Source organism: Eptesicus fuscus, chromosome 12 (genome assembly GCF_027574615.1).
Source record: "Eptesicus fuscus isolate TK198812 chromosome 12, DD_ASM_mEF_20220401, whole genome shotgun sequence".
NCBI lineage: Eukaryota > Metazoa > Chordata > Mammalia > Chiroptera > Vespertilionidae > Eptesicus > Eptesicus fuscus.
The window spans coordinates 12,894,544-13,038,722 of record NC_072484.1 but is presented as its reverse complement, the minus strand read 5'-3'; the positions used below and the strand labels follow the sequence as shown (position 1 = coordinate 13,038,722).

At 44.1% G+C, this 144,179-nt stretch overlaps 1 protein-coding gene and 1 pseudogene across 2 annotated transcripts; one reads left to right on the top strand and one right to left on the bottom strand.

Moving 5' to 3' along the window:
- Positions 1-61,122: 61,122 nt before the first annotated feature.
- On the bottom strand, positions 61,123-130,085 carry THBD (thrombomodulin). 2 transcript variants are annotated; one of them, XM_054723764.1, is made up of 2 exons: positions 127,704-130,085; positions 61,123-61,141 (listed from the first exon to the last, which is right to left on the bottom strand). In XM_054723764.1, exon 1 carries the CDS (start codon positions 129,771-129,773, stop codon positions 128,034-128,036), a length of 1,740 nt encoding a protein of 579 aa, XP_054579739.1. In that variant the 5' UTR covers positions 129,774-130,085; the 3' UTR covers positions 61,123-61,141; positions 127,704-128,033. The 2 variants fall into 2 exon arrangements, with proteins under 2 accessions (XP_054579739.1, XP_054579738.1); XM_054723763.1 differs by lacking the exon at positions 61,123-61,141 and adding an exon at positions 126,205-127,411.
- Positions 111,359-111,944, top strand: LOC103285881 (GTP-binding protein SAR1a-like; annotated as a pseudogene).
- Positions 130,086-144,179: the final 14,094 nt, after the last annotated feature.

The following is a 144,179-nucleotide window of genomic DNA, read 5'->3' as shown; positions in this document are numbered from 1 at the left end:
GTGGAGACTCACAGGGAAGAGCGATGTTCACACGGGTCTGTAGGAGTTAACAGAGAATGCTTTCCCCAAGTTGCTGCCTAGCTCCATATTAGAATGCCAACCACACAAAATCCTCACCAAATCCTGCTTAGAGGGGGCAGGGGGACATGGGGCACAGGACAGGGCCGAGGGGCATCAGGCTTGACTGTTTTGTGTGACTTGGGACAAAACAGTGAGACAATCAGACAGAACTCTGACTTGAGTGCCTGGCTAACTGTATGTTCTGCCTGAATGGAGCTGTGGGCACCCATTCACACTGGAATTTTGTAAACAAGGGGCCTCATCTTTTGTGGGTGACAAGCAGGTGTCACTCACATGGGGCCTCACACATCAGCAGCCAACATAACTGGGGCAGATGCAGAATTTTAATGAGAGGCATGACAGGCTGAGATGGGGTTGCACAACTCAGATGAAGGGCTCAGAAGCAGGTGGTGTTAAGAAAGGACCTATTGAAGTCACACAGAAGGGACTGGGCCAAGGCAGATTCCAGCCTCAAGAACTGCTGCAGCTTGGCAAGCGACTCCAGTGTGTGAGCAGAATGGGGAGACTATGAGATCAGGGGCTGGCATGGCACCATGGATAGCTCCTCTTCAGATGCTTGAAGCATTGTGTTAAGAAGGATTCTGAGGCTGTAAGTGGTCCAGATTGGAAAGATTGTTATGATTGATTAATGATGCCTACGGTGAACATATGAGGGGGTGGAATATTTGCAACGGGTTTGCCTTTCTTAATGTAGGTCTGGTCTTGATCTATTAGAAGGCCTTCTGCCTCTCAGCCAGTTTGCACATGGGAGAGTTGAGTCTGTGAACTAGACAGGGGCATCCTTCTGTGTGCATGTGATTCTTTCCATCAGCCTCTTCCCTCCGAGGCCTGCTCACACAATGATGCCTCCCTGGAGTCAGGAAAGATTCCTAAGAGCTGGACTGTTAGCTCGAGTCTTGGTCCCCCAATTACCTAGTGAATGACCTGCTGCCTGTGAAGCATAGCAATCCCTCCTTTGGAAAACTGCTGTTTGAAACTGCTCTTTGAACTACTCTGTTATTCTTAGATAGTCTCTTATTCTGGAGGTCAACTCTGTTATTTTCAGATAGTCCCTTATTCTGTAAGATAACTGTTTTAGTTTGAATAATAGAAAAAGATAAAAACTTAGCTGTCTGACCTTTCAAGCTAGCCATCTGACGTAACAGGCTAATGCTGATACTGATACTATTCCCATATTCTCATGCCAAGTGTTTGTTCATTATGTATCCAAGGTCACAAACTATCTGCAAAAATAACTTACCCAGAGCTCTTTGTAAAATCTGCAGACAAGAAGCTCGAAAGGTAAAAATAGAGACACCTTCCTTTATGTGTTGGTTCAGAATTTGACAGAGATGTTCTGCTCTGAACTCGCACGCGGTAAAAGACTCCTAATGAATTGGATTGTTAAGGCATCTTGTAGCTAGCTCACTGATTTACGATACAACACCTGTACCTAAGTAACCATAACACCTCCTCTAGCTCCAGAGCTCAACTGCAGAGACCTGGACTATAAGTCTGGAAAACGCTGTACCTTCTATTTACCCTAGGCTACAGAGCACAGTCACACATGGATCACCATGTAGAAATGTCATCTCTCCAAGACACACTTGGACAAATGTCCCTCCCTCTGTGTAAGGTTTTCTAGGACCCTGCATGGGTGCCACAGCAATGAACATGCAGGCTGGGAATGTGTGTTGCATGTGAAAGTGTGTGGCTCTGGCACACATTGCATGAAGACTTCCATGTGGCTGAACTGTAATGCAAGTATGCTGAGAACAGTCTGTGGCTGGGGAATATTATCTCCTTGGCTGGGAGACTCCTGAGGTTTCTCAGCCTCTAAAAGCATTTACAAGCAGAAAGCATGTCTGTCCAGATGGGGAGGCTTCCAGCTTGGGCCAGGGCCCTTGCTTCCCTTTTCTGCCATCACCTTGACTCTTAGCCCATGGCATTCAAACACATTTAACTTTCTTGGCCACCACAGGCAAAGAAAGTGATAAGAAAACTGGATTTCTTCTTGAGGACCTGTCTACTCGACACCCCTATCTACAGCATTATATTCCAGAGACCCTAACCCAGCCATAACCACCAGCGACCAGTGACACTATACAGGCAGTGCTTGCCTTCAGTCTATCTCTGCCCTTCCACCCTGTCTTCATCATTCATTGTGTGGCTCATCCAAAGTGCCTGGTGGCTTTGGGTTGCTGGCTGGGAGAGCAGCTACTACATTTTCACTCTTAGGAGCTAATGGCGGAAAGCGTAACATCTCCCAGGACTTTGGATCTCAAAAAGGAACTTGAAGAAGAAATAAATTACTAGTGGTGTGTTCCAGGTCTATGGCATTTGAGTGTGGAAAGGTTTCTTTGTCCTTCTCCAATTACACATGTGGAGACTTCAGTCATCCCCTGTGGGTTTGGATAGTCATACCCCAGTGTGCTCTGAGCACCGTCCCCATGTCAGGACCCAATTCTTATTATTTCATTCAATAATCTTAATCTCTGTGAGGTAGTTGTTACCATACTTAGGTTACAAGTGAAATAAGTGCACTTTTATGGAAGTAAATGACTTAACCCAAGTCACACAGATTGGGCAGCAGAATGAGGTTTCACGCCCAGATTTCTAATGCAGACACCCGCGATGATTCTGTCTCAGTGCAGTGGTGTCAATGGAAACTCAGCTTGGGCCCCTTCTCTACAGGTCTGCTCTCTATCTCCCACCCAGATCTCTGCCTCACTCCAGGCAGCTTGACTCATTTCTGATCCCTTGTTCCTGGAACATACCAAGTCCTTAGGGAGTGTTTGCTGAATAAAAGGGTATTAGAATTCAGTTAGCACACGTTTATTCGTTTTCTGTGCCTGCTGTAACAAATTGCCACAAATCTTGTGGCTTGAAACAGAAGAAGTGCATTCAATCATAGTTCTGAAGGTCAGCAATTCAAAATCAGTTTTACTGGGCCAAAATAAAGGTTTTGGCAGCACTATGTTTCCTCCAGAGGCTCTCAGGGAGAATCTGTTCCTTGCTTCTTCCAGCTTCTGGTCACTACTGGTGTTCCTTGGCTTGTGGCCACATCACTCCAAGGTCTGCTTCTGTAGACATATAGTCTCCTCCTCTGTGTGTGTGTTTCAAATCTCCCTCGGTTTCCCTCCTAAAGAATACTTGTGATCACATTGGGGACCCCTCCAGATAATCCTGGATCATCTTTCTATGGCAAGATCCCTAATTACATCTGCAAAGACTGCCATGTAAGGTATCACTCACATCTTGGAGAGTCTTTCTTTAGCATTCCATGCACATTGCTTCAGGCTCTAGAAGCCTCTGGAAGATGCTGGACTGAGGATCTCACCCCTTTCAGAGGGATGTACATGCCCACAGGTCAGCTGCCCTGACCTTGAAGTAGAAGCAGCTTTTCTGCCTCCATTAGAAAAAGCTTTTTTTAGAGTCTTTTTGCCACTTCCCAGTGGGGTGAGATGGGACAATGGTCCCAGCCCTCCCAGGCCTCAACTCCCCCATAAAATGGGAATAATTAAAGTATATACCACTTAGCCTTTTCATGAGGTCTATGTGGCAGAGACCGTATGCCTGGAACACATTTCCTAACTCATTCCTAATTACTCAGCAGTATCCTTGACAGGTCAATGGCCCAGGAGTGAATAAAAATGAAAAGTCAAGAAAACTGTCCTCTATGGTCACATTTATCTTTTGATAACTTTGGATTTACTCCGATAAAGCCACTTGGTCATACAAGCTGCTTTTCTCCTCTCTGGGAGCCAGGCAGGTGGCAAAATCGGGAAGGAGGTCTGCTTTCAATTCTCTAAAGTCACCTGTGAAGTACTGAACACTGGCATGCTCAAGAAAAGTGGCCAGAATGCACTTGAATTCTCTTGTGCACCCAAGTTGTGCGGCACCAGCTGTTTCTCCTCTTTGGGCCATGATCAGAATTCCTTTCCTTAGGAAAAGAGAATCTGATGGATCAGACTTAGTTAAAACTTAATAAGTAGAATGTGATGAAAGCTTTCCCTGTTGACATTTAAAATTCTTCCTTAGCTACAACCAGCCCTTCCCTTGCTCTGTACCATCAGAATGATGAGGGAGGGTACCTTCAGATGTCAATGATGAAACCCAGCAGAGAAGGTCTCCTGTGCAGACCTGCCCCTGGCCTTTGTCATGGACTCATATCAGGCCTCACTTCCAACCGCACCATGTTGGCCACATGGAACAGCCTCTGATCCCCCCCCGACACTGAGGTCTTAGGCACTTGTGTCCTCCTTGACCACCACTTGACACTGCAATTATCTGTGTGTTTGTGGTAGGTGGGCATGCTATTCCCAGTGCTTTGCCATGGGGCCATGCAGCACCTCCCACCAGAGCAGGTGGAGTACCTTTCTAGTCCTTGGGAAGTTGGGTTTGGCCAATGGGGACCCAAGCCCAGCTTGTGGCCTGCAGGTGAGCTGAGCTAAACCCAACCAAACCCAAACCACAAGAATCAAATCCCAGCCAACCTCCAGGTCTGTAAATAAGAAAAATAAGTGTGTACTGTTCTAGTCACTGAGATTTTGAGGTTCTTGGTTATGCAGCAAAATATGACTAAAACCAAGTCTTTCTCTCATTGGCCTATGGTTACCTTGAAGACAGGCAATGTACAAATTCACCACATGCCAGGACAAGAGCAGATGCTTAAATAGTCTGTAACTGCAGCAAGGAATGGCTTTTATTTTTATTCAGACTCTCCTTTCCTTTAATGAATGCTATGAGCCTGTGACCGGTGGTCCCCACAGAGCTAGTAAAATGAGAGCTGGAACCGAACTGATGATGGCACGGCGTCAGGTGTAGCTCCTTATATAACCTCATATTGCTCCAGCCACACAGGGCCAGAACTCCCATCTAATCCCAAACCAGACCTGTGATGCCCATGTCCTTTTCCAGGTTTACGTGTGAAGTGCACTCACAGGTTGGTCATCACCCGGTGGCTGGAGCTGTAAGGTATGCTGAGATTCATGTGAGCTTCAGGAAGAGGGGACCAAGCACAGGAAGAGCCATATCAGAGCAAAGGAGCCACATCAGAGCAAAGGGGGTGGACTGCTTTTGGCAGGCATTCCAAATTGGGTTAAATAGGGGTGAACATAATGGTAGGCATGAGAGTCAGCAGGAGCTTTTTGCAGGGACAGTGTTTCCAGACAGGTGGGTGGGATCACCTGTCAGGAAGGTACAGGAAGGTGCAGGTAGGTGGGTTGCAGTTGTCTACATTGGAGCAGGTCCCCAGGTGCACACTGGGCAGGATTGGATGAAGAAAGAGAGATACTTCTGTTTTTGGAAATGGGAATTTGAAAGCTTATGAGGAGTAATGAAGCAGGCAGAGTCCCAGCTCAAAGGCCAACAGCCCAGCTGGAAATGAGAGCTGCCAATGGAAGCAGAGGAAGTGGTCTGGGTAAATCCTGAGGACCTACTATCTCTCTCTCCTTCTCCCTTCCACTCTGAAATCAATATAAATATATATATTTTAAAAAATCCTGAGGGACTAAGAGGAGGACAGAGTTCAGGGAACACTGACCAGCCATAACAATTCCATAAGCTCAAGCTTGCTGTTTCTCACTGGCCACAGTAGGACAGCACATCTGAAATTCAGGGCTGGGCATGTTAGGCCTAGGGTAGGAGGGCCCATCTAGGCCCACACTGCTTCAGGGAATCCAGTGTCTATAGAGGTCCCAGAGCCAATGCCTGTAAATGGGCTCCCACCTGTGCTGGCTATTCCATCCCACCCGGGTCTTTCCCCAGCCTCTGCTCTCATCTCCTTCAGAGCTTCATACTTAGTAACTCCACACTTACCCATCATCTCACCCCCAGGCACTAAGCTCTGTGAGGCCAACTATAAAATAGGTCACTATTGTAGGGCCTTACTCATGGCCTAAATCAGGGTGAACCCTTAAATATACTAATACAGTGAATAAAATGAATTAAGAAGAAAGAAAACCTCAAGGCAAATCTTTAAAAAAAACAGGATCCCATCTCTGTTTCTTGAGTTAGTGATATTTGGTAAACAACTTCTTTGTTCATACCCTCCCACAGCTGCACCCCGAAGGCACAATGATCAACGGCAATGCCTCATCCTGACCCAGGACCCAGGCCACACTCCACTACTACTTCTCCTGGCAGACTTATAATTGTTCTAATACAGCAGAGCTTTGGTTTTCACAATTTAAATATTCTATTTTATTGATTTTAGAGAGTGAGGAAGGGAGAGGGATAGAGAGATGAGAGAGAAACACTGTTTGGCTGCCTCCTGCATGGTCCCCTATTGGGGGTAGTGCCTCCAATCTGGGCAAATGCCCAAACTGGGAATTGAACTGGTGACCTCTTGATTCATGGGTCAATGCTCAACCACTGATCTCACACCAGCTGGGCAGTTTTCACAATTTAAAAAATGGGAAGAATAACAATGACTTCATGGAGCAGTAGATAAAATAATGGATGGAAACTGCAGTACCTGTCACACAGCAGTAGATAAATAAATGCTATAATTCAACTTTAAGCAGAGTTCAATGGCAGGAGAAGTTTGTAGACAGGGTCCTGGAGCAGCTCATGGAGTCCAGGGAGCCACTGGGAAGCCCTGCTTGGGAGGGGCAGCACTGGGGGTCAAAGCTGAGGGGCTTCGAGTCTTTTCCAGAATGTTGCTTTTAGCTCCTGCTTAGTCCATCGTGGCCAAGGAAGCAGAGTCTTGCAGAATGAACATGGAGGCCAAGAGCCCACAGCCCAGGGGAGGAGAGGGTCATGGTCAAGGGACAGGAGCAGGACCTGGACAGATGGATGGCCCAAAGTTTCAATTATATTCTTCCATGTCCCTTCATCCTTGAGGTGGGTCCCTGAATCTTCAGTTGGTGATTCCTTTTCTTCCCTAGCACTACTTCATCCTTCACTTTGGGCACTGATAATTTGGTATCATGTATATAGCTGGTATGCTCCTCATTACTTCAGTGCAGGGCCTTGTCAGATTATCCCCTTACATCTATATAACAAGCCAGTAACCAGCACATCATAAGCATACATCTGTGTATACTGGGTTTAGTTAGTTGTATACAAACAGGAAGAGGAGAATGAATGCTTCAGTATGTACAAAAGGAAGCCCTGCCCCTTAGTGAGTTACTGCCCTGGCCGCTGCAACCCTCAGAATCGAAGACCAATGTGTTCATTCATCCAGGGTGGTCTCGCATATGGCAGACACCATGCTAGGCCAGAATCCGGTTTCCTTGATTCACAAACTAGGATATAGGCACAAAAGGGCCATTTTCAAGAGACAGACCCACTTCCAACCCATGTGACCTGGTGACCTGGCAGTTGAATATAACTTTTATTTTCATTTCCCCAGTAATTTAATAAGTATTTCTTACTTCAGTGTAGTGCCAGTAATAGAAGAACTAGCGTTGGTCCAGCTCATAAAAGACAGTTCATTCCCTGTGTTTTACTCTGGCCTTTAGATCAATCACACTGTCTCATTTCAAATTGTATAATTTTCCAAGAGTTTAGCCAGATATTCAAAAAATAGCTGATTTGATAATTGAATGCCAGAAACTGAGAAGTCCTAGAAATCTTATTTCAGGAGACTTTGGATGGCAGATTTTCCTGAGGGGCTATCATTTGACAATAAATGAATGTTTCATTGGACCTGTTGCAAATGTTTTTCTTTGAAAGTTAATGCATGGGTCTAGGCTCCCGCTGGCTTCCCTCCATTTCAGAGTCCAGGGGTCACGCTGAATTCAGCTTTTCCACTCCAGGAAGAACTCTCTAAATTTTAAAACTGAGACACAAAATTTTTTTTCTTAATAATAAGCAAAAAATACAACATAGTTATACACATCTTTGCTACAAGTTAGAATTAATAGAAATGAAACAAATGCTGACAAACTGATAGTACAGGGGTTGACAAAAGTAGTTTTACAGTTGTGAATATATGAAACACAGTTTACTCTTTCTTAAAAAATGATTTTTAGAGAGAGAGGAAGGGAGAAGAATAGAGATACAGAAACATTGATGAGAGAGAAACATTGATCAGCTGCCTCCTGTGCACCCTTTACTGGAGATCAAGCCAGCAACCTGGACATGTGCTCTGACTAGGAATCCAACCAATGACCTCTTGGTTCATGGATGGATGCTCAACCACTGACCCATACTGGCTGGGTCATAGTTTATTCTTGTATTATTATTTATTGTATTATTTTCCATATGAACAATTATAAACCTACTTTTGCCTACCCTGTGTGTTCTGTGTTAAAGTTATTCTGTCCCTATTAAAGCAACTGAGCTCTCAAAGAACATGAAGTGTGAAAGTCTGCTTATTTCCATCATGTAAGTTGTGGACAGTGATTTTTGTGTGTGTGGTTTGTAAGCCCATGGCCTTTGAACTAGACACACAAGTAGAGAATGTGTCCAAGAATCATACAACCTTCTCCCACCATGTCCCAGTGAAGAAGTGCATAGTACAATCACACGTGCAGTGTAAGTTTCTGCTTTGCGTGTGGGATAGAAGGCTTGGGGTTGAGCACCAAGCACCCAAAATATGCCATCAGCAATGGGGTAAATCAAAATTGCTCACCACCTGACAGAATACAATAAGAACCAGCATCATAATCCTACCAATGATGCATAGTCTGAATCCATTCCCAAGGAAACATCAAACAAACCCAAACTGGGGTAAAACCTACAATATAACTTGCCTGTTTTCTTCAAAAGTGTTGAGGTCATGCAAATCAAGGAGGACCAAGGAGATGTCGCAGATTGAAATGGCTAACAGTACATGGCAACTAAATGCCACCTGTGATTCGGAGCTGAATCCTTTTGTTGCAAAACACATGACTAGGGCAACTAGAGACAGTTGAATGGAGTCTAAGGACAAAGGGGTGTAACCTGTCAATGTGGATTTCCTGATTTTGATGGTTGTATTGCGGTTGGTTATGAAGATGGTGGGGATGGATAAGACATGAGGTCTGCAAATTACTCTCAAATGGGTCAGGAGAAAAAAAGATATTAATTGTGTGCTTGAAACTTCTCTGGATATTTAAGATCATTTTCAAATTTATAAAAAAGGGTTGAGGCCTTATCAAACCACCATCCCTCCCTGTATCCCCTCCAACCCCGTTCTTCTGTCTCTTTAGTTAGACTAAATAATTAGCCTTTATCTGTTGCTACTAACTAATAGTAAAATGCCCTTCCCTAACAACCCAGAGATATTTTTCAATTGCAGAGTTGACACTTTGGAGTGCAGAAGCAACTTCAGCCATGCAACAATGTACAGACTATATCACCCATGCTGGGGTCACCTCTGCTTTACAGGTGAGGAAACAGAGGTAACACAGAGCAACAGTCAGCAGCCTGAACCCAGCCTTTGGGCCAACACATTTGCCAACATGGTTTCCCTGTATTTTTCCTGAAAAACAGATGCTTGGCACTAAATCTTTGGCCTGGCTTTCTTCTCCAAAGCTTTGGGGGCTACATTCTTTTTTTTTTTTTTTAATATATATTTTATTGATTTTTTTACAGAGAGGAAAGGAGAGGGATAGAGAGTTAGAAACATCGATCAGTTGCCTCCTGCACACCCCCCACTGGGGATGTGCCCGCAACCAAGGTACATGCCCTTGACCGGAATCGAACCCGGGACCTTTCAGTCCACAGGCTGACGCTCTATTCACTGAGCCAAACCGGTTTTGGCTGGGGGCTACATTCTTGAGCTAGGCACTAAGGGGGTGGCCAGACAACATTCTCCAGGCTTTACATAAATCAGAAAGTCACTAATGGAAATGAGAGGTGGGAGAGAGCGACCAAAAGAACAATGAGGAATGGAATATATTTTATTTACTTGTAATGGGAGTTTGTGCTGTGACAGGCCCAGAGAGAGTGCTTTCTGGAAAGGGTGATTACATGGTTCCTTTGGATTTAGGTTTCACATAAGTGCAGATCCAGTAAATAACAAGCACCCTGCACCCAGCCAGGTGAACCTCATCAGTGAACCACAGAGACTTTGTACCCAGTCCTGTACCCATTGATACTAGGAAGTGTGCGCAGGGGAGGAAGGCCTGGCAATGACCCAGTGAATACTGTTGTAATGATTTATCCAAAACATGATGAGACAATGTCAATGTGCATGTAAAACAAAAGGCGTGTGTTTATCTGTTCTGCGCTAACATAAAGAATACATTTTAAAATGAATGTAGAAATAAAAACAGGGCAGACAAAAAAAAAAAATCCCTTTTCAAACACAATGTTTTTCCAAGTGGGTGCACCTCCTCAAGGCAAACCTCAAGCCAACCCTTTGCTTGAAAACAAGAAGCTCCCGTGGTCTGAGACCTAGGACAGTGGGGCAGGAGGAGATAGCTTGCAGCTGTGTCATCTTTGTGAGAAGCAAGCATTTTCAGGGCCAAGCCAGGAAAGACTGTGGTTGGAGAGGACCCTTCAGGCTGCTGGTGTTGGTCTGTGGAAAAGAAGAGGAGAAAACACCACACAAAAACCCATCAACTACCTACAGGCCTTCAGAATGTGCCCGGAAAACTTTGCCTGCCTAAAGCAGAGCTGGTGAAGGAGCAAGCTCAGAGCAAGAAACTAAAACCACGTCTCCCCCTCCACACTAGTGGCTGGAGGTTGCCAGGCAGTGGTACTGTCAGCAGGTGGGAGCACAAGGCCTCAGTCCCAAAGGAGGGCCTGGGAGGCATAGCCCAGCCTCCACCATGATGGGCAACGTGACAGAGGCAAGTCCACTTGACAACAATGAAGCTAAGGCTTTTAATTTTACATGCAGAGGAAATCATAGATTTATCTGAAGGAGGAAGTTGCTGTTCCAAACAGTATCTGCACACAAAGAAACCAAAAAGCTGGGGGCTGACACAAACTGCTGGGGTGCAGATGGGTCACCTGGAAACTCCTTGTTTGTGTCTAGATGAGAAGCTCACTGGGTTCAGGGGAACATTTTTGCCAGGTAACTCTTACAGGTGATGATCCGGTAGGGTGCACTTTGACCACATCTGAACCACTAAAGAGAACAAGGGAGGAAATAGTTATGTGGTTTGGAATTAGACTCCTTGGTCCCCTGCTCATAAACAAGGTCTCCATTGGGTTGGGAATTACGCCCTTGTCTCTAGACACCATTGAATCTTACCGAGAATTGTGGATATAAAATCCTGACCCCAAAATGCTTCCAGCTACAAAATGGTACGCAATGCCTTGCAAACTGTACTCTTTAAAGAAGAGTAATAGAAATGCTTCTTATTTGAAAGACACTAGAAGCAAGGCAATCAATTAGGATGAAAACTGGCTTTTGGTAAATAGTGTATGTAAAGAAAGAATAAAATCAAAAGGCAAGGCAATTTATGAGGTCTCCAGCAGCTGTAGTCACGAAAATAACTCAAAGAATATGAACCAGTCATTAGAGGAAAACACAGAATCAGGTTTAGTTAGCAAGAATGAAAAGCTGGCCAAAACACAGAGGAAGAAAAATTCAAATGGACCCTCATTAGTACTTGGCTCAAGTTTGTAACCTTTAAAGCTCTTTTGAGACTTGAAGAAAAAACTTACAAAACAAAGAGGAAGGGAAAAGTGCATGATGCAACTGAGGTCATGATTACAGAGATAATTTTACAATGATTTAAGTACACACTCCATACAAAGGAGGCCATACAAAGGAGGCCTGAGTAATATTTTTAAAAATATATTTGGTGCATCTGAAGGGTGGTGGGTTTGATTCCCAGTCAAGGGTGCATGTTCCTGTACTTGGGTTGTGAGTTCACTTCCTGCCCTTGGTTGAGGCGTGTGCACGAGTCAACCAGTCACTATGTCTCTCTCACATTGATGTTTCTCTCACTCTCTTTCTCCCCCTCCCTCCCTTCCATTCTATGAAAAGCAATGAAAAAAAATATCCTCAGGTGAGGATATTACTATATCCATAAACCAGAGACTCAAATGATACAGATAAGACAGCATAAAAATAATCCTAAAATGTGTGAACGGATAAGGGAAGGTGTATTAGTTAAGATATAGGTCTGGTAGCTTTAAAAGAGAGCAAATAAAATCAGCTTAAATAAAAGAAAAGTTTATTTCTGTCTACATGTAAGCCCACATGGGTAAGTGGCCTAGCAAATAAAATGACATAGGTCCGCAAATGGTCCAGGAACCAGACACTGTTGGCCTTGTTCCACCATTCCCTGAGCCATACCTTCATTTTCACGGTTCAGGATGTCCCACCACTGCCATATCTGACTTCCAGTCCATGGTAAAGAGGGGGAGAAAGTGGGCCACATGGAGCTTCCTTTTACACACACAACCAGAAAGTTGTACTTATTACTTCTGCTCACAGCCCATTGAAGGCAATTTAGTCACAGGGCCACATATCTATACCAAAGTCTAGAAAATGAAGTCTTGAGCTGAGAAACCATATCCAAGGATTGGGATAGAAGGGCAAATGGATAGTGGAAGGTAAATTAACAGTCTGAGAGCCCAGGTTCCTTCCCATGTTTTGCTCCTCTAGCCCCTAAGATAGTGCCTTGACCATATGCTCAAAGCCAGCCTGGCACTTTAGCCAGTGGGAAGGGGAAGGAGAACATGCCAGCAGCTCCTTTGAAGCATGAGACTTGGAAGTAGCCCATGCTATTTCTAGTCAATTCCATTTTCCAGAACATAATCTCATGGTCACATGTAGTTGCAAATGAGGCTAGGAAATGCCTTGGAGGTGTTTATGTGTGGGGGGAGGGAGTGGAGAAGAGAGAATGAATGTTCTGAGACAAGTTGCAGTCTTAAACATAAGTAGTATAAATGTAGTTGCTGAGAGCAAGTTCAATCTATGTAAATGACTCTTAGGTCCGAACAGATCAACAGGGTTTCTAATTACAAAGGACCTTTATTGATCAAAGGAGCCCATCTGGCTTTGCAACTTGAAAACACTTCATTCTTAAAAAATAACGATGATTTCTTTTAGAAACAATTGGTCATTCAAATGGCATTTTGAGCAGTTTTGTTTGAATTAGAGAGGCTTCACTGTAAAAGGGCAATGCAGTTCCAGAACAGTGCCCCAAATTGTGTTTGCGCATGTCCTGTGAAGTGGTTTTGGAAAACAGATGCATGACCCCCTTGCCTTGAGTGTGTTGCACATGAAGGTCTGACAAGTCCTGCAGGAAGCATCTGCTTCACTCCTCAGCCCAGTGTAGGCCCACCCCATGTGGTCACTGAGCCCCTTCCTTACACTCACCATTTGACCCTCCTGTGCAGCTAGCACTTCATATGGAACATTTTGAGAAACATTTTCTAACATGGCAGACATAAGTGATAATAAGCAATAAGCAATAGCATAATAAATAAGCAATATGCACAGTGTATAAGTCATAGCTTATCACAAAGAGAAATGAATAGTCAGGAATGAGAACAGGCTATCTAACCGTGAAACCCTAAGCATGTCACCCAGACTTCTGGGGTCTCAGCTTCCTCACTGTGGTAAGAGAATTTGCCAGAACACATTGATTACTCAGGATAAGAGATCATATACCCCTTCTTTGCCTATCACTGTGCCCTGAGTAGACCAAAAGGATCATGCTTTTAGCAAAAAGAGTTTCTTGGAGGCAAAGACTAAATCCTCCCCTGTAACCAGGGTCTTCCCTGCGACAGGCCACCAGCTTCATGAATGTGTTCTGAGTGTGTGAGTGAGGGAACAAATGGAGGGGATCTTAGAAGAACAGGTGACCTAGCCACTTGTAGGAGAAGATCTGACCCCACACCGAGGACTGAGGTAAGAAAGGCCAGGTGACTGGGTCACTGAGCTCGGAAGTGACAGGAAAGGGAAGGACTCTGGAACCTGCCCCATGCCCTGGCCTCCTCTTCACACCACAGCTGCTCACAGAGCCTCAGAGTTTGGCCCCAGCCTGGGTGTGGAGCAGGTCCAGGAAATAGAGTCTATATGTCAGGATATCTTCCAAAAGCCCAACTTTTTCTCCATGGCTATTTAAATCAGAATTCAGCTCTGATAGGCAATCTTTATTTTGTCATGGGAAAACACTCTTTAGAATGTTAAGAGGAAAAAGCAAGATTTGAGTCTGTGGATGGTGCATATCATTTCAAGTCTGTAGAAACAAAACCGAACAAAACATTTGTGTAGATATAGTCATGAGAAAAGCTGGAAGGAAGTATACTGATAAACTAATAATTCTTATCACTGGGAGTAGGGTTATGAGTGACATCATTATTATTGCTGTTGTTATCATTATTACTATTGCTGTGTTCTTTCAACAAGTAACCTGGCCTTAGCAATCCATGCTTACTGAAAATGTCAGATGTCACATTCACACTTACATCACACCTCAAATTCACTGGGTTAGGAACCGCAGTAGAAGGGTCTGCCTGGCTGTCACTGGCTATGCAGGCTGCCTCAGGCCAGGCGGCTCTCTGCTGCCAAGCCAGAAGGAAGGAGCTGACAGCTAAGAGGCCCTGCTGTTCACACTCCCGTCATCTGTCCTGGAGGGAGGTCTAGAGGAATATCTCTGTATCAGTCACAGCATTTGAGCTGAGGACCCATCACCCCCACCCACATGTGGCCTACCAGCCACGAGTTTGACATGCTTGCTAAAGTCTCCAGCCCCACTCTCAGGGTAACAGAAAAGATGCAGGTCTGGAGGCTGCCATGCAGGCACATTCTGTTGAAAGTCGCGCCTTGCCTGAGAGCTTGCCTTGCCCACCAGAGAAACGCTGCTGCACTTAGGTTTCCAGGCTTCAGTGAGCCCGGGCTCTGATGCACAGTGATTTTAATGGAGTCTTTTATCATGCTGGAAGGAGAGAATATTTGCCTGAGGCCATCTGCACGTCCCTGCACTTAAAAAGTGCCTTGGTCTTTTGGCTTCACATCAGGCAGGGAATCGCAGGAACGTTCATTCTCCCCCGAGAGTCTCTTACCTAAAGCAACAAGGCAGTCAGAGGAACAGTTGCTATCACTTTGCGCTTCAGGGAGGATTTAGAACACCCTGGAGGTAACAAGGACGGCTGTGCGCATGGGCATGTGGGCATGTGCTGCTTGCGCTCACACACGTGTGGACGTCTCAGAGCCTCTCAGAGGATCGTCAGGGTTTGGCTGCATCCACTCCACGAGGCTCCAAAGGCAGTTAAGAATGAACAAAAGCCAAAGTAAGGCTATAAAATGTGGACCATATGTTAAATATTTCTTCTGAACAACACTTTAAATACATGTCAGCTTTTTACAGTCACTTTGAATAACCTCATCTGGAGATCATGTGAGAAGTACCACCACGGCCCTGAGCCTGCAGAGCCTCCCTCGGGCCCTCTGGACCCCAGGAGAGGCCTGAGAGCCTGTGACCGAAGCAGCTGGGTGAGCTTCCAGCTGCTGGGACCAATGGGCAGCAGGGGGGAGGCCGTTGGCCAGGGAGAGGTCTCAGACAGTCTCAGTTCAGGCATGTTTGTGGGTGTTTCCCATCTTAGACTGACCCACCTCTGGTAGAGGGAAGGGAGAAGATGAGATTGCGTAATGTGGACAACGTGGTTTGACCTCACTGATCCCTCGAGGCTGGATTTTACCCTGGCCTGGGTAGATCCAAATGCTAAGGCTCCCATGGTGCTGGGGTCGGTCGCCTGCTGCTTGCAGACAGTCCTGAGTCCTGGGCCTGGAAGGTTTCTCGAAACCCCAAGCCTGAGGTTCAAGGAGCCTCAAGCCAAGCTAAAAGTTGAGGTCCTGATATGGAAAGACATTCCATGGTTTTAAGCAGGGACTTCTCTAAATCAGATCTGTGTTTTGAAAAATTGAGTTCCCAAAGAGCAGACTGGGAAATGGTGAAGATGTATAGAAAGTTTAGTAGGATCCTAGGTCTTGGGTACTAGGATCTTAGGGTCAACACCTGTGAAAAGAAGGAGGAGGGGAGACAGTAGAAGTGGGTCAAAGGGTTGTGGTGCAGTCTTGGGGAAGCCTCGGCCCACCCATGGAAAGTTCTGGACCTGGAATGGCCCTTCTAAGTTGTCCAGGTTGGGACAAGGGAGCTTAACTTTCACATGCCAACCAGTCAGTGCTTGGAGGCCGGCGAGGTGCTGTCAGCAGGTGCATGGAAGGGGCTGACATGCGGGCTGGGTGCAGCAGCACTTCCAGCAGCAGTGGTAAGAAGTCCTTTAGTTGCAACAGGGAATCTGGACAGTGCATCCCAGTATCCCTGCAGCTCTGACATCATCAATTTACCATCCTTGTCTTTCTCTGACCCTTTGCTTCTCTGTGGTCACTAAAGTCTCACATCACATTTAATTATTGGTTGGCCTCCCTTCTCCCCCTGCCCCTACCATTTATACTTATTTCTTCTTAAGGCTATGGACCAGCTCTTCAGCTCAGCTGCAGAATCCAGCCTGTGGACCCTCCATATCTTCTTGGTGATAGTTTTGATATTTTAAAAAATCCAGGTTACAGTCTGTAACCAGGGATAACACGGAGCCACAGACTACAGAAGTAGCTACTTGCAATTACTTATTGAGTGATGGATAAGCAATGACATTTTAGTAATTTTTAAAATAAGCAGCAGTTTTTACAGTGTGCTCTCCCCATACGCTGTAGAAAAAGCAGTTGCTGAGCTACCAGGTGCTACCATTCCACTTGCTCAGGTCTTTCTCCTCTAGCTCCCTGGCCCAGGCCCCCCTGCCCACTTCTCCACAATATCATGCTGAGCAAAAGGAGAGCCATAAATGCAATGTTAGAAAAATAGAAAGCTTAGAATTTCAGTGTACAGTCAGTGGATACAAAGGTATAACCTGACCCAAGAGCACAGAACATTCTGCGGATAACACCACCCATGAAACACCTTCCTTTGAGGAGCTGATAGAGACCTCGCCAACATTTGCTTCAAGGTTCACGAATTGGAGATTTATAGTTCTTTGTACATGCCTTGACAATAGCACATTTCGATGTTGGCATATTATAGTCACTTATTTTTGTCTCTCTTAGGCTGAGAGTTTCCTGTTCCGTGGGCCCATTCTGGGACCCAGGACATGACCAGCAAAAAGTCCTCAACACAGCAAGGCCCAGAAGGCTCCCAGAGAGGATAATCTTTGCATGCAAGGGCGTGGTGTTTCATGGCCAATTTGAGCTCCCCCCTCCCCCACCGACTCTGAGGGATGGTGGTATGAGGGCATTTGGGATGGGAAACTGCACTAGAGGCATGCAGGTTCTGCCCACATTCTCATGGCTGTCATTCTTTCCGTACATGTAGATAGCTTCCTGTTGGAGGAGCCACACTCAACCTGCCAGCTTCCTCGGGCTGCAGGTGGGCTGAGCCACTTGGGTGAGGGGCAGACGGAAGGAGTTAATGCGCCTACCCCAGGACAGTCCTCAGTCAGTTGTGGGTAGGAATCATGGTTAAATACCCAGGTTCTCTGCCCCTTGAGTGGAACAGCTTTGTAGCATATTTGAACCACCCCCATAATACCCCCAGTGGGGTTAAACTTCAGTTGTTCCCAGTAGAAACTCACTTGCCTCCCCCCACCCCCATTGCCTTCCTCTGCTGGCCTTTCTTGGATCCACTCCTCCCAAAAAACAGGACCTGCCTCTGTGCCGTCCAGCACAAGACAGAGCTGCCTCAGCACCTCTAGCACTCTTGCAAGGCCTGAAAGCGATGCCCTGACCCGTCTATGCAGGAAACCTGCATCCCACTCACCTTTCAGCTTTAGACTATTATTCTCACTGCCTTTTGGACAACATACAAAATATACCCTTCGCCTTGACACCTATTAGGACTATATTATTTCCTAAGGCGTAAATTGCAGAAGGTGGGTGGACATCATCCCTGCCTTAACTCTTTACAAAATGCACTGAGTACATGTGAATATATTCTGATGCATATTAAAATGTCCTAGGATATGCTCTTTCATCACCAAGAAACAGTTATTTACTGAATGCCAGAGTTCCAAACTTTTACAATGTGTCTAAATAAAAAAAAAAAAAATGAATAAGGAACAGACTTTGAAGAACTGGAATTTTTGGCAAGAGCACCTGTAAGCAGCTCAAGATGGGGGATTAATCGGAGGAAATGTGTTCGGGAAGTATTTATGAGAAAGCCAGCACTTTCATTCCAGGTTCTAAACCTGAGACACTTGATGAAGGCTGGGTGGCTGCCTGAATGATGGCTCTGCCTGGGGCCACTGGAGAGACATGTAGTCTCAAGGCACTGGACATCTTTGTCAGTCCCGCTGCTAGCCCAGTTCACAGACAGGACTGAGGGAGGGTCGGAGGTCAGCTCCTATTTTCTGCGGACACCAGGATTTCCTTGCTCTGTGAATTGAATGTAGATCTTTAGATGGTTTGAAAATTGGGCCTTAGTGGGAGGTTAAAGGCCAGGGTCATTAAGCCTTGAGAAAAGGAGGCTGACAGGTGATCCAATGACATTTTCCAGTAGGAAAAAGTCTTATTGTACAGATGGTGACCAGCTGTTCCTTTCATGGAGGCAGGATAGACAGAGGGATTAGGTTTAAACAAAGACTGTTCAGATCACAGGCTCTGTTGGCTCTGGAAAGAGAACCCGAGGGGAATTGCAATCTCCTCTCTGAGCGATGTGGGCTGATGAATAAGACTATTAACTTGTGTATCTTTTAGCCTTTCTTAATAGACTGGTCTTGGAGACAAACATTAGCATTTTATGAAATCTTGTTGCAGTATGTTAGGAAATATTTATTAAACAGAGGACTTTAAGGTATGTATGTGTGTGTCAGTTCAGGAAATTTGCACGATTGTCATTTTTTGTGAAGATATGATTGAAGAATTTCCTTTTTCCTCTTCTTTCCCTGAATCAGACCACTTTTTCTTCCTTACGGGCCCCTTCACGCTAATGACGTCTGCCTGCTAGTATGTGTTTTAGTATCTTCAAATCCCTCTTTTCTCCTTATGACTTTTTAAACAACTGAAGGGAAAAGCCTTAAACAAAACCAGGCCCTGCCTGGGGAACCCTGTGACCCTCGGTGCCAGATAAGTGCTCACAGCTGCTAGATACTTATTAACAAATTTTCATTTTATAATAGCCTTTGGGGAGAACTTCACCACAATTTTAACAAAAGCACATCTACAATGCTTTAGCTTCATCTGTACTTAAACCTAAAGCTGCAACACAACAAGTAACTGGCATTAGATTGCATAATGTTAGGCACGTTTTGTGATCTCTGAGCTCAGTTTTATAATCTCTGAGCTCAATAACTAATTTGTACAACAGGGGTAATGACACCTCATCACATTATAAGATTTAAATGAGATAATGAGCATGAAACCACTCTATCTAGCAGACAGGGACATTTTCAACTTTACCCTAGTAAAATAAGTTAAAACAGGATATGAAATTTATCAAAGGAAGTTTATTCTACAGAACACATCTGACAACAGGGACAGGTGTGTTTGGATACAATGTCCCGGGTCATCTCTCCTAGCTCATCTGCTAGAAGAGTCACAGCCAGGCTTGGCTAAGAACAGACAGGTACTATCTGTCGCATTTTGTTCATATGGTTTTTCAGCAGCTGTTGAAGATATTGACCTGCTGTTATGTTGGTTTCTCATAGTTATCTTTCTGCTACTGGAGTGTTTCAAAATTCCCACAGCTGGTAAGAGAGCACAATACAATGACCCTTTTTAAGATGCTCACTTGGAATCAGAATTGTGAGCAATTTGTCAGTTTTATTTGCTGTAAATTTCAAGAGAAACTTTAAGCTCCTAGATTTTCTTTGAAGTCTTTTTTTCTAACGCCAAGTTATACTTTTGTTTTAAGCAGTAAAAAATAATTTTCTTTAGCGCTCCTTTAGTTTATTTGTTTTGTTGAAAAACTAACATAACAGCAGGTCAGTATCTCCAACAGCTGCTGAAAAACCATACTAACAAAATGCAACAAAGTATCTGTTTTCTTAGCTCTCTGAACTACCATTTACCTTTTCTAAGCCTCAGATTTTCAAGTATCTGGCTTATAGAATCAACACAAGTAAGATGATGTCTTTTACTGGAAAGCAAAAACAGCAAAAATGCCAATTAATACTTTGCCAGTTATGTTTAGATTTTCTAGCCTTGGGTTCATTGTTTGCCAGAGTTTGTTAACAGAGCTAAATGAGAGACGTTTTTCACCCGGAAGGCAGCGCAGAGCGGGCCTTGCGTTGGTGAAATGCCCACAGCAGTCCGCGTGAGGTTTTCAGGGAAGGGCTACACCAACTCTCCCCACGTGCTGAGCCCTGGCACCTCATCATCAGCTAACACTCTTTCTAGTTTCATGGCCTATACACTAAGGCTTTATTCTCTGAGCACTGAACGCTGAAAAGATACTGTCAATTTGGAAAGAAAGAAACAGACATGGACCTATAACTTGGATTCCATAAGAAATAAAAACACATTCCTTGACCGCCACAAACTCTACAGGGTTGGAAGCACTGGCAAAGGATACATTTTCTATTATGCATATGAAGATTGAGATTGAGGGAGCTCCAAATTTTACTCTATGTGACTTGTGTCTTTATTGATAAGAAGGATTCTTAAGGTCCCACACAGCAGGCTTGATGTTGGTGAGAAGTCGCGGGATTTTGTTTAAACACAACACCTCACCCACCCTCAGAATGTACGCAAGGGGCTGTTTTCTCTCCTCTTTGTCCAGACACTGAAGTTGTTTCTGGGGTTCTGTTCGGCTTGCTTTTGAGAAGCCGCACACTTACTTGGTCTCATTCTCTTGTAGGACTGAACTGCGAACACAAAGCACACGGATAAATTGGGAGATCACTTTCTTTAGAGAATTCTCAACTAAAGCTCCAAGTCTCCTGATAGGAACAACCTTTAAACAAGGCAATTTATAAACGTCAGAAATCACACCCAGAAGGGCCAGAGCCTTATTTTTCATAAAAAAAAAAAAAAAATGCTGGGCGCCAGCAGCCTTAGCCTTCAAAAGAGCTCCCATTCCCCAGAAGGATAATACGTATTGTTTTCATGGCAACATGATCACTCGCTTTTCTAACCTTCATGGAATAATGGAAAGTGGACTTTCTAAAATAAACCCCAGCATGTTCTTTATTTACCAAGTCACCAATAGACCCATACAAAGGTTTTTGAACAAAGAGCCTTTTCCTATTATGAATTCCCCCAAAATAGAAAATACTGCCCTTTAAATACAAGATGTGGTCTGGTTTGTGAGGCTACCTTTAACAAAAATCTTTCCAGTCCAGGTCAGAGTTCACACATGGAGCAGAGAAAAATGTCCACCTGCATGATAGTACATGATGGAGCTATGGACCTTGCACCTGGCACTTTATACATAGCACCCCTTGAATAACGACACCCTTGCATTTAAAAAATAGCTCCCCTGGAAGTTCAACGACAGGCAGTCTTGCGATTGGAAATTGTGCTCTGTCATGGAGTTGTAAGAAAAGCATTCCATACATGAGGTTGTGGCTGGTAAGATTTATTTGGATGGAAATAGAAGGACACCCCCAGGCTCCCAATGTTCCACCATGAAGAAGTTCAGCCTTGTCTTCATCAAGCTCAGAAATAAGGCCAGTGTCCAGACATTTTGGGCCATTGGTTTGGCCCATCTCTCTGTCCTGATCCGGCTTAGTCTGTTTTCCCAGCTGTGCTCTGGCTGGCACTGTGCCCAGGCCCACATTGGAGTCAGCACAGCTGCTGGACTCCAGGTGGCTCTTAGGGCCACGTGGTTGCTATGGAGAGAGAAGGCGAATCTGGCAAACATGAGCAGGCATTACCCCAGGCATCACAAAGCCAGAGAGAGAGAGAGAGAGCGAGAGAGAAGAGAGAGAGAGAGAGAGAGAGAGAGAGAGAGAGAACTCACTGTTAGGCTGATTATATTATCTCAGGCTTGGGACAGACCAGGTACTTCTTCAAACTAGCCAATCAACTTCCCAATCTTTTGCAGGCTTCTGATGGGTCCTTTCCATAATCAATCCATTTCCTATCCAATCCAATTCTTTACCCAGTCTAGGCTCCTCCCCTTTATTGTTGCCTTCTCAGTTCCCACTGTGCAAGCCTCAAAGTGGAAGCACCTCCCCCTGTGCGAGCCTGGCTTCCACTGAGCATGTGCCAGCAGAGGGATTTCTCCTGCTGTTTTTATTCCTCCCCCAGTAATGATCCTTCCTGCTCATGATTCTTTGTGGGGGATTAGGTCCTGAAGGCAGAGGATGCTCTGGGGAATGTGTGACACTGTAACTCCTAGTGAAGCAAGCCCAATATTGGATTCAGCTTCCCCATTTGTTAGGCTTCATAATGTCTGTTTCCCATTGCTCCTTTACTTTATTAATATCTAGCTACTTATGCCAACAGCAGCAGTGACTGCACTTCTGACAACTAAGATACACAGGCAATACAAAGGTACTTTCCTTGCTCCAGCACACCCAGGCTTCTCCCAGTATTCTCTTCCCATATGGGAACCTTTTTATTTTCCAGTTCTTTCTTTAGTTTCCTCCTGCCCTTCCTGCGGTCCCTCTCCTCCTAGTTCTCTCTTTCTTCCATTCTATCCTTACCTGGAAGGTGGAGCCACATTGAGCTAATTCTGGGAGGACCCAGATGATGCATGGGGTCCAGTGATGTCTCCTAACACATACCTACGGATCTGGAAGATGACATCAATCCCAGTGCCACCAGGAGCTTCTGGTAAATTTCATTTTGACTCTGAGCTGGGGCTCTGAGACCTGAACAGAACTAAATGCCAGAGGGGCCCTAACTGAAGATGTTAGAAGACTGGTGTGATCATATAATTCAAATGGTGCTCTTAATAATTCAGCTAGAAAAATAGTTTCATAAACCTGGGCAAGCCTGGGCAAAGCAGCACAGAGAGAGGTTCTTGGGTGGGAAGGGGCACATGGTGTAAGAACCCAAGTGTGGGAGTTAGACAGCAGATCTGCCTCTAACTCCCTCTCTGAGGACATTGTTGACAAGAAGGGAATGATGTAGGAATCATTAGAATTGTAGAGAAATAGAAATGTAATACAAACACAAGTCTGCCTCCAGAATTGTTGCTGCAGCCAAGGCCCTGGACACTGGGGCTGAGGACCAGGGGAGAAAGTTTTGGCCTTACAAGCATTACAGACAACAGTCACAATGTGACCAAGGGTGTGGTCACATAGGCCTGACCTGGGCTGAGCCTCTCAGCACAGGGCACGGTGTTGAGTAGGTGCTTAATGTGACAGTGGCTCACACAAGGGTCCATACGTCCAGGGTGGCAGCCTGCATGTCATGTGCACCATACACATACATAGGCTTCATCAAAGGAGGAAAGCATAAATTTGCACTGAGCTTGTTGATTAAAAGAAAGCTGAGAAAGAGAAATCAGCATTCTCTTCCCATATGGGAACCCTTTCATTTTCCAGTTCTTTCTTTCTTTAGTTTCCTCCTGCCCCTTCCTGCTGTCCCAGGAGCATCTGGAAATCAGGCCCATTACATCCTCATCACCACTGAACAAAAGCTGACTTTGATCAAACACTGTGTGCCACATGTGTGCCATCTCATGTAACTTGGCAGAGTGGAGTCGTAAAATCCAGGGATATGGTTGATCATAGCTGGGAGTTATGATCAGATGTGAGGCTTGTCTCCACCTTCAGTTAGGCAGTGGGATCCATGGTAGGACACCTGTGAGGAAATGGCAAGAACAGCTGCTCAGGAGGAAGCCAGGAGGGCAGAGTCTGTGAGGCATCAAGGAAACCAAAGAATCTCAGATGCAAGCAGGAAGGAACTGCACATGCATGCACACCCATGTGTGTGCACATAAGCACATACACACACACATTCAATTCATGTAACTAATGGGTACTTCCATTGACTTTCCTGGATGATACATACTTTTTGTGAGCAAATAGCAGTGAAGTGTAGGGAAAGGAGGACTGCAGGTTACTAATTCTGTCTCTGCCTCAACTACCTTTTGGGACCTTGGGAAATAGTTTCACAGTGATTCATCTGGAATCAACCACTCACTTCCTGACTTTTACAGATGAGGAGGTCATGAATGAGACAGAATGGGTCTCCCTTAGAACTTCCTGTGAAGGGTTTCCACATGGTGTGGACAGAGGGGCAATGAGCACCTGGCTAATGATGCTGTGGGTTGGGAGCTGCCTCGCTTGGTGATCACTGCCAATTTCACTTGCCTTTTGTGTTTTGTGAGTCAAGGACTCCCTTCCTCACTTTGTGTTGGCGTTTCAGGTGCCCAAGTGAAGCTGAAGAGACTGACCAAACAGTGAGTGGGAATGAGCCTGGTGCTTCTCATTCTGTCCCCTGCAGTGGCCAAAATGTCGCAGCCCTGGAGTTCTGCCCAAGAATATTCCTGCAGCGTGTGATCCTAGAGAGGACAGTGATGTGGGTTGAATTTTGTCCCCCATAAGGTATGCTAGAATCCTCATCTCCAGTATCTCACTTTAGTTGGAAATAAGGACTTTACAGGGAAAATGAGATCCTTAGGGAGGGTCCAATTTGATGTGACTGGTATCTGTATTAAGGAGGAAATTTGGACACAGACAGATATATAGACAGAAGACAAGATGAAGACAAGGGGAGAAGGTGGCCAAGTGATTGGCATGATGCATCTACAAGCCAGGTGTAGTTCATGGTCAGTACACAATGCTGTGGCTTTCCAGCTCCACTCTAGCTTCACAACAATGTTGTGACATCCCGTCTTTAAGTTACTGATAACCTAGAGTTCATTTGGACTCCTGGTATATTCTCATTTCTCTGGGTTAAGGGCAGGTACTATCCTCCATGGGAAGATTATGTAAATGGCTATGACCCCCTGCATAAAATTTAATTTATAGGCAAATAATACAGAAGGATAGATGGAAAAGGCTAGTTGTTCTATACTTGTAATAAAAAGAAGAAAGAACAAAAAAGAAAAACAAATAAGGAAACCTTACATAAGGCACTCTTATTATCCTTCACTTCCCCACATTACAGATTCCCCAGAAGCAAAACAAATGTTTTTTAACTACATTGTGCCTTGTTTTTATTACATGGGGATTACTTCAGACATGAAGAATAGCTTCCATATGAGTATCAGTAATGAAAAAAGCATGGTGATGATGTCATTGTTACTTATTTTTGAGCCTCCGTAGAATATTTAGCATTTGTCAGAATACCAGACAATGTAACTTATTACCACGGGGACTTCTAGAGAAATGAGAATATACCAGGAGTCCAAATGAACTCTAGGTTATCAGTAACTTAAAGACAGGGTGTCATGACATTGTTGTGAAGCTAGAGTGGAGCTGGAAAGCCACACCATTGTGCACTGACCATGAACTACACCTGTTCAGTCAGGACTCATTTATTCCAACAACAACCTATCCTGGTTGGTGTTAAACTAAGTTCTGGTGCAGCAGGTAACCGCTGAGCCATGTGATGCAAGACATCACAACATATGCATTTTGTATGGCCCTGGCATAAAAATAGACACACAGACCAATGGAAAAGAATTGAAATCCCAGAAATAAACCCTCGCATCTATGGTCAACTAATATTTGACAAAGAATCCAAGAAAACTAAATGAGGGAAAATATAGTCTCTTTAATAAATGGTGCAAGGAAAACTGAGTAAGCACAAATAGAGAACAAAATTGAATCTCTATTACAGACTACTCATAAATCTTACTAGTAAAATGGATCAAATACTGAAACATACGACCTAAAAGCATAAAACTCCTAGAAGAAAACAAGAAAAAAGCTCCAAGGCAATTATTTTTGGATATGACACCAAAAGCACAAGCAATAAGCAACTAAATCAACCTAAAGAGCTTCTGCACAATGAAAGAAACAATGAACAGGAGGAAGAGGCAGCCTATGGCATGGGAGAAAATATTTGCAGATCATAGACCTAATAATGGATTAAAATCCAAAATATATAAAAGACTAATATAATTCAATAATAAAAACTGATTTAAAAATATGGACAGAGGAACTGAGTAGACATTATTCCAAGGAAGACATAACCAACAGGTATTTGGGACATTTTTTTCTAGCAATAATGTGGGGTGTGGATTCAATGAGATACACATTGAAGGCAGAATGTTTATCTCCTATGGAATAACAATAATAAAAATTGACTTAACCCTTTCAACAAACAGAAGAACAGGCAAGTTTTGTTTATTCTCAGGATCAGAGGGCTTCTGGCGAGATCCACCGAAAACCTGGGAGCAGCACTGAAGCCTGGGATGGGCAGGAAAGGGCCCAGGCGTGTGCTCATGGCAGTGGGATTGTATCCTGAGCTTCATTAAGGAGGAGCCGCGTTTCCTAAAACAGCCCGTCCCATTATGACCTGAAGGAAGAGGATATGATCAATATCCTCTCTGAAAAGGATGGGAAAAAGGCACCCTCCCCTGCACTCACCCACTTTTTCTAGCTCAGCAAGGAGGAGTGGGCTCCTCCCAGCCTCTGCTCGCCTCTGTATCCACAAAGGTGTACATCAGCCAGTTTATCTTTTTTTGTTGTTGTTCAGTCTAGATACTAGTGTCCTTGTTATAATATCCAGGAAAGAAAAAAAATTTTTGAAATAATAAAACTTTTAATGGCACCTCACTGTGCCTGCATTATGAAAACTATTATATTTTCTCAAGACAAGAATCACATGATCTCACTCATATGTGGAATCTAATGAATAAAACAAACTGATGAACAAAATAGATCCAGAGACATAGAAGCATGGAACAGACTGTGGAATCTCAGAGGGAAAGCAGAGTGGGAAGAGATTAACCAAAGAACCATATAAGCAAAAGACATGGACACAGGACTGATAGAAGAGGGGTGCATGAGGACATAGAGTGGACATCCCACATAGGTAAGACACTGTGGTCAGGACTCAGACTTCATCAAGACCAGATCACAATCTTGAAGTCATGTTTAGTTTGGAGCTGGATGGATTTTGTATGAAGTAAACTATGCTAGTGACCCTAAAATAAGGCTCTTGAAGGATGGCAGAGTATACCACCAGAAAATATGCCACTTTGGTATAAAGATTATTTTGAATTTAAGGCATTTAAAACCCAGCAGATGCTAGAAGGACATTCTAGTCTTTCCTCTTCTTGAAAACAGGGGATTAAAAACTCCCATGTAAAAGATGCCCTGCCTGTAACAGAAGGAAAATAATATTTTTATCAAGAATGAGGAATCAAGACCAAGAGAATTCTATACAAACAGACCTTGTTAAGATAATTATTTTCTTCTTTTATCCTCCCCATATGATTTAGTTACTTTACTGCAGTCCCTCTCTTTTCTCAATCTACTATAAAAGCATGCATGTTTGCCATGTTGGTGGTGGTGGGGTGTCTTTTTTCTTTATAAAGGTTCCTGTGTCATGTAAAACTTGAATATATTTGTATGCTTTTCTCCTATCAATCTACTTACCAGTTTAATTCTCAGATCCAACCAAAGAACTCTAAAGGGGAAAGGTAAAATTTTGCCTCCTCTCACCCTGAAATGAAAAGTGTGTGTGTGTGTGTGTGTGTGTGTGTGTGTGTGTGTGTGTGTGTGGGTGTTGGGCGGGGGGGGGTGGAATGTTACCTTTAAATGTTATCCCTGATCCCTCATCACACCCATTTCCTGATAGAGCCCTTTGACAAATAATGGCTCCATTCCCAGGGGAGCAACTCTATCATAGCTGACCTAACACATTCCGAAAAGAACCCCATTCAGAAGTAGGGCTCTTTCCAATGAGCCTGGAGACTGGACTTCAGCACTAGGTTGTGCTGTTATTACAGAACCAGGGGAAAGACACGCATTGAGGATAGGACTTAGTGGCTGGGTTGGTGGAATATCTGATAGTTCCGTAGACTTGGATATCAGGACACTTCAAGCAAGTGGTTTTGGGGAATTAGGGAATCTTTTCTCACCAGAAGCGAGGAAAAAGGGGTATTTAGGCAATGTAGATACACTGAGGCTGAAGAACTTGGAAAAAAACACACAAACATCAGCCAAGGTTAGTTTAATTCAGGAAATGCATCCAGTGCTGCTTGGATCAGGTAAAATCTAGAGCTGTTCTAAATTTTAACCCTTAGTTCCACATGTAGGGGCTGTAGCCACCAGCATCTGACCAAACTATTTCCACTTTTTCTTGTTTTTAAAAGTGTTTAAATACATGGGCAGAGAAAGAAACCAAGTAGACACAGAAAGAGCAAAGAAGAGCAGATCTTAGAAGGACGTAGAGTGGTGATGCTAGCCACGTCCTAGCAGCCAGCACCAATGTGGAGCCAGCAAGTCAGAAAGGACCTGCAATAGACACTTCCGGAGCTTTAAGATAGCAGCTAGGGAAAACCCCTTAACACGCCTGTATTCCTTGGCTATGGCTACTGCAACAAATTACCACAAACTGCATGTCTAACACAACCCAGAGTGCAGGTTTGTAGTTCAGAAGTGCGAACTGGGTCTCACAGGGCTAAAGTCAAGGTGTCAGTAAGACTGCATTCCTTTCTGAACACTCTGAGGGAAAATCCTTTTCCATAGCCTTTATAGCCTCAGGCTTCCCACATGTCTTTGCTCCTGGGTGGTTCTCCTTCTCCCTCTTCGAAGCCAGCAAAAAAGGATTGAGTTTTCACATTGCATCACTCTGACCTCCTTCCTTTCCACATTTAAGGACTCTTGTGATTACACTGGGGTCACCTGGATGATCCCGGATAATCTCTGTATATTTAGTACCTTAATTCCATCTGTTACCTTCGTTCCCTTTTTGCCATGTACCATAACATATTTACAACACCTGGGTATTCGCATGTGAACATATTTTGGGGGTCAGGGGGAGGAGGGGATCGTTATTCAATTAGCACGAATCCCTTTAAGAATCTACAGTTGAACTAATGGAATCTAAGAAACCTCCAAAAAGGGATTCACTTAATCTATTCTCATGAAGAAAAGAATGTATCTTTTTTAAAAAATTTTGTTCAATTTTAGTTTATATTCCATGATATTTTTGTAATAGTTTTAGATGTACACCATAGTGCAGGGGTCCTCAAACTTTTTAAACAGGGGGCCAGTTCACTGTCCCTCAGACCGTTGGAGGGCTGACTATAGTTTAAAAAAAACTATGAACAAATTCCTATGCACACTGCACTTATCTTATTTTGAAGTAAAAAAACAAAACGGCAAAAACACCCAATCATATACTATACAAAATGATCCCCAATATATCAGGTACCCACCTGGCACCATACATGGTTATCACAATATTATTGACTATATTCCCAGTGCTGTACTTTACATCCCTGTGAATGTTTTGTAACTACTAATTTGGACTTCTTAATCCCTTCACCTTGGTCACCAAAAGAAAGAGTGCAAATATCTTGAAAGCCTGACTTACTAAAAGAAAGTGGGACAGTAGCAGGAAACCGAGTTTTCTCCGAGCCCTACCAACATAGGTTTCTGTCAAGCAGCCCACCAGCATTTTATTCTTACCATAGGATCAGCTGGATAGAGTAGCTGTGAAAATAGAGAGGGCTGGAACTCAGGGAACATGACAGTGTGTCACAAGTGACCAGTGTGTTCCTAGGAATTAATGACAGAGAGCTGAGCCACCGTCTGAGGTGGAGATAAGACAGGAGGGGCCAATTTGGCTTAAGGACCAAAACCCACCCAAACTGTGCCTGTGTCATTTCTAAGTCAGAGTGTGGATGATAAGGAGGAAGATAGCACATGGAGTAGACACAGACACAGGAGCCAGGGGATGTCAAATCTGAGCGAGACAGCTTTCATTTTCTCAGTTGCTGTCTTAGGTTGGGACCTCTGGAAACAGACCCTGCAACATACATTTGAGTATGAGGTGGGGTTTTTTTTTGGGTTTTTGTTTGTTTGTTTTGGAGTTAATACCAGTAAACACTGCTAGGGGAGGAGTGAGTTGAGTGTGATAGGAAAGAGAAGGCAGCGAATATAGTGTGTATCAGTAAGCAGGTCAACCTATGGAGAAATGGGACTTTATTCAGTGGAGACATCTGGAAGCTGGGTAGATCATGGCTCAGAGTTATCTCATCTGAGGGTAGGGAAGCTTGGACATTTACCCACCAACTTCCACTTATGAGTGATTGAAGTTTTCGGTCAGGCGCATTAGCTTTCATCACTTTTGACCTTCCCTGCATACGGGCTGAGCGTGCTTCCCTGGCCGGGAGGAGCAGGAGCTTAGAGCATAGAGCAATGTGCGTGATTGACAAGTGTTGAGGGGATATGAGCAGGGCAACAATAGCCTCTGCTCCAAGGCTAGAAAGAAGGAAGACACAATGAGAAGTTCCTAGGCTAGAGAGGGTTATAAGTGAGAAGACTGCGAGGTTTCTAGATGGGTTTGTCTCTAGGGACCTTTCTAAAGTGCTAGTTAGTGTAGGATGGTGAGCAGCAAATAGACATGAATACCTAAGTGGTCTTTTTATTTGCCTTTCATGTACACATGCTATGTAAAGACAAAGACTGCACAAAGGCACACTGTCATTTCTCTCCTTGGGTATACGTATAAAACCCTCCCTTGTAAACAGAATCTGAAAGTTTTATTTTAAGAACATCTCAGTGAACACTAGAAAGAAAAATGGAGGGCATTCCAGAGATAACATGTAAGTTGTCTTCAGACAGTGCGATGCGAGACAATAAGGAATGATACTAACCTTTTGCAGAGAAGTCCAAGAATAGCCCATTGTCTGAAATCAAGAATTTGCAAGAGCACATTGAAGGGCTGACTAAGAGCATAATATCTAAATCCTATAGAACTTAATAATATCTGACCTTTCATTTTCATGGTCCAGAAGGAATCTTAAAGAGTAAAGACGTCCTACTCTGAAATATGCTAAAGTCAATCAGCATGTTTAGATTTAATTCAGGAGATCCTGAACTATTACTAAGGAGTCAGTAACTTGGAATGGTTGCTAAGGAGTTAAAAGACAGTAGTAAGTAGAGGATTTGAGGAGTGCCCTTGGCTGATGAGAACAAAGACATAAATTACTTTCATTTCCCTGTTGGGTTTTAACAATTTACAAGGAGGCCTTAAGGCAAAGAAGAAGGTTAATGAGGATGTAAAATATATAGCAGCATGTATTTATTTAGATAAGGCAATTATTTCAGTGGTACCAGAAGAATAGAAGGAAGGTTCTCTAGATGCCTGGCCCCCCAGTGATAAGAGTTTAAATTTGTCCTTGGATATTTGTCATTTTTCCTATATTTGTTAATATAGTGGACACAGAGAGTCTACAGCCTGGAGAGAGGGTTGACCCTGAAATTATACCCACTATTAACAATAACCTCAAGCCACCAATTTCAGGAAACTCAAAATGGCTTAGAGGTTTCTACAGATTTCAGAAGAGTATTCTTAGATTACTAATCTCACAACACCTTAATGCAGGGTTTCATTTGGAACCTTGAGTATTTCCAATAAGGAAGAGAAAGACCACAGGACAAATGATACCCATTATCATTAACTAATCTCAATCCATCAATTATAAAGGATTTTTAAATATCTTAGAGAATTTTATAAGATTTTTGCAGATAAATATTTTCAGGTTGATAAACCATACAACTATTTAAAACAGGATTTCTTATAAAGGCTTTTAATAAGATGGAGAAATCCCAAAGACAGCAAGTTTCCAGGGCCTCAGGGAGTGTGGGATGAGGCTTATGAGCAGATGTTCCTGGCCTTCGAAGACTGTTCACTGTAGGCCTATCTGGGTATTTGATAAACTTGCCGAGATCTTTATTAGCCACGTGGGAACTAGTTCCATGGGTCTAGAAAGAGATAACGGGGATTGAAGCAAATATGAGGCTGAGTGTCATATTCAGAAGTTAGAAGTTCCAATTCTGGCCTGAGTGGCTAAGTTGGTTGGAGCATCACCCATACACCAAAAAGTGGTGGGTTAGATTCCCAGTCAGGGCAAATACCCAGATTGCGGGTTCGATCCCCAGTCAAGACACATGTGAGAGCCAACTGATAGATGTTTTTCTCCCTTCTCTCTAAAATCAGTTTTTAAAAAAACAAACTTAGAGGTTCTGAGCATCAATGACCAGTTTCAAGAGCAAGTATTTGAAGTGACGCTTGGGTTACATACTAACTACAATATGTGTTCTCCAGGGCTGAGCATGCTGCTATGAGTCACTGCTAATGACTGCATTGGCTGATCTGCATTCAGTGGTCACTAGACATCAATTGTCAACAACAACAATTTGAGTCACCCTTTGAAGATTGCTGAAACTACACCCCAAGATGGGGGCTAGGCAATTTGGGAGTGGACAAGCTTCTAAATAATATATGACTAAGCATAAGAAGGATCTCAACATTTTCCTCCCTCTAAGGCAGTGCCTCAAAGGGCTCCCACATACTACTGAGAGAAACTTATTCCTTTCCTCAAACTTGGGCTGATGCTGAGTTAGGGGATATGATGAAAATGAAGATGGTAGCAGAGTAGGTGGATGTTACACTCACCTCCTCCTAGAACAAAACTGGAATTACAACTAAAATACAGAGCAATCAATCTGAACGGCCAAATAAAAACTAACTGAAGAGAAGTTTTATAACCAAGGATTTATGGAAGGCATATAGAGACTGGTTGGAAGGATGGAGACGTAAAAAAGGTTGGCTCTGCTCCCATGGGCAGTGCTGAGATTCTATAGGGATATCTCAGCTGCTAAGATTACCTCTTAGGAGCATGGAGTTTCAAGCCCACGCTGGGATCCCCATCCTAAAGTAACAGAAACTGGAAGAGGTGCCCATATAACATGTGGCTGTGAAAATCAGGGGGGATTCTGTCTGCCAGAAAGAGACAGGGGTCTGCTAGAGAGATAGGCATTCTCTTAAAGGGCCAACATACAAAATCTCATTTGCAGCCACTCACACTGGGTTCCTGTGGAGTGAAGGCAGAGAAGTCTAGCATCTTGCAAAGGAGAGACTGTGGTTTGTGAACTCTGGTGAGAGAACTGAGGGACATCCACCAAGATCCCTGTGCTTAGTCACTCTCCCACACCATAATTCCATCTTTCTTGAGTGGAGCATTCCCCTCCATATGGCATCAGCTTGGGGGATGCCACCCTCTGGTTTCCCTGTTGTCCCAACCTGAAGAGCAACTTGTACTATGCTCAATTGGCTGCCTGGGCTAGGGTGTCTATGCTACCCAAAGCAATCCATAGATTCAATGCAATTTCTATGAAGAAACCAATGATGTATTTTACAGAACTAGAAAACATATTCCAAAAGTTTATATGGAACCACAAAAGACCCCTAATAGCAACAGCAATCTTGAGAAAGAAGAACAAAGTTGGAGGAGTCATGCCACTTGATATCAAACTATACTACAAGGCCATCATCGTCAAAACAGAATGGTGCTGGCATAAAAACAGACATATAAATCAATAGAACAGAATAGAGAACCCAGAAATAAAACCATGCCTTCCTGTTCAAATAATATTTGATTAAGAAGGTAAGAACATACAATGGGGGAAAGATAGTCTACCAGGTATTCAATAAATGGTGTTGGGAAAGTTGGACAGGCACATGCCAACAAAATGAAGCTAGACTACCTTCTTGCACAATACACAAGAATAATCTCAAAATGGATTAAAGACTTAAATGTAATACTCAAAACAATAAAAATCCTAGAAGAAATTATAAGCAGTAAAATATTGGACATTTCATAATGTAGTATTTTTCTGATAGATCTCCTTGGGCAAGAAAAACAAAATAAAAATAAATAAATGGGATCACATCAAAATAAAATTTTTTTGCACAACAAAGGAAACCATCAACAAAATAAAAAAACAACACACTGAATGGGAGAACATATTTGCCAATGACTCACCATATAAAGGGTTAATATCCAAAATGTATAAAGACTTTATCAAAAACAAACAATCCAATTAAAAAAAAAAAGACTTGAATAGACATTTGTCCAAAGAGGATATACAGATAGCTCAATGTCACTAATCATTAGAGAAGTGTTAATTAAAAGCATAATAAGCTGCCCAGCCGGCGTGACTCAGTGGTTGAGTGTCGACCTAAGAACCAGGAGGTCATGGCTCGATTCCTGGTCAGAGCACATGCCCAGGTTGCAGGCTCGATCCCCAGTAGGGGGTAGCTGGGTAGCTGATCAATGATTCTCTCTCATCATTGATGTTTCTATCTCTCTCTCCCTCTCCTTTCTCCTTCCTCTCTGAAATCAACATATATATATATATATATATATATATATATATATATATATATATATATATATATTGTATAGTGTTTTTTAAATTCTTTTTTTTTATTTTAAGGTATTGTATGTGTGTCTTTATCCCCCCATTGCCCCTCCACCCCCAATCATGCCCTCACCCTCACAAAAATATATTTTTCTTAAAAACCACAATAAGCTATCATCTCTCACCTGTCAGAATGGCTATCATCAATAAATTAACAAACAACATGTGCTGGTGAGGATGTGAAAAAAGGGAGCTTGCGCACTGTTGGTGGGATGCAGATTGGTGCAGCCTCTGTGGAAAGCAGTATAGAGTTACTTCAAAAAATTAAAAATGGAACTGCCTTATGTCTAGCAATTCCACTCTGGGAATATATACGAAGAAGCACGAGTCACTAATTCTAAACAATATATACACCCTTGTGTTCATAGCAGCATTATTGCATTATTTACAATAGCCAAGATTTGGAAGTATCCCAAGTGTCTATAAGTAGAGGAGTTAATAAAAACCCTGTGGTACATTTACACAATGGAATACTATTTGCCCATAAAAAAAGAAGGAAATCTTAACATTTGTGAGTGCATAGATGGATGTGGAGAATATTATGTTAAGTGAAATAAGCCAATGGTGTATTGTCAGAGAAAGACAAGTACCATATAATCTCACTGGTTATGTATAATCTGATGAACAAAGTAAACTAACAAACAAAATTTAAAAAATGATTTTCATATAAATGGAATTTTACAATGGGTATGCTTGATTCTCTGGCTTGAAAGAAGGTTTTTTAGATTTATCTTTTTTTTTTTTTGCATGGATCAGTAGTCTGTTCCATTTTCACACTGAGCAGGACTCTGTTAAAGGATGTAGCATAGTTTATCTACTCACCAGTTAATAGATATTAGGATTATTTTCAGTTTTTAGCAATTATAAATAAGATTTCTATAAATATTTACATAAACACAAAAAAAGAAAAATCTCTCTAAGGTTGAAGAGTACAGAGTAATATACTTAACGATATTCAAAATTATCATTGGTACCAGAGACTGTGCTGAGTTCAAGTTGACTTAAGTAAGAGTAGGAAGAGAACTCTCTGGAGACTGAAAATGAAGAATCTGGGATTCTAGGAGAAGCCTGTAGGGAAGAAGTACACATACACCAGATGAGAGTGGAGTGATCCAGTGTGTCATGTGGACACAAAAAGGTTCATTATTATAGATCTTCTGAGTGCAATCCCAAATCGTTCACTGCCTTTCTGCCCTCTTGACCTCACCTCTACTTTGCTTTCTGTTTCAATTTTTCTCCTCTGATGCTACACCTCTGACTTCTACCAAAGAGAGACACCACTAATTTTGAATTATGAGATCTGCATAGGTATCCAAGTTATACTAACCAGCATGCTTGTATTTGGCCTTTCCCTTACTGTGCCCTCCTCTTAGCAACCCTCATTATCCCACGAACTTACAGAATAATTGTCTAAATATGTTTGACCCTCTTTCCTGGTTGATCTATAAGGATTGAACTCAATTGTTCATTTTTTGTACTTATCAACACCATAAACAATTGCTATTGTATCTTGTTAGAATAGTCACTGCTGTTTTAATTAAAATCATTATGAAAACAATTGGGCCCATACCAGTAATGCCAGGGGAGCAGATAAAGATGAGTGGAGTGAAAGGGAAATGTGTCTTAAGAATGACCATTGTCCAACTGTTTCTTTCCCATTTATTAAATCAATAGGAACTATTTCCAAAGTCAACTCCTGTCACAGAGAAATGTAATTTAGTTGACTTTTACCCTGTTTCTTGGTCTCCTACTTGTGTCCTCCTATTTCCTGACAGAGTCACACTGGCAACCTTTATACAGTACACTGCTTGAAAAGTAACTGTTGAAATGTGTCTTTCAGCAATTTGTGGAGCTATTATACATCTGAGCTCAGGATATGCTAAGCACTGTATGATGCAAATGTATTTCTATTGTCTACGAAACTGCCATTGTAGGGTGGGGGGAAAGAATAATACGCATCCAGGTAGTGTGACTCAGTGGCTGATCTTCAACCCATGAACCAGGAGGTCAGTGGTTCAATTCCCTGTCAGGGCACATGCATGGGTTGCAGGCTTGATCCTCAGTAGGGGACAGCAGATCAGTGTTCTCTCTCTCTATTCCTCTCCCTTTCTCTTTCTCTAAAATCAATAAAAACATATTAAAAATAATATGCTTAGTAGGATTTACTTATTCAAAATTACTTTTCATGTCAGATGTTGTGTTCAGTATGGGGAGAGGAAAAACAGATAAATGTGAAAATATCTCTCAGTGTCCTTAAAGAACACATTCACGGGCGGGGAGGGAAGAATTTATTTAAAAATTCACAATACAGTACAATTTGTGCTACACTGGAGCTTCACATAAACATTTTTGGGGGAAGATAATAAAGTGTTATCTATTATTACCAATGAAGAGTATAATTTTAAATAAGAAATCATCAGAAATTATAAGCAACAAATTTTAGTATATAACCAATTAGTTGTTCTTTCAAATGTTCTTTTATTTTTTATTATTATTGAGTATATACATTTTCATGTAAAACAACTTATGGGATTCTGTGGAATAAAAATATTAAGGAACAGATAGTAAATAACAGTTTGAAATAAAAATAAACTCAATTTTAAGTTTATTCTATAACTAGAGGCCCAGTGCACAAAATTTGTGCATGGGTAGGGTCCCCAGTGGCTGCCAGCTGCAGGTTGGGGCCTTCCTTCATTCCACACGAACCACTAGTGGTCAGCACACGTCATAGTGAGTGATCAAACTCCCAGTCCATTGAATTCCTGAGGGAACACTTTGCATATTAGGCTTTTATATATGTAGATAATTGCTTTCAGAATTGAAGGAATATGAAAAATCTTATATGTTGTCTGATTCTGTAGCCACATTACATTTGACAATTAATGAACTTTTTAATTCTGGAATAATTTTAGATTTACAGACAACATTATAAAAGTAGTACAGTGAGTTCTGGTACACCCTTCACCCAGCTTCCCCTAATAGTTACATCTTACATTACTGTGGTACATTTTTTTCCGAACTAAAATGTTAACTTTGGTATAATACTATTACAAAATTCTTTATTTGAATTTCATCAGTTTTTCCACTAATGTTTTCCCCCCTACTTTTGGATTCAAACTAAGATCTCCCATTGGATTTAGTGTTCCATCTCCTTAGTTTATGACTGTTTCTCAGCCTTTCCTTGTTTTTTATGGCCTTGACAATTTTGAAGAATACTGTATAGGTATTTTATAGACTGTAACACATTTGGATTTTCTAATGTTTTGCTCATCATTAGACTTGGAGTATGGATTTTGAGGAAGAATGTTACAGATCATTTGATTATAGTGGTGTCTGCCTGTTTCTTTCAGACTGAAGTTACTATTTTTCCCTTCCCACACCCTACTCTTTGGAAGGGAGTCTCTGCATTCAGTCCACATTTGAATAGAGGGAGAGGATTCAGTTCCACCTCCTGGAAGAAAATAGATCTTCATATATTATTTGGAATTCTTCTGTAAGGAATGTTTGTTTCCTTTCCATTTATTCTATAATTTATTTATATCTGTATGGACTCATCAGTAAAGTAAATACATAAAGTGCATTTACTTTATGCATAGGATGGTAATCCAACACTGTATTATTTATAAAGTTTTATGAGAACATAGCTATTTATCTGGCCTTCAGGGAGTTGGGAAGGTCTATGTCTTATGGTCAGTGGCATAGATCTTATGAAAGGAAGGAAGAACGGCAGAAAGGAAGAACGGCAGCACCAGCTAAGAGGAAAGTGGCCTAATTACTTCAGGCCGCTTTTCAGTTTTTTGTTCTTTTTGTTTTTTTTGTTTTGTTTTGTTTTTTGGTTTTTTGTGTTGTTTTGTTTGTTTGTTTGTTTGTTTTTTTAGAAACTTGGGCTTCCTTCTCCATGTTGTTAAAGAGCTTACAATGTGTGACTATGTCTGATTCTACACTTAGCGGTGATTTTCACAAGATAGAATTAAGAAAAATGAGAAAAGTTGTCCTCCAGGAAGTTTAAATGCCTTTCCTGAGGTCTAAAACTAATTAGGGACAGAACTGCAGGAACAATCAGATGATGTGTTTCTTTTCCTCGTGATGTAAGCAACAGCCATCCCACCAGCAGTGTAATGCACTCCACTCTGTGCTCCAGGCGGGCATCCTGAATTCATCTTTGAATCTGCTGTTTTCAATCCTCATACTCACACTCTCAGGTGTTTTGTCTTTTAAAGTGGCCATCCGAATCACCTTGTGTGTCTCATGCCCTCAGCCCCACATGTTCATGTATGTGTGTGTACATGTCTAGGTGTTACTCGGGATCCTCACAACCAATAACTGAGTCCACTGTCTTCCTGTAAGCTTGCCATTGGTCACCTAGTATACTCTATCTTGGTCAATGATGTACTTATCCACTCAAGCTCCCAAGCAACAAATCTGAATAATATTTTTGTTTATTAGTTTCTACACTTTTTCCTGAATCTTGTATCAAGAAGTCCTATTGATTCTATTTCCTAAACATTATGTAAATCTGTCCCTAATTCTCCATCACCACAGTGGTACCCCAATAACCTCACACCCACTCATGTCTGGGAAACCTGTCCCACTAATTCCTCCACTAACAATACAGGCAGAGTCCGTGTGTTCCCACAGTCAAAACAAGTGCACCATAGGGAGCCTTTACATGTAGAACTGAATGCCTGAGACGGTATGAACAGGACACTGATAATATCTGCCATAGGGAGAGGTGGAGAGAAGGACGTGCTTGTCAAATAAAGATCTCAGCTACTGCAAAGCAGAAACAGACCGTTGATTTTGCAATATTTCTTTTAAGAAGAGACAGCGAATATTCTATCATCCACAAAATAATGTAACTAGTAGGATTTTAAATTAGATGTTGCCATGACAACTCTAGCTGTTTCTATTATTTCTCTCTTTGGAATGGCCTCACTTATAGCCAAGGCCACCCAAGTAGTGGTAGTCAGAAAATCTAGAGTGAGAAGAATCCCCTCCATCTGCTTTCTTTCTCTGGGGGTGCTTCATGCTATCACTGGAGGCTGCCCACCTCCCAGCCACATCAGGTATCCAAGGAGTGCTGCTCACAGAAGACTGAGGCATCTTGGAATAATGGAATCCCTACTTCAAGATCCATCTGCACCATCTCATAGTCGTAGCACCTGAGAGTTTCCTACACTCTCAGAGTGCCCCCAGCTTTCTCTGAAGATAAGGATGCTATTATAAGCACAAAACTCAAGAGAGAAGCAAAATCTTCTATCCGTTTCCATTCAGAAATACAGAAACCTTCGGGAATGCCAAGTCCCTTATGAAGGTGGTAGCAGGAGGGTCCCTAAACTCAGGATAATGGCTGACCAGGGAAGACTTTTTTTGTTACCTATAGGTTTAGTCTGTTAGGTGTAAGCCCATTTGGATGCCTCCATTAGGCAGGTAGCTTACTGGTTGCTCCAAAAATTCAAGTAGGGACCTCCATTTTTAGACATGGAGGCCTGGGAGAATGGAGTACAGCAGCAAAAAGAGAAGAAAGTCTAGCTGGTTAATTATGAGTGGGAGAGTAATGGTATGGAGAAAATTAGGGAAATTGTGACTTTAACTGTGAGAAGTTAAACTGAATTAAATTTAAACTTTTAAGAAGAAAATAAATCTATAAATGTTAGATGGCTATATAAGGAATTATTTAATTCTGGGCTGTTTTAAAACACATTTTTAACCCAGGACCTTGTAACAAACCTTAAAAAATATGCTGACATTCCTTAGTTGAAACCAGTGAAATTTTTCCAGTGAGCACAATCATGAATCACTCTTTTCTCTAAGGGCTTAATTAAAGTCAGTATAAGAACCTCTTAATCCCTCCACCTCCCATATTTATCACTTGGAAATAAAAACTGTTTACTTGCCATGCATGCCAAAAAAAGATTAAATTGTTAAAGAAAATTATAAGATTAATAAGTAGAATTTGCTTGTCATTGGAGGTGTTTCATCATGTTACTGAGTCCTTCTTTCTACAGGGAAGCTGTGTATTGGTACTTTGCAACTGAGACTGGGCTAGGCCAGTAGAAAGTCAATGTTTGGGGCTGGTTATGTTTTTAAAAATTATCTAAAGTTTTGATGAAATTTCATTCTTTAAAGATCCATTTAAATAAAAGCTCTTCAATGAAGCTATCAGGGTTTTTGTTTACTTGCATTGTCAAATAATTTCATATTTACAGAAAATGTACAAACATACAACAGAGTCTCTGTACTATTCTGCTAACTTCTTCTAATGCTAACAATCTTACATAACTATGGTACAAGTACCAAAGTCAAAACATTCACATTGGTTAAATACCATTAAATAACTAAGACCTAATTTGATTTTCACTAGTTTCTCCCCAAATGTCCATTTTTTCCTATTCTGGGATTCAATCCAGGATCCTACTTCACATGTCATTGCTGTGTTTCTTTAATCTCTGCAAACTGTGATGGTTCCTCCATCTTTCCCTCATGCCTTTCACATCTGTAATGAGTACTTATTAGTTATTTTGTTATTTGGTTTGGGTTTGTCTGGGTTTGTCTGAGATTTTAGAGGCTATTTGTGATCCCCCAACATTTGACATAATTATTTCTTCTCTGTGCTCCTATTCTTCATAAATAGACTGGCACTTGTCTACTACAGTACCCATGAAAAGAAGGACTGTGTTTACTCATTGGGCCTCTGTAATATCTATCACCTTGATATTCAATATATTCCAGTCAAACCATTGTATGAATAAATTATGAACAAAAATCATCATCATCATCATCATCATCATCATCAAAACATTAGGTAATTTTTATCCACTGAGCCAAACCGGTTAGGGCTAGGTAATTTTTAAAAACAACCATTTCGACAGGAAACTGAAGGAGATCATTCAAAAAGAGGAGTGGTCCCCAAGAAGACCAAAATAGGGGTTGTCTTTATTAACCTCTCTCATAAAAATTAAATATGAGGTGGGGTGGGCTTTAATAAACAATCATAAATGGATTCCCAATGGCTTGAACTGTTCTTCTCCAAGTGTCAGAGAACATTATTGAGTCAGATGTTTTAGTGCCCTTAATTCTATCACTTGAGCATCTCCCAACATGCTTCCTCAGGGTAAAGCTGAGACAGTATCCTATTAAACTAAGGTTTCTAAGGAGAAGCAGGCCTTGGAGCAGGAATCTTAACTGACTCATGACTGTGCATGTGACATGCAAAGGACTGTCAATATACAGGCATTAAGAGCAGAAAGCTGGAATTCTTCATCCCAACTCCAAATAGAAAAATGCCATGCAGAAAGAACCTCTCTCACTCAATGGTGTTGCCCTTAAATTTTTTTTTTCAGACAAGAGTTTTTGTAGGAAATTGATGAGAGAAAGCAGGTCATTCTTAGAATGACCTATCGATAGAATGTAAGACATCTATTCAATAAATATTGAGTGCCTACATGTGCAAAATGTTTGTGAAAAGGACAAAGAGTCACCAGGGAATTGAGGACATGCTGTATTTCTGGAATCTGTGTTTATTTAGGGAAATGGGATTTGTAATTCCCAGAATGCGTTCATCCTCAGTGATTACTGCTCAGTCCCAAACTGCTCATATTTTACATGGCTAGTCTAACACAAACTGCACCCTCTTTTTACTTCAGATCCCCTATCCCATGTCCTGTCAGCTCAGGAGACAATTCCATCCAGAGCTCCATTATTTTAGGTCTTTCCAGGAGCATGCCCATGGACGAGGAACATGGAAGTACTCTTCTCTTAAACTGAACTTGGCTTTAGAAATGGCTATTGACCATATTCTCCATTATGTCATCCATTTCTTTTAAAAACTAAAGGGAACGATGTTTCTAAGAGCTTAAATGCTAGAGGAGGTGCTTGTCTCTCCTACTAAAATATATTAATTTATTTTATTACATGGAAAAATCTGCAACCCATTTTTTCTTTTCTACTTTGGATCTTATGATATTTGGAGATACATTTCACACTTGAGTTAGAATAACTGGCTGGAAACATTTGTTTATTTTGGTATAATTTGTCTTTACCATTGCCCCCTACTCTAATCACCATCACCAAAAAAAAACCCAAAAAACAACTTTTAAAAAATGTTATTTTACTAGTATTGTTTAAGAACATTTTCTTGTTTTTATGTTGCTTCTACTCTTTTCTAGAAGTAGGTATTATGCATACATAGATAAATGATGGAGAGATAGATAAATAGTTACTTCTAATTAGTCATAAATAAATGATGGAGAGATAGATAAATAGTTACTTCTAATTAGTCATAAATATCTATTTTCAATTAGAAAGAAAATAAGAATCATCCACACAGTTGGCTTTTGTTAGGAGAGTACAAATAGTATTTTGAAAATCCATTTCCAAAGAATGTTAGCAAACCAGCATGCTCTGAACTTCAATGACAATTACTCTGTAAATTTTCATTTACTATAAAAACTTAAGCTTCCAAATTATGAATGGGGTTTGCAAACTAAGAAATTTTTCTCTGGAGGACTGTGGAAAAGATTTAGCTATAGAAACATCCTAACAGTTTGTTGACAATCAAGTGTAAATTATACAGCAGAAGTAGGAGTAATTTATTCAGAACTAAGAAATGCTATATACACTCACGCATATGCATACTCACTCACGTGAGTACATGGCACATACACACACACACACACATACATACAAACAGAGGCAAAATACAATAACACTTAGTCAGGTGGTTCTGTATCACCAAGAAACCTCCAGGAACAGTAGTCATAAGAGCAGAGGGACAGAAGAAATTTTTATGGGCACAAATTGAACAGCTTCCTCCTACTGGTGTGTATTGGGGAAGGGGTAAGATAAGGGCAAGCAATGCCATGAAATTTCCTATCATTACCAGTGTGGCTTTTTCTTGGTGAGGCATTTGTTTTGTTGTTGCCACTTCTTTCTTTCTTTCTTTTTTAAATATATTTTTATTGATTTCAGAGAGGAAGGGAGAGCAGAAAGAGAGATAGAAATATCAATGATGAGAGAGAATCATTGATCAGCTGCCTCTTGCATAATCCCTACTGGGGGGTAAAACCCACAACCCAGGCATGTGCCCTTGACTGGAATTGAACCCAGGACCCTTCAGTCCGCAGGCCAACGCTCTATCCACTGAGCCAAACCGGTTAGGGCTGCTGCCACTTCTTAACTGGTTTCCAGAATTTTCATAAAGTACATTTGTCTCTATGTTGTTTAGTCAGTGTTTCCATGGGAGAACAAAGGCCTGGAGCTTTCTAATCTGCTATCCCGTTAATGTCACTCTGAGATAATGATTATATACATATGCAAAAATATACATTTCATAAATCGCTCAATTATTCTTATCAGATATACTCAAGGCCTACAAAAAGTTTCCAAATATTGCGGCAGGAAATTTCTATGCTGATCTGAACCCTACCTCCTACAACAGTCAAGACACACTCCCTTCTAATTTCTCATTGCAAATGTGTGAGTGGCTGCAGAAAATGGAGAGTTAGGGAGTCCTTAGTTAGCAGAGGGCAAAACCAGTCACTTTTAGAAAATCTGACTAGGAAATGCTTGGGTTTTTCTGTGTGATCTAATAAATTGGACTCATAAAACAATGGTTGAGACATTAGCACTAACAGAGAATTTGTTCACTATTTTAAGTGGGTTCCTCAAGAAGTTATCCATGAGTCAAGGACTTAAGATCAAGCAGTTAATTTGAGAGGTTACCTTAGTAAATACCGGTGGGCAGTGGAAAATTGAACCAGGGAAGGGGAGGAGGCCAACAAAAGATGTCTTACTGCTGCGGGCAACTGGAGCTCAGTCCCCTGAGGCATATGGGAGAGCAGGTAGAACACATACCATAGCCCTGTTACCCAGGGCCCAAGGAAGTTGAGGTATTTATCCATCAACTTCTCTCAGTCACTGACTGAGGGCTTCTCTTGAGGGATATCAACTCCTCAGCATTTCTGGCCCCTCCATGGTAGTGGCAGACTTAGGCAACTAGAAATTGTCCAGTGGCCTAGACTAGAATCTCAAGTACCTTCAGCTGGTATTGTTAGTATCTGGTCTGCACAATGTAACATCATGCGTATGGGAGGATATAAAAGGGTACCAACCACTTCTGCTGTGGTTTCTCTATACATTATTTTATTTGTGGAAAAGAATAACAAAGTTTCTCACTGCCTTTGAAATTTTCCAGATATACACTGTGAGAGGTCCTAAGAGCAAAGGAGATCATGATTTTGGCAATTAAAAAATTTTTGATTGTTCATTAGATTCCACATATGAGTGAGATCATGTGATACTTATTTTTCTCTGACTGACTTATTTCACTTAGCATAATGCTTTCTAGGTTCATCCATGCTGTTGCAAATGGTAAACGTTCTTTCTTTTTTACAGAAGCGTAGTATTCCATTGTATAGATGTACCACCAGGGAAGGGGAGGAGGCCAACTCATCTGCTGATGGGCACTTAGGCTGTTTCCAAATCTTAGCTATTGTAAATTGTGCTGCTATGAAGATAGGGGTGCATATATCCTTTCTGATTGGTGTTTCTGATTTTTTGGGATATATTCCTAGAAGTGGGATCACTGGGTCAAATGGGAGTTCCCTTTTTAATTTTTTGATGAAACTCCAAACTGTTTTCCACAGTGGCTGCACCAGTCTGCATTCCTACCAGCAGTGCATGAGGGTTCCTTTTTCTCTGCATCCTCGCCAGCACTTGTCGTTTGTTGATTTGTTGATGATAGCCATTCTGACAGGTGTGAGGTGGTGCCTCATTGTCTTTTTGATTTGCATCTCTCAGATGATTAGTGACTTTGAGCATTTTTTCATATGCCTTTTGACCTTCTGTATGTCCATTTTGAAGAAGTGTTTATTTAGGTCTGTTGCCCATTTTTTGATTGGATTGTTTATTTGCCTTTTGTTAAGTTGTATGAGTTCCCAATAAATTTTGAAGGTTAACCCCTTATCGGATGTATCATTGGAAAATATGTTCTCCCAACATAAACTGATTAACAAAAATAGATCCAGAGACATAGAAACATTGAACAGACTGTCAAACCTCTGAGGGAAGGCAGGGGAGGGCAGTGGGGTGGGGGGAAGAGATCAACCAATTTATTCATATGCATATATGCATAACCCATAGACACAGACAATAGGGTGGTTAGGGCCTGGGGGGTGGAGTGAGATAGGAGAGGTCAATGGGGGAAAAGGGAACATATGTAATACTTTCAGCAATATTTTTTAAAATGTAAATTAGTGTAATTAAAAAGTATCAACTTATAACTTTTAATTTTTGTTTTATAATATTCACTTTATTTTTTATTAAAGAATTCTGACTGGCAAAATTACATATACAAAGTTCAATCCTGTGTGCTGTCTTTTTCTTGTGTTGCTCAGTGGTTGAGCGTTGACCGATGTATGAACCAGGAGGTCACGGTTTTGATTCTTTAGCACATGTCCAGGTTTCAGACTCAATTCCTGGTGGGGGGCATGCAGGAAGCAGCTGATCAATGATTCTCTTTCATCATTGATGCTTCTATCTCTCTTTCTCTCTCCCTTCCTCTGTGAAATCAATAAAAATATATTTTAAAAAAATATTTGAGTCAGTGATCGTTTCTGTCAGCCCAGGCATTTCCAAGAGGATAGATTGTTATTCACAGAGAAAGGCCCATTTTCTCCTGACCTTAAGGTGTGGATCTGTATACAAATGCACTAATCCATTCTGGGGGGGAAAAAAGAACTCTCAGATTATTAGCATCGTGATGATGTGATCTGCACAAACTGCTTTAAGCACACTGATAACATTGAAATAGCAGCAACCAGAGGAGGGATCCTTCTATGCAAAAAAGCAATTTATTTTCTGCCAACTACTGTACTTATCACTCTGTATGGAGAATTCGGAATTCATATGTATATAAAGGTATTTGAACCATCAATTGACATCCCAGAAAGCTTATTTCATTGGAAGGTTTTTGTAACGCTGATGGCTCTGCTTCTTTCTCAACTCTTCCACCCACCCCTAGAAACAGTTGTGATGCTGAATGTGCTTCCTTTAGCAGAAATCTGTCTACTTTTAGCTTATTTGTAGGGGAAGAAGAATGAGAAGTGTAAGTAGCAGGAAGGTTGGCATGATGTAGTTTTTTTTCTTTTTTCTCTCAACACAATGGCAGGCTCAGTGTCATCTGATATTGTGTAGCAAAACAAAGTGCTTGTTCTGAGCAGTGAGGTTGGGAAGATATGTACAGTTAAGAAACGCTTGTAATTTACAGATATTTTGAAAACATGTTATTAAATTGAACATTTGCTTTTTAATAAAGAAGTATTTTCTTATTGCCCCTTGGCAGATTTTGGCATCTTAGAGCCAAACAAAGTTTTAGCTTCCTTCCAATTCTCTACTTCTGGCAATATGATAACTCCTCTCTCTTTCTCTTGAGGCCTCGGCTCAAGGCAGGCCTGGAGGTCTTTGATTCTAACTTTGGTTGAAGCAAAATATACAAGTGCTGCATTGCCTGCAATTCTTTGCAGATTAAGCAGGAAGATGAGAACAAAAGCACCCCTCCTGGAGAGGACTGTCCCCTTCCCAGGCCCACAGCAGACATCACTAGTTATTCTTGTCTCTCCTTCTCAACAAGCCTCGGATGCTGGCTCAGAATTCTCCTTACAGAGTGATGCAGATCCTCAAGAATGAGACCTCGCTGGCTTTCCATGTCCTGGATCAACAAGTAAAAGTGCAGAACCCAAAGTACTAATTCCCATTCCAGTTAAAATGGTCCTGCCTTCCAGAAACAAGAATACATCTTGCTTGCCCTTGAGATGAACTCAGCTGACTGCCTTTAGTACATTAACATTGAGAAAGATTTTTACCTAACACAGCTACATCTACACAGGAAACATTTATTGAGGACCTAATGTGTGCCAAGCAATTGTGCCTGGTACAAGAGATAAATGATGACCATATACAAGCCTTGCCCCCAAGGACCCCACAGTCTAGAAAGAAAGATCAAGGCATGGAGGGGAGGCAGATTAGCAGAGAAAGATGGTCCTGAGTGGTGACCCTGGAGCCAGACAATCTCAGTTCCAATCCTGCCTCTGATGCTTGCTAACGGTTTGGCCTTGAAAAATTACTTAGCCTCTCTCATCTTCAGTTTTTCTCATTCAGTTTAGACACAAAGATTAAACTAATTTAGCAAAATGCCAGTCGCTCAGTGCATAGTACATGCTAGTTGTTTTACAACAAATGCCTGTCTAAAGTCTGCTCAGAGGAATTGAGATCAATTAGTAAGGATATAAAGGAAACCTTACTCTTGGAATGGCTGCTAAACTGAGACTGCAAATGTAAGAATTTTTCAGGAACATCAAGACCAAAGTGCATTCAATGTAGAGGAGCATCCTGTTCAAAGGCAGGCAGTGGCAAAACCACGTGTTTTAGTCCCGGGTGCTACATGGTATTATGGAGAAGGGGCCATGGAAGGGCCCAATATTTCACCAAAAGACCTTCTGTCTTCCCTTTTGTTCTGCTTTCCATTCCTCCCCCACCTGCTCTGCGCTCTGCTCTATCACCTGGGAGGGTGACCTTCAGGGGCTGTAAAATCAGACCCCCTTTTCCCCTGACTCCAAATGAGTTCAAACAATGGTGAACATGCCAGGAGACAAAGAGGCAGAAAGAGAGAGAGGTTGAGATGTTTATGCTCTCTAGAACCTCCTGTGGGTTTGCCTTGACCAGGTGGAATCCTTGACCCACAGCTGTGTATCCAGATTCCATGACTACACTCTCTTTGCATCTTCAGACCTGAGGATGGAGGTGATGACAGCTTTGTTTGTTTCTAGATCCAGAGCACAGTTTTTGTGTGTGTTTTTTTGTTTGTTTGTTTGTTTTACCTATTGCCCACAATTTTGCAAATGGTTCCTTTATTAAACTGTCTTTAAATTACCCAGTTTGAGTGTGACTTCAGTTTTCTGCTAGAGTTGGTGTTTATATGAAACTTCAGAGAATATTGCTGTGGTCTTGATGAGGGGTGTTAAAGCCCATAATTAGGAAGGGAACAGAAAGGAGATGGTGGAGGGCAAGTGTGCATGGAGTATTATCCCAAGGACCTAGGGTTTGTTGGTGAGGAAAGATCATTTGAATGACTTCCTGGTCTGTTTTGGTAATCAGAAAATAGTTCTGACAATAACACAGGTAGAAAGTTCAGATGAAGAGTGGGATTAAAACAATAATTGATAGAGATTGGAAGCAGACAAGCAGAACCTGAGGGGTGGGTGGGGTGAAGGAGAATGAAGTCTGGAGAATGTCCTGAACCAGAGGCACAGAAGTGAGAGGCATTGGTTAAATTTTGTCTTTAAATATATGAGAGAGGAAGGGGTTGTCTAAAGAGAAGATCTGAAATGAAAGGAGCCAGACATTTAGAAATAGTTTAGAGGGAATGAAGACCTAATCTATATAAATAAAAGCCCAGTGACTGGAATGGCTGAATGACCAGAACCACCAGAACGACCAGTGGCTATGATGTGCACTGTGACAACCAATCAGCCTGATCCGGGCCCCGATTGGCCCCCAAACCCGGCCGGGCTGGCCCCCGACATCCCGATCGGGGGCGGGATCAGCTGGGCAATCACCTGTGGCCCCTCCCCCCGGCCAGCCCCGCCCCCAATCGGCCCTCAACACCCCAGTCATGGGTGGGGCCAGCCGGCCAACCACCTGAAGCCCCTCCCCCCCACTGGACTGGCCCAATGGGTTTCCATCAGGGTGGACTGACCAGATCCCACCTGTGCACAAATTCGTGCACTGGGCCTCTAGTACCGTGGTCGGCAAACTGTGGCTCGCAAGCCACATGCGGCTCTTTGGCCCCTTGAGTGTGGCTCTTCCACAAAATACCATGGCCTGGGTGAGTCTATTTTGAAGAAGTGGCATTAGAAGAAGTTTAAGTTTAAAAAATTTGGCTCTCAAAAGAAATTTCAATCATTGTACTGTTGATATTTGGCTCTGTTGACTAATGAGTTTGCCGATCACTGCTCTAGTAGATTTATAAGAATGCCTTACTATTTTATCAATGCAAAACCATTTGTATACTATAAAATTTTCCTCCTTTTTTTAATTTATCCCATAAATATTCTTTGAGCAGCTTCTCTGTAACAGGCATTGTTCTTGGCCAGTTAGTGGTTATACAAGGCACCAGATTTTGCTTCATGGAGTTTGCATTCTTACAGTGGGAAGTGGAAAATAAAAACCTTAATAAGTTAATGTCACAGTAGTTTAGAAGGTGATAATGGCATAAAGAAAAAGGTAGGCCTCATAAAGAAGGTGGCATTTGATAAAGTTTTGAAGGAGGCAAGGAGATACTATTCCAGGCAGAGAAAAAAGCAAAGGCTTTAAAACAGAAGCAAATCTGGCATGGCCAGTGACTAGCAAGACTAACAAAAATAAAGTGGAGAAAGTAAGGTGAACAGAAGGAAAGATGATGTGAGAGACATAACAGCAGACAGGTTATTCAGGCATTGGAAGACATTATGAAGAGAGGGAGTCACTGGGAGGAGGGGAGCCACTGTGAGAAGGGGAGCCACTGTGAAGAGGAGGAGTAACTTGGAGGAGGGGGAGACAGTGTGAGGATGGACAGCCATTGTGAAGCCTGATGAACAACTAATGGTTTTAACAAAAGTATAATTTAAGCTGTCTTGCATTTTTACAGGATCACTTTGATCCTGGTAGGAAGAGAGGATAGAAGAAGGGAGATTACACAGAGGCACTTCAGAAGAAAAATAATGAATGGTCACTGTGACGGTGTGTAGTAATTGGATTCCATGCACATTTTGAAGATAAAGCCAACATAGGAAAAAACTATTTCATATCATAGTACTCACTCATTAAGATGAGGATCATCAATGGATTCTATAACCAGCAGATGAAATTTGAGGAGAAGCAGGATATTTACAACATATTCAGGCATCTACCAAGAAGATATTATTAATTATGAAAATAGGTGAAACCTGGCAGTTACCTCATTCACCAAGTGATCAGAATTAAAGTCATAGGACAAATCAGCATTGTGTGCCTCAGTGACATAAAGCACTAAGCACAATAGGTATTTCAGTCATACCTTGCCCATAATGCATAACCTGAATCTAAACATGAGGAAACAGATTCAAGGGCATTCTACAAAATGTCTGGCCTACACTCAAAAAGGAAAGAAAGAAATTATTAAAAGAGACCAAAGTGTCTTGATAAGGTCAGGAACCATTCCTTTTTCCTTGTGCCATAAAAAACATTTTTTGATAATTGACAAAAATCTAAATTAGGTCTTTAAATTAGAAATAACATCATACCAATATTAATTTCTGGATTTTGATAGTATAACTGGGTTAAATAAGAGAAAAATCATTGTTTTTAGGAAATAGGCTCAGAAGTATCTATCCTATCTAATAATAGACAAATATGCAAATTGACCATACCTCCGACACACCCACAAGCCACGCCCACAAGCCACGCCCACCATCCAATCAGGGCGAATATGCAAATTAACCCAAACCAAGATGGCTACAGCCACAGAGAGCAAAGTTTCCTAGGTAACAGAGGAAGCCAAGTTTTCTGCCTGCCTTTGCCAGGCCTAAGCCTCCACTCAAGCTACAAAGTTTCAATTATAGAAGGTAAACAAATTCAAACAAATGGCGGCAGAATGGAGCTTGAGAGAGCAGGCCAGGGTTGCCGCAGGCAACAGGGGAAGCAAAGCTTTCTGCACACCCTGGCCGGGCCCACCCGCTTAAGGCAACAAAGTTTCAATTATAACCCCAACACAAATGGCCATGGGCCTCGGAGGGAGCCCTAGGCTTGGCTTCACTCCAGGCTACAAAGTTTCAATTGTAGAAGGAAAATAAATTCCAGATACCAGGGCCTCCGCTTGGGTTGCCAGGGGGCGTGGCCCGCCTGCAAACCACCACAGGCCCCTCGCTCAGGCCGCCCCACGCCCCAAGGGAACCCCACCCTGATCAGGGACACCCTTCAGGGCAAACCAGCTGGCCCCCACCCCTGTACCAGGCCTCTATCCTATCTAATAAAAGAGTACTATGCAGATTGATCATCACCGCAACACACAATATAGCTGCCCCCATGTAGTCAAAGATCCTGCCCCCATGTGGACACAAGATGGCCAGCAGGAGAGGGCAGTTGGGAGGCACCCGGCCTGCAAGGGAGGGCAGTTGAGAAGGACCAGGCCTGCAAGGGAGGGCAGTTGGAGGTGATCAACCCTGCAGGAGAGGGCAGTTAGGGGTAACCAGGCCGGCAGAGGAGGGAAGTTGGGGGCAAACAGGCTGGCAGCAGAGTGGTTAGGGGGTGATCAGGCTGGCAGGCAGAAGCTATTAGGCGCAATCAGGAAGGCAGGCAGGCAAGCAGTTGGGAGCCAGCAGTCCTGGATTGTGAGAGGGATGTCCAACTGCCCTTTTAGGCCCGATCCCAGGGATCCCAGATTGGAGAGGGTGCAGGCTGTGCTGAGGGGACCCCCCCCTCCATGCAGTCGGATATCCCTTGAGGGGTCCCAGATTGGAGAGGGTACAGGCTGGGCTGAGGGACAACCCCCCTCCGTGCACGAATTTCGTGCACCGGGCCTCTAGTATATATATAAAAGCCTAAGCGATGATCGCAACCAAACAGACGACCGAACAGGCTGTGTGGGGTGACCAGGCTGGCAGGGGGGGTCTGTGAGGGGTGACCAAATGACTGGGAAGCAGGCTGTGTGGGGCGAGCAGGCCTGCAGGGGGGTCAGTGAGGGATGAGCAAACGATCGAGCCGCTGGCTACGTGGGGTGACCAGGCCCGCAGGGGGTCCAGTTGGGGGTGACCAGGCTGTCGGGGGTGCAGTGAGGGGTGACCAGGCCAGTAGAGGGGGGCAGTGAGGGGTGACCAGGCTGGCAGGGGGGACAGTAAGGGGTGACTAGGCCAGCAGGGGGGCAGTTAGGGCGACCAGGCTGGTGGGGGGGACAGTTGGAAGTGACCAGGCTGGCAGGGGGGCAGTAAGGGGCAATCAGGCAGGCAGGCAGGTGAGCAGTTAGGAGCCAGTGGTCCCAGGTTGTAGAGGGATGTCCGACTTCCGGTTTAGGCCCAATCCTGGGGTTTGGGCCTAAACCGGCAGTCGGACATCACCCGAGGGGTCCCAGATTGGAGAGGGTGCAGGCTGGGCTGAGGGGACCCCCCCTCCATGCACGAATTTTGTGCACCAGGCCTCTAGTCTATAAATATAAAAGGGTAATATGCTAATTAGACCAGATGTCTTTCAGATGTCATTCTGGACATCCTTCCTGATGAAGCCGGGGCCAGAGGGAAGCCAGCCTGGGTCCTGGGTGCCTGCAGGTGGCCGGAGGAGGGAAGCCTGGGTCCCGGGTGCTGGAGCGGAGCCAGTGCCAGCAGCTGGGGGAAGGAAGACCTACTCTTGCACGAACTTTTCTGCATCAGGCCTCTAGTCCTATATAATAAAAGGCTAATATGCAAATTGACCGAACAGCTGAACAACTGGTTGCTATGATGCTCATTGACCACCAGGGGGCAGACGCTCAACGCAGGAGCTGCCCACTGGTAGTTAGTGTGCTCTCACAGGAAGAGCATCGCTCAGCCAGAAGCCAGGCTCATGGCTGGCAAGTGCAATGGAGGTGGTGGGAGCCTCTCCTACCTCAGAGGCAGCACTAAGGATGTCCGACTGCCGGCTCCCAAGCCCGAGGGCTCCTGGACTGAGTGAGAGGGCACAGGCCGAATTTCATGCACTGGGCCTCTAGTTTAAGAATAAAATGAAAGAAAATTAGATGCCATTCTGTAACTTACTCCCAAATGATTTGGAATAAATACGAAAAATACTGCGTTGAGCGTCCTGATTGCGCCTAATAGCTTCTGCCTGCCAGCCTGATCACCCCCTCTCTTAGAATGATAATGCAAATGTGGAAAAATGTTACCTTTTGGGGAGTCTGGGTGAAAGATATATAGGAAGTTCTTATGGCAACTTTTCTGTAAGTCTAAGATTACTTCAAAAATTTTAAAGGCATTTTTTATTCATAAAATCTATTTCCAGAAATTTTAGGAATTTCCAGACTTCTTCAATTTTTAATCAATTCCAGCTTATGTCTCAATGGCAATAGAAGTTTTATTAAAGACATATTTTAATCCCTAAAATAAAATAACCAGAAGTGGAGGTTCATTACTTAATGTTTTCCTGAGATTTTATAAATATTCTCATTCATATTAAGTTCATCAGGCAGTGGTGGTTTTTTCTTGTTTTGTCGTTTTCAAAGGAACTTTGCTTGCAAGTGACATTTTATGCAGCTTGTCTTCATATAAAACTAACCCAAATATGAAGCCCAATAGTTTTTAGTTCCTCTCCTTTTATTCCCAATTCGTGCACATCTTGCTGGATTCTCTAATGCTCTTGAGATCCCAGTGTGAACAGTTCTCCACCATAGAACACAGGAGGAAAATGCTTTTAAGGCAAGTGCAGTTTATACACCGATTTTGCTTTAATCAAACTGTATAGCATATTATTCTTTTGAATAGAGAACTACTGTGAACTAGGATCCTCACCTATGTGGCACCCTCTAAACCATTCTTCATTTTTGATACCCAACACATTGTTTAAGAGGAATTGTTCTTAAAGATGCACACAGAAAAAAGAAAACTGTTATCTTTCAGACCATGTGGAAACAATAAAAAGCTATGTCAACAGCTCTAAGAAGATGCCATCCAATTATGAAATATGAAGGGAAGGAAATGGTTTATCTGAGCCTGGAGATGCAGGTTGGTGCTTGGGAGTTTGGCAAGTTCACTTGCCTGAGAGCACACTAGTTCCTTCCCTCTTGACTTTGGGAGATCATGGTGGAAAGAAGTAGACATCCAGGATTCAGACAATACCTGCTCAGTGAATAGCATCTATGGGTCCCTGTTCAAATCACAGTCTCCTTGGTCATCATTTTTCTCAGCTTCCTAGTGTGATGATTAGATCAGATACTTTTATTTCATCTAAGGCATCTTTCAATTCCACACATCAGGGAACCAACCAAAGTGACTCAAACAAGGGAGATTCTGGGAAGATGGCAATGATGGTGACATAGTCTTTGAGTCTCTACACTTCCCCACATTAAACAGACAAAGACCCCTATGAGCCCTAAAACTAAGCAGATAAATATGAATAACCAACAGGCACAAGTCTTGGACACTATCATTTTATAAATAGAAGAGAACAGAACAAGGAGGCAAGAAGGTGTCCGGTAGAGGAACCCCAGAGTCACCAACAGGCCCAAACAAGGCTGGTGGAAAGGACACAGCTGCTAAATTGTGTAAATACCAAAGAGACTGTGCAATCACCATAATCCACGCTACAGATCACATGGCCTAGGCTTGTTTGTTTAATGATAAATTGTAAGAAAAAGAAAGGTATAGAGGAGCAATAAATACACTAAAAGAGACTAAAACAACAAAGCAAATTTAAACCCATGGACAATAGGAAAGTGCAGTATCAGGGTGCACAATTTGTGATGAAACTATGAAGAAGCTATAAAATTTGGGATATTGGTTACATTTTTGGGAAAGAGTGTCTCCAGGTTCTAGAGCCTTCTGAGGTTACTGGCAAAATTATATTTCCTGGCCTGAGTGATTACAAATATGTTTGCCTCTTAATACTCATTAATCTCTCTGCATTGTGTCTGTGTCTCATTTTATAATAAATAGTTTTTTTAATGACTCGAACAATAGATGCAATACATAGATGTCACTATTGCAAGCCCAGTGTAGATAGCTCTAAATGGGGTTTAATTTAGTAGCTCTTATGTTGTCACCAAAGGAATGGTTTCCAAAGGGGATATAGTATTTATCTGTCAGCTTTTCATGAAGAGCAAGGTGGTTAAAAGCACGTGATTTGTCACCAGACAGACATGGTTTGAAATCAGAACACGGCCCCCTACTAGCCATATACAGCCAGGGCTGGTTAGTTTCTCAGTTGCTTCTCCCATGCCCCTTCTCTAAGGGAAATGTCATCACCCACCTCATGGTGTGAGTGGGAGGGTTTGTAGAACTGATTGAACATATTTCAGCACAGCATCTAGCACACAATGGTAGGTAACCAATATGCTGATGTACACATATGGAGTCTTTGTGCAGGTGAAACCTTGGGGCTGGAGAGAACATGGAACCCACCTGCATGACTCTTCCTTCTGTGTTTTTCTTCTTGACCAAGAATTGAGCCCACAACCTTTTGGTGTACAGGACAATGCTCCAATCAACTGAGCCACCCTGCCAGGGCTAAGGAAACTTTTTTATGCAAAGTTTATAAAAAGAGATACAGCACATCAAAGAAGAACTTATGTCATTTCTTCAGTTTTCATTTTGAAGGATATCATACTTGCTTCCTCCCCCAAAAAGAAGGCAGATCACAACACACTTGTTTGTATTCTCTTCAGTTGACCCTAAAGAGTGACTACCCACATGGGATCCCTGAGAGAAGGATAATATTGTTGGTTTAATCAGGGTATTGAAATTGAATAGGAGTTTGTTCTCATTCAGACCATACTAAAAAAGTATCAAAAATATTCTTTGAGAATCTTATGTTCATAAGTATACATGTAACAAAATGAAATAGTCATTTTCAAAGAAGATATTTTTCTAACTCTAGCCTGTATTTTAAGGTAAAATGAGCATTTTTTATGTCTCCTCCTTTTTTTTTTTTTTTTTAGGTAGAGGAAACACTTAAACTTCGCTGTAAAATTGGAACTATCCAGCCTGGCTGGGTCCTGGTGACATTTTCTGATCTGGAATAAGATAGCCAGTTATTTTATTACATTATACTCAGATTCTCTTAGCAAGGATAAGTGGAGGCTGGAGCAATACAATTTATGAGTCAGGGATAGGCTGGAGAAAGGTATGTGTCTTTCCCCCTTTAGAATGTTTCCCTCTTGCTAAGAGGGAAAGCATAGCTGTGACTACAGAAATCCTGGGTAGGGAATCTACAGGCCTTGTTCTTACACCTGGTCCAGTCCAGACCATCAAGCCAAAGAACACCTCAGTCACCCAAAAATTTGGACATGGGAAAGGAAGCCTGGACCACTGTTTTAGCTATAACTATGTACCATAGACTGGGTGGCTTAAACAAAAAACATCTATTTCTCACACTTCTGGAGGCTGGAAGTCCAAGATCAGGAGGCTGGCATGTTGGGATATTGGTGAGTGCTCTCTTCCTGGTTTATTGATAGCCACTTTCTTGTTGTGTCCTCACGTGGAGGAGAGAGAGAGTGAACTCTGGCCTCTTCCTTTTCTTATCAGAGCACTAATCCCTCATGGGGGCTCCACCCTCATGTATTTATCAAAACAACATTATCTCCCAAAGGCCTCGCTTCCAAATACCATCACATTGGGGATTAGCACTTCAAGTTATGGGTTTTAGGGGCACAGACATTCAGTCCATAGCAACCACATATTTTAAAAAATCTTCAAAGAAGATGTATTAAGTCCATATCCTTCATTAATATGCACTGTGAAACAATCCTTGGGAGAAAGCTATTCTTTGGTCTACTTCATGCTAGTAAACCACCAAATATGTTTATATTTTTTGAAATAAAAGAAGCTTAATTCATCTTATGAAGGAATACAAATTAATGAAAGTAAATTCATAAAGGAGAAAGTAAAAGTCACTTGAAAGCCCTGGTCCAAAGGTAAGTATCATTATGCTTTGCTGACCAGACATCTTTCTAGACATTACTGTCCTGGTGCCCTTGAGTGTCTACAGACCAAGATTTTACATAAATGAAATGCAGAAAACATTGCTTTTACTCTGTTTTATTTTATTTTTTTTCAACTCAAATCTTCCTCATCACTAAATATAGATTTCCATCATCATGGGTGTCACAGTACCTCACGATATACCTATAAAATAATTTGTCTAAACACCTGCCTCTCCATTGACAAGTGTTTATATTCTCTCCTTCTTTGAGGGGCAGCCTGCAAAGGCAACTTGCATCTTGTCTGATGCTCTCTTGAGAAGAAGTGTCTGAAATCAGAAAAGGATCTGAACACATTTCACATTTTGCCCTCCATAGAGTTGATCGTCCTTTTCTCTCTCACCAACACCATGAGGGTACACATTTCCCCACACCTATGTCAGCGATAGATTTACTCATCTTTTGACCTTTACCCATCTGCTCATTCAAACTTCTTATTGTTTTTGGTTTACATCTATTTGATGCAAGTATGTTGAACACCTTTTCCATAGATTTATTGGCTCTCCATACTTAATTAGCAAACAAACTAACAAGCACACTAATTATTCTAGTGAAAAAGATGCCTCATAGGCACTAGGTAGTGATCAACTGGAAAATCTTGAAAACTAAGCTTAAAACTAAAACAAATCTTAAATTTTCCCAATGTGTCAAATGAGTTCAAGTCAGATAAAGTATTATTTAGGACTCCTACATGCTTAACATTGTCTTTCTTTTTTAAATGGTTGGTTTTCTTGGTCCATTTTCCACTCTGAGTTATTTTGTCAGCAAGAAGCAAATATTGGGAGGTATTGTAGTGATTGGGATTTTAGCCTTGGCCACATCTGGATTAGAAACCTGACTCCACACCACAAAACTAGCATAAAGTTGGTTCCCTTTCCTTTTCTCCTAAAGATATTACTTATGTTCTGAAAAATAGGTATTTAAGAATGAGTAAAAAATATATTCCTCACTTTGCACATAGAAAGGAAAAGAAATTGCTTGTCTAAAGATAAAACTACATATATACATTTATGTAGTATCTGCACACCTACAATATCCATTTCCCCCATGATTTTTCTCCTAGATAGGAATAGAGAGGGTTGGTGTCACTTTCCATATGGCAAAATGATAACTGGCTAGGATTTGACATCTAAATGGCAGATCTGGGTTGGAACACAATTGTCCTAACTCCTGGTCCAACACTCTCCCCTCTGCTCTATGCTATAAGGAAAACAAAGTATAACTATAACAGCTCTTTTATCAACTGCAACTTAAAGCCAAGGTGACTCATGGCACAATTATTACAAACCCCACAGACAGTGGCCTTCAAACCTCAGTCCGGGAACAGACTTCAGACATCCACTCTTGGCCCAGGGCTTCTCCAAGTTCTTCATTCCACAAAAGGATTCTGTGCAATCTATCCACATTTTATTCTTGATAAACCGAGATTAAAGACTTTTCAGGCAGAAAGTTTATTCTTCCCACCAGCAGAAATGAAACTATATTTCTCTCTCTCCCACAATGCCATGTCGTTGTGCAATAAATGTAAATTAAATATTGGTTGAATAAATTGTCTCCCAGTGGTGCTCAGACTATTAGTCAGCCTTCTCCTCAATAAAGACACATTTGATGACACAAATTAACTATGCAATCAGTAAATATATGACAATCATTTGCCTGTCAGTAAATATTTGTTCTAAGTATATGAAGCCCATGAAAGCATGTGAGATGCACCCTTTCTTAAGGAGATCATAACCCAGGCAGAAAGAAAAATCATGCCATTAAAAAGCTGCTACTTCATGGGGTACGAACATCTGTAACCCTAGAGTAAGAAAAGATAGCTCTTTCCTAATAATCGATTCAGAGCTCAACTCTGTGCTAAGAACACTGCAAATGTCCTCAGTTCATGGATTTTCACAGATACCTGGTGAGTGAGTGTTACCACTGTGCTTACCAGATAGGAAATTATGATTCTGTGAATAAAAGAGACTTGAATTGGGACCCAAACTGTTAAGAGAAAATTTTCTACAATTTACTGATCCAGTAGGCTTTCATTCAGTGATTCATGAACCAGGCAACATCCAACCTAGCAGATAGAAAGGAACTCTGAAGAGTAGCACAAGTTGAGAGATTTTTTTAGGCCAAAGTAAGCAGGAACAAGCAAGTTATACTGGGCATTTGTTGAGTGGTTAAAGCAGGGTTACTTTTCTTATAAGGAGCAAAGGGGAGCTTCAGGTCAGGTAACGTGTATTGACTGGCTGACTTAGGCCTTCCTTTTCTGAGAGAACAGAGCATAGAAACTTAGTTAAGTTTTTTGTTTGCTGATATGGGGCTTAGCATGAGCTACTGCATCTTAAGCGTAATCTGATTATTTTAACAGAATAATAAATAACTTTTATTTTCACATCAGAGAGCCTGGATAGGCATAGATATGACTTCCAATTGATGATCTGGTGTTCTGCTTGTATTTGCTTTCACACCAGAAATTCAAGCACTGGTTTAACCTCTCAGCATTGTCTTGAATCTGGGAAACAGGGCATTCTTTATTTGATTTTTGCTATCAAGGAGGCACCTATCATTTGTAGAAGTGCTTAAGAGAGCATTTCCCCAGCCACACATGCACACAGGCTTTAAAATACCATCTCACAGGGCTCCGCAATGAACAGCACAAGATGCTCTGTCAATCGGGGTGGAAGTCCATGAGAAACTGATACCACTAACTTCTCCATGTCACGCAGGAAAGGGACCCTCCTCTCTCACTATCTCAGCTGAATAACAAGTATGGGCTCAGCCCATTACTTCTCTGCTCTATTCAGTGGGTTAAATTTAGCAACTATGCATAAAGCTGAAAAACACAAGTCAAAAAATTCAAGAATAATCCAATATTGATTGGCATATACGTGGGAAGAAGAGAAGTTAAAATAACAGATGCATGAGACACTTGGCTCCATAAAACAGACAAATATATTAAAGTCTATGAGGACATAGAGTTTTAAATACTTAGTGTTCATGGTTGTCTAAAAGAACTTTCTGTGATAATGGGAATCCTCCATGTCAACACTGCCCAATACAGTAGCTACCAAGTCTAGGCAGCTACTGAGCACTTGACCAATGAACTGGGAAACTGATTTTAAATGTTATTTATTATACATTTATAAATTTAAATAGTCACATGTGGCTAATGGATACTGTACCAGACAATAAAATAATCTAGAACTCTTCTGCCATGAGGAAAAGCACACAGATTATCCAATTAAGGTAGCAGTCTAGGAAGTCAGACTTGGAAAGTGGAGGCTTTAAAAAGTCTTAAGAGGATGATGGGAAAAGTAGTGAATGGCATGAAGACAAGGGCTGGTGGATGAAATCAGAGCGCATAGAATGTGCTGAAGCAAAGGAAGAGATGGAAGGCAGTCCTAGTTCTTCATGATAGAAAACAGGACCCAAACTTATTTTCATCAGTTCCTCTCATTTTAATCAGTTCCAGATAGTTCTTTGCCTAGTCAGAGGTTGACCTGGGCCTACAAGGTTTATTTCCCGAGTTTGAATTCGAATAATCCACAATTGTTCTTTACCACCTTGGGCGAGAATAAAGACAATTTAGATGGTTAATCAAAAAGAAGAATCAGACAAAGGGGAAGCCTTGCTAACTGCAGATGCTCCAGGACTGCTCACTGGCTTGTCCCCAGTGCCCAGGGTTGCTACAGGAATATCAGGTAAACATCACCTGGCAGAAGACCCAAGGGGAGGTAACTACTCTTTGTAAACCTCTTTGGATCTCTGCAGAAATGAAACAGGGCAAACCTGACACAATGGACAGTCCAATCAAGAATCTCTAGAATAATGGGCCTCAACTGGGATGACTTTTGCCACCCCCACCCCTCCCTAGGGGACATTTTTCAAAGTTTGGAGATAATTCTGTATTTCACAACTGGATGGGGGAATGGTGCTACTGGCATCTAGTAGGTAAAGGCCAGGGATGCTGTTGGACATACTATAAGGCACAGGACAAGTCTCTTCCTCAAAGAATTATCAAGTCCAAAATGTTGATAATATCGAGGTTGAGAAACCCTCCTCCAGAGCAATATGGGTGAAGAAAATGTAAGAATTCTTACTCTGCCAATAACATGAGAACCTTCCACATTCTTCCACAACCTCCTGTATCCTCTCTCATCATCTGAAGGGGTCCTAAGAAGCAAGATACAGAGGATAATATATTGTTATTAATTATAACAAGTCATCAATCAGCCCACTACTCAGGCATGCAAGAAATCATACTCAATTCCCCTCTTTACATCAATCCAAATGGATATGAAGACCATTCGTACAGACAACTCTCTCAGGAAAAGGAACTGTAGCCATAGGGGAATATGGGTTTAAAAATATTAAGGACTAGCCCAGCTGCTGTGGCTCAGTAGATTGAGTGTCCTCCTATGCACCAGGAGGTCACTGGTTTGATTCCCAGGCAGGGCACAGGCCCAAGTTGTGGGCATGATCACCATTAGGGGTACACAGTAAGAAGCCAATAGATGTTCTCTCTTATCATTGGTTTTCTCTCTCCCTCTTCCTTCCTCTCTCTCTAAAAATCAATAAACCATATTATATGTGTATAGTTCATCTACACATATATGAATAATCATTTTAAAGATTTGAAGTCAACTAAAATATATATAAAACGAACGTGCCAATTATTTTATTTTATTCATTAATTATTAACTAGTAAGATGTCACCGTGATTCCAAGGAGAATTCAAATACTGCACTTAAAGAGCTAAAGCAGGAATCTTAAAATGAATTTACAAATAGATGTAAAATTAGCTTTTTCCATCAAAGAGAAAGACAATTAAATGTCTTTCCACAAGAAAGATTTTGCACATCTATGGATAAATATCATTTCATTATTATCAGTTATCTACAACTCACAGAGTTATAAAATAACTCAAAGACACAAAAGATACATAGATCTTGAGAACTGAATAACTGGGAAGGCTGTACTTAGAAAATGCCTTATTTTCCATAGAAGAGACTCAGTAAACTTTTTTTATTTCACAATTTTTGTGTGGTTGTCATTTGTGAAGAGAGATTATGATATATTCTATGCTGATGGGAATGATTGGGAAAATTTGGTGGTTCAGGAGGGAGAGGGAAGAATTAAAAGAACGAACTCCTGAATACATGAGCAGAACATGAAGCCGAAAGGCTGCCTTAGGCAAGAGCAGGGAAGCTTCTCAAGAGCATAGGAGAGAAGAGACCGCACACAAGCCATATGCAGGTGATCTGTAGACATGCTGGTGGGAGGTCAGGTAATTCCCTTCTATACTCTATTTTCTCAAGAAAATAAGAGGTTGAAGTGGGTGGATGAAATTTAGCAACAGCAAGAGATGTTAAATGAGAAACTGAGAACAAATAGGGAGATATGGTGGGCATTGGTAACGGCCAGCTGAGATTTATGCAAATTACTTTCTAACATGATCAGAGTTATTGGCAGAGGGATAGGTACATACATCAATGGTGCAAAATAGAGACTCCAGAAACAGACCCACACAAATATGCCTCATTGATATTTTACAAAGAAACAAAAGCAATTCGATGGAGGAAAGATAGCCCTTTCAAGATAGTGTGGGAGCTGTTGAATTTACATTGGCTGAAATGTGAACATCAACCTAAGTCTCAGACCTTATACAAAAAGTGTGTAAAAATGGATCATGGATATAAATGTAAGATGTGAAACTATAAAACTTTTAGGGGGAAAAACATAGAATATCTTCATGACTGAAGACCAGGCAAAGAATTCTTAGACTTGACAGCAAGAATGAGCCTTAACAGGAAAATTTGATAAATTAGACTTCATCAAAACTAAAAAATTCTGCTCTCAGAAAGACTGTATTAATAGGATGAAAAGACAAGCTACAGAGCAGGAGAAAATATTTGAAAACAACACAGCAAACAATATAAAGGACTCTTAAATTCAAGAGTAAAACAATTAAACCAAATAATCCAATTAGAAAATGGGAAAAAGACATGAACAAACATTTCACCAAACAGATGGCAAATTAGCCCATGAAAAGATGTGCAGCATTACCTTCCATTATGAAAATGCAAATTAAAACCTCAGTGAAAGACACACTTATCAGAATGACTAAAATAAAAAATAGTGACAATGCTATGTGGTGGTGAGGATGCAGAAAAACGAAGTAACATACATTGCTGGCAGAAATGTAAAATGGTGGGATCTCTCCAGAAAATTGTTTAGCAGTTTCTTAAAAGTCTAAACATGCAACTACCAGAGGACTCAATAATTACACACCTGGAATTTATCCCAGAGAAATAAAGACATTTTTGCACAAAAATCTGTTCATGAATGTTTATGGCAGCTTTATTCATAATAACCCCAAACAGGAAACAACCCAGATTCCCTTCAGTGGGTAAATGGTTAAATAAACTGTGGTACAGTCATACTCTGGAATACTATTCAGCAAGGTAAAGGAACAGACCATTAGTTTACACAGGTCCTAGAAGGGGTACAGCAAAATTGTCAAAGATATTTCTAAGGAAATTCCAGGTTTCAAGTGAAGAGATTTGGATCTGGCTTCCCAAAGATATACTACTTTGGTGTTTAGATTATTTTGAGATAAGGCATTGAGACTCTGTGGGCTCACGAGAAACTTCTGCTTCTTCCTTAACTACCTAGAAGAATTTAAATTGGAGCCTTTCCCATAAGAAGACTTATTATTAGAAGTAACTTTTTATGCTCTATCTATAAGGCAGAACAAACTGAACATTTGCTCTTCTTATCATCCTGAGAATTCCCCTCCTTGTCTCTGAAGCCCCAAGGCATCTTATCTCATCCCTAGCTCATAATATATATATATATATACCTCATTTTACCTTTCTGTCTCTAAACTGCTCATGTATATGGGGTTGCTGACTCTCTCATGTATGTGGGTTTCCCATACATACGTATGTAATTAAATTTGGAGATTTGTTTCTTGTTAATCTGTCTCATGTCAATTTAGTTATGTGACCAGCCAAAAGAAACTAGAAGGAAAGATAAAAATTTCTTCCTCCCCCCACAGTACGGGCTCTTTAGGCTAAAGATGGGGCAGCCAGGCAGGCCCGGGAGCCCAGATGGCTGAACCATCAGAAACACATTAGGAACACACCTGTGGAAGTACCCTCTATGTCTCAGAGAGAGAGGCTCAAGGTAAGAGAGAGGGGCAGATGGGCCATATATGGATCACAGAATGTGCTGGACCTTGACCCATGCCTTGTCATTATTATGGCTCCAATCCTCAGAGTCTCAAAAAGTGATGCATAACGTGAAGAGGTTCTCAAGTGGTGTACCTGGGACCCAAAGTTTCTGCAAAGGGGCTGGCAATTGGATGCTCCTGCAGAATCCCCTCTGACTTCAGTCAGAGCCATTCTAAGTTGTCTGCTTTGTTTGGGACTCCAAATAAAGAGCTAACCTGGGAAATACAAGGTACACCATTTCAAAAACAAGTCCTTTATCTCTCTGGAATCATCTGCTGTACTTACCCCATAAGAATGAGAGAAGCCCTTGCTGAGTCAAACTCTCCCAAAGGTAGTGGGGATTGGAACTTACAGATCCCTAGTTACTAAAATCTATATCTTGCTTTGAACTTTCATATGAGCTTTTATAAGAAACACTAGAGGCCTGATGCACGAAGATTCATGCAAGCATGGGCCTTCCTTCCCCTGGCTGCTGGCACTGCCTTTGCTCCGGGTGGAGCCACCTTTCCACCTTCCCACGCTCCCCAGAGGCCCAGAGTGGCTGGGGTGGTGCAGAACGCCTGCGTCAACACCTGTGTCAACCCAAGCGTCCTGCCCTCGGCCATTCGGTGGCTGTGTATGCAAATTAACCCACCATCTTTGTTGGGTTAATTTGCATACTCACTCCTGAATGGCTGGTGGGGTCACGAAGGTACGGTCAATTTGCATCTTTCTCTTTTGTTAGTGTAGATGTGTATGTTTGGTTGGGTGGGATAGGAATTAGGTACCTTTCTGTTTTCTTCCCTGTTGGCCTCTCTATTTCTCATTTCCTCTAAGCACAGACACAGCCTCCTCTCCATCATTCCTCCATGCCTAACAAGGGACCTTTGTGCAGCAGGCAGGAAGAGAGGACTACAGGTAAAAATGAAGAGGCTTAAACCTGAGCAAAGGCCTTTGGTCCTCAGGCCTTGTTTACCCCTCCCACAGCCCTGCAGGAGTCCTAGGTTCTTCCCCTTGTCCAAATCCCTCTCACACAGGTTCTCCTTTGACTCTCCATCCCCTGTCCCAAATCACCAGGTACTTTTGAATCCAGGCTTCCTGAAGCAAATAGAAGTCCAGCTCAGTTTGCTATGCTAATCAGCAGCTCCCCAGTGTTCTTCTGCAGAACCCAGGGGCCTCTGCACACCAAGGCCCACCTGCCAAATCAAAGAGCAGTTCTCACCCTGAAGAACTGCTATGAGGAGTAGAGTTCTTCTTCACCCTGGGATTCCTGGATAGATTCAGGACAGGACTCTGGGTGGGGAAAAAATTCATCTTTGTTTATACTAAGCTGGCAGTTCTAAAATCTGGCAGTTCTAAATTAGAGAAACTAAAATCTGGCAGTTCTAAATTAGAGAAACCATCATAAAGTTGTATACATATAGGAATGTCAAATTGTACAATGTTCAACTAGTCTGTGGGAAAGCATGGGGGCTGCTTTTTTGTTGATCAAAGCTGTGTAAAGAGTAGAGGCTTACCAGGAAACCTCATTCTGCCCCTAAAATACTGGCTCCTGGACCTGGGAGGAAGCATGCATTCTTGGCTGCCTGTTCCTTTTCTGGAAATGGCACAGAGCAGACCTGGCTAACTCTTGGATTTCAGGACTGCATATTTCAGACACTCTGGTTACCCTGTGCCTTGATCACGGTTATTTTCTTACCCAACTCTCTTTTCAGGCTCCAGGGGGTTCTTCCAGTTGCTTTTTATGCCTTGCCCCACTGACTTTTTAAATTGCAGAATTGAGAAATACAACACAACCAACAAAGAAAGGGTTGGGTTGCAAAAGTTTGTTTGCACATTGCTTTAAGAACTCAAAACACATTTCCCTAGAAACAAAGGGGATAAGGCACACAGGCAGATGGCTCCCTTGTTACCACCCAGAAAAAAGAAAAAAAGAAAAGGAAAAACAAAAGACTTAGCCTACAGTATTATTTCACCAATGAATTGTTCTTGAAATAATGCATTTTGAGTTGAAACTCAGATGCCAAATACCTTCCTATAATGATATGGTGGTTATAAAGTATGGTCCCAAAATTTTCTGCTCTCCTCTCATTGAAAGATGAGTCTCTGTTTCCTTTGCTGGAATATGGGCTGTGACTATCTGGCCAAAAGAATACAGCAGAAAGGATATTGTGCCAGTTTCATTTTATGAAGATAGTATTATTCTGGTAACAAAACCAGGCAAAGATAGTACAAAAAAAAAAGAAAGCCAAAGACCAGTCTCCCTCAAATATAGAGAGGCAATGATCCCTAACAAAATATCTATAATAATAAAAGGGTAATATGCTAATTAGACCAGATGTCCTTCCGGACAAAGCCAGGGCCAGAGGGAAACCAGCCCCGGTCCTGGGTTCCAGAGGGAAGCCAGTGCCAGCAGCCAGGGGAAAGAAGACCTACTCTTGCATAAATTTTGTGCATCGGGCCGCTAGTTAGCAAATAAAATTCAGCAAAATATAAAAATAATGAGACATCATGATTAGGTAGATGTTACTTCAGGAATGGAAGGCTGGTTCAATGTTTGAAAATGAATCAATATAATCTACCATATTAACAGGCTAGGGAAGAAAAATCATATGATCATATCAAATGATGAGGGGGGAAAGCACTTGACAAAATTCATCACCCATTCACGATAAAAACTCTCACAAACAGAAATAGAGGAAAGCTTTCTGAACTTTATGAAGAGCATCTAGAACAGTCCAGTTTTACTGCTTGGTCTCTCTTCACCGCACAGGATGGGGACTTTTTATTGGCTGGCAGGGATAAATCTTGGCTCCTGGCATTCTTTGACCTTCTGACTTTCTTCAGGCCTTCTCATTATGGAGGTTGGGGAATCCCTGCTGCAGCCCAGTGATGGTGGAATTCCAGGCTCCTCTCCCCACTCCATGGTCTTGGCTCTAGGGTAGGACTACATTTTTTCTGTGAGTTTGGCTGAAGTATACTAGTTTTTGTCAAAAAGTGTTCTGTATTTCTAGGCTGCCACTTTCATAGTCCTCTAGCAAGAGAGAAGGGGTTTTTGTTAAGCCCCTTCTTGTCTGTGCCTCTTGGCATTTCTGGGCTGATGGCTTCTTCAGCTCCAATTCTGGGATATGTGAGGTGAGAAGAAAACTCCGGAACTCTCCACTGTTTTTTCCTGGGTCCTGAGTTACCTAGTCAATTAGCCTTCTTCCCTTCACTGTCCAGAGTCTTCCTAGGTTTCCTTCACATATAATGTCCTTGAATGTAGCAGGAGAAATAGGGAAAGTACATATATGTCATCTTCTTAGAATATCAAGCTGAAGTCCTGATATTGTTGAAATATCTTTATTTTCCCTCACACTTTGTTATTTGTATGGATATAGAATTCTAGGCTGTACCTCAGAATTTGAAGGTTTTGTTGACCTTTTACTCTTCTAGTGTTGCCCTCTGATTTTATTTTCTTCAAATATGATCTCTCTCTCTCTCTCTCTCTCTCTTCTCTCTCTCTCTCTCTGTCTTTCTCTCTCTCTCTTCTATTCTAAAACCACATGAACTAGTCAATGATTATATCTCCTTTATCTTTTTTTTTTTTTTTTTTTTACTTTTTCTGAGTTTCTGAAGAGACAGATATTGGGTTTTCTAGATCGTTTTTCTAGGTTTCTTATCTTGCCCAATTTTTATTTACTTTTTGTTTGTTTTGTTTTCTGAAAAAATTTGTCAATCTTTTCATCTTCCTGTTTACTCTTATCACTATCATATTTTTAATTTCTGAGACTTTATTCACATTATCTGATTTTTTCATTTTTCATAACATCACATTTTTTAGAATATAAAGACTTGTTTTGTATTCTTGGAATGAACATATATAATATTGTTATTAATATTTATGGTATATTGTATTGCATTGTATTATATATTCTTATTTGCTACTTCATTTCTTCTGGGTTCCTTTAAAAAACATATTCTGTTTACTGTATTGTCCATTTCTTCTAGTTTTCCTTTGTTTGTAGGCTTGTGTGCCTATTTGCTTTGGTCTCTCATGTTGAAGGACTTTACCTATCTGGTGATCCTTGGAGCTTTTTCATATTTAACAGAGTAACTGAAAAGCTAATTGAAAAATAGGCTGTGTATTTTGTACTTGCCTCTCCAGATTTCATCCTGTTCCACCCTGCTCTGTGCCATGGAGGCTATCCTATCAGGATTGCATCACCTGGGATCATTAATACTTTGGATTCTGGTGGAATTCAGTCAATGGGAGGCACTGGCAGGACCACAACATTGAGGGAGAGAGAATGAATGCCTGAGGAATTGGTATCCCTGAACTCCTTCCTCTTATGCTGTGTTTTGACAATGGTTGCATTCCTCTCTTGAAGGTGACAGACATCTGTTAGTTGGTCCCTTCTCACAGTCACAGCCCTTCTTAGCTTCTAGTAACCACTCCCACCCTGAGCTTCAGAGCCAGGGGTAATGACAGCTACCTCTGCTGCTCACCATGAGACTTCACCACTTCTTGTTGGTTTCTTTTAACCACACCCTCACCTCTGTAAATAGCCCCATTTATTAAGCTCCTCTCTCTCCCTTTTGAGTGTGTCATTGGCATTTCTTGCCAAGGTCCTGATCAATACAGTAGTTTCGTACACATGGACAAGGCCTGTCAAATGAAGTGCCACAACTGGCCTTTTCATTGGAGAACATCCAAATATCCATGTGTTAGTTTGCTAGGGCTGCCAAAGTTTTACAGACTGGGTGTCTTAGTAAGACAACAGACATTTATTTTCTTAGAGTTCTGAAGGTCAGAAGTCCAAGATCAAGGTACCAGCAATGTTAGCTTTTTTTATAGGCCTCTTTTCTTGGCTTTCAGACAGCCAGTTTCTTGTTGTGCTCTCATATGGCTTTTCCTCTTTGCATGAACTAATTCCATCTTCTTATAAGGATGCCTGATTGAATTGATCCCTGGTGTCTCTTTGAATGAACTAATTCCATCTTCTTATAAGGATGCCTGATTGAATTAGGGTCCACCCTTAACATCCTGGTTTTCATTTAACCCTTTTTTTGAAAGCTCTGTTTCCAAATATTGTCACATTCTGAGGAACTAGGGCTTAGAACTTCACATGTAAATTTGTGTAGGCCAAAACTCAGGCCATAACAAATCATATCTGTAGTGTCTCTCTAAATAAATGAATTAAGTACATTGGGGTCTGTTTCCTCAGAAGAATTCTCTAATTCACAGTTTAGAGGGCATGAGTTAAGCTATAGGCTTTTGGAAACAGGTCTTGGAAAATGGTCCCACTGTTCCTGGTGAAGGCTTTTGATGACTCTCAGGCAGGCAGTCTAAGGACTGAGCCTTCCCTTCCACTGTGTGTACAGAATCTAAACCTACCCTGGTTTAATGTCTCCAGACAATAAACTGATCTCCTGCCTCGAGTGGGGGAGGGTAGCTCCAAGCAACCTGGGATCCTGGAGGCACCCTCTCCTCCCCTCTCTGTCCTGCTTCTTAGCCCTGCCCTTTGGATGCCTCTGACCCTTTGGTTGTTCTGGTTTCCACAGTATGGATTGACTTACTTATGGCTGTTACTCCTTTTTATAGTCACTTGGGTTTTATGTTTTTTTTTTTTCTCTGCTTTTCAGAGTGTTACCACCATGAATTATCATATGGAAATAATTCATGTTCAATCAATATGAACTGTTTCTCTCACCCAAAACATCATTGCGTGGATGCTTTCTTCTTTGTTTTCTTTGTCCTTTTTGGTTTATCATACCTTTTTTTTTTCTTTTTTTCACTATCATTGTGACAATTTTGGGAGGGAGGGAGACAAAAACTATGGTCACTCCACCACTTTTAATCAGAAGTTCACACTGACCTCTTGGAGTTAGCCCTCTGCACAGTCCCGCAGTCCCTTCTCCAAGTATTAGAAGTGTCCTCAGCTATGTTAATACATAAGCCTCTGTAATATTATAACCAAGATGCTGGACTTCACCTTCTTTCAGTATTAGATATTTCTGTTATATTTATTAGCATAATATGACTGCTTTTTGCCCTGACAGATTTTAGCACCAGCTTCCTTCAAAACCCTCATGACAACACTAACCTAGAAAGAACTCAATAGCTTTGATTTTTATATGAAACTAAAGGCCCGGTGCATGGATTCGTGCACCGGTGGGGTCCCTCCACGTGGCCTGCACCCTCTCGCAATCTGGGACCCCTCAGAGGAAATTGGAGAGCCAGTTTTGGCCTGATTCCCCACAGGCTAGGTTGAGGGACCCCACCGGTGCATGAATCCGTGCACCAGGCCTCCAGTATGCATACATCTTGGGTTAATCTCCTCCCACCCTCCCCTCCTCCCCCTTCCCTCTGAGATTCATCAGTCTGCTTCATATTTCCATGCCTGTGGTTTCCACTCCTGTGTTGAGCATCTGCCTCCTGGTGGTCTGTGTGCATCATAGCTACCGGCTGGTTGGGCAGTCGGCCAGTCGCTTATATATATATTCTTAAAAACCACCTTGCAAACACTGATCTTATATATTGCCTATGCCAGGGCCATCTTCTATTATTATTTTTATTTAAATAACCTTTTTATTTTAGAATCCTTTTGGATTTATGGAAAAGTTGCAAAATAGTATGGAAAGATCCTGTGTGCTCCTCATCAAGTTTTTTTCTGATTATACGTTACTATGTTATATTACTGGTATATCTGTCACAACTTAGGAACCAATATGAGTATACAACTATTAACTAAAGCCATACTTTATTCAGATTTTACTAGTGTGTTTTTTTCTCCCTAATGTTCTTCTTCTGTTCCAGGATCTCATCCAGAAGACCAAATTACATTTTGTTATCATATCTCTCCAGCCTCCTTTGATCTATGACCATTCCTCTGACTTTCCTTATTGTTGATGACCTTAAAGAGTACTAGGCAGGCATTTTGTGGAAGGTCCCTCAACTTTGGTTTGTCTGGTGTTTTTCTCATGGTTAGCCTGGGATTGTAGGATTTGGGAAAGGAAGACCACAGAGGCAGAGTGCCCTTTTCAACACATCAATCAAGGGGACATGCCAGCAACAGGGCTGGTGGTGATAACATTTGTCAGCTGGCTGCTGCAAAGCTACTCCCACCCCTTTCCACTCTTTGGAAGCAAGTCACTAAGTACAGTCCCTGTGACACCTCCTTAAGGCCTCCCCCCAACTTTTTTTCTGATTTTTACAAAATCACAACTGATTTAAAGGACTCCACAATTTACTCTGTATGTTTGATTTAATGAAGCTATACATTCTCACATTAAAAGCCTGAGGAGGGCAAATTGAAGACCTGGAACCATATGCCTGAGGGTGAAGACACCAGTGCCTTCTCTCACTTCTCAGTTTCCTTTGTGCTCCAGGCAGATCAGACCTGTTTTCCATTGTTGGGACAAGGACCACAATTCTTGGCACTGCTTTACCTCACCATGCTCTTCTGGGAGCTAATGAAATAAATGCTTAGAAAGTTCTTCACGATCCCTGGAGAAAAGGGAAAGCTCAGTGCTGAGTGGATGGCCCTTCTCTGGTGGCAGTTGCTTTGCTGTGAGCCACATCTGCAGATCTTCAATTTCGCCAAATTGATGGAAGTGCTGAGGTCTGACTAAAGGAGCTGATATTCCTGTAGCACTAACCAGTGTGAGTGTAAAAAATTCCTAGAAAAGCCATAACTGTGTGTTTAATCCACTCAGCAATCCCAAGGAGTGCCTCTACCCCTTGCTCTGGGTCACTGTCCTCTGACCACCCTCTGCATTCACATGCTGTGCTCCCTTTCCTTTCATTTCCTGCAAGTCATTGAAGTGAGACTTGCATGCATATATTTGGAGATGGGGTCCTTTGGCTGCTTGGCCTAGTTCACTACTGTACCACATACCGACAGAGAAAGGGCAAGTGGGGTCTTCCTAAAATTATTCTTGGAATTACACACAAAATTAAGATATTTAAAACACCCTAAACATGATGGACCCAGTTATTTAGAATGAAATGCTTTCTGACTCCAGGGAGTGCTGCTGCCCATGGGCAGAATTACAAGCCACAAATAGATTAAAAGAAGCTGGAATCCAATCTCCCGCTCCTTCATTCACTCACTCACTCACCAAAAATAAAGGAAGCCTTCCCACTTGCCAGCATTCCTGAAGGTCCTGGTACAGAGGAGAGAGGGGGTGGCCAGTGCTGGGGAGCCCTGCTTTAAAGAAGGCCAAACTGGGTCAGTGCACACCAATGGTTAACCTGCCCAGCTCCACACGCTGTTTCTATGAACACACCCAGGAAAAGGTGAGGCCTTGATAGTCTAGCCCAGCTACATAAAGACAGGAGGTTATTTTTATAAAGAAAGAAAAGAGGCAATCCCTTCCAAACAAATCCCAGATGGGCTGAGACCCCTTTCTTTAAAATAAACATGCCCAGAATTTAGGAAGTGCAAGGGGAAATGTTTACAGCGTGATTAGAGCTGCCTGGGAGGGGCCAAGGGCCCTTGCCCTGGGCTATCTGAGAGGCCTACTTAGTGAAAATGACCTCACTGCCAGAAACTGGAACTCAGTGTGGATGCCAGAGTCTGCCACACACTGGGATCGATTTCCAACACTCCAAGATGGGCATCTGTGAGGCATGAGATTCGTTTGCCATTCTAGTAAACCAATTATTTTAAAGTATTATTAAGCTACTGCCATGTAACTTTATTTTTATTTGAGGATTTCTGATTAAATTTCTTACTCTATAATAATAAGCAAATCAATGGAATGTACAAGGTAAGGAAAAAGAGGATGTGGTGTAAGTATGTATGGAGGGGATGTGGCACATGTGGGTGGGTGTATGTGTGATTGTGTGAATGTTAGAGTTGTCAGGCTTAGCAAATAAAAATATAGGACACAGGTTAAATTTAAATTTCTGATACAACTTGAATACCTTTAGTTTATGTCCTATATATTATATGGAACAAACTTATACTAAAAATTAGTCATTGATGATCTGAAATTCAGTTTAAACTGGGCATCCTGTATTTTATGTCAATCCTAGTAAATGTGTATGAAGTTGTGTCATCAGTGTAGTGTGTGTGTGTGTGTGTGTGTGTGTGTGTGCACATGCATGCACACCCATTAGCATGCTGAAGCTGGCTGTGGGGAGAGAGGTCTACGTGACGAACTGGGGTAAAAGTGCCATCACCAGTCTGAGAGAAGCCACTCGATGCCCATCTTTACTTTATCCTCCCCTCAAAAGGAAACAGTACTATAAATCATACCATAAAACAAACTATACATCATAAATTACAAGTGTTATTAATTTCCAAAAGGCTTTATACAAATTGAGAATGTAAATCTTGAGAACTTTGTGGCTTAGATCAGAGACATCAACAGCAGTAAACATCTGGTCTGGTGAATTTTCAACTTAGGGACTGACTCTGAAGGACTTTTCCCCAAGACCCAGGATCCCTGGCACATCATTTCTTCTTTTACTTCACATGTGGATAACTTTTAAATCATACCTTCACTTCATTAATTTCACATCTAAGGAAATCATCCTAAGAAAAGAATCTGAAATGCATTAACTGCATTATGTAATTGTGTTTTTTAAATAAAATAGATTGCCACTTTTATAAAATAGACAAGAACTGTAATACCTAAGTGTCACAATAAGAGATGCCAAGTTGGAGGGAGAAACCAAGATGGCGGCATAGGTTAAACACCTAACCTGCAGCCGGGCACAACAATTTCAAAAATACAACTAGAGGTCAGAACGGACATCGTCCAGAACCACAGGAAAGTTGGTGGACTGAAATGCCCACAGCTGGAGGGAAGGTGAAGGCCACGGGGACAGTCGGGGAAGCCGTAAAAGCCTGAGGTATGGAGAAACGGGCGGAGACACGAGCACACGCGCCTGCGGGGAGGATGGAACCGGAGAGGAGGGGGCGGCTGATGACCTGGCCGGAGTTCACTGGCAGGAAGGAGATAAAGGCTCCGGAGTGCGCTGAGCACCGGCTCCGATTGCACTGAACCCCATTCCGGGCGAAACCCTGGGAAACTCACTCACTTTCGCAACTCCGCCGCCCCCGCAGGCCGCCCGGCCCGGGACGCTGGGGACGCCGCCGCAGCGGCGGCGCCCGGAGCCCGGCGGCCTCCCAGCACCCGTCCCCGCCGCACAGCCCCCGCGCGCCTGGTGCCGCGGGCCGCGCGCCCCGCACACCGGACGGAGGCCCGGGCGCCCTCTCCGTGCACCTCCCGGCGACGCTAGACTTCAGTAGAGTTGACTGAATTCAAGGGATTAAGAAGTATAAATTGGGGGGACGCCGCGGCGGCGACGTCCGGACCACGGCGATGGCGGTGCCTGGAGCTCGGCGGCCGCCCAGCGCCCGTCCCAGCCGCGCGGCCCTCGCGCGCCTGGTTCCGCGGGACGTGTGCACCGCGCACCGGACGGAGGCCCGGGCGCCCTTTCCGTGCACCTCCCGGCGGCGCTAGACTTCAGTAGAGTTGACTGAAATGAAGGGATTAAGAAGTACAAATTGAGAAGTTTGAAAAAGATGGCGGCGGAGGTTAAAGGCTGTTCTGTTGCCTCGCACCCAGCGAAATCGGAGGGGATGAGGTGTGGAGGTGCGTGGGTCTGGCTGGTGGCGGGGGAAAGGGGCTTTTGTTCCAAACCAAAGGGAGATTAGCTCTCCATCACCCTGAAACCCATCTTCTGGCGAACCCCGGGAGACCCAGATGCCTGCGGGGAGAGGCGGGACTCTTGCAGAGGTGCGCCCAGCAATCAGTGTTTGCTGCGCTGGAGTGCGGAACGAGGGGACTTAGATACATGGAAGGAAGAAGGACCAGACTCACAGCCATCGAGGCTCGCCGCACCATGGCCTGTTGGCGCCCTGAGACCCCGCCCCGCCCTGGGACCCGCCCTGCACGTTTTGAAGACCTGCCCCGCAAGTCTTGCAGGCACACCTGCGCCCCAAGCAACGGCTTAAGCATGTGGGTGTCCTGCCCTCTGGCAGCGGACCAGATGATCTGCTGTTCTAGTCGGACTGCTCCAGGGCCACTCAGACAGGAGGAAGAAACTACAGTTTTTACTGTAATCCTTGCTGAGTGCCTAAGGCAGTAGCTGATCTACACCCCATTGGAGACCCAGAAACGAGGGCATCTAGTGGTCTGTGGGAGATGACACCAGATTTCAACCACGTGCATAAGGGACACATTCAATGGGAATATTCAGTGAGCGCCATAGCTTTGCTGCACCAAGACCCGGCCCATAAACGTGTCTCCTGCACAGCAACTCTTCCTTTATAGACAAAGAGCGCCCCCCCAGTGACACCAACAACAATCAAGACTTAACTATACAAAGGAGGACCAAGATGGAGGCATAGGGCGGAAGCCTGATTGTTGCCTACCACAACAACTTTGAGACTACGACAAGAGAGCAGAGCAGACACCATCCAAGACCACCATAGGGCTGGCTGAGTAGATGCTCTACAACTAGAATAAAAGAGGGGTATGTGGGATGATGCTGATGCCGGTGACCCAAAGACCACACTTTAAGAACTACAGCTCAGGCGACACAAAAGAACTATGGCTCAGGCGATACAACAGCGGCCTGGAACGTGCTCGGCGCAGTTCCCCCGGCGGTCTCCGGCTGAGGGGACGGCTCCACTGGCAGCCAAGTATGGACAGACGAGCCCCTATGAGACATGGGGTGGGAGACTCCGCGCTTGCTGACCTCTGAGTCCGTCAAGAATCTCAACGCCCCAGAAGCGGCCAGGTGCGCATGCTCGGCGACCGGCCACCGATGCAGACCCAAGGGCCGACGCAGCGACGCCAGACTGGCCCACCGCCATGCACCGGGTGCACCGGAGCTTCGCCGAGCCGCCGCCCGACGAGTTCTGCAGCAGCCATACTGGAGCTCTGGAAGGATGGCCAGGGGAATTGCTGAGGGGGGATTGACCGGCAGGAATTGGGATCGGGAAGACGGGGCCCCGCTGAGACCCGGGTGCGGGCGGGGTTGCGCGCCTCTGGGCTCGGGTGTGGTCACACGCCTCTGGGTATAAGTGAGGCCTCACGTCCCTGGGTCTAGGTGAGGCCACATGCCCCTGGGTCCAGGTGAGGCCAGACTCCGGGTCCGGGTGAGGCCAAGTGCCCCTGGACCCGGATGACGCTGGATCCCGTGCCCGGGCGAGGCCAAGCGCCCCTGGGTCTGGGAGAGCCCACACACCCCTGGGTCCAGGCAAGACCATGTGTCCCTGGATCCGGGTGAGGCCGCGTGCACCTAGGCCCGGGTGAGCCCAAGTGGCCCTGGGTCTGGGAGAGGCCAAGCATCCCTGGGTCCGGGTGAGACCATGTGTCCCAGGATCCGGGTGAGGCCTCGTGCACCTAGGCCCGGGTGAGCCCAAGTGGCCCTGGGTCTGGGAGAGGCCAAGCATCCCTGGGTCCGGGTGAGACCATGTGTCCCTGGATCCGGGTGAGGCCTCGTGCACCTAGGCCCGGGTGAGCCCAAGTGGCCCTGGGTCGGGGAGAGGCCAAGCGTCCCTGGGTCCGGGTGAGACCATGTGTCCCTGGATCCGGGTGAGGCCTCGTGCACCTAGGCCCGGGTGAGCCCAAGTGGCCCTGGGTCTGGGAGTGGCCAAGCATCCCTGGGTCCGGGTGAGACCATGTGTCCCAGGATCCGGGTGAGGCCTCGTGCACCTAGGCCCGGGTGAGCCCAAGTGGCCCTGGGTCTGGGAGAGGCCAAGCGTCCCTGGGTCCGGGTGAGACCATGCGTCCCTGGATCTGGGTGAGGCCTCGTGCACCTAGGCCCGGGTGAGCCCAAGTGGCCCTGGGTCTGGGAGTGGCCAAACGTACCTGGGTCTGGGTGAGACCATGTGTACCTGTATCCGGGTGAGGCCTCGTGCACCTAGGCCGGGGTGAGCCCAAGTGGCCCTGGGTCGGGGAGAGGCCAAGCGTCCCTGGGTCCGGGTGAGACCATGTGTCCCTGGATCCGGGTGAGGCCTCGTGCACCTAGGCCCGGGTGAGCCCAAGTGGCCCTGGGTCTGGGAGAGGCCAAGCGTCCCTGGGTCCGGGTGAGACCATGTGTCCCTGGATCCGGGTGAGGCCTCGTGCACCTAGGCCCGGGTGAGCCCAAGTGGCCCTGGGTTTGGGAGAGGCCAAGCATCCCTGGGTCCGGGTGAGACCATGTGTCCCTGGATCCGGGTGAGGCCTCGTGCACCTAGGCCCGGGTGAGCCCAAGTGGCCCTGGGTCTGGGAGAGGCCAAGCGTCCCTGGGTCCGGGTGAGACCATGCGTCCCTGGATCCGGATGAGGCCTCGTGCACCTAGGCCCGGGTGAGCCCAAGTGGCCCTGGGTCTGGGAGAGGCCAAGCATCCCTGGGTCCGGGTGAGACCATGTGTCCCTGGATCCGGATGAGGCCTCGTGCACCTAGGCCCGGGTGAGCCGAAGTGGCCCTGGGTCTGGGAGTGGCCAAACGTTCCTGGGTCTGGGTGAGACCATGTGTCCCTGGATCCGAGTGAGGCCTCGTGAACCTAGGCCCGGGTGAGGCCACGTGCCCCTGGGTCTGGGATAGGCCAAGCGTCCCTGGGTCCGGGTGAGTCCATGCGTCCCTGGATCCGGATGAGGCCTCGTGCACCTAGGCCCGGGTGAGCCCAAGTGGCCCTGGGTCTGGGAGAGGCCAAGCATCCCTGGGTCCGGGAGAGACCATGTGTCCCTGGATCCAGGTGAGACCTTGTGCAACTAAGCCCGGGTGAGGCCACGTGCCCCTGGGTCTGGGAGATGCCAAGCGTCCCTGGGTACGGGTGAAGCCAGATCCTGGGTCCGGGTGAGGCCGTGCGCCCCTGGATCCATCCGGGTGAGGCTGGGTCCCAGGCCCGGGTGAGACCACGCGCCCCTTGGGTATGGGTGAGGCCACGTGCCCCTTAGTCCAGGTGACGCCGTGCCCCTGGGTTCGGCCGAGACCAAACCAGAGGGAGTCGGACCTCCATTACCACCATTTGTCCACCATCCAGAGCTGAGGGGTCAGTGCTGACATGTACACATAAGGAACTACTGGACATCGAAATTGGGTCTCAAAAGAACTGTTGGTCCAGGGGGAAGCTCGCTACAGATTGATTCATTTGCCTGTCAACATAAATATTATTGCTCGTCTCACATTCAGTTCTTATTAGTATATATCTAGTGACATTTGATCTCGTTCATCTAGAGGAAATGATGAACAACATAGAATGAGGAACAAGTACAGAACCAGAAGCAAGGAGGCATCGATCGGACTATCGGGCCTCAGAGGGAGGATAGGGGAGGGTAGGGGAAGGGTGGGGGGGAGGGGGAGAGTTCAACCAAAGGACCTGTATGCATGCATATAAGCCTATCCAACGGTTAAGTTCAACAGGGGATTGGGGCATGCGTGGGGAGAGGGGTGGGATGGGAATGGGGGGATGAGGACAAATATGTGACACCTTAATCAATAAAGAAATTAAAAAAAAAAAAAAAAAAAAAAAAAAAGAGATGCCAAGTTGGTTATAGTCTATTTACACAATAAAATAATACGTGACTAGTAAAGCAATGTTTATGAAAGTTTTGTGTCCTTCAGACTAAAGGCAATCTGAAAAAGAGGAGATAGAAGTGTTAGTGTAGTTAGCTAGTCTATAATAATAAAAGCATAATATGCAAATTGACTGAATGGCTGAACAGCAGAACGACCATCCAGACGACCTTCCGGACGACCTTCTGGACGAAGCCAGGGCTGCGAGGGCCCAGGCAGCTGCCTGAGCTGTGAAGGCCTACTCTTACACGAATTTTGTTTATTGGGCAAAGGGAATCAGGCATTAAGAAGCCTCATAAACTGGGGAGCTGAATCAGACACTGAGCCTGCTTGCTCCACTAGGAAGTTACAGCTTCACACAGTCTCCAGGGCATCCTCCACCCTCAGGACCCAATAACCCCCCCACCCCCACCCCAAGCATCATGAGCAGGAGGGATCATTACCGGGGAAGGAATAAAAACAGCAGGAGAAATCCCTCTGCTGGCGCATGCTCAGTGGAAGCCAGGATCGCACAGCGGGAGGTGCTTCCACTTTGAGGCATGTGCAGTGGGAATTAAGATGGACACCATAAGGGGAGGAGCCTAGCCTGGGAAAAGGATTGGATTGTCTAAGGGACACAGAACCCCAGAAGATTCAGGATTAATTAGCGGGAAAGTTTGAGAAGTAGATTGGTTAGTTTGAAGAAGCACCTTGGTCTGGTGAATTTTGATCTCTCTCTTTCTCTCTCTCTCTCTCTCTCTCTCTCTCTCTCTCTCTCTCTCTCTCTCTCTCTCTCTCAGTAACACTGCTTCTTCCAGCAGGGCTAGCTTGTTAGTGTGTTCTCCCTCCATAGCAACCATGTGGCCCTAGCAGCTGGGGACCAAGGCAGGTGAGGGGGCTGGACACAGTGCCAGCCAGAAACAGTCTAAGCTAGCCTAATGGGGACAGGATGAACGGGGCTGAACTGGACTGAACCAATGGCACAGAACTTTTGGAGTTTGGCCTTTGTACTGGGCTTGATGAAGACAAGATTAGATTTGTCCCTGGCAGGACAGACAGAGGTGGGACACTGAGAACCCAGGGGCAGTCCTTTGATTTTGCTTCTACAGTGAATCTTATCACAGAACCTCAACCTCCCATGTGTGAGTCTCCCAGAATGCGTTCCTTGCTACTCCATGAAGGAGCATGATTTCCACTGGCAAGAAAAGTACACTTATAAAATGATTGGTCTGTGGACATAATGCATGAAATATATAGAGTGTATTTACCAGACTGGTAGGAAAGGAAGAAACTGCATGAATTTTTACCAAAGTGGAGAAATATAAAAGAGATGAAATGTACCAAATCATAGGTAGAACTTTTATCTTTGTGGTGGGTTTTTAAAATGTATTTTTGTATTTTTTTATGTTTTTCAAAATGAATACCTGGGACTTTCAAATTTGGAAATAAAATTTAATTGGAAGCAGAATACTCAAACGCAGAAGTGCTTTTAATGGCTGTGATGCAGATGAGTCATGCAGTGTCCCTAAAACACATGTAACTGTGAACTCCTTGAGAAGCCCGGGAGCTCTTGTGAAGGGATAATGGGGGATGGGCAGGACAGCACACAGCTGACCTGGAGAATGCTGAATGAACACCTGCTGCTGTGACTCAGGTTCCCTGGGGACCCACCAACCAGCCAGAGGACACTGCAGAGCAATAGGGTTGTAGTCATGGTTAGGGAGGGTTTCAGTGAAGGAAAAAATGCCATGCTTTATTGCCAAGGGACAGCCAAGTGGTGGCTGGCACCCTGGGCATGTAACTGGCATTGGGTTATGGAGCTACAATAAACATGCACGTCCACACACCTGGAAGAAATATCTGGACGTCAGCTCAGCACCTGAGAATCATTTGATAAAAGTGTTTGTTTCTCATTAACTCCCTGACCTGTTGTCTTCCTGTTCTTATACACTCAAGGTTCCCTTCTGATCTTTATGGTTTATTTTGATTCTAGCTGTGACCTGTGTGTCTCACATTTCTTTATTATTCTCATACCTTGATGCATGGAAACGGCACTTGTAGATGGTGTATTTGCTCTGAGAAAGCCCATAAGATCGCTGAGCCTGGGAAAAATGAAGGCATGGAGTGGAGGTCAGGGGCTCAGTGAGTGTGGGGGCCCATGGGGAGGTTTATGCAGGGCCAATTTAAGACTACCCTTTCTGAATGGGTGAGTTCTTAAAAATCAAAAAGAGGTTACTGCATTGTATTAAACTCTCCTGTAGGGCATGACACCATAGACATAGATCTGGATACAGCCCATGGAGAAGTCACTTTCACCCTGGACTGCAGCATCCATTCCACACTCCTCGGTTGGGGAACAGCTGTGGGGTTGCAGCCTGACTGTCTCAGTCAATGGGGACAGCCATCTACCCTCCTCTGCTATGATGACCTCTGTAAGTCCCACTTCACGAATAGGCATGTAACTCAGTCTGGGACAATGAGACATGAGGGCAAAGTCCCTGGCAAAGTCCTCTTCTTTTGAACAGCAAGGTGTGTGAATGTGATGCTCAGAACTGTTCCTCACACTGTGAAGGAAGCAATGGCCCTGGGATAAAGCTGGAAGAACAGGTGGTGCTGTTAGGCCAGTCTGGTGGTCCCTGGGCTTTCTAGGTGTGGGAGCCAATAAATGCCTTTTATTGTTCAAGCTGCTCGCATGAGATTTTCTGTCATTTACACAGAAAATTCCTAAACTTGTTTCTATAGTTGCTATATTTTCATAAGCAACAATTGAGGACAATGAATGTGCTAGAGAAATAATGAGAAAGAATTGGGGTCTTCCCAGATAATCCTGAATGTATAATTGTCATAGTTAAACCACAAATACAATCATTTTCCCCAAATGATATAACTTGGAGGCTCAATTGAAATCATAACTTCCAAAAAGGTATGGCATGAGATGATTGAGTGGTAAGGCCACAGATGGCCCTAAAAGCGCACCGACCTGTGTGTTGGGCAGCTCCCACCAAAGCCCTCCTCATTTCTCTCCCTTCCTATATCCCCACCTCCACAGTGCAGTTCGACAGCCAGACTGCCCTGGACAGATCTTGGCTTCTCCATCAGTTGGATGACTTGGGGCAATTTCAGAGGAGACCCCAGAAAACTTCCCTTCATATCCCACTGGCTCCAAGTGGGACTGTCCAGTCCTTGAGCTATCCTTATGGGAGGGAAAAGGCTGATTGACAGGTACACACTGACTCGATCACTGGGACAAAGAGTGTGTGTCTGTTGTCCCAATGGGCTAGACCTTAAATAGAGATCCCAGCATGCACTCAACACTTGAGAGTTGTCATGGTCATTTTTGCTTCATGCTTACCCAATGCAGCCTCTGTTTCATTCTTGTCCTGCCTGATATTGATTCATTAGTTATCATTTAACATCACTGGTAAATATTTATGGGAATGGTATTAAGATTGTGGCCTCCTCAACTGATTCCTTTGTTGGTAAGGACTAGAATATTGGTGGCAGTGGGTGGGGAGTGTCTCACTTTACTCTTTGAAAGGAGGAAACAGAAGTGGAGAAAAAGAATGATCAGAACCCACCCACCCCAAGCCATCCACTTTAGGAAATACAGTCCTGAACACTTCTGGCATGCCTACCCTAAGAAGTAATCAGCACTGCCATATTATGTTGGACATCATTGACATGATCAAGGTTAAATATGAGACAGGGTGAGGCCCTTCCCCCATGCTGCCATGGCCATAGTTTCTAAGCAGGTACCGTGTGGTTTGAGGACCACCAGATGGCGCTGCAATCGGGCTAGAGCAGAGCTATCCTCTGCAGGATCATGGGAGCTGTGGACAGTTTACCTAAAACCAGGATATTCTGATCTTATGCTCATCCTGCCATCAGAAGCTTCACAGAAGATAGAGAATGGGATTCGGGAATACAGGGGCATGCCGGGGAAGGTCACTCACTTTTCACACATTGGCAGTGCCTGCACACTGCATCCACCCCCTGCCTCCCATTGGTTCTTGGGTAAAGGGTCAGTAGTGTTCTACCCCAACACAGAGGAAGGAGCTAGAATCACTCTGAGTTCAGGGTCTGCACCTCTCCACCTGTATAAACTGATGGCAGTGGTTATGCAAAAATATGCTCCAACAGTTCAGCTTTATGAAATCCCATTGCTTCAAAAGCCCCCTAATGCCAGCCCAGAACAGAAAGGCACAGTATTAAGCTACTAAAAGGCCCTGGAGTTAGGTGAGTGGATTTAAACCCTAGCTCTGTAGCTCACACCTGCTGTGCCGTCCTGAGGCAAGTTACTGATTTGTAAGAATGGCCATTTCAACACAGCCCAGCTCCTTCCCTAAACAAGTGAGAATTGTGGGTGGGATAATGCTTGTGGGCATTTATAATAAGGCATAGAACCAGTGGATCTATTTTTGCCTGATTATCCCCAGTTTTCCTAGGATGTTATAAATAATTAAGGAAAAATCCCATCTATCCAGTAGCAGAAACCCAAAGCAGAAGCAGCCCTCCCTGGGGTGGGCAGTAGTCCTGGACACGTGTGTCTGCCTGCTGAGCTTTTGCTGGGAATATTGAAATTATCAAAAGGCAACTTGGGAGTCTTCTGGCCTTATTTTAATTTCTTGAACTAGCAACAATATAGTACCTAGTAATATTCCTCTCAGTAGAGATTTTCTGTTCCTTCACCCCTTCCTTTCACTAGTGTTCTGGAAGTGGTTGGGGTCTAGTAGGGGTGGTGAGAAGTAAGCCTATTTAGGTGTTTTCTACAAGCAATCCTTTCCCGTCTGCTTGGAAGTCTGCCCCACTAGCCACAAAGAAGATGGTCATCTTAAACATGCCTACCACGTGCCAGACACCCAGGACTAGAAATTTATTCAGCCGGATCTTGATGTTTTCTCTTCAGTGTCTCACTCACATGTGCGTACCTTTGGGCAGGGTGTCACTAAGCTGCAGTTAGCGCTGCAGGTACCAGTCAATTCGTTAATGGGATGCTCTGATAGACTGGGCAGAGACATGCCACCAGAGAGGGAGTAGCTATTGAAAACCCTTTTGCTACATGAATAACAATGTGTTTTTAAAAAACCTTAAAGTACATCCTTTGGAAGCTCCTGCTGCCTCTTTCTCTTTGCTAACACCTACTCATGATCATCTGACAGTGGAAAGACCCACATTAAACAACAAGCCAGCCAACAGCCGATCAGGTATTTACTTGGCATAAATCATGTGCCAGGTAGTGTCTGGTGGCCAATGATCACTGGATAGTTTTGGCCCAGTTTCTTCTTCCAGGCCAAATGGGCAGGTCCTATCTCCCCCTGATCTGGTGGCCAATCTGTGAAATGGGTATAAAGTAATCCTTCCTTGCCCACTGTGAGGATAGAGGGCGTGTTGTCTGAAGCACTCAGCAAACCATACACGGATGTGCACCTGGAAGGAATGACTGACCTTTTCCGTGAAGGCGAATAGAGAGCCACAGAGCTGCAGAGCGCATCCTGAGTATTCCGTGTTGCCTTTCCTCTTCCCAGGCCCATGATCACCAGAGAGCTGTCCCAACCAGGCATGTACCAGTACCAGTGCCAGTGAAACGTGATCAACCGAGCCAACTTCTCTCGCCATTGATTCCACAAACCAAATCCAGGCAACTTTATTTTAAGTGATGCCTAGTAATTCCTCAGAATTAAAAACAGGTTTACAAACACACTGAAGCTGGTAATTGGGATGCTCCATAAAGACACCCTGTGAAACAGACTGCATCTCTGTGTAGATGTGAGGTCTCAGCGCTGCTCTCCATTTTCTCCCCCACACATGTGTTTTCAATCAACCCACGCATAGGAAACTGGGCCCTTTGAAATGAGAGAATGTATGCAGAGCTGCTCCTGACAAGCCCTCATTCTGAGAAACCATTCAGGGTTTCTGAATCCCGCATTTGTTCTTGACTGCGATACATCCTGGAATTTTGGCAGTTAGTTTTCCAGGCCACTTGCATCTTACCTGGCGTTTCCAAGAGAGGAAACCTCTTAGAAGATAGAAGGCGAGAACCAATGCTGCTGGCTCCCTGCCCACATCCCCCCAGCCCTCACCATGCCGGCAGTGGCAGTGCTGTAGTCCTGGATACCCTAGCGCTGTGGTTGGCAAACTGCGGCTCGTGAACCACATGCGGCTCTTTGGCCCCTTGAGTGTGGCTATTCCACAAAATACCACGGCCTGGGTGAGTCTATTTTGAAGAAGCGGCGTTAGAAGAAGTTTAAGTTTAAAAATTTGGCTCTCAAAAGAAATTTCAACCGTTGTACTGTTGATATTTGGCTCTGTTGACTAATGAGTTTGCCGACCACTGCCCTAGTGGGTACCCCACCCTCTTCAGCCCCAGGAGGGAAGCAGGGCACTCTGCTGTGTGCTCCACATTAGCTCCTAGAGCTCCCCATGGGACTCAGCCCCAGGGCCCCATAGCGGAAGCCTGCTCATCAGCATCTGTGTTACCTCTTTCCTCTCCCCCCCCATTTCCCTCCTCCCCTGAAGTCGTGCCCTGGTCTCTCCTTCCAGACAAACCCTTTCCCCTCATTTCCAGGTCTATTCCGAGGAGCTCACTCTGAGATAGAACATAAGCTGTGGGATCTTTCTTGGGAAAGTCCTCTCCACCAGGCAGAAACAAAGTTTTGGGGAAAGATGTGAAACACGTGCTGAAGCAATTTCTCCTCCAAAAGTCATCAATGCAGTGGTAGCTTGTTTTAGGTGTTCACTGTCCTTAAACCAGCGACTCCCAGCCAGGAGCCTCGAGCAGAGGTGATGTGATCAGAGCCCAGATGGAGGGAGGCTGCAGGGGTCACCCCTGATGATCACCCCAGAGTTCTTTCTGAAAACTAGCCCGAGGCTTTCACCAGCTGCCTGCTAATCCCAGAGCGCAGCCTCCAGGCACGTGGGGCAAGATGAGAACCAGACATTGACCTGGGGATCTCTACACTAAAGGCAAATTCAAAGACACCCTGAGAGTACAAAAAGTGCCAGTGGTGTCTCTTTCCTTATCACAGGTGTGTCACTGTGGACCACCCCCTAAGGCATCATCACTGCCAGCGTGAAAGACCAAAGCCCCCTGGGAGCAGAGACCAAAACCGCCTTTTTCGTTATGGGCGCACCACACACAGAGAAGCGCCCCAAACACATCTGGGTAAGGCGTCCAGGAAGAGGCACGGCCACAGCCAAGTTGGACTGAGAAGGCCAGTGAAGATCTGGGAGCTGCTTTAGATTCAGACAGTTTGGGGAACTCACATAGATGGGATGAAGGAGCATCCAAAGGCACCAGCTCCCAGGACCTACACCTAAAGAAGGACTACACCAAACAGGATGACATCAACGTGAAGTGGGGGAGGACTGCTGCTGGGAGTTGCTGGGGTCAAAGGCATGCCTCTCCAAAGGCAGGCACCTCAACCTCACCAACTGTCTCCTGACAGCCTCCCAGGCTGGGAAGACAAGGGGAGATTACTTTGTGTCCCTGGAGGACCAAGATATCTGCCAAGACTCAGCATTCATGCCTTTGCCTGTGTGGCCAGGCTGGGCACCTGCAAGTTTGCCAGGGTGCCATGGCGGGGCTGATCCCCCCAGCCTGGTGAGCTAATACATGGGTTACTTATGAACATAAATCAGAACATTCTAAATTTCCTTGTTCTCCACCTACATCTGAGCACCTACTCATGTCGGGTCGTTGTAGCAAACACTTTGTGGGTACACTGTCCTATTTAACGGAATCTTTACCAACCCTGTGAAATAGGAGTTATCCGACTTTACAGCCAAGGGAGCAAAGCCCAGTGGTTATGGAATGGGTCCAAGGTTAAGCATGGGGTCTCAGGCAGGGATTGTCAAAGGACCTGATTCTGGGGTCCTTTTCACCACTTTCCAACTTGCACTTTCAAAAAAACTCAAATACTTTTATATTATGCATCATTTTTAAAAGTGGTCAATAATATTATATACAATTCTAGAAAAAAAAAAAGAAAATCAATATGTTCTTGAGCCAAGTCAGTGGGTTTTACCTCGATCAGGTTTTTCTAAAGTAAGCAGAATGAGGTGGAGGCCTTTTGGGAAACAGATGAGAGCTGCAAATCACAGCTGTTTCTGATCACCAAATACCATGCAGTTCTGCAATGTTCCCAATTCCATGGAAACAACAGCTCCAGGACATTCAAACCTACAGATGAAACTGCCTTTCCTTGCCTCCTAGCTATACCTTTAATCTCTCCCCGCCCAGTGTCACATACATGAACAAAAGGAAGGAATCCCACACTTAGCTCTACTTCCCGTTACAGGCAGACTGGACTGGCCCGGCTCCCCTTCAGCCTCAGGAAGAGGCAGGGGGATGGGTGAGGGCTCTGCACTTGGCTTCTGTGGAGGAATATAAACAGTGCAACAGAGCCTCCTATTAAGTACACATGAAAAGGAGTTTGCTCATAACTTCCAATTTTAATTTTTAAATGTTTATTCTAATGGATTGTTTTTAGGTTACATTTTTTTAACCTTTTAAATCAGCTGTTTCCTATTTCTGCTTTATAAAGCCATAACTGAAAAGATTTCAGCATCTTGCAGGAACCACACTTACTGAAACTCCCCTGAAGGCAGGCAGCTCAGAGTCACGGCCTCTCCTCGGAGCAGCACCTCCAGCTGTGAGCTCTGTGCTGGGGGAGCAAATAGAAGCTGAGAGCCAGTCTTTCCACAGCAAAACTGCTAAGGGATGGGGATGCCCCAGACTCAGTACTCCTCTACTCCGGAAGTGAGAAGGAAGCACTGTGCTCCCTAATGACAATCCAATTCACATGGACTCTGAGGAGCCAGAGAACGTGACAGGTGATTTTGACCTGTCACGTTGCAAGATTACAAATAGACAGGGTTAGTAAGGGGATTAGAAACATTCACTCATATCATACTAGAGGCCCGGTGCACGGATTCATACACCAGGAGGGTCCCTCAGCCTGGCCTATACTCTTTCGCAATCCAGGACCCCTCAGGGGATATTGGACTACTGGTTTCAGCCTGATCCCCATGGGCCAGGCTGAGGGGCCCCACTGGTGCACAAATCTGAGCACCAGGCCTCTAGTATGCATATAAGATCTTTGGTTAATCTCTTCCCACCCTCCCCACTTCCCTCTGAGATTCATCAGTCTGTTCCATGTTTCCATGCCTGTTCATTGAGCATTAGCCCCCTGGTGGTCAGTGTGCATCATAGCTACCAGTCAAATGGTAAAACGGTTGAATGGTTGCTTAGGCTTTTATATATATTGGCAGAAGTGTTAACTGTTAAAGGCATTTGGGAGAACAGTTTGGTAATATCTATTAAAACTTAAAATGCACAAACCTTTGGATCCCAGATATTTCACTTGAGATGTCTATACTGCAGAAATATTTAAAGATTTATAAGAGGGTAATGAATGTGACTCTATAAATAATATGAAAAATTGGAAATACCCATCAATAGGGGAATAGCTAAATAAACTATGGGACAGATTCCATGGAATACTGTGCTGTTATTAAATAAGAATGATGTCATTCCATATGTGTCACAATGGAAGAAACTAAGATTAAGTCAGTAAAAATATGTGTAGAACAATACATTCAGTATGTTAGTCCCTCAAGCCAAATCAATCAGCCAATAGGTCAACACACAAACCACTGAAAGCTTTGTGTGGTGGTGCCGGTGTGTATACATCTCACCTGGGATTCTAGAACTGGATGTTGTGGGGTGACAGGATACCACCAGATGAAAATTTAATTGCAGGTGGGGGAGCTGTCTTATTCCTGCCTGGTGATTAGCAGAAAAGTGAATCTTCTGAGCATAAAAAAGAAAACAGAAACAGAGAGGAGGAGACCCAAGAGATAGAGATACTGTGGGCTCCAACAACTTTTCATCTTCTGGCTTCTATGCCTTCCCAATGTGCAGTGGCATTCCCACCCTTGAGAGTCACTGCCCCTAGTCACCCTAAAACCATGAGATAAATTCCTTTCTATGTGTGGAGAGATGCTTACTTCAACTCCAGTTATTTCTGTTACATGCAGCCATATTAGCGTTTTAGTATATGCATCAACTTCATTAATTGTGGAGCTATTCTATTAATAAGCCAAATTTATAGACTCATTGGTTATTTTGCAGAATATGCCCTTTTCTTGACCCTGACTTTTGGTTGTTGTTTTTTATTATTATTTTTATATTTTCTATCTGTAGTGCTTAATAGAGTGCTTGCTACTTGGTTGGCAATTAATGCTTTCTGTGGATGAACAAGTAGACTTGTAGGAGAGTGAAGTAATGATAGACAAGAACAGCCAGTGGACTTGCTATACTCTAACAACATGATCTTATTAAATAGGACAATCCGTAAATACTGATATTCAATATTTTTACCACAAAATGGACATTTCTTGCACTAGTATACTTTAAAGTTCATAAGGCATTGACACGTGCTTTGCTCACCTGTTTGGTAGGCACCAGCTCTGAGGGAGGAGGGATTCCTCCCAACACACAGAGTAGGAGCAGATTCAGGATTCGAATCCAACTCCATAGTATCTGTGTTGATGTTCTCCTTTGTTCCAAGAGAAGAAATAAAGAGTAGCTTGTGCTATGTTGCAATTCAGCCTATTTTGGCTCAGCACATGGAGGCGATGATGCAGAATCAACATCCCCAGGAGGCACGCCCACCAAGTCCATTCTAACTTGAGAGACACCGGAGTGTGGAAGTTGGCTCAGCTTGCCAACTCCCAGAAAGTTCAGTGCTGCTCAAGTCCTTGGGGACGCATATTCAAAACTGAAAAGGAAGAGGGAGGCCTCTCTCCACCTGTAATGAGTGAGAACCCATTTCTCAGGGGCATAAGATTCTGTTTCAAGACCTTGCCAGAGATTTGGTTTATGTAAACCTAGAGTCTTTTGATCAAAGTCAAGTTTTCCTGTTAAAGTTGCTAAGTATGTCTCATCACAATAATAGGCACACTTTAGCTCTGAACTGAGTTGCTTTGAGAAATAATTTAAAGAGCTCTTTTTAAATTTGGATTCCCCAGATGACCAATAAACCTGAGAACTCCCACGTCTTTCCTTTCCGCCTACTCCATATTTACGACTTGCATTCTCTGGCCATTGCATGCTCCACATGTAACCACACAATTGCCATTCCACGCTTAAATGAAATCACTTGCTATCCCTGATACTTAATATCCCTGATATTTTGATAAAAGATTGTAAGTATCGTGAGTAAATAGTTACCATGACAATACTAAAATTGAAAACATAACTTTTCTTGCCCATCCAGGATGTTTACAGTGAATGATGTTTACAGTGAATGTTGCACTTGAGTTATAGTTCCTAAAGTTTTTGTTAAGATTGGGAGTTGACTGTTAACTATTTGCTCCCTTGACTTTCATTCATTTTCCCACTTTTCTTTGGCTTGTTGTCTCCTATTCATTCCAGGACAGCTACACTTGTTTTTAAGTGTTTTGAACATATGATTTCTGTATATCAGAATCAGTGTGCATTCCAGTTGGACTTTTCCCCAACTTATAACAGAAATAAGACCTATCACTAGAGACAGCAGCATCCCATCCATGTACTCTTCCTTTCCCAAGCCACACTTGTTACCTTTGCCTTCATCACAGCTTTTGTTTCCATTTCTGTAAAAGGCAGCTCCTGAACTTTTAAAATTCTTGGACATGTGCCCCTCTGACTGGTCACATAGGAAGAAAAGCGAAAAAACATAAGATCAATAAGTAAGTAATAAGTGAGTACATACATACAAAAATGCAATATTCTGCTGTCTCAGAATGTCTCTTTCTTTCTTATTTGTTTCTGTTCATGCATTGTGCTACAAGGCCTTAAATGAAGGTCCAATACTGAGTGCTGCTTTGACATCTGGTAAGACTGGGAGGACCTCAAATGGCCTAACCACAAGTTTCCCTCCCCACTCTTCCCCCAAGGATAGGGTCCTCTAGCCAAACAACCCTCCTTATCAAGGAGACCAGGTACATTTGATGCTTATCCATTAGTAGTAGGTGTCAGTTCCTTACCAGCTCATGGAACTATTTAAGTAAGCCAATCACATTCTCCCATGAGAACCAAGGGACCCTCCCCTTTTGATACTACACAGGCTGCCTCTCACAGCCACTACTTGTTCACTCTGTTCCAAAACACTTGTGTGGCCCTGCATCGAGTGTGATGTCTTCCCTCCCCAGGCTGTGACATATGTGATTGATAAACTGATGTTAATTTCACCTATGCAGTGTTGAATGACATGTGTTTGGCCATCCCCCATAACTTTGTGTATGTGTGTGTGTTTACTATTATTCATTTTATTTTAATTTTTTCAATTAAATTTATTGGGGTGACGTTGGTCAACATGATCATATAGGTTTCAGGTGTGGGTTTCTATGTTACAAGATCTGTATATTGCACTGTATGCCCATCACCCAAATCTTCTGCTGTCACCTTATATTAGGACCCCCTACTTCCCCAACCCCTTCCTTCTGGCAACCACCACACTGCTGTTTGTGTTCATAAGTTTCAGTTTTATATCCTACATCTGAGTGAAATAATATGTTCTTAGCTTTTTCTGGCTGACTTATTTCACTTAGCATAATATCCTCAAGGTCCATCCATGTTGTTGCCAATGGCAGTATTTTATCCTTTCTTAAAGCTTGAGTAGTATTCCATTGTGAATATGTACCACATCTTCTTTATCCAGTCCTCTATCTCGGGACAATTTGGTTCCATGTCTTGGCCACCGTGAATAATGCTGCAGTGAACATAGGGGTGCATATATCTTTGTGAATACATGATTTCCAGTTTTTCGGGTATATACCCAGGAGAAGGATTGCTGGGTCATATGGTAGCTCTATTCTTAATTTTATTTTAAATATATTTTATTGATTTTTTTACAGAGAGGAAACGAGAGGGATAGAAAGTTAGAAACATCTATGAGAGAGAAACATCGATCAGCTGCCTCCTGCACACTCGCTACTGGGGATGTGCCCACAACCAAGGTACATGCCCTTGACCGGAATCGAACCTGGGACCCTTGAGTCTGCAGGCCAATGCTCTATCCACTGAGCCAAACCGGTTAGGGCTATTCTTAATTTTTTGAGAATTGCCAGACTGTTTTTCATAGTGGTTGTACAGTCTACATTCCCACCAGCAGTGCATGAGGGTTCCCTTTTTTCCACAACCTCTCCAAAACTTGTTATTGCTTGTCTTGTTGATGATGGTCATTCTAACAGGTGTGAGTGTTATCTCATTGTAGTTTTTATTTGCATTTCCCTGATTGCTGGTGAGGTTAGACATCTCTTCTATTGGCTGTTTGTATGTCTTTTTGGAGAGGTGTATTTTTAGGTCCTCTGCCCACTTTTTGATTGGTTTGTTTGATGTTGAGTTTGATGAGTTATTTATATATTTTGGAAATTAAACCTTTGTCAGAGCAACTATTTGCAAATATCATCTCCCATCTGGTTGGCTGCATCTTTGTTTTGTTGTCAGTTTCTTTTGCTGTGCAGGTTTTTAGTTTGATATAGTCCCATTCATTTATTTTTGCCTTTTCTTCCCTTACCCTTGGGGTCAAGTTCATAAAAATGTTCTCTATGATTAAGGTCCATAAGTTTGGTACTTATATTTTCTTCTATGTCTTTATTGTTTCAGGTCTTATATTTAGGTTTTTAATCCACTTTGAATTAATTTTTGTACCTGGGGACAAACTATAATCCAGTTTCATTCTTTAGCATGTGGCTTTCCAATTTTTCCAGCAGCATTTATTGAAGAGACTATCTTTATTTCATTGTGTGTTTCTGGCTCCTTTGTTGAAAACTATCTGTCCTTATATGTGTGGTTTTATAGCTGGGCTCTCTATTCTGTTCCATTGATCTGTGTGTTGGTTTCTCTGCCAATGCCATGTTGTTTTGATTATTGTAGCTCTGTAGTATAATTTGAAGTCAGGTAGTGTGATACCTCCAGCTTTGTTCTTTTTTTCTCAGGATTGCTCTGGCTATTAGGGGTCTTTTGTGGTTCCATACAAATCGGATGATTTCTCATTATATTTCTTTTTTAAAATGGCATGGGGATTTCATTAAATCTCTATATTGCTTTGGGTAATATGATTATTGTAATTATATTGATTCTTACAATATATGAACATGGGATATTTTTCCATTTTGTTGTAAGTTTTTCAATTTCTTTCAATAATGCTTTGTAATTTTCAGGTTCTTTGTTAACTTTATTCCTAGGTATTTTATTCTTTTGGTTGTAATTGCAAAAAAATGTTTTTTGCATTTCTTTTTCTGAAGTTTTGTTGTTAGTATACAGAAAGGCAATGGATTTTTGCACATTGATTTTGCAAAAATTGATTTTTGCATCCTGCAACTTTACTGTATTTGTCTATTGTTTCTAGTAGTTTTTGATGGAGTCTTTAGGATTTTCTATATACAGAATCATGTCGTCTGCAAAAAGTGACAGTTTGACTTTTTCCTTCCCTATTTAGATGCCTTTTATTTCTTTTTCTTGCCTTATTGCTCTGGCTAGGACTTCCAGGACTAGGTTGAATCAGAGTGGTGAGAGGGGACATCCTTGTCTGTTCCTGATCTTAAAGGAAAAGCTTTCAGTTTTTCAACATTGAGTATGAAATTAGCTGAGGTTTTATCATACATGGCCTTTATTATGTGGAGGTACTTTCCTCCTATTTCCCTTTTATTGAGTGCTTTAATCATAAATTGATTATCTTCTTAAATGCTTTTTCTGCATTTATTGAAAAGATCATATTATTTTTATCCTTTCTTTTGTTAATGTGGTGTATGACGCTGATTGATTGCATATGTTGAACCATCCTGTGCCCCTGGAATGAACCCCACTTGATCCTGATGTGTTGTTGTTGTTTTTTTATATACTATTGTATTCAATTTGTTAGTATTTTGTTTAGGATTTTTGTATCTGTATTCATCAAGATATTGGTCTATAGTTTTCTTTTTTGTGTATATTTGCCAGGTTTGGGTATCAGGATTATATTGACTTCATAAAATGCATTAAGAAGTATTGCCTCTTCTTCAATTTTTTGGAAGAGTTTGAGAAGTATAGGTGTTAAATCTTCCTTGAACGATTGGTGGAATTCACTGGTGAAACCATCTGGTCCTGGACTTTTATTTTAGGGGAGGTTTTTATAGTTGTTTCAATTTCCTCACTGCTGATTGGCCTATTTAGATTTTACAATTCTTTCTGATTTAGTATAGGAAAGTTATATATTTCTAGGAATTTATCCATTTCTTCTAGGTTATTTAATTTCGTGGCATATAGTCTTTCATAATATTCTAGTATGATCCTTTGTGAAGGTGTGATGTCTGTGGTGACTTCTCATTCCTGATTTGTTTATATGGGTCTTTTCCCTTTACTCCTTAGTGAGTCTAGCCAAGGATTTGTCAATTTTGTTAATCTTTTCAGAGAAGCAGCTCTTTGTTGTATTAATTTTTATATAGTCTTTTTGTTCTCTATTGCGTTCAATTCTTCTCTAATTTTTATTATTTCCTTTCTTCTGCTGACTTTGGGTTGCTTTTGTTCTTCTTTTTCTAACTATTTAAGATGTGATGTTAGGTTGCTTACTTGGGATTTCTCTTGTTTCTTGAGATAGGCCTGTAATGATATAAACTTCCCTCTTATTATTGCTTTGCTGCATTCCAGAAGTTTTGATATGTTATATTGTCATTCTAATTTTTTTCTATATACCTTTTGATTTCATCTTTTGTTTCTTCTTTGATCCAGTCATATTTTAGTAGCATCTCCTGTGTTTGCCCATTTCTTTACTTCCTTTTTACAGTTGATTTCTAATCATGGTCAGAGATGCTTTGTATAATTTCAATCTTCTTGAAATTGTTGATGATAGTTTTGTGATCCAACGTATGGTCTATCCTTGAAAATGTTCTATGTGCACTGGAGAAGAATGTGTAATCTGCTGTTCTGAGTTAAAGGGTTCTAGTGTTTCATTTAAGGCTGATATGTCTTCATTGATTTTCTGTTTGGTTGATTTTTCTAGAGCTGTCAATGGAGTATTAAAGTCACCATAAGCAAACCCATGCATCTCCCTTTTGGTCAGCTCTGTGTATCCCATACATTTCAAGATAATTTGGGGGTATCACTTTCTATATTTGCTATGACATTTCTCCTTTTATTCTCCCACTTACACTGGTAGACAAGCCCAACGCTTTCTTACATTGGAGGAGGTTTGTGGCAGTGACTTCAGTTGCCTGATTTTGCTTCCCCATGGCCTAAGCACTGGAGATTTACCCTGTATCTAGGAGACAGGCAGAGGAGCTGGGGAAACTGTGACCCTGACTGGCCCTGAACCAATGAAAGGCTGGCAGTGCTCGGCGGTGGGACACTCAGAAAGGCAGGGGGATCAGAGGGCCCTGTGTGAGAAGTTTAGGATGCCCTGCCCCTCCCCCAGCTGTTCCCACCAGGAGGAGCTCTCTGTGAGGCCCTTAGGGGAGGGGCCTCCAGTGAGGCTAGGAGAGCAGTTCTCATGGGGGGTAGTGGGGGAGCGGGGTCTGGGTCAGAATGGCAATGATTTGAAAAAATAGAAATAAGTTTATTTCTTGCATACCTGAGTATGTGGGCAGCAAATACTGCCAGCCGATCATAACTTCCCAAGAACTGTTCCAGGACAAGTCTGATAACCTCTTGTACATTGACTCTGACTAACAGAATTAAGAGGTGGGGAAAAAGAGATTTCGAAAGTGAGTTCTCTTTTGCCTCTTGGCATGTTTTCACAAAGAAAAAGCATAAATGGGGCAAGTCCACATTCTTTCCGAAGCCGTCTTCTTCCTGTTACCCGGAGCTGCCTCCATTGTTGCTGTAGCTTTTAAAAAATTACTATTTTATAGTCTTTGGTTTATTGTTGTTGTTTTAAATAGGGAAGGCTCTAAGCCAGGGTGAGGAAAGGCTCCGTGAGAGAGCTTGAGGGCCTGAAGGACAAGGTTCCTAACTCACCTGTCGTGTGTTCCATTCTTGGCTCAGGAAGAAGCAGGCACTGCAGTTGTGGTTGGTTTGGAGAAGGGAGGAGTGTGTGCTTCTGGCTTCCTGCCAGTGCAGTTTATCTGCTGGGACTGCATCAACCTCACTGAAGAAAGTGTGGGCCTTCCAGAAAAATCCAACTGCCAAGAAAGCTGAAGACACATCTGGGGGTGCTTGGGCAGTACATGTATATAAAAAGAGGAAAATCCCAAGTTGCCTAGTGATGAACAGCTATAGATAAACAGATCGGTCTCACTGCCACTGAGGAAGGAGGCAGGTAAGGTCACAGAGAGAGACACTCAGCGACCAAAAAGGTCCCACAAGTCTGAGCTGTTCTCAAGAGAAATGAGTCTAGATACTAAATAGACTGCTCCAGCATGACAGCTGCAGATAAGATGAAGCCTTCTCATTGTCATTTATCTTTACAAAAATAACATGACAAAAAGCAGACTATGTCTGTCCAGTGTGGCTCAGTGGTTGAGCATTGACCTATGAACCAGGAGGTCATGGTTCAATTCTTGGTCAAGGGCACATGCCCAGGTTGTGGGCTTGATCCCCTGGTGGGGGGGGGGGGGGAAGGTATGCAGGAGGCAGCTGATCAATGATGCTCTCTCATCATTGATGTTTCTATCTTTCTTCCTTCCTCTCTGAAATCAAGCAGACTGGTTGATAAGAGCAGATGTTTGATATTAGCTGCATCCCTTGCTAAGAAAATAGAAATTTTGCCATAAACTCCAAAAATGACTTTGCAGAAGTAAATGCAACATGCAGGATTCTGGTGGAGCTGTGTTGGGGGAGGGAAGTGAGCATGGGAAAAAGTGACTGTACCTCTGCCTTCCAGTCTAAGAGGTTAACAGTCACCATTTCTTTACACTCCCTTCAAAGAAACAGTGGCTGGGGAGCCACTCCCTGGCCCCACAATCATCCTCTGCAGAACTCATATGTACAAGCACAAACAGGTTAACACTGAAAATGCAGAGCAGGAATCATCACCAACTGCCCCCCACCTGCCCTGGCCACTCCCCACCCCCCATTCAACCTTTCTACCAAGGCATAGGATGGACAAATAATCACGTTTTGGGGCTGAATACTACCTAAAATATGTTTTGTTTTATCTGAACATGGTTGTTTCTTAAAAAGTAATTGCCAAGTCATTTCTTGTGAAACATGAATTTTGGTAAATTTGGAAAATCTAGCAAAACAGGGCCCCTAGCGTCACGTGCTCACAATCAGATGCGACAAAAGAGCAGCTCCCTTTATAGATAGGTAATAGCTCCCAGTTGGCTGTGGTTCCCAGCACTCCTTAGTGCCCCCACTAGCTTGGTTCACTTCATTCACTTACATTATTTCCTGGTCCCTGTTGTTTTGGGGGGCTGTGGCCTCTGGGAGACCTTTCAAAACCAGGCTTTGTTGTGACCTGGCTGGATGCCTCTTCTAGCACACACTTAATTTCTCTGAACTGTGGACTCCTTTTCTCTAAAACCAGTCATGATCTCTTCTATGGTACCTCATAGGGCAGTGGTGAGACTAACAGGGTAGTGCTTGAAATTGTTTTGAAAACTACAAATAAAATATAGGTCTAGAGTAGATGGCCAAGTGCCTTGCCCCACCTCTATTAGGTGTTCCTTTAGATGAGCTGTCCTGGGGTATTTTCTTTTAATAAATGCTGTCTTATTCTTCATTTCTGTACACTAAATGGCCTGGAACACATCCAGGTGGGCAAGCCTGCAGTCTTCTGGGTGATAATGCGATGGAAAGAAAGAACAAGAAAACACTTCGCTTGATGTCCCTGATACATTTGTGTCCCTGCTGAGCGTCAAATCTATAACTGCCTCTGCTCTCTGGGTTCATAAACTATGACCCTCTGTTGTCAAACTCTTTGAAGGATGGCCTAGCACATACCAGGATTCTGAAGACTCCAAATTTGTTTTCTCAAAGGCAAACGCTAAAGCTTCCATTGGGAGGGCGGTGACACTTCCACAGGACTGGGGCTGGAGAGCCTCTCCACCCACGCCAGCTGTCTGCCTCTCACACGCAGGTCACATAAACAAAGTTTTATCTAACCCCGCCATTCGCTCACCGCAAGATAAACACTTTGAGAAATAAATGTATAGCAGCTCTTCCACCAACGTCCACCCTAGTCCAGAGAAAACATCAGCAGAAGTTGGAGGGAGATGAGAGCTGATTGTGTTGGTTTGGCTGAGGCTGTTACATAAGGTACTAGGATCCAGTAGTTAGTGAGAGAGGCAGGTGACCCCTTAGTTCTGTGTGCTTCATGCTCCCTTGGATAGGCACATGGTTACTCACTTGTAAACCTACCCCAGGAGCTTTTTCTAGCAAAGTAACTCTATTTAACATGCACTCAAGTGTTGAGTCAGGCATTTGGCTGTATTCCTAGGCCAGACTTCAAGTCTTGCTGCCCCTTGACACCCAGAAGGAGTTCATTCAATCTTCCCATGATCTGTGGGAAATCAACGTCCCAATCACTTTGACTTTGGGGCAGTTATTTCCCAATTATTACTCTTTTTTATGTTTGGTTGATCCTTGGAGAGAACTCAAACATGCACTTTAATTAACATACACAAGTGTGGGCACATACATACAAACACATACAATCATTTATGTCAGGGGGATCTACCTAATAAAAGAGCAACATGCTAATTGACCATACCTTCACAACACCCACCAGCCAATCAGGAGTGAGTATGCAAATTAACTCAACAAAGATGGCTGGTTAATTTGCATACACAGGCTCCTAGCATGGGGCGGGACATTTGCATCATCACCATGGCGATGACACAGGCTTCTGCACCACCCCAGCTGCTCCAGTCTCTGGGCCTCTGGGCAGCATGGGAAGGCAGAAAGGCAGCTCGGGGCTGTAGCGGAAAGGCTGCTCCCACCAGAGCAAAGGCGGTGCCGGCAGCCCGGAGAATGAAGGCCCATTCTTGCACGAATCTTCATTTGTGCATCAGGCCACTAGTATTTTAATAAATGGTTAAAAGGATCAAAGGATTTGCATAAAGAAATGCAAACAACTTAAAGTCAACATTAGATAGTCCAACTCTTCAAAGTCCTTCAATCACGTGCACAAACTGCTGATGGAGCAACTGGTATTCGCTCTCCTTCTGGTCCATTTTCTCTCGGTATCTCCAGATTCCCTTTCCTTTCTAAGGCAGAGCAGATTAAGCCAATTCCCGGCACCATGGCCGAGGTTAGCCCATTCCCTCCTCTCCATCCCTGGCACTTGTCAAGGAATTTTCTTCTGAACAAAGGTAATTCCCTCCCCATGAGGAATCAGGTCAGGAACAAGGAGTATGATTCCTCCCCTTTAGTTACAACTGGAAGCAAAACAAAGATTCACTGCTGGGGCTGAAATAAGCTGAAATGGTAGCAGGGAAAGACAATCTCTGATGTTCAGAAGACTCACAGAGAACATTCTATACCATGCATGTCAAATTCGCGGCCCACGGGCCGCATGTGGCCCACAACTAATATTTTTGTGGCCCAGCCAATATAACGGCATGTAAGAAACATTTTAATAAAAATTTCATAACTTAATTTTTACAATATCCTGTTGTACATAATTATTAATAACGAATTACAACGTTTGCTAATGACTGATCACTATAATCATGTTGCATTCATTTCCCTTACGCACCTTACACGCAGGCGCACTATTTCTCTCCACTAATACTATCAGTGAATATTTTAGCAGCCGATTGCCACGTCATTAGTCTTAGACTGATTTGTTTGGTGTGCGCAACAGGAAATATTTCGCTTTCAGAGAACAAGAAAAATAGGTTTATTTGCGTTACACTTATTAATTTGTGCAGTTATTCATTGTCTGGTAAGCCAATGTTCAAGATTGTTATATTTAAAGGCTTGCATTAAAAAAACAACAACACTGGGCTTGGAAGCTTTGCACCCCATTTGTCAATCAGATAATCAGGTGCTTGGAAACTGGTCCCAAAGAACTACAGTCCCATCTGTGGCATCCAGCCTGCAAGTGCCCTCCAGAGTGGTGGATACTTGGAGAAGGTTTTCATGTCAGGATTGGTCTGAGGGAGGCTCCTGTGTTCCCACCATGGGCCATTGCCCCACCACCTCTCCAGGCCTGGAACCCATTGTCCTTCCCCAAGCACCTCTCAGCACCTCTTTCTCAGACTGGCTCACTCTCCTTGTGTTCCCATTAAAGCAACTCTTCACATAGAACTATTATTACTGCTGCAATTACAACAATTATTCATGGGGCTATTCTGTCCCAAGCACAATATTAGAAGCAGTGTATGTATTATCTCCTTTAATATTCACCACATTTGATGTTGATATAATTTGATAGTCATAGAAACCACTGCTACAAATAGCTCACTTTTCAAATGAGGAAACTGAGGCAGAGAGGCTGAGTGGCAAGCTTGCAGAGCAGAGGGAAGATGGGGAGCAAGGACCACTGACCAGGTCCTGCCCTGCCTCAGCCTGGCCCCATTTAGATCCTTTACCAGGAAGCCACAGGGCGTGGGTGAGGTTTGCCAGGCCGGGTGATTTATTACACATATCTAATGATCCGAAAAGATCAGGTGGTGCTTGGATCAGAATATAACTATTCATTTTATGCATTTTCTGCAAAATGGAGGACATAAAGTAGAGAGAGCAGGGTACAGGTTTGAAGGCAGCCCGATTTTTTTGCTACTCTCCCTCAGTCCTTACGTGCATGCTGCTGAATTTCCCCAGCCACCCATCACTTTCCTAACCTGCAAGGTGGGTTCGGTGGCCCTGTGCCAGAGGTAATGAGAGAAAACGAGATACATACATGCATGTATATGCACACATTCACATATATGTACATGCATAGCTGTGTGTGTACACACACATGTATACACATGTATTCTGCCTATCATAGTGCTTAGCACAGATTCAAACCACATTAAGTATACATCCTCCTCCATTCTCCAGAAAAGATTTACTTCAAATAATGCCATCTCAAACATATTTCAAACTGATATTATTTTAAAATGTCTTTGGGGGGAGCATTTGGCTCTCCTGGGAGCAGCCTGCTCTTCACCCAGCCTTTCCGGTAAGACCTGCCTCCTTCTCTCTCTAGCAAAGGTAGGGTTGACAGGCACACCTGCCCTTCAGGCTGAGTCTTTTCATGAACCAACTCAAATCCCCTGGGGACCTTGTCAAAGTGCAGGTTCTGAGTCAGAGATTTTGGCGGGGGTGGAGGGGGGGTGTAAGGGGGGAAAGGGTCTGCATTTCTGACAAGCTTTCAGCTGAAGGCCAGGCTGCTGCTCCCTGGACCCCATCTGTTTACCAGGAAGGCCAAGGGCCTCTACTCAGGTAACCCGTGAACGCCAGCTCTGCAAAAGGAACTGAGGCCCCTGCGTTCCTAGTACTTGATTACACATTCAGTCATTTACTTATTCAGCAGGTATTTTGAAAAGATGTGCTATGGGCCCAGCATACCTAAAACCAGCTCTTTTATGATAAAAGATCTCATTTTATGAGCAGCCTATTATGTAGAATGTGTTTTGCAGTAATCCCTACTTAGAGTCTTCCCTTGATCATGACCAGAGTTCTGGAAAGTTACCACAAACAGATATTCCTAAGAAACTGTTATTTCTAATAATTGGTACAGTAGGAATAAACATATCTCAAAACATACACACACACACACACACACACACACACACACACACACACACACACACAAAGAAATACACATAAAAGAAGACAAAAAGATGTGGACCGGGCGACCTTGCTGACATTAACACAAGGGCAGGGTGTTCTAAGCCAGCAGCAGCTTTGCTTGAGGCATTTCCTTCAGGATCACCACCCACTGTCTGCAAGGGAAACCCGTGTATTTGCCAGCACTGGCAGCGATCTCGGGTTCTGCCTTCACCCCACAGCCCTGCAGGCCAATCCAGAGACTTCTCTACTACACTGTGTGTATGTTCAGAAACCAAGCTCATTGTAGTGCAGCAATCTGTGATTTGTGCCTGTTATCTTTGTAACCAGGTTGGAAGAGACGGGAGATTCTTAAAATAATAGCCATTATCTCAGGTATTTGTCATCTGCCAGATATTATCTAGATCTCCACATGGGGACAATGCTAAAATTAGCAGGAAAGATGATTGTCTCCATAATACCGCTAGGATGCTTAGCAAGGCAGGAAGAACAAATGGAAGGTACTTTAGTGCCTCTTCAAAGACCTGGAGACTGCACCCAGGACAGGGATAGGAGAAAGGGCACCCTTCTGATAGTAAAAATCTACTGGGAACATGCTAATATGCATGTGGAATAGACACAACCATAGAGTCTGGAGAAATGAGAGCTTCCAATAATGGGGGGGGGGGGGGGGGTGCCAAAGGAACAGTTTCATTATCTGTGGAATGTGTTAAATTCTCTCCCCTACCCACTTGTGTGTATCGTCTGGGTCCTATTTGGTTGTTTGGCTGTTTTTTTATGTTTCTGACTCCAACTTATCTCAAATCTTTTAGAGAAGTAGACATGGATACTTTTAGCCAGCAGAAAGAAAATGACAATTGGGATGTGTATGAAAAGTATCATTTCTATCACTGTGGGAACCCCTTTCATGTCCCGCGTGGTTCAGGGTTCCGGTTCTGGAGAAGGCCGCACACAAATGAAAGAGACTAGAAAAGTATTAATTTGGGAATATTGAGGCCCAGACGGGAGTCCACCTCTAGGGGGAGGACTACTCCCCGCTCTGGCTTTTCTATCCCTTTTATTAAGGTTATGAGATACACCCATATCATTTAGGCAGGAAATTCCAATAATAGACAATCAGCAAGAATTTACATATGACTAACAGGTGGAGGCTGCTTTAACTACCAATGTCTCAACTAAACAATGAGTGATTAGCTCCGACCATTCAGAGCAATTAAGGTTGACCAGCCTTCCGGATTCCCTTTTCACATTTCTATTAGTGACAATGATCGGTACCGGCATATCACTTCAATTGTTCTGTTCCGATAAGCAAGTATAGTAGATGCTTATTATAGCATATTTGGGAACAAATATTTTTTAAAAGAAATACCACCCATAATCTTAGTACTCAAAACTTGAATATTCTCTCTATATACCTGTACATGCCTTTTAAAATTAAACTACCACAGAAAAGTTGTAAGCATAGTTTCAAGAACCTCCATATACCCTTTATCCAGATTCATCAATTGTTTCCATTTTGCCCCATTATCATTCTCTCAGATTCGTTGTTTCTCTGTCTAAACCATTGAGATCTCCACATTGAGTTAGAGACATCTGCATACTAAATATTCCAGTTGAGTTTCCTTAAGAACAAAGGTGTTCTCTTATATGACCACAGTACAATAATCAAAATTAGAAAGTTTAACATTAAGCAATACTATACTCAAGTCCACAGGTGACACTTTAATGTTGTCAATTGTCCCAACAGTGACCTTGATAGCTCTTTCTCCCATTCCTAGCATCCTCTCCAGAACCACACATACATTCAGCTGTCAGTTCTCTTAAGTCTCCTTGATCTGAAACAGCCCCTCAACCCCACATCGTGTTCTTGATTTTGATGTTTTAGAAAGTGTAGGTCAGTTATTTTGTAGAATGTCCTTCAGTTTGCATTTGCCTGATGTTCCCTAATGAGTTGACTCAGGTTATGCAATCTGGGCAGTAATGCCACAGATGTACTTGGTGTTCTTGTCAGGGCATCATCTCAGGTATTATGTGATGCTGGTTTTTCCCAGTGTTGCTGATTCAAACTTCCATCCCTTGGTTTAAGGTTAAAGATGAAACAGAGGGCCCGAGACCATGGGATACCAGGACACAGGCTTTATTGGCGATCACCCTGCCGGCCGCCTTCCAGAGGGGAAAGAGAAGAGAGAGAGAGAGAGAGAGAGAGCTTGCCGGGGTGAGAGTGCCTTTTAAGAGGAGGAAAAGAGGGGATGGGGCTTAGGGCACTCAGCACACGCTGATTGGTGGTTTCATGTAAGGCACATGGTTAGGGGCCTAGGGATTTAGAAATTGGGGGTTTAGGGTATATGGCAGGTGCTGATTGGTGGTTCAATGTACAGTCCATATAAGGTGTTCAGGAATGTCCAGCTGCAGGTGGAGTTTACGTCATACTCCATCCATCAGTTGGGGGAAGGGAGGATCTATCATAAGGTGGTATCCACTAGGTTTCTCCACTGTACAGGTACTATTTTCCCCTTTCATGCACCAGTTTTTAAAAGAAAAAAATATATCTTTTCTATCTTACATTAACATTATTACCAATGTTACTAGGACTTTAGACAGCATCCTTTTTCCACAAACAAAGACCTTCGTTTAAATCCTACAAAGATGATGGACGATGGCAGTAAAGGAAGTGTGAGCACTGAGACCAAGAGGTTTGCTGCAATCTCTGCAGAGCAACAGGAGGAAAGAAGGAGATCTTGATTTTCCATCTTCCATCCGATTAGGCAGCAGTGGGGGGGGTCACACCTGAGGACAGTGGGGATGTTCACTAGACAGTCTCATATCGTCCACCAAAGTAAAGAACTGGTTCTTAAACTTGAACATAATCAGAATCCTCTGGAGGGCTCATGAAAACATGGATTCTGCCCTAGCTGGTTTGGCTCAGTGGCTAGAGCGTCGGCCTGAAGACTGAAGGGTCCCAGCTTCCATTCCAGTCAATGGCATGTGACCAGGGTTGCAGGCTCCATCCCCAGTAGGGGGCGTGCAGGAGGCAGCCGATCAATGATTCTCCCTCATCATTGATGTTTCTATCTCCCTCTCCCTTCCTTTCTGAGATTAATAAAAATATTTTTAAAAAAACCAAAATACATGGATTCCTAGGCCATGAGTTTATGATTCAGAGCAAGTCGGGTGAGGCCCAGAATTTGCATTTCTAGTGAGGTCAGCGTGATGCTGTTGTTGCTGTTTAGGGATCTCATTTTGAGAACCACTGATCCATACTTCTTTAGAATGACAACTACTAGCAGTGCCCAGCTCAGGCAGGAAACCCATTTCCTGTTCTTCAGCCTCATCTGAGAAGTCCTTGGCCACCATCTCAAAGTCTATTGAGTGACCTTCACCTTCTCACATCACTTGTTTGCTTTAAAAATGACCTCATTTGAATCACAGAGATCAGACTAAAAAAAAAAAAATGATGTTAAGAAAATGAAAAAATCTCTTCCAGATGCTTGCTCCAAAATCATTCTTTCTATATTCATAAATAATCAAAGTGTTTGTAAAATATGCAGACCCTGGAGCTCTAGTTCCAGAGATTCTGGCTGTTAAACAAAAGCCTTAACTTCCAAGCTGCAAGTCTTCTTAAAAGAAGAGGTTTATTGGGCCATTGTTAGTAAGAAAGGGACCAGATGCTGGCCCATAAAGTCCAAACCAGCAGCAGCACCCGGTGGAAAAGGTGACATGACATGTCCACTGGTCCCCTGTCCTGGAATTGATGAACACTTCTATACATCCTGTTCTGGCAGGGGCAAGGGGGGGGATGTAAGTTGTTTTGAAATAATTTACATTGGTTACAGATCGAGGGGCGGGAAAGGGAAAAGTGGAGGCAGTTCTATGATAGAAGCAGTCTGTGAGGAAGAAATATTGACTACTTTTGATTGGTTACAGGCAACAGCCCTGAAAGTCCATTCATGTGAAGGATGTGGTGGCTTCTCTGGTCAGTTAATTGACACCTAGAGGTTGATTCAAAGCTCCAGCATACGTTCAGGAATGTGAGCAGTCTTTTGTCAGCTGGTTCACAGCTCCGAACTGGATAATTATTCTTTCTCCCACTCTCTGGCCACTGGAATTTAACTTAGAACACCTCAGAATGTTTTGCTTGTCATGGCTCTTGGAGCTAGGGGCCAAGAATGTATACTTTAACCAGAAAATCTTAAAGGGACATTAGATTTTGAGATACCTGCTATGTACCCTTCCTGCAGCCTCCACACAGATGAACTGTGGTATTTCTTAGTCTCCTTTGCAAGATCCTTTTACTCATTTTTCAGAGTAAGGCTCTCAAATTTTGGTGTTCATTAGAATCATCTGGCTAGTGTGTTAAAAATGTAGACCCCAGACCGCAACTTCCCATCCCACCCCACAGGTCTCAAGTCAGTGGTGACCCCACAGCCTGCATTTGACCACACCCCCTAAATGATACTGAGAAGCGCGGTTCTGGAGGAACGTGATAGCTCCAGTCCCAGGGCTCTCTGCATGATGAGGGTCGAGTCATCACTCAGCAAATATTGATTTTTACCATAAATTGTGTTAGTAAAACAGAAGAGTTGGAACTTGCTAGTGTAAGTGCTCCTAATGCTATGAAAACACGTCTCTCACAGCTGTTCCAGATGCTGCCTTTGAAGATGACCCCGCCCAGCTTCTAGAGAGCTGGCAGAAAAGAGCACACGTATGAACCTTGAACACACCTCCTTTCACTCTGGCCTCAGGCCCGCTTTTCTAGTCATATTAAACCATTCAGACAGTGTCAACATTCAAATGTCCTTCAGTACAGGCACCACCCAGAATCTAACTCTAGCTTCCAAAGTGATGAAGAGAAATGTTCTCAATGAGCTGAAACCCATCAAAGCGCCATCAGGGACTAGAACAGTCAGGAGAGGGAAGCCCTCTGCTCTACCCTTGAGGTGCTTGGATTGCCCACCCACCCACAAGTCTCCTGACTCCATCTTTGCCCCTCCTTCTCTGATGTCGAGGAGAAGTCTGAGAAAGTCTTCAAGTTCTCTGTCATTGTAAAGTCTTCCCAGGGTCTCCAAGCTGAAGGAAGTCCCTTCTCCATGCTCCCTGAACCTTAATCCAGTCTCCCATCTGGTTCTCGTACATTGGAAGAATTCTTTATTTACCTGCCTCTCTCCCACCCACAGTGGATCGTGAGCTCTCAAGAAAAGACACCAGGCTTTGTTTTTATCCCTATACCTTTTAAGATGCTTAATCCAATGTCTGGAGCTGGCAAAAGCCTAGATGAATGAATGAATGAATGAATGAATGAATGACTTCCCAAAGACAATGGCAATACAGGTAGAAAGCCATTGTCTGAGCAGCCACATCGTTGTAAGGGCCAGGGCAACATGATAGGGAAGAGAGAAAAGCCACAGACAGACAGTGAGATGGTGTCTGGAATACCAAGGTGAGGTAAGAGTCCATCCCTATGTATGTTTGGAGGAAGGCAGACTCAGTGCTCAGTGTCTGAGGCAGAACTGCTTGAGGATAACTAGTCTCTTAACTTGGGAAGTGGTTAAGAGGTTGGCAGGCTTCTCCAGTTACGGGATGCATGGCAAGATGCCAGATGGGTCCAAGTACTCTTAAGGGCAGAGGAAATCGGACTCACTCCCCTCATCCCAAACATCCCCATTCAATGTTGGTTGTTGACATTTTCTAATCTAGAGTCTAGTGTTGACCCAGTGTGCACAACTGGCCCTTTCTTACCTTCTGCTTTATCTTCAACAAACTTTAATTGGGCTTCTCTCTTTTGATGGTTCTTTCATTTCATTATGAGAGAATAAATCCATAAAATATCATGCATGATGAAAATTCCTTCTAAGCTGAAGTACACATTCACAAACCTCTTGATTTTTGAGAGGCCAACAATTAGAAAACTGGGAGGATTCCACTGATGAAGAGGAGAAGAAGAAAGGCTGTGAAGAGGACCCAACTTGCCCATTCTGACCCCTCCATTTACATTCAGCAAAACAAGAACGGGAACAGTCTTGAAGGACAGCTTCTGGTCAGCAGGTTCTGTTGAGACAAACCTTGTTTTTCAGAACTCACTGCTTTCTCCTGTTAATCCCTCTTATGGGGCTGCCTTTTTTCTGGCTGCTGGGTTGGATTTTCAATTGCTTTTCTGAGTGGGATTTAGATAAACAGCACATTTCAATTACAATACAAATGATTCTGGCCCCTTCCAAAGAGCATAAACCCAGCAAGCCAGTAGCAATAAAAGGTGTTGTCAAGCATGGCTCAGCAAGATGGTGCAATCCAATTTTTTGATTATTCAGAAAGCACAGATCATATAATTAAATGACTTTTTTGTCTGTTTTCTGCTAAAGTTATTTGAGTCATATTTGATGACTCTTTTTAATATAAGTGATTTATAAGATTTCTAAAGAGACTACTGTTGCTAAAGATGATGACATCAGTTATGCAATTTGTTCATTGGCTGAGTCTTCACTAAAGCTGTCTCTCTGCTCTTCTCTAAGAGACTCTGCCCTTCCTCCTTATCCAGAGGGTGGGGATGTGTTTGTGTCATCTGACCCTGACCATGGCCACAGCTACTTGATCCAGGACAGAATACCGAGCCACCCTGGACCAGTCAAATTTCATTTCCTGGTAATCTGAATATGGACCACTGAGAATCATTTATTTAGAGAGTGGTGGTTCACCAAAATGTAAAACTTAGGGTTGGGGGCAGCTTGGAGCCGAATGCAAGTCGCAGGCGGCCCTGATAGATACATGTAGGATGTACATGAAGGTGTTACCAATGGGGAGTTCTCCTCATCCCCTTCTTTTGATGGAGGATGTGGCTTTCTTGCAATATCACAAGAAAAGTAATTTTCTGAGACTCGCATGAGAGAATGAGTGGCATTTATTTGCATGGAGTTAAATCCCTGCATTTCCAAGGTCCCATCTCCCTCCGTCTCATCATAGAAGTGTAGCTGTGGTTTCAGCAGAGCTAGGATTAATGCCGCTGCCCAGAGTCTCCATTATATGTCTGCACAAACCAGCTCAGCAGTGTTCCCCACTGCAGTTTATCATTCCATTGTGCGTGTGTCCACCGGGCCACATGGCTATGGAGGAAACATGGGTGAATGCAAGAGAAACACAAGAGCCCAGAGCCCAGAGGGCCAAGGTCAACAAGAGAGTGAGAATTCCTATCTGGGATATGTAATCCAAAATTTTCACGTGGGCTTGCAGAGGCTCTGCCCCTCTGGCCAATTATCTCTGTTCCCAGGTTTGACTGACAGGTACCTTCCCTATGTCACCCCAATTCACTGTGCAAGCTCCCATCTTCCCCTTTGTCCAGTCCCTTCCCCCAGTCATCTTCAGGGAATGGGCTGGTGGTTCCCTGGGGAGTGTGAAATTACAGCTTCCTGGTGACTCTATCCAAATGACTATGCTTATAATGTCTTGCCTCCCTTTTGCTCCCTTCCTATTATTAATAACTAGTGGCCCAGTGCACAAAATTTGTGCACAGGGGTGGGGGGTTCCCTCAGCCCAGCTGCACCCTCTGTAATCAGGGACCCCTTGGGGAATGTCCAACTGCCCGTTTAGGCCCAATTCCAGTCAGACATCCCTCTCGCAATCTGGGACCACTGGCTCCTAAACTCTCACCTGCCTGCCTGCTTGATCACCCCTAACTGCCCTCCCATGCCAACCTGGTTGCCCCCAACTGCCCTACCCTGCTGGCCTGATCTTGCCCAATCTCTGTCTCTCTTTGTTTTTCTCAGCAGTCCTCCAGGCCTCCCTGCCTTCCTGTGTTCCTCTTCCTCTTTCCCGACTGGGAGGGGGCAGCGCCAGTAGGGGCCTCTCCACCCTCTGCCTGCCCTCCCTTCCATCCAAGGCCCCTTCAAGCCCAGTCTGTTTTGTTTCCTCATTCTAAGAGATGCTCCAAGAGCAAGCTGTGAGGGAGGGAAAGAAAGGGAGAAAAGGCTGTGAGCTGGTGGGCGCTGGGTGTGTCTGTGCATGTGTTCGGTTGTGAGTAAGTGTGAGTGCCAGCCCTACCTTCCCAGTCCCCGTCTCTGCTGCCACAAGTTCCCACCCACCAGAGCCTGCTGCGCACGCAGCCTGGGCGTTAGATCAAGTCTCCAATCATTGCGGATATGACAGACCCAGGGTTTTTATATATTAGGACTAGCTAATTAAAACAATATCAAAGGGAGAGGGAGGTGAAAGATTGGGGTTTCCACTCCGCCTCATGAATGAGGATCGGTTTGGGAGATAATTCTCCATGCCGCTCCCATTAATTTCTGCAGAGGCACTATCAGCGTTTGCTCTGAACTATCTTCTCAAGGATGTTTGTACAGTAATAGCCTTAGGAGACAGAGATAATGTCTCCTTGGATAGTAGGCAGGTTTATTTCCTGATCAGGATAATAAAGATAATGGGTAGGTTTGCTGTTACCCCAAGTAAGATTAAGGTTTCTTAAATTCAAGGTTCCTCAACTCTGGTGTAAACCCACTGTGTGCAGCATCCACTTGGGCCTATCTGCCTCTGTCACTCAGAGGCTGGATTTAGGGTTATTGTAAACAGGAAGCTCATGCTACCTGAGTGATAAAGTCCTTACCTCTGGCCCAGGAGTTTCCTGTGGGTTTTGTGGTTTTTTCCACTTTCTGGGAGATGTGTTAAGCTAGCCGGTTGGCTTTCATGTAAGTGAATCCTCAACCCTACTTAGTTCTTAATAGAGCATTAAGAAATAGACTATTTTATCAAGCTGTTCACTCTATGCATAAGACAATGACAGGTAAAGTGTGGTTACTAAGAAAGCCAAAACCTTCTTTCTAAACTCCAGAAGTTTAAAATCCACCGAGAACCACTCTTAGAATGAGCTATTTTAGCTTCCAAATAGATTTGTAGGAACTTTTATTATGAGCTTATTTTTAAATACATGCATTATAACCTAAACATCAGGAGAGCACTTGTCTATGTATTGGTTCCTATGTCATTCATTGTGACAGGATTTGAATTTCCAAAGCTAACATAGGAGCAAAAACATTTTTCAAATGCTCCTGTAATCTTTCTCATTAGGGTAGTAGGAGGAGGACCAGAAAGTCTACTTCCTTTTGCTGTAAGTAAATTGTCTAGGAACAGAATGTCTGAATTAATAGCTTACTTCCTGTAACAACAATGATCATAATGATAAGTGCTAAGAACGTGTAAGTTTCAGGATCCTACCCTGAGCATTCTGTGTATGTCACATGAGTCAACTGTTTAAATAGGGTCTGGCCCCTAGCAAGTGTGACATGAGTGTTTGCTTGCATTATTATCATATTACCTACTTCAATTAGATAAGAACTCTTGTGTTCATGTCTGAGAGATGAGAAAACTAAGGCTTAAAAAGGTCAGTGACTGGATCAAGGATAATGAGTTGGAGTGTTTTTGGCTACAAGCACAGAACACACATCTGAAAGCACTAAAGCAACAAGAATGTGGATCACCTCAGAAAAATAAGTTCAGTAGAAGCAGTGCCAAAACTGGCTACCTCATCAGCTCTCTTTATTACTAAGCACCCTAGTTCTTTCCTACTTCTTCCCTATTATCTTTAACGCATTGGCTTTCATATTGGACAAGCTTTTCACCTCATAGTCACAAAGTGGTTGTAGCCCCTCCAAGCATTATATTCCCATGGGACAATAGCCAAAACTTTCCCAGAAGTTGCACCTACAACTTCCATAATCTATTTTCATGTCTCTTTATCCAGAGTTGGGCCTCATGCCCACCCCTAAAGCAATCACAGATTCTGGGGAGGGAACCAAATGCAGCATTTAAGTATATTTAAAACTAAGTCCTAAACAAAATCGGAAATCTGCCCCCCAAGAAAGGAGAGGTAGTGGAGTTTGGGAGGCTTGCAACATTGGCTAAAATCTTTGGCCCAAGGCTGCATATTTTTGCAGTGATTTTGGGAGTATGATCAGAGGAGGGTCAAAGCTGCCCGCTGCTGGTGTTTCTGCCAGAGGAACCCCTTGTGTCGTGGTAAGCATAATAATGTCTTTCATCTTTGGGTGGATCTACAATGGCTTCAGCCCTGTGTTCCAGTTCCTAGGATTGTACAAGAAATCTAGAAAACTTGTATTCTTGGGTCTGGACAATACAGGCAAAACCACTGTTCTACACAAGCTCAAAAATGACAGACATGCTCCAACATTACATCTGATATCCAAGAACTGACAATTGCTGAATTGACTTTTACAACTTTTGATCTTGGTGGGCCTGAACAAGCAAGTTGAGTTTGGAAAAATGATCTCCCAGTATGTAATGGGATTGTCTTTCTGGTGGACTATGCAGATCATCCTCACCTCATGGAATCCATAGTTGAACATAACGTTTCAATGATTGATGAAACAATATCCAATGTGCCAATCCTTATCTTGGGTTACAAACTGACAGAACAGATGCAATTGGTGTAGAAAAACTCTGGGAGATATTTGGGTTTTATGGACAGACCACAGGAAAGGGGACTGTGATGCTGAGGGAGCTGAATGCCCGCCCCCAAGGAAGTGTTCATGTGCAGTGTGTTCAAGAGGGAAGGCTATGGCAAGGCTTCCCATGGCTCTCCCAGTACATTGACTGATGTTTGGACAGTGAAAATAGGGGTTTTACTTCTAGGGACTGATCCTATTCACAGCTTCCTCATGAACTTTTCTAATAGAACAAGAAAAGCTCTCCAACCACCGCTGGTATTGAGAAGCCAGAGTCTCTGTCAGCTCTCACTTCACCCAGTGGCAACATGTGCTCTTCTCCACATTGTTGGGAGGTCATGCTGCCCATGTGTTGGAGTAAGTCAGCATCCCGGGCCTTGGAAGCTGGCAGGACTTGGCAGGTGAAGCTGTGTGCCATCAGGGGCCAACTGAAAAGGAAAACGTGTCTCACCACTGTGGTTGATTTCAAAAGAAATGGTTCCATTTTTCAAAGGAAGTGCTAATGTAATTGGTTTATCTTCTAACATTTTGAGTTTACAATTTACTTAGTTCAGAGTTTTCTGTTCTTTTTGTTTTAAACCTAGTGAGTGGCCTTTAGATACTTCATAAAATTATGCAGCGGTACCTGTTGGAGGCCAGAGCTCAGGCAGGTGAACTTAGTCCTGTTGGGTTAGCAGGTTAGTGGGAGAAGCTCCCCTGTTTGTCTAACTGCCTGGAATAGGTGGCATCACCTTGTGCCCAGAGAGCTTGGAAAGGGTGGAACCTGGCCTCACAGGTACAGCAGGTGTCCACTGTGGCAAGCTGGGACTATTCCATCATGGAGTCAATAGCAGATTGTTCACTGCAGAGGAGTTCATTACTGAGTGGGTTATTGTTGTTATTATTACTTATAAAGTTAACAAATTTCAGCCAGTCTTTGCTTTTAACTGTTGAGAAGTTTAATTTCTCCCTCATCACCTTTAACCTTTTCTTTTATAAAAAGTGTCATTTGCCGTAACCGGTTTGGCTCAGTGGATAGAGCATCGGCCTGCAGACTGAAAGGTCCCAGGTTCAATTCCGGTCAAGGGCATGTACCTTGGTTGCGGGCACATCCCCAGTAGGAGGTGTGCAGGAGGTAGCTGATCGATGTTTCTCTCTCATCGATGTTTCTAACTCTCTATCCTTCTCCCTTCCTCTCTGTAAAAAATCAATAAAATGTATATATTTTAAAAAGTGACGTTTGCCTCAAAAAAGAACTGAGAACACCTCCCATGTTGTCATACACTCCAGGTGTCTCTCTTTGTTACTTTTGCACAGATTCCAGGGAGAACTTTTCTGAATAGAAAAGTCACACAGGACAAAGTTAACAGCGGAAGGGCTCTTAATTCTGTGGTTTGAGAATTTAAAAATCTGGCGTTGTGGCATTTGGTCGAAGCTAGGAAAGAATTACTCAGTATGCTTTAAGTTTTCCACTTGCAGGATTTGCTTGGAGCAAAACCAGATGCACCAGGAGCTTTTTGATACCAAGCACCAGAGACCCAGGTTGGGGGTGTTAATCAGAAGCAACACATACAGTGCTTATTGGTGCCAAACATTGTTCTGTTTCACATGTCAACTTATTTAGCCCACAGGCTATGCTGCCTCCAAAAATGCCTGATATTAGAAAATCACCTCCCCCGCCCGGCCAGTGTGGCTCAGCAGTTGATCTTCAACCCAGGAACTAAGAGGTCACTGGTTTAATTCCCGGTCAGGGCACATGCCTGGGATTCGGGTTCGAAACCCAGTGTGAGGCATGCAGGAGGCAGCCAATCGATGATGTTCCTATCTCATCAACGTTTTTATCTCTCTAACTCTCTACCTTCCTCTCTCTCTAAACATCAATAACGAAAACATATATATTTTAAATCACCTCCCCCATTCCCCACTGTCAGCTGAATTAAAACTCCTAGCAACTCAGCCTCATGATTGTTTCTTGACTCTGGAGGAAAACCTATCAGCCCTGAATTTTCCAATCTCTTGTTCTTTGGGTGCATACGGTTTTGTCATGATGATGTGTTGAGAGCAGTGCCTCTTGGTATCCACTCAACTCTGCTTTCCTTATTTTAGTAATCTTTAAAAGCTAAGATCCTTTTACCAATCCCTGCACCCCACTCCTGATCCAGGCCTGAAGCCTGAGGCATGGTGGGACTTGAGAGCTAAGTAGGGAAATGGGACAGATAAAAGAGAGTCCTCAGGAAGAGCCAAACGTTTCCTGGAGGTACATATCCCCCTCCACCTCCATCTCAGGAGGGAGTCAAGCAGCCCCATTGCCCACTCGCTGGAGAACCTACTGTTGCTTGAGTGGTCTGCATCTCAAATGCTTCTCTGATTCCTCCCTCAACATAAAAGACTTGAGAGAGTATTTTTGAAAACAGCATGATTCTCTACTCTGGGCCTTGGACACAGGACATTTCACTTGAATCTCTAGCAGTTCATGGTCTCATCAGTGACTTGCACACCTCAACTTTTCCTCTACAAAACCCCTTCGGGGGGGGGGGGGGAGGTGTTCTGGGGAGAGCAGTGACAGCCCAGCTGATCCAGTGCCTAAGAGACTCATGTTTTCCTGCCACTTACTGTGGTAATGCATCAAATTAAATTGAAGAGTCTTCCCTTGTTAGAGTATCCATTTATCCTGATTTGCCTGGACAGCATAATTACTAATAGAGCTTCTTTCACTCCCAAAAGAATCTGGTTTGAGCATAATCCATTATCAAGTTGTGAGTCAAGGCAGAAAAGGTTTGCTCTGTTTTGGTCATTTTTTCACAAAGTCGGGATAATAATAATGTTTTTCCCATGCATCTCAGGATTGTTTTAAATACAAGTTAGATATGAAAAAACTGTCACAAACCTCTATCAACTAATAACAAAAGCAATTATAATAATGCAGGATGGGTTATCAATGGCCTCCATCATCCCCTGTAACCTTTGCCCTCTGAAGGCAGCCAAACAGTGGAACATCAGACAGTGTGGGGCCATGTGGGGGCAGGCAGATCTCCTCTTTAGTCTCATTTCCTAGACTGTCCCTTTAAGGGCACCAAAGAAGGGTAGAAAAAGAAACAACCAGGAGCTGACAGTCACTGCCCACAACCCGGTACTCTCCTAGTAATGGCAGGTGTGTGGATGTGATGGATCCCCCACAGCACTCAACCACGTAATTACTATCATCAGGCCCACTTTCCAGAGGTGGAAACTAAGGCATAAAGACACTGAGGAACTTGTCCAAGGTTGGGTATCTGATAAGAGGTAGAGCTAGATTTGAACCAGGCAGTCTAGTGTCAAGGTCATAACACTGCTGCGTCCTGCCCTATCTGCCCCATGCCTTCCCTGGTATAAGCACACAGCTCTTGCAGCAGCCCCGAGGCTCCTTGTGCAGACCTCACAGAACTGAACCCTCAGGCCATTCTCTCCCAGCAAGGGAGAGCCACACAGTTCTGACCCTGACCCCAGTTCTGACCCTGACATCAGGCTTATATAGGTTTTCTGCTTTTTCACAAAGTGAGTAGAAGAGGTTTGGAGAGACCTTACATGGGGTTGGTTACAAGGATAAAACCAGGTCAATAATAAAAAGCAGAGAATATAAATTCATTCAGCTCCTGTGGTGTGATTATTTTGTTCCCTCCCTCCCCCCGCCCCCTGACCCTTTGCTGTGAGAGCATGACACCTGACTTACTTCAGATTCCCCAGGTAACTCTCATGGGGACTGACAAGTTAGGGATGGTCCAGGTCCTGGTTCACCTGTGGGGGTGAATGGGAAGGGAGCCAAGGGAAGAGAAACTGGACTTTAAAACTGAATTATTTCTTTGTTTCCTGGGGTCAGGCAGAGCCTGGCAGGGTGGGCACTTGATAAATGTGATTGAACTGAACTTGCAATGCATATGCTGGGCCAGGCCTACCAAACCCAGAAGTTTCATTTGCTGTATACACTTGGATGGCCCACATCTGTCATGGAAAGAAAATGTGTAGCCCGAGAGTGCACACATGCTATTAAATGTGCATGCAGTGCTATGTGGGAGACCCCGGCTGGCTTAGCACAGCAAATGAGACTTCTGGGTTTGGTAGGCCTGGTTCTGATGATGAGAGGAAGATATGGGGAAGGGAGGGAGAATGATGGCTGAAGAGAGTACCCTCTGCTCTTCCTAGTCATCAACTTCTAGAACTCATTCTTCCTGGCAGGAGGGCTTCAGGAGAAAACATCCTGGACCTGTGGGCCCAGCAGATGCTGCCTGTCCTGGGCCTTCTCCAGTAGCCAGCTGGAGGTCCATGTTGGGCACAAGGAGGCTGCTGGGAGGCTAAGATCATCCAGGCCGGCTGGGAGGGCAGCCTTAGGGGACACTCTGATTACAGTGGGGCAGCGCTCCTCTCTGAGTGAGGGAAAGGCAGAACAAGACCCTCCCTGAAGTATTTGGCCAAAGTCAGGCTTTTGCCAGATGTGAGCAGGTGCCTGGTCTATGGGAAACTGGCAAGAGACCTGAATTCTGGTCCTGGATGCAGGTGTCATATGACCCAGCAAGTGAATGAACCCCGGGGTCCTCTCAGTTCTGCCTGTGACATCAGGAGCCCCTCCCAGCACTAGCGCGTGGTGACTCAGAGGTCTAACTTGTCTGTTCCACACTGTCTATTTCTGTTCTTATTTTTAGTTTAACAGACATTTGTTCCTTTAGTTGAATAACCTCTACACATGAAATAGATGGTCTAAGATTTTTGAATGGAAAGGAATTTAGGTCTTAAGAGGTTTTAGGCGTCTGCTCCATGTTTTCTGGAAATCACGTCACTGAGCCTTTTAAGACCCCTGATGGCTGTGGCCAGATGGAAAAAAGCTCCACACTGCGTATTTCAACTTCTCCCTCACTGAATGGAAAAAGGAAGGGCCTTGGCCTAAACTGTCTTTGGGCATAAAACCACTGGATCCTGACCCCTCCAGTGGCCAGCCAGCAGGGTGATGGGTCAGATGTGATCAGGGCTGACCCAGTGGGTCTCACTGGGCGGATGGGCCAGGTGAGAGGTTCACATCTGTACACTTGGATGGCCCACATCTGTCTTGGAAAGAAAATGCGTAGCCAAGTCTCTGCTACATCCTGGAGACATGCCTGTGGACTGGTCGCTCCTAACTCAGGTGCAGAACCAGGACCTGGACCATCCCTAACTTGTCAGTCCCCATGAGAGCTACCTGGGGAATCTGAAGTAAGTCAGGCTGCTGTCTGCGGGCCTTGTGTAACTGTAACATCCTTGCAGTCTTTAAAACTGAACCATTTCTTTGTTTCCCAGTGCCAGGCAGTGCCAGGCAGGTGGATGCTTGATAAACGTGGTTGAACTGAGCTGCAAGGACACCTTGGGCTGGTGGCAGAGAGGGAAGGGGATCTGGCACTGGCGATGGTCAGAAATGGGGGTGGGCTGCAGGGCTGTTCCCCGGCGTGGGTGGGGAGCCTGCTGCTTCTCTTGAGTCTGGCGCAGTGACTCTCACTGGGCAAACTCTCGTGAACAAGATGGGGCACTGGTCTTGGCAACACTCACTTGGCTTATTACGTATTTTAAAATACAACCTTTTTAACATAGCTGAGGATGGTTGAAGGAGAAACAGCCTTAGGTGATGGGAGGAAAAGTCCTTGAGAGGCAGGGACTTCAGCAGGAGCCAGGCGCTGTGTGAGCAGTGACTTCACCTCTTCAACTATGCACAATGGGAGGGGGTGAGTCCTGAGTTCTTCCCAGCCTTCTCTAAGACACTGGCAAGGCTTGCTAACCGAGACAATGGAAGGGTGAAGACGACGTTTCTTCCTTTATTCAAAAAAATTATTTATTATTTATTATTTTTTAATCTTTATTGTTGAAACTATCACGTATGTTCTTTTTTTTTTTCTCCCATTGACCCCTTTCAGCCCACCCCCCCACCCCAGGCCTCCACACCCTATTGTCTGTGTCCATGGGTTAGGCATGTATGCATACAAGTGTTTTGGCTGACAGCATTTCTTTATGCTAGTGCTCTCTTCATCACCTGTTAAAAATGAGCATCACCACTGCCCTTGGCCCCACAGCAATAAACCGTGCAGGGGAGGGGCCAGAGTGTTGCCCCATTCACCACTCTCTTCCTCAGCTGCAGAGCCTTCTCCGTCCTGGGGCGGAATGACTCAGCAGCAGCAAAGCGTGCCCAGGAGACCTTCCCTGTGGTTCCTGTGCTGCAAGACTGCAGGGAGCTGAGGTCAGTGACAGGGTCCTGAGGGCACTGACGTGTTTCCTCTGCCTGGGCAACGGCTGGGAAGGCGCTTTGACCCTGGTGTTCTGCTTACTGGTATCGGGCCAACAGCGTTTGGTTGCCACATGAGTGAAAGCACTTTTTAAAATCACAGGTAAAAACAGCCTACAGGCACCTCTCAATCGGTGAACTTGATTTGCCTTTTAATATTATCTTTACTGTTCAGTGACAGGTGTTTAATGTTTTCAGATGGTCGGGAAGATGTTATTTGGACGTGGCAAGCAGTCACTCAATGGACTTCTTGACGTATTTGTCAGCAATATGTCTTTGAGCAAAGATGAATACTATTTTCACAGTAACCTATAAGTTCTGGCTTCACGTTCATTAAAAACCTCTTACCTTGCACTCCTATGTGTTCAAAGCTGATATGAAAAGCAAAAGCAAGCACATGTGGCATGTGTTGGCTGTACTATCTCAGATATCAGACAAGGAAGCAAGAGCAGTGACTGTGCAGATCCCCAAGAATCTGGGTGTGGAAGCTCTCATCCTCATCTCTCACGTTCTCTGACCCTAAGCCAGGAGTAGGGACCTTTCTTCTGCCAAGGGCCATTTGGATATTTATAATATCACTTGCGGGCCATACAGAATTAGCAACTTAAACATTAGCCTGCTGTATTTGATCATTTAATTAACTCACCCCTAATGCCTTGGCAGGGCCAGACCAAATGATTTCATAGGCCGTATACAGCCCGAGGGCTGGACATTCCCCACCCCTGCCCTGATGACAGAGTAGATGACAGAATAGCCTCAAATTCCTTAAGCACAAATGTCAAAATCCTAAGACCCTGTATTCTGCCACAGCTCCATAGCGTTGCCCTCCGCCAGCCAGCCTCATGCTCACCGGAAGCTCTGTTCTATGGAAGTGTGTGCAGATGGGCATGTAGGTGGTGGGCGTGCAGGAGGGCATGCTTGCGGACAACACTCTCAGTGCTGCTTCTTTCTGGCAACGCAGCAGCTCTGAGATGCAGGAGGAGCCTCTGCAGAAAGCGGCCTGCCCTCATGAAGCTTGGAGATTGGTTAGGAGCAAGAGATGGATGTTAATCTGATAAGCACAGAGCTGAGAGTACAATTCTAAACTGAAATAAAATATATACAAGAACCGAATCTACTTTTAATGAGATGATATACTAAAAGAACCTGACCTTGCCTTAGGGCAGCCTTCCCAGGATTGGCTGCATGGGAATAAACAGAAGAAGGGGGTGGGGCAGAAGGTGTGAAGGGCGCTCAGCAGAGGGGACAGCATGTGCAAAGGGCCTGTGGAGGAAAGCATTGGAGGTGTTCAAAGTGACTAGAACAGAGGCCAATGCGGGTGGATGCTGCCCAGCCAGCGGGAAGCGCTGGCAGACACAGACCAGCAGCTCCTCATGGCCCCCTTGAGGATAAGAGACCTGCCATGGGACTGCAGTGACGAGCTCTAATGACAGGCTTGGGTCTACCTGGCAAAGAAACTCATCAACTCCAAGTTTGTGGGAGGTGGGCCCCTGTTCTCAAGGAAATGAAACTACGTTGAGGCAGGAGGCAGAAGAAAGCGGGGAGGACGGGGGAGACTGTGGAAAGCCCCTCTCTTTCTCGTTGGGTGGTTGAACAATGGTTTTCTTGAGTCCTCCAGCCTTGAGCAAGCAGTTAGTGCCAGCCTCAGGGTGAAGCCTGAAGAAGATGCCAGGAGTGTGATGGAGAGCAGCTGCCATTCATCGAAGATGCAGAAAAGGGCAGGTTTCATCTGAGGATAATATTGGTCATGGAATGTCGTATCTTAAAAGGTATGTATTTCAGGCAGGAATCCGGGAACTGTGTGGCCAGTAGTCCCTCAGGGGGAAGTCATTGTCCTCATGGGCCCCAGGTTAGAATCTTGGTGTTTGTCACTGGATCCCTGAAACTCTTCTGCTGTTTGTTCCCCATTTCCAGGGGCCTGACTTGGAGCAAGGCACCCTCGGGTTCTTTTGTCTTTCGCAATCACACTTTCAAAACACTCCTAAAAGAATTTCGGTTCTGTTAGAATAATATTTCCTTTCTCCTGTGAGAGGAAACCAGTTGTTTGCCTATGTCTGAACCTGCTGACTAAAAAGGGGAGAAAGGTCCCTCTGAAAACAAAAAGAGATAGCACTGAACCCAGGCACTTAGTCTGAGAGAGAGAGAGAAAGAGAGAGAGAGAGAAGAGAGAGAGAGAGAGAGAGAGAGAGAGAGAGAGAGAAGGCAGGGCATTGCCTGTATTATTTTATGAAGAAATGCCTGAAAAGGTCAGGATTATATTTTCTTTTCTTTTTTTTTAATATGAGAGAGAGAGATAGAAACATCAATGATGAGAGAGAATCATTGATTGGCTGCCTCCTGCACGCCCCCTACTGGGGATCGAGCCCACAACCCTGGCATGTGCTCTTGACCAGAATCAAACCCGGACTTTTCAGTCCACAAGCTGACACTCTATCCACTGAGCCAAACTGGCAAGGGTAAGGGTTATATTTTAAAAGAAGCCTGGGGACCCCCTGCCCCCACCCACCCAGCTATGACCATGCTGAAAATGTGCTTTTATATATTCTTTGTAACCTCAGTTTTTCTTAAAGAGATGATATAATAATTAACCCAAATTTAACACAACAGCAACAGGAGTCCCCAAAAGTTAGAACTTGGGAATGCCCTGTCACCTGGCCCTGCCCACATCCAGAACATCACCAGGAGCCTGAGGAAGTAGTACGTGGTTTGCCACATGGCAGCACCCCCATTTCCTTTGCACATACCATACTTACTTCCTGATTGCACCCTCAGGTTCCCACTCCTCTCTGACATTGTGTGATGTGGTGGTTTGCTGTCTTGTTTTGCTTATTTGCACACTTCTGGTGGACTGCCAGGACTTGGGGCAGATCAAGGCCAGGACTTAGGGTGACAGATGAGCTGGGTTTCACTAAAACCTGTTTGTTCAAAGTAAAAGAAGTCAGGCTTTCTGGGTTGCTTAGAAAAGCTTATTTTTGTGATTCAAACATGACAAGGGGATTCTTAGTGTGAGGAGATCCTGAAGGAGGGTGCGATGTGGCAAGCCTCAGGGAGGAAAAGGGCCTCATCCTGTGTGTAGACACTCCAAGGGCAGCAAAGCAGGAGGGGCCCAGGGAACCTTCTAGTGTGATAGAAATGTCCTGTATATTGATATGGCAGTGGTTTCGTGAGTGCATGTGGTGTTCTTCAGGGAACTATTTACTAAAAGGAGCGAATTTTACTGTATGTCGATGATATCATAATTTTAAAAAAGAAATGAAGTCCAGTAGCCAGTGCTGGGCCTAGCCAGATCTTTCAGGGGCCTGCAGATCTTAATGCTTCTAGTCCCTAATCAGTGAGCTGTCTGCTCTTTAATCTTAGGTCTTAGGTTCCCCGCCCCCCACCCCCACCCCCGCGCCAAGAGAGAGAAAGAAGAGCAGATATGCATACATTACCCTGACAGGGAGTTCCAAAGACCCTGAACTTTAGCTGAGATGCCACTTTCCTGAGCAAATGAAGATTGCAATAGTCACTTCTCCCGAGTGCGCAGTCTCTGATGTGCCATAGGGGAAATCAGCTCATGGGAATGAGTCACGGAAGAGTCTGTGACTCCCCTGGGTGGCATGGGGGGTGGCGGATTGGTGACCAGACCTACCACCGGCTTGCAATGCCCCAGCTGGCAGACAGTTGAGAAAGGTTAGAATTTGCCCTAAATTCCCACTGCGAGAGTCCGTGCGCAATGGGGCCTGTGCATTATTTTGAACTGATGCTTCCTTTCTCCTTTGCAGGTTCTGTTAGGGGCAGAAATAGAATAGTGGGGACCAGCTATAGTTATAAGAAACATTAATCATGCCCTGTTAACTGTGATTATTCTGTTCTGATTAGAGAAAGCACCTTCTAACCTGGCTGAGCATTGTACGCCCTGGGACACGGAAGCTAACATCAGAATGCAGTCCATCCTCCTTTTCCGAGAACTGCCTATAATTATGGAAAGATTTGCAACTTGTTGCTAAAACAATCTAGTCCCAAGGTGCCAGCCCTTTGCAACCCGACCCCAGCCCCCATTGCCTATAACCTGTAACCGTCATACCATGCCTACTTCCCCATGCCTGTAATTCCTACTTCCCCACGTAATCTTTGTCCTTCTGCCCAATATAAGCAGCTGGCTTATGGGGAGAGGGAGAGCAGATTTTTGTGGGTGACCTGCTGTTCTCCTGTACTGCCAGCAGTATTGGAATAAACGTTCATATGTGATTCAACCCTGTCTCTGCTGAATTAGCTCAAGTAGTGACAGACAGCCCAGACCCATTGTGGTCTGGTTTCAATTCCTCTTTGGTGTTGCTAAACTTGAGGGCCCTATGTGACCGCTGAAGACGAAGGTGAGAGTGCAGGGGTGCCCCCTCCCCAGCAGCTCTGGGCTGGAGCCAATTTTCTCTGTCTCCTTTGGGTACCAAGAAAACAAGCAGGGGCTCTTTTTTAAATATTTTTTTAAATTAATTTCAGAAAGGAAGGGAAAGGGAGAGAGATAGAAACATCAATGATGAGAGAGAATCATCAGTCGGCTGCCTCCTGCATGCCCCCAACTGGGGACTGAGCCCATAACCAAAGCATGTACCCTTGACTGGAATTGAACCTGGGCCCCTTCAGTCTGCAGGCTGATGCTCTATCCACTGAGCCAAACTGGCCAGGGTAAGCAGGGACTCTTAGGGTGTGTTCTCCCCTTCTCTGTGCCTTCCTGGGAACACAATGGAAGTTATCTCTGTACTCCATCCTTTAATGGGCCTTGTGAGTAGGGTCAATAGACCTTGGAAGCAGGATTTTAAAGCTCTGGGGGCCACTTCTCTCCCTGTGCCAACACATCCCTTTCTAAGCTTTGCTTGATGCCCCAAAACCTATCATGACACTTCCTCTAGGACTGACAGCATTCATTCTAAGAGACTGCACCTTGCCTTGAAACAATACTTTCCATTTTCTGCATGACCTTGAACCTGCGCTCAAGACCCTCACGATCTCAACATAACCTTTTTTTTTAATTATTATTCACTTATACATCCACTAATTTAGTGATATATAAGCTAGCCTTTATTGGGCACCTGCTGTGTGCCAGAAACTGTGCTAGCTCACCTCATAGAATCTTCATGGAAACCCTGTGAGGTGGTACTGCGAGCACCTGTTTTTATAGCCTTAGAGGAGTTTCATGATGCTCATGGTCATGTGACTACCAGGTGTCAAATCCAGGTATATATGACACCCACATTTCATGCTTACAAGGGAAACTGTGCAGCTATCTGCCCATGGCGACACATAAATAAGTCTAGAATTATTACCTTTCCAAACAATTTCACTTTACAAATCAAACAGCAGCACACTCTTATTAACTCCTTGAGTGGCCCACTTGCACCTACAAGTCAACACCTCTGCTCGGGCCTACAGTCCCTATTCCCCCTCCACTTGTACGTCTCCATTTCCACCTCTTCAGCCTCATCATGGCCACTCTCCTCCTTGCTCACTATGTCCATGGCCTCTGCCAAGACTCTTCTGAGTGCAGGCCATTTGCGCATGCTGTTCCTTCTACCTGGACTGCTCTCCCTTTCACTCTGCTTTTGACTAAGCCCTGATCCTCTTTAAGGTCTAGTGTTAAGGTCAGCTCATCAAAGATGTTTTCCAGTCCTCACATCGAAATCCCGATTCCCTGCTGTGCTGTGCATCTCTTCCCCAGCTCTTATCACTTGTTTCTGTTCAGGGCGACAGGAACAGCACCAGGCGGGGTCAGACCACACCTGGATTCAGCAACCTCGGTACTTGGGCTCTGGCTAGAAGAGAATTCAAAGCCAAGACCCAAACTGTAAGAGAACATGTATTTGGTAAATCACAGAGGTAGAAGAAGTAAATCCTAGAAGAAAATGGCTTAGGAAACAAGAGGAAAGGAAGGGCCCTTGGAGCTTGGGAGTGAGGAAGCGAATGGTAATGTGCCTGGGGCAGGAAGGGGAAGAGAAAGGCACTGGTGTGCTCCTGGGAGGGAGAGCGCACTGGGTCCTCAGTCCTAAGGGTTTTAAGGGTGGAGATTTTAGGGGAGGTGCTAGGAGATCTTAATAGAATATCCAGCAGCTTTCCAGGTGTGTCCTTTCAGGGTCTAGGTCTCCCCTGATTGGTCAGCACCAGGGCAGGGGATCATTATTCAATGCAGCTGGTCCTGAGGTCAGCCATGGCTACTTTTCTGGGCCTGGAGCTGAAATACAACTGAGGCCTAGACATTATCTCTAGAGAGGAAAGGTCAGGGGGTCCAAATCTATAATTAGGGATTTGCTAGGGAAGGAAAGGCCACTCTGAGGGTGAAGTCCTACAGTTGTCCCTTGCTAGGCACCTGGGGCTTTCTACCACATTTCTAAGTTAAATACCAATTGGGAGTGATCATTTATTTCATGTCTCTCTCCCCCACCAGAGTGTAAGCTTCTTAGGGCAGGGACTTATCACCATGCCTATCATCATGCCAGGAACAGACTACCTGCTCAATAAGTATTTGCTGAACAATCCAAGGAAAGAGATTAGGTCCAAAGGGAAGAATAAAAAGCCATTTGGTTGGTAAAATCAAATTCTGAGTGGTGCAGAAATACCACCTTGGGCTTCTCCGCCAGGCCCTGCCCACTGTGGAACATCATGGACAAGCTGATGAAGAAAAGGGGTGTACCTAGTTTTTCTAAGTACCTTGCACTTGTTGAGGTTTGGGATTCCCCTTCGGTCCTAGATCTAACAATGTGAACAAAAGCAGAGATTATACAGGTTGACTCTCGTCCCCTCTTCCATAAGAACCACCCTAATTTTGAATGCTGGGGAATAGTTTTGTAGCTAACTGCTTGTTTATATGGTCCTGGTGTCTTTCTCAGAGAGGAGCTGTGGTTTCTTAATTGTTTTGAGAATCTTAAGTTCAGATGAGGCCTGTAAACATACATGCTGCTCCCAGGGAACAGGAAGTGAGGATGATGGGGAGGGCCTGGGCCCTCACCCCACCCATGTTCTGTAGTCCAAGATGGCCTGGTAAGAGTTCTTGCTCCTGGATCTTAAAAGTGGGTGTTGATCTTCTTATGTTAAGAAAATGCCCCTCCTCTGGAGGAAGAAAACCTAAAGGAATGGGTCCTTGAAAGGCAATATGATAGCTACTTAGAAGCAGACCCTTTTGAAAAATAGAAGGCCGGGTATGGGGACAAATTTGTAAGTTACCCTCTCTCCTCTAGACCCCCTGCACAATTTATCTGTGCTTGCTTTGCCTCCCCCCACTTCCCCCGCCCCCAGCGAGTTCTTCCTTCAGATGTACCTACTACTGAATTTGGTGTTCTGCTAGTGTGCCAGACTCCTAAGGACAATGCTTCTGGACCACTTTTCTTGCTAGGGCTCTGCTCATAGTAGCAGCCACCTCTCACTCCCACACACCGAAGCTGTCAACTTCATCCAAGGTGGATGTTGAAATCTCCAACTGCGCCTTCACAACAGTAACTACTCAGTTGAAAACTGAAGAATTCAGCATTATGTAGCTGTATAAAAATATTCAAATATTTGATTAATTCAATTTTCTCCTAACTTCTGCTTTATTAAAACTTTCAGAGCACTGTATATAAAATTCAGGCAGTTCCACCAACCCCGAAAAAGGGGCCCAAAAATTTGTATATTAAAGACAGTGTTTCTAATCGCCAACAGAAACGAGAATGATTTAATACTGCATGGGACCTTGTTATGTGGAAATGATTGTTTGAATATGAGCCATAGACCGAGACTCCCTCATGACTGCTGTTTGCGTATCTCAGGGAGCAAATAATACCAAACCTTGTGCAGAAGGACACACAACTGGGATTCTAGAGATGCCCCAAGAAGGACTGTTTCTTTAATTCATCCCAAAAAATAATCCTATAATGCATTTTAAAATGCATTGACACAAGTCCTTTGTATGAAGTTGTTATGGTTACAGAAGGAAAAGTAAATAAATATTTGTGCACACAGATAGAACATGACATCCTACAGTGAAAACAATCTCCTCTGAAAAAATTTCTTTCAAAGTCAGAGATGATGCCATGAGCTAGTGATGGGTGTGGAGCAACCTTTAAATTCAGTTCATGGTATTTGCATTGTTTAAATATGGAAAATGGGGGGTTGGGGGAAGGGGAGGTGGACAGACATGCAACCCAAGGCACACTGTTATTTGTTTATTTTCTATAGGTGATGTCATAAGCAAGGGTTTTGCCCGTGTTCTAGTTTATCTCCAATAAATAAATATGTACAAATATGCTGAGTTTACAAAATAGTAGAAAAAATCTTTGTCACAAAAGATACACATTTTTTTCCCATTCATAATTTCATTCCTAGCTTAATTGAACCAAAAACCCTGTTTAGTGATGTCTAAAGGGGTGTACCTAGTTTTTCTACCGGAAATTAAGATTCCTCAGTTTCTTGATAATAAAGGCCCTGACTTGGCCTGCTACTTATTACTGATCCCCATCTGCTCAATTCCAGAAGTTGGAAGCTGTCTGAAACCTTTCTTCTTAAACCATAGGTAACCCCCTGCAGATCTTGCTAAAATACAGATTCTCATGGAGTCAGTGGGGTGAAGCCCAAGTTTCTGCATTTCTAACCACCTGCTGTGGGGGGGGAGGGGGTGAAAACAGCCCCCATTTCTTGTGGGGAGCAAGTTCCAAGTGAATGAGGTGAGAAGGCCCCTCTGAAGTGGGAGACATTCTCAAGGGCCTGATCAAGGTGAGGGCCTGGCCTGGGCATCTACCAGGTTCCATCCCCAAACTCCCAAATGCCCCCAAAACAGTAAAGCTGGTTTTATTTTAGCCTACAAATGACAAAAACAGTGAGTCAAAATGGTAATTGGCATGAATCAGGCAACTCATAACTTTCTTAAACTATCTCCTGGGAGATGATTCCTTTTTCTTTCAATCTAGAGCAATCATGTGAACATTCCAACACTGTTAAAAATAACAACAACAACAATAATAATAATGTAAAAGGAAACTGCATAAAAGCTTAACAACAATGACTACCTTTCAGTCCAAACCAAAACAACACCAATAATAAAACCCAGGCTCACTGTTTAAAAAAACACAAAAACAACAACAAAAAAAACTCCTTGGGTTGAATTTCTAAGAAAGTCCAGCAACATTAATTTAACAAATGCCTCTCACATCTTAACCTTTGTTAAAGTGATATTGGTTCTGGAAGCATGAAACTTCAGGATAAATTAGCAAATCTGGGGAAAGAACAAATGCCCAGCCATTCTTATTTTTAGTGCTTTTGCTCTGTTTCACGTAAGAGCTCTGCCTAGGCAGACAGCTAAAAGTAGAAGTAGGGTCAGTCAGATGCAGGTAAGGTGACTCAGATGGGTTGGCCCAGTTCCTGGGAAGGGAAAATTGAGAGGAATGAGAGGGGGAACTGAGGCTTGGCTTCATAAATGCGAGAGGCTGGAACAACAACAACAACAAAAATTCACCAAGATAAAGTTTAACTACCACTTGACAAGTGGGAGAATATAAATACATAGTTAGGGAAGGTGAGAAGGACAGCGGGAAGGTAGGGAGGGACGCAACGTGGGTATGAAGACATACAGGTAGGGAAAATAGAAAAACAAGTCGTAAATACTTAAAAAAATAAATATCTTAGTCATCAACATGACAAAAATCACACTCACTAGTCCATCGGATCACAGTCTGCCCAATAGTGCTCACCCCGCCTGCCCTACAGAGGGCATGGGGCACTTTGCAATCTTCATATTCATTTTACAATTGCCATCTCTGCCCAGTAGTCTGGTGACATGATGGAAGCAAACAGGGTGCATCCTCCTTCCAGTCCCTCCTCCCCAGCCATTCCTGGAGTCGGCAAAAGAAGGGATGGGGGTCTCCTCCAGTTCTGCTGCCAGCTAAGGTGCTTCGGGAGTAAGGCTGGGGGAGGAGGCCAGGGGATGAGGCACAGGAGGAAGAAAAGGCCAAGCCAACGCCTGGGGCCAGGGAGGGGGACCCCCTCAGAGTTTCTGAGGCATCTGCTCTGTTCGCACGTGCTGCAGCACCACCTCCTTGGAGGGGACCCCGCACTTGTACTCCAGCTCAGCCTGCATGGCGCCTTGCTTCTTGCGCAGGTGGCAGAGGAGCGCCAAAAGCGCCACCACCAGACACAAGCTGGAGATGGAGATGCCAATGAGGACGCCAGAATGCACAGACCCTGCAGGCCTGGGGCTCGAGGTGCCGCCAGGTGTCGGGCTGACCGGAGGCTCCCCAGAGCCCCCCTCTTCGCCTTCGACTTTCTTCACGGAGGTGAGGTCACAGTCGCTGCCAGTCTTGACTATGCCGGCCCCGCAGATGCACTCATAGGTGCCAGGGAGGTTTTTGCAGGACAGTGCATTGATGCAGTTGCCGTCGGCGCACTCGTCGATGTCGGCGCACACGGAGCCCTCGTCCAGAATGTAGCCCTCGGGGCACTGGCAGCTGTCCGGGTAGTTGGGATCGCAGTCGGCTGGGCATTCGGTCTGGTTGCAGAACATCTGGCACTTGTGCGGGGCGTGGGGGATGGGCGCGAAGCCCTCCGCACAGATGCAGCGGTACGGCGGGGACTCCGTTTCCTTCAAGGGCTGGCACTGGTATTCACAGTTATTTCCCAGGCACAGGTCCGCAGCCTCGACGCACTCACCGTTCACCAGGTCGTAGCCAGGATGACAGAGGCACTCGAAGCTGCCCGGCGTGTTGACACAGAGCTGAGGGCATGGGCTAGGCACCAGCATGCAGTCGTCCACGTCCTCGCACCCGAGCTGGTCCGCAGCCAGCTTGTAACCCACATCGCACATGCACGAGTAGCCGCCGGGCACGTCGGGGTTGCGGTGGCATAAGTGATGGCAGAGTTTGTCGCACAAGTGCTCCTCAGGGCCGGCGCAGGAGCGCCCGTCGGCCTCCGGAGCGGTGTCAGCGGGGCAGAGGCAGCGGGACTCCCCGGCGCTCCGGTTGCACACGTGCTCGCAGCCGCCGTTCTCCACGCCGCAGTCCCAGGCGCCCGGCTCGGCCCGGCCCCAGCGGCCGTCGACCTCGCCTGGCCTCATCTCGCACACCAGCTCCACTCCGAAGGGCGCCACCTCGGCGGAGCTGCCCAAGGGCAGCGCCTGGAAGTCCGCACCTCGGGCCCCGAACGGGGTGCTGTAGTTGACTGAGATGCTGGCGGCCGCCAGGGCACCGGCCCCCACAGCGAGAGGCCTGCAGGAGGCTGCGAAGTGGAACTCACAGAGGAAGCCATCGGCCTCCGTGGTGCACTGCTGCTCCTCCCAGGACGGCTCACCTGGTGCGGGGACGCCAGCCTCCGAGACGGCCACGCACAGCGGACCGCAGAGGCGCGCGGGGGCCTCGTGGGGCCGCGCCCACCTGCTGTAGCTGGTGCTGTTGTCGCCCGTAACCCACTGGAAGCCCCGCAAGGGACCTAGGTGACCCGGGTCGCTGCAGCCTGGCGGGAGCTTCAGGCCAATCCAGAGGCGCGGGCTCTCGCCCCCGCCGCCGCCGCTCAGTAGAAGGGAGATGACATCAGCGGCCACCGAGGAGCGCACGGTCATCAGGTGGCCCCGCAGGCGCTCGCAGACCTGGCTGGCGGCGAGGAAGGTCGCAGGGCCCCGGAAGAGCGCAAAACAGTCTTGTCCGATGCACTGGCTCCCGTGGGGCTGGGGCTGGGGCTGGGGGAGACCCAGGGCTGCAGAGCCCAGCACGCCGAGGAGCAGGACCCGCAGCATGCTGTCCCGCACACCGCGTGCAGGCGCTGGGGACCGCGCAAGCGCCACCGCCGGTCCGAGCCCGGCCGGTTCTGAGAGGCGCGGGGCGCTGGCGGCGACAGCTGTTCGCGGCTGTACCGGAGCAGAAGTGTCGGGCTGCGTGGGGCAGCCTCGGCGAAGCAGCCTTTGATTTGCCGGAGAGCCAGAGCGAGTTTATAAGAGCGCAGCCCTCCCTCCTGGACGTTCGGGAAAAGGAAGGAAGTGCTGGTGGGAAGGGCTGATGCTGCATTCTCGGATTACTGGGTTCTCCGGACTCCTAGCGCCCGCCCTCGCGCCTGGGATCTCCGGGCCGGGATGAGTAAACGCGCCCAGGCTCGGGGCGGTCCTGGGCGGGGCTGCCGGGCGCAGACACCACCCCTGCCGACAGGGCGACGCTCCGGCTGCCTCCACTCGGGCTCCAGGCTCGCCGCCCATCCTAATCTCTTGGTCCTCTTTCTTTTTCTTCATAAATATGCTGCTATCATCAATTTCAAGGACAGCCTGTACTGCAGAACCCTGGGAAGAGGTGACGGGGAGAGGAGGGCTCTGAATGAAGGAAGAGGGGAAGGAGTGCCCAGCACCTGCGGGACTCTGGGAGAAGGTATTCACCAGAGGAGGATTTGGGAGGGGCTGCCCAGGGCGTGGACTTCCCCAAAGATGCCATCGGAAGGAAAGAGAGCTGGACCCGCCCTCGCTCTGAAAACGGGTGCGCTCAGTCCCACAACACAGAGGGTGTGGCTAGACGATGACAATGAGCGAAGGGAGAACTAGTCTAACGCCCGCGACTCCGTCCCCCTCACACCTCCCCCCCCCCTACACACACACACACACACACACACACACACACACACACACGCACGCACAGCTAGGGACACAGGAGTCCCTGAGCGCCATCGGCCTAGGCCAGACCTCATCTGTCTCAGGGATACTGTCAGGGCTCCGAGGTCCCGTTACCCTGCAGAAGCGGTGGCAGGCAAAGGAGCCCTATGGGGCGGGTGTGTTGGGGAGCGCATTTGCCAGTTTGGTCTGTTTTTGTCCAGCTTCACAGAGGGATAGTCCATAGTCCGTCCATCTTGAACCCCCAAAGGGGTGCACGGAAGCCCTCTCTGGCAGGCGCCGTGGGCTCCAAGCAGATCCTACTCCGATCTGGTAAGGATTTTTTTTTTTTTCCCCATTTGGCGGAAAGATCAGAACGAAACAGAGATGCATATAAATGTCACTTGTGTGGCAAAGGGCATTGAAGAGGGGCGACCCTGTGGAGTGGCGGGGCGGGGCGAGCTGGGAGGAGGCGATGGGAATCTGTCACTTTGGCGACCTTTTCCGCTTATTCACTTACCAAGAATGCGGAGGGGTGGGTCCAAAATACAACGGAGAGTAGTAAACTTTTTTTTTTTTTTTAATAATACCCTTTGCTGTCTCTTGGCTATTGTCATCCACAACGAATTACCAGTAGGCGGCGCTGTTGAACTCTAAACAAAGCTGAAGAAATTGGAAATCTCCACACTTGGACTGAAAGGGTTAAGATTGTTGGGAATACAGTGGCCTGGCCTTGGCATGGGTCAGGCAAGGGCACCCCAGGAAGCCCTTCCGATCCCTAGACCTACCTATGGAGGGCTTGCCTCCCTAGTAAGATCAGGAGAGTGTGGTGGGGTCCTCATGAGGGAAAGACAAGCACCTGTGAGCTGGACTGGACTGACTGCAGTGATCAGGGGGCTGGGCGGGGCTGGACACTGTGAAAGTGAAAGGGAGCAGGTACATTGGTCCCTGTCTGCACTCCCTGATGCCTGGAGCTGAGAGCTGGGACCAGCAGAGCCTCCTGAATATCCCACTGAGCAGCGCTGCTAGGTCCTGGGAAAGCTGCCCCAGCTCCCTCACAGAAACTGGAGGTCTGAGTCTGAAGCTCCCCAGAACAGGGAGACTGCTCCTCTGGGAAAAGGAAGGGAAGATCAGCAGATTGGAGAGTCCAGCTGTTCCCAGTGGGAGCGGGTCAGGCACTGGCCTGACATCCCCTGGCCGCCTGGGCTGTCAAGGGTGATGACTCCTCAGGTGCAGCCAGCCCCGGGGCATGGCCTGCGGACATGGGGGACATTGTCTGGGTGCATGAGACAAGAGAGAGGACAGGACACCCTGGTTCCAAATTAACTAAGAATTTCAAAACGGTGACAGCAAAGCATTAAACAAAGCCTGGGGCCCTCCTGAGCCTGCCAGCCCTAAAAGAAGCTGTGAGACATCCAGGCATCTGGGCTTGTCCCACACCATTCTTGTTCACTTCTTGGACAGGTTCTAGCTGATTCACCATGACCATCTTTGGTGGGACACCCTAGTCAAGTCTCATTAAACCCAATACTGACTCTTGAAAGAAAAAGGAGGAAAAAAAAGATTAGAAGTCTGAGAACAGCCTAGTAGCTCAATGAGGTCTCTGAGACTCAGGCTAACCCTAGATGAGGAAGTGTTGAATATTTCCATGTAGAAAGAAACCATGGCAGCAGCTAAGTGGAGTGGAGCATTGACCTTGGGTGGGTTACCCTGTAAAAGGATGGATGGGCACACCTACTTGGCCTTTCTGATCCCTCAGACTTTACCTCTAGCCCTCAGCGGACATCGCCCCTGCCTTCTAGGACAATCCTTGTCAATCCTTGCCCCTCTCCAGCCATCACTTTGAGCCTTTTTTTACCTGCTTTAAACTACCCTCATTGTCTCTGTGCCTCCTGCACAAGATGGGCCACGCCCTCTGGCTCTGTGTGGATGACACTCAGCTCCCTCTCCTTGGCCAGCCCCTGGGTCTGCCACCCTCACCACGGTTCACCAGCCCAGGTCCGTTTTACTGGAACAGCCCCTTAAGGATCACTGCTTGTCTCCTAAATACTGAAGCCAATAACATCTTTTCGTCTTTCTAGACACCGCTGTTTGTGCTGTTTGTACTCTTGAGTCCTCACCATTCTCAAGTCCCTTCCTCCCAGATCTTCTGACATATCTGTCCACCTGCCCCTCCTCTTCTCTTCCTGCCTGGGGTGGCCCCTTTCACCCTTCTGCCCAATGAGGGTCGCTAGTCCTCAGGGCTCTGTCCATGCTCTCTGCCTGTCTCTTTATATCCCACCCTTTTTCAAATTTACCCATTCTCCTTGTCATGGTATCGATGTCAAAGCAGACTGGGAATGGGGTGCCCAGCAGAGACCCTCAAACCATTATTTCCCTGTATAAATATTTGAGCCGTCCCATTTGAAATCATTGCCTTCAGACTTTATCACTTTCTCTGGTTTGTCCTTGCCCTTCTCACTGCTCTTCTAAGACAACTCTTTTCCCGGCTTCTTTTCTTTCTGGCTCTTCACCCCTACTAACAGCCTCTGGATCCTCACACCCCCAGACTGCCCATGCCCTGCGGAAGGAGCCCAAGATGCTCCCACGTTCTCCCCACTCAGACTCGCCATGCTGAAAGTGCTCAGACGCTCTGCCTCTGCTCTGCGGCAGCAAAATAGGAAACTTGCATGCAAGGGTCTGGGCTGGAGTTTGGGCCCGGTATCCCTCCCCACTCACAACTTTTAAAGCCTGGTGTCCTTCTGGTCCCCACAGATGCTGAAAGTCTGAGCAAGAGGGGGCCCTGCTGGCTGTGGGAGAAAGGCCTCATCCTGTCTCACCTTCATTCCAGAGCTCCTGTCTTTTCCTCTGCCGGGAGCATTCTTGCTTTTGCTTCTCCTCCATCTACTGAACCCTGACCCTTCTTTCAGGCACAGGTGGTAGGCTGCACCATTAGAAAGGGTTTCTCAGGAACCACACCAGAACTGATCTCTCGGTGAAGTTCATAGGACTTTCTATCAGCACTTTAGCACTTACCACACCTTCCCTGCTTTATGTCATCACATACTTATGCTCTTTGCTAGACTTTCAATCTAATTTTTCTGGGGATGGAGCATTGTTCTTATACATCTGTATTCCCACACAGCATGTTGTGGGCTAGATGGTGCTCAGGAGTTATCTAAGCCCCTGTTGTATATGATGCTTTGTGGCCCCCCTCCCGCCCCCACTTCAATCTGACTTGCTCAGGTTAACCTGCAAACACAGGATGGGGGACCTCAGTGCCTCTGAGGTAAGAGTGTGGGCTTTGGAGCCAACTCAGCTGGATTTGAGTCTCAGCTCCATCATTTATAAGTTGTGTCATATTTGGCAAGTAACCCAGCCTTCTCTGTGCCTCAGTTTCCTCTGCTCTGTGATGGGAATTATAACAGTCACTCCTTCAACATGTTATTAGGAGGATTTAATGAGTTACGCATGTAAAGCATTTAGAACAGTTGAGCCATAGCAAATGCCCAGCAAATTTTATCTAAAAAAGGATACATTTGGATCCATAGGAATTGAAATAAGCTACTGATTATGTTCAATACCCAGCACAGTTCCTGTCCCTAGTGGAGACTCAGTAAATGTCTGTGGATAAAATTTAGGTGAGCTGAGCATTTTTACCAATAATAAAATAAGGAACTGTGGGGGAAAAAAGGAGGGGGCGGTTTGCAAAGGGAAGAAGCTGAAGGACTGAGGAGGAACAGAAGAGGAATTGAAGACAGCCAGGGAAGCAGCCCTGGGCCCTGGGCCCAAGGAGTCCCCCTTTCCATCTGCCCCAAAGGCATCCATTGTCAATTCCTCACTTTCCAGATGTGGAAACTGAAGGTCAGAGAGAATAAATGATTTCCCAAGGCCACACAGCTAGTAAATGGTGAAACAAAGATTCTTCAGCCCACGTTAGGATGAAAAAACTAGTTTATGAAATATGTGCGAGCCCTCCTGGTTTTACCTGTTGCTAGAACTTTGTTAAGCAACTCTGCTTTTCTCCCCCCAAAACAGGAGATATAGTATCTAATTTACAGAATTCTCGTGGAAATTAGAAAATATACACACAGTTATTATTACCTTTCTTGGAACACAGCAGCTATTCAACAAATAGTTGTTAGTGCTGGTGAAAAGCTTTATGAAGAGCTCCTGGGTCTCCTGGGTCTGGCAGGGAGGTCTGCTTTTCAGGTGGGAGTTTCTGTTTGATGTCTGTGACAGAGGCCAGCCCAGCTACCTGGCCGTTTGTACTGAAGGCAAACATGTGTGAATGTTGTTAAAACAGATGAAGAGGAGTCCAGATGCAGAAGGGAAGCCACGGACAACATGTGGAAGGCAGCTTTTCACTTAAGAGATATAAGAATTTTCTAGTTCCAGCATGAACACTTGCTCTTAGACTTGTTAACTCCTAGGTCCCCTGAAGTAGACCACCACTTTGCACTGTGTGTGGGCCACATATCCTGCACAGAAGCTCAGAACATGAGCCTCTCCCATGGAAGAAGAGAAAACCCACAATTATTGGTGCTAAGGACATCAGTGCAGTTGCAATATTGGACTGCCTACCAATTGTTGCTGGTGATAAATGTTCCAGACCCCAGGATGAAAGTTGCTGTCACTGACATCTGGGGATAAGGTAGGTGAAAAGGGGAAACACTGTCCATTAAACACCTATGGTTACTTCAACCTCAACTTATTGAAATTAAAGTTAAAAATCAGTTCCTCTGTTGGACAAGAACATATGAAACTAGACCAGCCACTTACACCATACACAAGAATAAACTCAAAATGGATAAAAGACTTACATATAAGTTGCAAAACAATAAAAATCCCAGAAGAAAACATAGGCAGTAAAATCTCAGACATTTCACGTAGCAGAATTTTCACTGCTACAACTCCTAGGGCAAGAGAAATAAAAAAAATAAATAAATAAACAAATGGAACTATATTAAACTAAAAATATCTGCACATCAAAAGAAACCATCTTCAAAATTAAAAGGGAACCCACTTTATGGGAGAACATAACCGCCAATGATACATCTGATAAATGGTTAATTTCCAACATATGCAAAGAACTCATACAACTCAACAAAAGGAAGACAAACAATCCAATTTAAAAATGAGAACTGGACCTCAATAGACACTTCTCCAAATAGGACACACAGATGGCCAATAGACATATGAAAAGATGCTCAATGTTTCTAATCATCAGAGGGATGCAAATTAAAACTACAATGAGCTATCACCTCATATCTGCTAGAATGGCTAGCATCAATAAATCAACAAACAAGTGCTGGTGAAGATGAGAAAAGGGAACCCTAGTGCACTGCTGGTGGGAATGCAGACTCGTGCAGCCACTGTGGAGAACAGTATGGAGTTTCCTCAAAAAAAATTAAAAATGGAACTGCCATTTGACCTAGTGATCCCACTTTTGGAAATATATCCTAAGAATCCCAAAACACTAATCAGAAAGAATATATGTATCCCTATGTTCATAGCAGTGTTGTTTACAATAGCTAAGATCTGGAAACAGTAGATAAGTGGATAAAAAGCTGAGGTACATTTACATAATGGAATGCTATGGAATACTATGCAGCAGTAAAAAAAGAAGGATCTCTTACCCTTTGAGACAACATGGAGGGACCTGGAGTGTATTATGCTAAGTGAAATAGGCCAGTTAGAGAAAGACGAATATAACATGATCTCACTTATCTGTATTATCTAATGAACAAAATAAACTGACTATGGAACAAAATAGGTCCAGAGCCATGGACACTTGGAACAGACTGACAGAGCTCAGTGGAGACAAGGGTGTAGGGGATGGGAAGAGATTAACCAAAGAACGTATATGCATATATGCATGCCCATGGATACAGACAGAGTAGTGTGGGTAAGGCATTGGGTGGGGCGGGAGCTGGGTAGAGGGAGGCAAAGAGGGGGAAATGGGGGACATCTATAATACTGTCAACAATAAAAAAAATCAGCCACATGTCAAGTGCCCAAAGGCTAGCGACAACTAAACTGGACAATACAGAGAGAGAACATTTGATCATCACAGGAATTTCTATTGGATGGTGCTGGTATACACATAGAGCCAGACAATGTCACCTCAAGGAAGCTATTGGTGGGGGCATGGAAGCTATTGGTGGGGGATTGTGAATGTCTCCTTCTTAGATTCAAAGAACACTGTTCTACAATAATTATTGTTTTCAAGATAATGGTTGTCAAAACTGCAATCAGATTCTATAAAGAAAACATTAAAAGGAGTGTCAAAATTATATATTGTTACCATTATTAATACTCGACTAATAAACACATCAATATTATTTTAACCTTGATGTTAATTATAATAATTTAGATATTAGAAAAAGGAAATTAAAAATATTATATTTATAAGCTACAACTATACTAAAATTCAAACATAAAAATTTAATACCTACAGCTATGCAGCAATATATGAGTCCAAGGATGAAAAAATAAAATGCCTGGTGAGCAAATGTTATTCATTATATGACAGCATGTCAGTATAGCACAGCTAATATTTTACTAAATTTTGGATCTTATGCAGGCTTTCTTCAAGAAGGAAGGTAAAAAATTGACAATCCTTTATTGACCTACTCTTTGTAAAAGAAAATACGTTGCATTTGCTAAAAATCCATAATTGGTATCATATTTTATGGTAAAAGACTGACAGCTTTTCTCCTGAGATGAGAAACAAGACAATGATGTCCATTCTCACCACTTTTTTTTTTTAAATAGTGTACTGAAATTCTAGCCAGGGCAGTTAAGTAAGCATGGAAATCAAATCAAAGGCATCCAGATTGGAAAGGAAAGAATAAAATAACCTCTGTTCATTGATGGCATTGTCTTATTTGTATATAGAAAATCTTAAGGAAACTATTAAAAACTGTAAAAACTAATAAGCAAGTTTAGCAGCTATATGATACAAAATTAACATACAAAAATCAATTGTATTTTCATACTTACAACAGCATCAAAAAATAAAATGCTAAGGAATTCATTTAACAAAAGAAATACAAAATGTATACTTACAAAACTGCAAAAACAATGTTGAAAGAAATTTTAAAAGACCTAAATAAATGCAAAGACATCCTATCTTTATGATTGGAAGACTTAATATGGTTAAGTCCCAGATTCGATCTACAGCTTCATTGCAATCCCTATCAAAATCTCCACTGATATCTTGGTAGAAATTTCCATGCTGATCCTAAAGTTTACATAGAAATTCAAGAGACTTCAAATAACTAAGGCAATCTTGGGAAAGATCAACAAAACCGTAAGGCTCACACTTGCTGATTTCACAATTTACTACAAAGTTACAGAAATCAAAACAGTGTGGTACTGCCATTAGGGTGGGCATAAATCGATGGCATAGAATTGAGAATTCAAAAAAGAAACCCTCACATTTATGGTCAATTAATTTCCATAAAGGAGTCAAAACAATTAAATGGGGGGAAAGAATATTCTCTTCAGGGAACTGTGTTGGGATAACTGGATATCCACATGAGGTAGGGTTGGACTCCTACTTTGTCTCACATACAAAAATTAACTCAAAATGGGTAAAAGGTCTATAATTAGAAAAGTCTTAAAAGAAAACAAGGGTGTAATTATTCATGGCCTTGGATACTCAATTGTTTCTTAGATATGGCACAAAAACCACAAGCAGCAAAAGAAAACAAATAGATTATCAAAGTTAAAAAAAGTTGTTCTTAAAAATGAAAGACAGCCTGGTCGATGTGACTCAGTGGTTGAGTATTGACCTATGAACCAGAAGGTCATGGTTCAATTCCTGGTTAGGTCACATGCCCAGGTTGCAGGCTCAATCTCCAGTGTAGGTTGTGCAGGAGGCAGCCAATCAATGGTTCTCTCTCATCATTGATATTTCTATCTCCCTCTCCCTTCCTCTCTGAAATCAATAAAAAAATATATTTTTTAAAAATTGAAAAGACAACCCATAGAATGGGAGAATAGGAAGAAATATTTATAAATCATGTATATGAAGAGTCTCCAGAATATACAAAGAAATATTACAACTCAGTAATAAAAAGACAACTAACTTAATCAAAATACAGGTAAAGGATCTGAATAGACATTTCTCTAAAGAAGATATACAAATGGACAATAGGCACAAGAAAAAATGTTCAACATCAGGGAAATATTAGTCATCAGGGAAATGCAAATCAAAATATACTAATATACTAGTAAAAATGTTCAACATCATATATTAGTCATCATGGAAATACAAATCAAAACCATGATGAAATATCATTTCACTCCCTCCAGGATGGCTAGAATAAAAAAGACAGATAATAACAAGTGTTGGCAAGGACGTGGAGAAATTGGAACTCTCTCATATGCTGCTGGTGGAGATATATAATGGTACAGCTGCTTTGGAAATCAGTTTGGCAATTCCTCAGAATTTTAAACTTACAGTTACCATAGAATTCAGTAATTCCTCTAGGTACATACCCAAAATAAATTGAGGCATATGTCACACAAAAACCTGTACACAAATGTTCATAATGGCATTATTCTTAATAGCCAAACAGAGGAAAGAACCCAGATGCCCATCGCCTGATGAATATATAAGTAAAATGTGATATGTACCCATTAAATGGATTGTTATTTGACAATGGAAAGACATGATGTCTTGATTTATACCACAATCTGGATAAACTTTGAAGACATTATGCAAAATGAAATAAACCAGTAACAAAAGACCACATATTGTATAATCCCATTTCCAGAATAGACTAATCTGAAGAGACTGAATGTCCATTACTGATTGCCTAGAGATTGGGAGTATGGGGTATGGTGAGGATGACTGCTAATGGGTAAGGGTTTCTTTGAGGATAATAAAAATGTTCTAAAATTGTTTGCAGTGATGGTTGCACAACTCTATAAATATGCTGAAAGCATTTGAATTGTACACGTTAAATGAGGGAACTGTTAAGTTATGTAGATTATATCTCAGTCAAGCCATTAAGAAAAGAAGAAATTATATTCCCCCATTTGATAATCAACTGTGGGGGTCACCAAATGCATCTCTGAGCCCTCCTTTCCCCACCACTGGAGGTTTTATACGAGGCAGCAAATGATATTAGTAGCTGCCCCCCTGTAAACAGAGTGTTGTATCTGTCATCTCAGTGGATCTTCCATAAGCCAGAGGTGACTCATGGCTGACCAGTGTGTCCCGCTTTGAAACTAGAGAGAAATTGTGCCTTGTAGATCCATGGGCTATCATCTTGGTCTTCTCACTAAGGTTTCTTGTTGTGGCCCTTCTATCAAGATGTGTTTTCTGAGAAAAGAGACGCACAGAGGAAAGAAGCAATGCAACTCCAGAGGGTGGACAGTGTCCCTTTCTGGCTGCATATGGTGGTCTCGGCTTAGGCCACAGAGGGTGAGTGGGCATTTATGCAAAATAGAATCTGTTTTAAGTCACTCTGAGCTCACTGCTTTTCAAGTTTTTAATACATGTGTTTTGATCGGCTTCATGAAAGAGCAGCCCTATGAACTTAGGAAGGGCTGTGTTTCTCTCCCCTGAGCCCAGTGCATGTGTTTCCCCAAAAACAAATTTCACAAGTGAACAGATGTTTTATCACATGGATCCAACTCAACCCCCAAATACTTGCCAAATTATTATTTAGTTGCTAAATCTGTGGCTTCTTGATTTGAGTTGCAGAAGGCAAGACGATAAGAGCACCACTTAAGACCCAGATACCAGAGGAATTTTATGGATGCAAGAGGTTGGCAGATTTTCTTCAGTAAGGGCCAGAGAGTAGATGTCTTGGGCTATGCAGGCCCTTTGGCCTCTGCTATAATGTGAGTGAGCGTGTCAGTGTTCAGCACAATTGGTTACCTACTACTATGTAACAAATATCCCCCAAATTTAGTGATGGAAACAATTAATATTTACAAACGACCATTATCTGGACAGGTCATTACTGAACAATAATGACCTGAGTTCTTTCTGCAATTCTCAGGTGCCAGGCCAGGTAGACGGATTCTTTTCATCAATATCTGGCTCCATGAGGGAAGGTTGCAGACTAAGCACTGCAGACCCTTGGTGGCTGGGAACAGGCCTTCAGGATGGTTTGACAACTAGGGGTGAACTGACTGAGAACATCTTGAACTTGGGCAGACGGGCTTTCTGGGAAGTGAAGGAGTTACAGAGAGCAACTATAGGGAGGGGGCCTGACTCTGGCATGAAGGAATGCCAATATTTGAGTCCATCACTCAGAAATCCCACTCCCACCCACAGGCTTGTGGGTGCCAGAGGCTTCAGCAAGCTCAGTGGGAAGAGGGAAGAGGGTGGCTACTCACTTGGGGAGCTTCAGGCCCCACTCACCTGCATCCAGAGCCAGCCCACCCACCGAGGGATGGAGAAGCATTCAGTCCACACCCAACTCTTTGGGAATAATTTTCATACTGGGAAAAACTCAGAAGCTAGATCCCAGAGCAGTGCTGGCAAAGGCTCTTCTTCAGAGTTTATTCACCTTTGGAAGGGACTTTTGGGATATTAAACGAGACCCTTGCTTCCAGAGTCCCTTAAAGAGCACTCCTGAAAAGAGGGTCCATAGGACACTACTTACCTGTTATGCCACAGGCAAAGGGGTAATGGTCATCACTTTTATTTTCTGATGACCAGCTGGCCACTGAAGAACCTTGGGGCCAACAGACGCAAGGGAGCATTCTGGCATCGTTATCCATCGTCCACATTTAAAACTCCAGCTGGTTCTACTGCAAGGAGGATAAATGCACACAGCTGATAATAAGTTAATTCAGAACTTGTCACAGAGACACTTTCCAACCCTGTTTTCTCACAGAGTACGCTCTTCCTGCTGTTTTCCTGTGGTTTTGAGCTTTTTATATTTTATCTTGCAATCCAAAGGTTGTATTTCATTGGGAATTAAGCAGTCTCTGAATCTGGGGAAAATAATGATTGAAAAAATGTATTTGGCTTTCTGTTTTCCAGATAGTGTTTGCTTGCTGTTTCCATTTCTGGCCCAGCATCCTCCCAAAGCATTGAGAATGTGATTCAAATGAATCATTCCTCCAGGCTCAGGAGAAGTGACAAAGATGAGGACACCCTGCCCCAGAAGGTTCAAGCATCGCTGCCTCTGGTGGAGTAGGAGGCAGCTGGGTCTGGAAACAGGGTGGCCCTGTTGTGATAAGCTGAGGAAGAGAAGGGAATCTGCCAACCAAGGCAGCTCCTGCAGCTTTTCCCCTCTGCATGTGGTCCCCAGATCAGCATGGTCACCCAGAAGCTTGTTAGAATACAACATCTCTAACCTCACCCCACACCTTCAGAATCATAATCTGCCTTGGACAAGATCTGAGCGGGTAGGTGACTGTGCTTGAGAAGGAGCCAGCAGCAACTGAATGGACTCACTGACAGCATTCCACAGAGGAACTGGCCCCTTCCCTTGCCCTCCTCTACAAGTCTCAGTGGTCCTCTCCAGTAGTGTGGGAAGGAGCTCCCTAGACCATCAGCATCAGCATGTCTTCTCTCTGTCAACACTATTCATCAACTTGGGAAGTGTCAGAAAAGCAGATCCCTGGGTGCAGCCCAGACCTGAATTGGAAACTCCATGAATTGGGCTCAGCCCTCTGGTTTGCCTGAGAACTCCTGAGGATCCTGATGCACAAGCATGAGAACCACTGGCTCGTGGGATGTGAGACATGAATGGAGTGGCTTCCATGGCTCTGATCACATCCTAACCACCCCCATCTCTTTTTCCTCCTGGCCTTCCACTTTAGGTCCTGGCTCTGCCGACACTTCCATGGACCCCAGAACCCACCGGGGCACAGCTCTTCCTAACCTGGTATTCTGATGAGGCAGTGGAAATACACTTTTAAGCCTAGCTAAGTGGAATTTGTGGAAATCTGCAAGGACGGAAAGTGCAGCATGATCATGATCATGAAGCTGAAATCATGCTTGAGATAAAAGCAGGAAGACTGAAAGAATTCAAGATGCTAAACGTGTTACCAGAGACATGTGTGGATGGTCTTTCTCTGTTGCTAGTGGGGGTGGGTTTCTTAGAGTCCTGCTGGAATAAGCATTTCCAGAGGCCCACACTGGAGGATGAGATGTGGTAGAAAGCTTTATTTTGGTGGAATTATGTCCCTCAGTTACTGAAGTGCCATTTCCTTTCTTCTAGTCCTGGAAGATGTACAGCTGGGGATCCAGCAGAGCTAGAAGCAAAGCCAGCATCCAGAGCTTCCATTCCATGGCGGAGTCGGGTCCAGTTCAGTATTAGGCTAGTTGCTGTCCAATTGTCCGTGTGTGGGGGGCCCACATGACTGTGGGCCATGTGGGCGAATGCAGGAGCGTGAGGGCCCTGTAGCCAGGAGCACAAGAGGCAAAAGAGAAAACTCCTTTGTTTAGGAGATTAAGTATCTTGAATCTTCCCGTGCTTGCAGTGGCCACACCTACTCTGGCCAATGACCTGTTCCCAGGTGTGACTGACAGTCAAATATCTTTCCTATTTCACCCACTCTTTGCTGCTCATGTGTCTAAACTGCAGCTTGCTGGCAAAGCTGCACAAATGGCATGTCTGTACTATTTGGCCTTCCCTTTGCTCCTTTCCAGTTATTCATAAGTAGGTTAAATTACAACGGTATCAAAGCATTAAGAATTCATAGCCCCAGCCATGTCTATCATCCTCTGAACTTCTAGTTAGGGGAGATAAATAAATCCCTCTTTGGTTCTGCCACTACAATCAGATTTCTGTTACATGCAGCCTACCCAGTTGGTAGAAACCTTAATAAGTTCAAGTATGGCTTCCTGAATTGCCATTTTTTAAAATCTAATTTATTTACATTTCAAAGCCTGGCCCCTATTTTTAGACAAATATCATCATTAAGTAGTATCTTACATATGTTCACTAGGTCATATTCCTTAATCCAGAGGTCAACAGAAGGGAAACATAGTCAGTATTTTACACCTTGCAGGCCATTTGGTCTCTGACTATAGATAAAAACAGGCATAGACCACTGTAAATGAATGAAAGTGCTGTGTCCCAATAAAACTTTATTTGTGGATTGTGAATTCTTTATAAGGTTCACATGTCATGAAATATTTTTTCTGATTATTAAAAAGTGTGAAAATCGTCTTTACCTCATGAACTATACAAAAACAGTAGGCCAGATTGGACCTACCTCTGTCATATGTACATTAAAAAAGAAGAATTCCAGAAGATTCAGACCTTGCCTTTAAAAGCTTTCTCTAGTTCAAAGAACATATGGGACAGGAGGATAAAAATTCAACAACTAATAAGCATTTTATTCAAGTGTAAAGGACAATTTTTGTCCCATTATGGATTTACTTATTACTGTTGAGCAATTCTGGTGGGTAAAGGAAAGGTTGTAGAATCAGAAGGAAGAAGGGAGAAAGCAAAAGCAAAATACACTGAGTTTTTAGAAAGTTGTAGAGTAATAGGAGAAATTTAAATGACAACAGGTCTTGAATTGCAAAGGAGAGAAATATTCTTCTGTTCTTTCAGTTAAAGTATCCCCATTGGATACTTGGAATTTTCCATCATGTGGCTTCCA

Coding starts and splice junctions, on each gene's coding strand:
- THBD (XM_054723764.1), bottom strand. CDS start 129,773: ATGCTGCGGGTCCTGCTCCTCGGCGTGCTGGGCTCTGCAGCCCTGGGT.